The following is a 107500-nucleotide window of genomic DNA, read 5'->3' on the forward strand; positions in this document are numbered from 1 at the left end:
ATGACATAAAACCAACAAAAATACAAAATGTACATTTAAACAAACCTGATGCTGCTTTTAAAACTATTTTTTAAGATATTTTTGAATTGCTCATTTTGCCAACCCTTTATTAAACAGATAATGCACATAATAGACATTAAGAGAAATATAGGATATCACCAGATTTATCCTTTAAAAAGGCTCCCTCAATAATAAAATTATCTTCAGCACATGCATCATTTTGAATCATAACGTCGTCCTACACGTCTCTCATCTCGCTGTCACGTCCCCTTCCTGTTTGTCTCTGTGGAGGTCAGCTTGCCCCCTTACAGCTGAGAAGTAGCAGTTTAAGGCAGCAGCTAACATTTAGCTCATTATGTAAATGCTAATCATCAGTTGTAGCACAGACCCCCCGGGGGGTTTTACAGGCGCTCACACACGAGTAAGGCTGGCAAAAAAAAAAAAAAAAACCCCTGGCAAACCCTGCATTAACAATTCAAGTATATAAACAATCAATTTAAGGACTGCAAAGCTCCACTGTGCTAATCTGTCAGTTTTGTCCCCCCCCCAACCCCCCACACCCCCCTTCTTTCCCCCCGCCACATGCAGTAAAGCAAAGACGATGTAAACCAGTTATGTCATCTAATGTGATGGAGCAGGCTCGTCCTCCTGTGTATTTTACATTCAGATGAGGCACGCTTCCACTTGTGTTTCCTGCCCGGTGTCAATAACGTAATCAGATGTGGGGCTCGCAGCTGCTCTACCTGTGAGTGTGTCAGGGTGGGTTTGTGTGTTTGTGGAGAGAATAAAAGACAGAGAGAAGAATAACAGAATACAGTACTTGAAAACACCACTTTTTCTCCTTCTTTTTTGTGCTGGCTCTCTCTCTTTTCCAGCATATTGGATTTGAAATGGAACAGTGACTAAGAGGTGAAATTACTGACTTTCAGTGTGTTTTTTTTAGGGGGTGGAGGGTGTTTTATTCAGCTTGGGGTAAACAGTGTGGGAACTGTAACACTGTGCAACATTTGTGGGGGACTTTTGATATGATATGAATGTAAAACCCTGCAGGACCACACAGCACAGGAATGGTCATGCATGTTTTACTCAGCCAGTATCCTTATAGGAATTATAATGCTCATATTGGATGAATCTGCAGCGCAAATCAGTCCTTACATTTAATGCCAGAGCGAGTTAAAAAGATGTAGTGTCTCATTTATGTAGCGTGATGGAAAGTAAGCATGTGAAGGTTGGTTTGGTGGATTTACATTAACTATAAATCACATATTTTTTTTACATTACAGCTGCTCTGCTTTTAAACCATGTCCACATATGTCCATCTCTCTCTCTCTCTCTCTCTCTCTCTCTCTCTCTCTCTCTCTCTCTCTCTCTCTCTCTCTCTCTCTCTCTCTCTCTCTCTCTCTCTCTCTCTCTCTCTCTCTCTCTCTCTCTCTCTCTCTCTCTCTCTCTCTCTCTCTCTCTCTCTCTCTCTCTCATACATAAACAGGTGTTTCAGCTTTCACTCTGTAGGTTAACCATACAGTGGAGTCTGCTCATTTTCATACTTTCACACTGAAATGCATGTAAATTATTGGCCATTTTGTTTTGCATTAAATCGAGTATGGTAATCTTATATTATGTAATCTTATGGTAGTTACTTTGGGTATAAGCTTAACCCTCCTGTTGTCCTCAGGTGAAGGAAGGAAGGAAGGAAGGAAGTGAGGAAGGAAGGAAGGAAGGAAGTGAGGAAAGAAGGAAGGAAGGAATGAGGAAGGAAGGAGAGAAGGAAGGGAGGAAGGAATGAAGGAAGTGAGGAAAGAAGGAAGGGTGGAAGGAGGGACAGGAGGAAGGAAGGAAGGAAGGAAGGAAGGATGGAATGAGGAAGGAAGGAAAGGAGTAAGGAGGGAGGGAGGGAGGAAAAGAGGAAGGAAGGAATGAGGAAGGAAGGAAAGGAGTAAGGAGGGAGGAAAAGAGGAAGGAAGGAAGGAAGGAAGTGAGGAAAAAAGGAAGGAAGGAATGAGGAAGGAAGGAAGTGAAGAAAGAAGTTTGGAAGGAGGAAGGAGCAAAGAAAGAGGGAAGGAGGGGAAGATTGAAGGAGAAATTAAAGAAAGAGGGAGGAAGGAAGGAAAGAAGGAACAGTCAAAAGAGATGGGGTCAATTTGACCTGGGAGGACGACAGGAGGGTTAAAGATGCTTTAGGTTGCTGAGAAGTTGTAAGCTACAACAAAGTTTATTAATTAAGTTGACTTTTGTTGGATTTTGGTGTCTAGACGTCATTTTGAATTAGATTTATTTTCTTTTTTTTGGATGTGGAAGCTTTCAGTAATCAGAGGAACTGGCAGGCATTTCATCTAGTTTGGCCATTTTTTATAGAAAATCTGCAGGGATTTTAAAATAATTGCAAGCTCTCCCTGAAATATACTGCCAAGGCTTGCTGAATTTGCTTTAATTCTTTCTATTGGAAGTTCACAAATCGCTGCACGGACTGATAAATAAATCTGACGCTCATCAGCTTCAAAACATGTGACCATTACGGGTTTAATCACCAAGGTGAGATGTTTCAGCACCTCTGTGTTGTAGAGTGTATCAGAGGCTCTGCGGTGCTGTTCAGATGTCTATTCAGCCCCCCACTCATTAGATCCCCTTCTGCACAGCTGAGAGCTCTGATCTGCAAACATTGATTGGGATCAATAATTCACAACGCCGCTTTAATATTTGATGTGTGGAGCTATAATCTGTTGGGGATAAGTGCCGGTGTTAAGTGTGAAACCCCTCCACACACACACACACACACACACACACACACACACACACACACACACACACACACACACACACACATATACACACACACACACACACACACACACACACACACACAGCTTCAGGTGATAATGAGTATTTATGATTATGCCCCTGGTTTTATCTTCTATTGTCTGCAGAGCGAGCGGTTGCAGAGTGTCACCGACCTGCTGCTGAATATTTGATGCATCGGGTTGATTGTGAAGTCGACCCCAGACCGCGGTGACCGAGGGTTTCTCCGTCTCTTCGGCCTCGTCCGCTGCATTGATCGGACCGACCACCTGCTACTCCCTCATCTGAAAATAATGAAACTATTGAACCACACTCGCAGAACAGGTTGTACAAGAGAACATACTTGTTGTAACTCGTGTTAACATCAAGAATGTGTGAGCGCTGAAACTTTTATGACCCTCTTCTCTGAGCCTCCTTTTGGTTTTTTGGTGGAACATCAGTCAGGGTGCAGAAAGTATTTTAAAGCTACCATCAAACTGACAAATATATTCTCTCAACACGTCTATACAGATTCTTTCCCATCCAGCTGTTTTAAGGTTATAAAGTTGTAGACCTGCTGAATCTGTAGGACCAACTAAAGCTGACTCTATTGATTTCATTTTGTCAGATTTCATGCAGATTCCTCGGAAACCTTTCTACAAATGTTTCTTTCAAACTGTCCTCTTAAGAAAAGTGACAGATTGTAATATAAATCGCACCAAAAAACGACAACATCTATAGTCACATTTCAGTGACAGATGCCATCTAGTAGCTGTAGTTTGACCCGGAGCAGATAGATATAGATATGTTGACGAGGATAAGGGATGGATGGGTGGATTAACCCATGGATGTATTATAAAAGCAGTTCAGCCTATCAGCCGATTTCCCCCCCAGTGGTCACTTGCGTATTGCAGCGAGAAATCCCAATTTTCCCCATGGACCTCCATTGTAAAAGAGACATCTGTAAAACTGTTAACAAGCTCAATTATGACTCTTTTTATTATACATTTTTGATCAATAGAGGTTTTATATTTGTAAAACCTTTTTCGAGGCAGAGGAAAGTGATTTAAACATCTATGACATCATCACAATGTAAAGTCTATGGGCCGAGTGGGAACTTGAGGGCGGGGCTAGTGGAAGAAAAATAGTAACTTTAACCCACACCATGTTTCTCTTACTTTAACAAGGTGATCATTTTTAACCCAAACCGTAATCTTTCCCTAAACCTGACTGAGTGTTTTTGTGTAGCGTTGTCACATCCGAAAACATCATCATTGTTTATTAAAGCACAGCCAAATAATGTTAGAGACGCCAAATTAGAAAACGCTCCTATGTGTCGTTCTGTAGTCACTTGGTCAAACAACTAAGAGGTATTTGGCCATTTAATTTGAAGAATTTGCTGTATTTTTTCACATTATGCTGTATTACTCCCCTAAAGCTTCAAACAGGCTTTGATTCATAAAATTGGTTGGATTCCCCCTTTTAAGGTTGAAAGCGTCTTTTATTTCATTTCAAATCCAATGTGCGGTGTCAGGCAGCGGTAGTAAATATTATAATCTGCAACCCAGGCCTCAAGAACTTATTCAACAGTCAACAGTAAACACATTCAGGGGGGGGCTAAATTTGTACAGACTCATTCGAGGAACCATTTTAATCCTCCTGTGACTCACCTTTGGGATCCATCCCAAATGTTTACCAGTCTTGACGCTGTTCTGTGCTAATTCATCAAGAGAGGCTTGAAAACATAACAAAATCTTATTCATGTCTAAATAGTCAAATAGAAAGAGGAGATAGACCTGGAGGGATTTCACTGCTGAGGTTGGCCACCTTGTATCCGCCCTGCTGTGCAACATGTGATTGAGACAGCTGTTTTTTTTTGTTTCTCCCCTCCCCTCCCCTCCCCCTCCCTCCCCTCCCTCCAAACAAGCTTCACAAACTGAGAATAAGAGTGTGAGTAAAAAATCCATTTACCTTTTTACTTGAGAGAAATCCTGCGCTGTATTCCACCAGGATGACCCTAATCCTATACTTTGCGGTCCACAGTGACTTTATACGCCTCTAAAAGCAACGGCATGGAAGAGAAGTCATTAGGTCGACGACAGCTGCTTCACAGGGAATTATTATTGTCATCATCTACCATATGGTGAAGTATTATTATGTGACTCTGTGGCTTGGAGGTGTCAGGAGAGCTGAAAGCTTCTTTTTTCCCTTCTTTTAAGCTACATACAAGTAGTTGTTGATTTCTTCTTATGAGTGCTGTTGATCTTTTATTACCTCCACATATTTCAGCAACAGATTGAAAGGGTTTTTGTGTGTGTGTGTGTGTGTGTGTGTGTGTGTGTGTGTGTGTGTGTGTGTGTGTGTGTGTCTGTATGTGTGTATGTGTGTATGTGTGTGTGTGTGTGTGTGTGTGTGTGTGTGTGTGTGGCTTTTGACAGACAGGCAGATGTTTTATCACTCATTCGGATTCATTTGAATTGTATCCATTCAGGATTGCATTCATATTTTAATCCCGTTCATGTAAAATTCCCTCACAAGCACTCCGAAGGAAATTCATAAAAAAAAAAAAATTAAATAAAAAAAACCCGCAACAATCTGGCATGCTTTTTAAAAGAAAAATTACTTTCAAAGACAACTGGTGCCATATGAAAGGAGTTCAGAAACTGTGTGTGTGTGTGTGTGTGTGTGTGTGTGTGTGTGTGTGTGTGTGTGTGTGTGTGTCTCTAAATGATAGTTGCATTGGAAATGTTTTCAGCTTCCCTCCGACGTCTCTTGCTGAGGGAGATGAGAGGAGCTGACACACAGAATTAAAAATATCTCTCAATAACACTCCCCCCCACACACACACACACACACACACACACACACACACTGCAACCCAAGAGGCCACACACACATACACACACACACACACTACTGCTGAACACTCTCTTTTTGTGTCTCTCTCATCTTTTTCATTTCTCCTCTAGTGAATATGGATACATACATACAATCTGCTGGTTGTTGTGTGATTCAAAAAGACATCAAAGTGTACAAGTGTCACAGAGCGGTGGTTTCACTTGATTTTTTTCATCATTCTTTTGACCCCACATTTTAGCATTCTTGCACAATTTAAGCATCGTGTAAAGATAAGCATGTATCCATTTAGCCCTGCAGAGCGATTATGCAGACAAACAGGTTCAAGAGGGTTTTTTTTTTTAGAGGCTGTATGAATATCAGTATTCATGCATGAGAGCTGGTTTCAGTACTCGGCTATTCTGGTCTTCCACAGGAGAAGCATGGAGCTAATTGTGTTTTGTATGAATGGCAGCGAGCAGGTTTATTCATGAATGCAAACAACACTGCAGCAGCAGCATCAGCGGCGGCGGCGGCTTCCTCAACCCCGGTGGAGGGCTCCTCCTATTCATGAATGTGCTGAAGAGCCCAGTCTGTTCAGTTCCCATTTATCTGTCTCTGTGTTTCTCTGCCAACTGGCTCCCATCACACACACACACACACACACACACAGCAGGTCCATGAGCAGGAAATCACCTGGCTGTGATACAGGAGTAGGGCGGCTGACAAATCAAAGCCACAATCTCGGGATCACCTGGTTTGAGGCGGTGCTAGACTTGCTCTGACATTTTCAAAGTTTATTATAAATGTATGATTTACTCCCTCTACACGCACACACACACACACACACACACACGCTCACACACATCCTTTCACCGCACAGCCGCTTTCCACTGCATGTCTACACCCTCTTCCATTCTTGCACCCTCCTCAACCCCACCTTCTGTTTGCAGTGGTTGGTGGGAAGGTTTGTGTGGTTCGGTCACCTCTGAAGCTTTCATCTGCACCGCCCCATCCTTCATGTCACAGCCTCAATTTGGAGAAATGTCAGTGAGCACAATGAGCCGGCAGGGCAGGGGCGCTGTGTCACAGCGGCGCAGACAGATACGAACACACCAGCTGCACTCATCATCTCAAACCACCTGAAAGAAAGTCATAGAGAGAGTGAGAGAGAGAGAGAGAGAGAGAGAGAGAGAGAGAGAGAGAGAGAGAGAGAGAGAGAGAGAGAGAGAGAGAGAGAGAGAGAGAGAGAGAGAGAGAGAGAGAGAGAGAGAGAGAGAGAGAAAGAAAGAGAAAGACAGAGAGCACAAGAGAGACAACAGATTGAGAGAGGGAGCCAGGGTGTCAGATTGGGAAACACCTCAGCAGCATATCAGTCACAACTGCTAGCCTTACTGCCTCTGTTGCCATGGCAACGGGGGACTGTCAGGCATCCTGGAGGGAGGGATGGTCCAAAAATCTGCAGCTGTCACTTACTTCAGGAGAGAGAGAAATGGAGCCGCTGTGTGTGTGTGTGTGTGTGTGTCTTTGTGTGTGTGTGTGTGCGTGTGCGTCTGTGTGTGTGTGTGTGTGTGTGTGTGTGTGTGTGTGTGTGTGTGTGTGTGTGTGTGTGTGTGTGTGTGTGTGTGTGTGTGTGTGTGTGTGTGTGTGGCCTGGCTGCTGCTGCTGCTGCTGTATCACTTCAATTCACTTCACTTCACGGGTAAGATGCTAAACAGGAAAGATGAGACACTTTGAATGAGCCTGTGGGGATGTGGAGATGGAAAATAATGCTCCGCTTTATGTTCCAAAACAACTTAACTGTTTAACCACTGCTCCATGGACACATCTATTTATACACTGCACCTTTACACACTGGACTGCAGTGACTTAAATTACGAGAAAATTAATTAGAGAGAGGAAGCAATGACTTTAAATGGCACTTACAGGATTTAACACCTGTTAAAAAATGTCAGAAAAAAGGGGGAAAGCTGGTGAATTAAAACCAAATTTCACAAAAGTAATTCATTCAAAACTCAAACTGTATGTTTTAGGAGCTGCTTAAACATCTCAATTTTATATGTTTATATGTCTTCAGATCTAGAAGGAGACTGTTTCACATTTTGGGTCATGACCTGCAAAACTGCTCATAAAAAATTGTACATTTGGAACTTTTGTTTTAGACCAAAAGTCCCTTTTTTAAGTTTACTTTGCTGTAAATACAAAGAAACAGGTAGAGGAACAATTTAATTTCTTTAAACATTAGTATACACTTGCTTTAGTTATAATTATAATTTTATAACGATATAAAGACAACTATTTTAACTTTAAAACTAGAATCAGCTGCCCGAGAATATTAAATTGATTTAAAACACATTAATCTTCAATAAGCTGCTAAAAAAGAAAAGAAATGGGGGTTGATATCAATTATTATCATTATGAGTCCTTAAAGTGTGTGATTGTAAATAAATTGCATGATGTAATTGTTCTGAAAAGGAAGGTCTGCTTGCTTATTTTAGGTAACACAAGCTCAACACATAGAAAAAGGTTTAAATGTTTAATATCAATTTTTAACTCGACTTTAAACCTTTCAAAGCAGAATATTTTCTCTTAGTGTGAGTTTTTGGTACAAGACAAAAGGACAGCAGAGAAAAGAGGACAGTAACAGGCACATTTCCTGAAAGCATATCAACCATATACAGTATTCAAGTGTGTGAAAAGGTTTAAAGACGAGAACTGGGGGTTTTAAAATCTGTAGACAGTGCAGAGACGAGAGTGTGAGAGCTCCTTTTCACTCTCCGTTCTGCAGCGTCACGGCATCAAAACCCACCAAACACACACACACACACACACAATCTTATTCTCCCTCCAGATGGGGGTCAGATTGTCTTTCTTCTTTGCTGTTGTGATCTCGACTCTTCAGCCTATTGATTTAAAAGGCGCTGGACGATAGTGGATATTGACTACATGATAATAGACTGAGCGCACGTAGAGACTTTTTTGTTAGCAGGACCCAAAGTGCTTCACATTGACTTCTTCATTGATGTGACAGTCCATTGACTTCCTCGGACATCTTAGCAATCTGAGGCACATGTGTAACAAAAAGCAAGGTTATTGGTCATCGGTCATCGGCCATCGGCCATGCTACTGACACACCTGCATGTGTCCTCAGACGACCCCCGAGCAGCTCCTTTTAGATTTTAAAAGATCTAAATGTCCCTTGAGTTATTGAGTATTTCAGATTTTTAATAAAAGCATATTCATGTGAACAAAGTTTAGATTATCATTGAGGCAAAGTGAGCAGCTGCTTGAGGCTGCAGACCCCTGAAAGCCCCAAGTTCACTGTAGTCAGGGTTGGGAAGGTTACAGGTTACTAGTTACTATATTTAAAATGTAATAAGTAATGTAACTATTTCAATTACTCCATCAAAGTAATGTAACTTATTACATTTGATGACTTTTCTAATGTTCTAACCAATGTTTTCAGCTGTTAGGGTAAATGTTCCCTCCATCTGTCCTTCTGTCCTTCCTTCCTTCCTTCCTTCCTTCCTTCCTTCCTTCCTTCCTTCCTTCCTTCCTTCCTTCCCTCATTCATTCCCTCCATCTGTCCAAACTTCCTTCCTTCATTCCTTCCTTCCTTCCTTCATTCATTCCTTCCTTCCTTCCCTCATTTATTCCTTCCTTCCTTCCTTCCTTCCTTTCTTCCTTCCCTCATTCATTCCCTCCATCTGTCCATCCTTCCTTCCTTCATTCCTTCCTTCCTTCCTTCATTCCTTCCTTCCTTCCTTCCCTCATTCATTCATTCCTTCCTTCCTTCCTTCTTTCCTTCCTTCCCTCATTCCTTCCTTCCCTCATTCCTACCTTCGTTCCTTCCTTCCCTCCTTCCTTCTTTCATTCATTCCTTCCTTCCTTCCCTACTTCCTTCCATCCTTCCTTCTTTCCTTCCTCCCTTCCTTCCTTCCTTCCATCCTTCCTTCTTTCCTTCCTCCCTTCCTTCCGTCCTTCCATCCTTCCTTCCTTCCTTCCTTCCTTCCTTCCTTCCTTCCTTCCTTCCTTCCTTCCTCCTTCCTTCCCTCCTAAGACCTAAGATCAGCTGTTAGGGTAAATGTTCCATTAATCACCAAAATCTAAGTCCAGCTGTTGTCATGGATACTGACATGATTTATAAGAGAGATCATTTCTTATAAAGCAACATTTATCTCTCATGTGAAAATGTATTCATTAGTTCACGTAGATGTTGGAATATAAAATAAAGATATTTGATTAATAAAGTGGGTTTAATTGGTACTGTGACTCCATTTAAGCCCATGTGTGCTCCTAATAAGCCACATCATGATTTATTTATAAAATATTAAAAAATATTGATTTCAAGGAATTAAAAACAACAATATATGTATTCAGTAACATGTTAAATATTTAAAAAATGAGGAAAAATAAGCAGAGGTAGGAAGTAACAAAAGATTTGCACTTCAATACTTTTTTACATTTGAACACACATATCTGTACTTTCTACTCCCTACATTGTCAAAACGCCTGACGTTACTTGTTTCAACCTCTCTGACTTTATAAAATGAAAACATGACATGCAAATAAATACAACGGTGTATTAGGGCCATATATGTAAGGTTGGGTACTTTAAGTGGTACCAACCAAATTATGTTAGTATAAAATGATACAATGTTGGAGTGAATTGTCTAAAAAGGTCTAACACAGAAATGGGTGATGATTCATGCTTTTTAATGAGAGTCAAAATTGACCCCGGAGGACAAAGTTTCATGATTGACGGGAAGACAACAAAAAGGTTAAACTGGTTAAAAGCGACTGGGAAAATTTAATTTGGGGTAAATCACAGTTCAAAAAATAACTATTGTACTAAAAATAGCTTCTTTATAATCTATCAAAGAAGAACAAAAGCGCATCTGTGCTCACGTTAGAGCTGTTAGACCGCCTCTTCACATTCAGACAGGTTGGTCCGCTGCTTTAAAGAGGAGAATATCAGGTGTAAATATATATAAATATATAAAAATATAAGTATAAAAATATAAGATAAGCAATGATTTTTATACTGGAAACTTTGTAATATTTCATTAAACCCTCCGGTTTTCCTTAGGTCAAGGAAGGACAGGAGGAAGGAAGGAAGGAAGGAAGGAAGGAAGGAAGGAAGGAAGGAAGGAAGGAAGGAAGGAAGGAAAGAAAGAAGGAATGAGGAAGGAAAGGAGTAAGGAGGGAGGGAGGGAGGACAAGAGGAAGGAAGTAAATGAGGAAGGAAGGTAGGAAGAAAGGAAAGAAGGAAGGAAGTGAGGAAAGAAGGAAGGGAGGAAGGAAAGGTGGAAGGAGGGGCAGGAGGAAGGAAGTAAGGAAAGAAGGAAAGAAGGGAGGAAAGGAAAGGAGGAAGGAGTGAGGGAGGGAGGAAAAGAGGAAGGAAGTAAGGAGAGAAGGGAGGGAGGAAGGAAATGAGGAAGGAAGGAAGGAAAGAAAGAAAGGAGGAAAGAAGGAAGGAAGGAAGGAAAGGAAAGGAGTAAGGAGTGAGGGAGGGAGGGAGGGAGGAAAAGAGGAAGGAAGTAAGGAGAGAAGGAAGGGAGGAAGGAAATGAGGAAGGAAGGAAGGAAGGAAGGAAGGAAGGAAGGAAGGAAGTGAGGAAAGAAGTATGGAAGGAGGAGGGACTAAAGAAAGAGGGAAGGAGGAGAAGAACAAAGGAAAAATTAAATAAAGAGGGAGGAAGGAAGGAAAGAAGGAAGGAAGGAAAGAAGGAACAGTCAAAAGAGATGGCGGAGGACGACAGGAGGGTTAAGGATGTAAGTGCTGGATAAACGTGACTTTCATTGACAGAAATGGTTTGACCTTCAAATTGGCGACATATTTTGGAGTTAAGGAGGAAGAGATTGGTATCATTTAGAGCTGGCTGAGAACTATTTTATTATTATTATTATTATTATTATTATTATAGGATCACCTGATTTGTGCTCAGCATGGTTGTAAGCTCTTCTCTGCTGTACTGTAAATCCTGATGTGTGTTGAAGGTCTTTTTTTTTTCTTTCTTTATTCTGATACTGTCCTTAAATGATGCATATTCATCATTTCATTTGTGTTTAACCAAATTATCACACAGCATAACTGGGGCTCTGTCACATCCTTGCACATGAATACTGCTCAGAGTGCACAGAGAGGGAGAGGGGGGGGAGGGGGGGGGGTACAGGAGGTTAAGCAACATTAATCCACCATGCATATGAATCAGCTCAGACATATTCCCGTACATATTGTATTCTTGTAATTCCCTGTCAAGCACTTTTTTAACTTTGGGTTTTTTTGGGCGGCTGTTATACAATCAAAAATGTGTTATTATTATTATAGTCCTTCCTTCATCTGCAGCGTAAATATGTTATAATTATGATGGTGAGACACTTTTAAATGCACATTTAAATGCACATTTGTGGATATCTTGAAGACCTCTGCTCTAAATCCTTTTATATAATTTACTTAATCTCTCTTTTACTGACATCCCCTATTCTAAATGACCTTTTCTTCTTGTCAGTTATATTCCTGCTGGATGCTTCTATACTGCTTATCTGTCCACATTGCATATTTATACGTCCTTCATTGGTAATATTGTTAATTATACTTTCATTTTGTGCAGGCCTTCTTATCATGTGAGTATTTGTTCTGCACAAATAAACACACACACACACACACACACACACACACACACACACACACACACACACACACACACACACACACACACACACACACACACACACACACACACACACACACAAATGCCTGAATTCACATTAAATTAACATTAAGCAAACCTGCAGTTAGTGCACACAAAATATGCAAATGTGCACCAAAAATGCACTCCACCATAACAATGCTGCACCGTAGCCTATATTTTAAGATGCACGTCACAATTTTTACATTTTCACTGTTAATTCGGGAGGAGAGCGCTATTTTTAGTCTTTCTGCACGACCATTACCTTTTCTCTCTCTCTCTCTCTCTCTTTCTCTCTCTATCGTATTTTTTTTTCTCTTCTGTTAAATCTCTGTATGAAACGACCACTTGACTCCGCAATAAAATATATATAAGAGGGAGAGGTGCAGGGAAAGACCAAATTGTTGCTAAATTGGAGCATCCACCGGTGCAGCTGGTCTATTTTTAGCTGGGAACTACATCAGCTCTGACTGCAGACACTGTGAGGGGAAATCACCAGCGCTGTTTTGCTGCTGTCTTCACCCCAACCAGTGAGGCAAATTACAGCCGGGGGAGGAAAGCAGAACATGATGTTTACTGTATGTGAGCTGCGCGTCTCACAGGCGAAAGAAAGAGAGAAAGTCACCCAAGGGGAAAAGAAAATATCAAATTATTATTATTATTGTTATTTTGTGATGGGGGGGCTGTTCTCTGAGCCTCGTGGTGAGATGTTTTGATTATCCTATGAGTCCTGTAGGAGCGCAGGATCACCGGTAACCCTGTCTGAGGCACAGCAGGTGGTCCGACTCATACTGAGAGAGCGAGAGCGGGAGAGAGGGAGGGAGAGAGAGCGAGGGAGAGAGAGAAAAAGAGAGAGAGGGAGAGGGACAGAGGCGTGCTGCACATTGGTCGGGCTACTTTTCTGACGACACACCAACAATCGTCAACCTGTAGGTCTCCACTGCCACCCTCTCCCCCTCTCTAACACCGAGCCCCGACCCCTCGGACATCCAGGACGCATGAGCTGGGAGAGGGTGCCGGCGGTTCGATCCCCGACCGGAGGAGAGGCACCGGAAAGTTAAAGGGAAGGGGGGGCGAGGGAGATCGTGCACCATCTCCCGCTTCATGAATGGCCGGAACATGGAGGAGATGCCATTCGAAAGAGTCAAGACCCGGCGGAGGAAGGGTCACTGCCCGGCCGGTGCACCCCTGGGCGCCATCGCCTGCGAGGACGAGTTCAACAGCCACGAACTGGAGGCTCTCTTCCAGAACTACAACCTGAAGCTGGAGCAGACCGCCACCCTCAAAGCGCTGGCGGTGCTCATCGTGGCCACGTCGTCCCTGTCCCTTGTGGAGCTGCTGTCCAGCCCGCGTCTCACCTTGTCCAAGGGCTCCTACCCGGTGCACTGCGTGGTGTTCCTGTCGCTGTTCATCGTCACCAACGTCAAATACCTGCAGGTGACGCAGCTGCAGCAAATTGCGAAGCTGGCCCTGCTGTTCAGCTTCACCTTTGCTCTGCTCTGCTGCCCGTTCCCGCTGGCTCTGGGCACGTCGGAGCTGGTGGACGCCGCTGCCCCTGAGCAAGGCGTGTGGCAGCTCATGTTGGTCACCCTCGTGGCTTACGTGCTGTTGCCGGTGCGGACCCTTCTGGCTGTGCTGTTTGGGGTGATGTTGGCTGCGTCCCACTTCATTGTCATAGCGACGTCGGTCACGGAGAGGAGACAGAAGCTGTGGAGACCGGTAAGTGCTGCACCGGCGTCCCAGTCAGCTCGCTAGTCACTCATCCAAACTCCACTGCCTCATGCTTAAATATAGTTTTATTTAAACCATCATGAAATTAAAATAAGCAGTCAGTAGAGTTCTCAAATCACTCAGCAGCTGCGGTCCAAGCACCCTTGAGCAACTCCAGTAGAGCAGCGTGGTTGTGCTTTGGAAAGCTCCCAGCAATGAAGCGACTGTGTGAGTGTGAAAAGTGGTGCTCAGAGGCAACATGCTCACTCATCCGACTTTCTGTGGAGAAGTAAAAAAGGTTTAAAAAAAAAAAAACCCACTACAGTGATCGATTTTAGCTCCAGGATACTGTAGCTGTGAAATTGGAAACGGGTAGAAAGTTTTAACTTTTTTTGCGCACCAGAGTAATGAAGTAGACGAGGAGCTGTCCAGCTGCCGGTGCTGAAACGGGCGCTGAGATTTCCTGCAGAGCCTCAGACAAAAATTGCTGTTGATACTTGAGTGGTGCTTGTACGCCAAATTGTAGGTGTAGAGGGGAACAATTTTAGGACAGAAAAATGTGATTTTTCCACCACCACAGCAACCTTTTTTGGCTTTTGACCCTTTAAAATGAAGCTAAATCAACTAGTAACCCCTTATCAGAAGCTGCTAATGTCACTATGTGTTGACTAGTTCAACCAAAAGACTAATTTTTTCCCTCTTAAATTGTTTTATTTATAAAGTCGGAGGGGTGTTAAGATCTAAAATTATCCAGTAATCCACAAGTAAAAAGCATGGATTAGAAAAACAAACATAATTTTGTGCAGGAATATATTTTGAATCCTGTTTACTCCTCAAACATGTCAGATTTGGATCCATGCTGCCATAAGACAAAACAAATCCTGTGACACTGAAAACATTTTAATACTTTTGACACACTTTATTTATTTTGGACTAAAGCACAGCTGCCCCTTTGTGATCCCTCATCAAAAAAAAAACTCATCCGCCGTCCAGTTCAACCAAAGGATGATCTCTGTCTATTTTTATTTTTTTGGGGAGTTCACCAGTAGTTCAACTAAAAAAGATTAGAGGGGAAAGTCTAAAACATTAACCTAACTTTGTGCGGCATAAATATGTTTTTTCCCCTCCCCTGTTAATCATTTCCCTTCATATTTCATTTGGGGATGGGGTCCAAAATGATCCCTTTGCTGTTGTTTATTAGTTACAGTATGAAGTGGAGTGAGGTGGTTGTGTTTAGGCGGTGTTCATCTGCTCACAACACAGAAAACATACCATCCATCTGGCTTTGTAGGATTAAAGTGCTTCTTTGACCTTTCACCTCTGACCTTTTTGGAACGACACAACGAGTGGTTATACAGTTCATCCTCCAAATTAAGTGGCAGGATCAATAGTCCCAGATCATTAATCAATAATGCACTTTGTCTGTGAGACCTTTTTTTCCCCACTTCACAGCTTTTATTCTTTAAGTAACACCTATGATTCATGTTGTAATCCGTGTGCTGGCCTTGATGTCTTCTAGTCAATCCATCCTATGGATTAATCAAGGATTGTGGAAGTATAATCTAACCAGGATGGTATGCCTGCAGAACAGAAATGCACATATGGACACGTGCGATCCTTCAGATTGACATGCACATGCACACATGCACACACACATGCACACACACACACACACACACACACACACACACACACACACACACACACACACACACACACACACACACACACACACACACACACACACACACACACACACAGAGCGCATAGAATAGACCACCCTGCCGGCTTTTGTTTGGCATGTCTGTTCTTGTTGTGTGTGCAGCTGGTGGCCAACGCTGTGCTGTTCACCAGCGTCAACTTGTCGGGGGTGTTTGTGAGGATTCTCACCGAGCGCACCCAGAGGAAAGTCTTCCTGCAAGCCCGCAACTGTATCGAGGAGAGGCTGAGGCTGGAGGATGAAAATGAGAAGCAGGTGAGGTGTTAATGTGCACACACACACACACACAGACACACACACAGATAGAAAACAGCAGAAGGGAGTGCAAGGCGGCGACAGTGATGACAACGACAAGCATCCATCCACACATTTCACTTCGTCTTGAGCGCGTATGTTCATGAAATATTCACAGTCTGTTGAGAAAGGGTTTTTTTTTTTTTTTTTAAAGGTTTCAGGTGCCAATGTATTCTAACAACCTGCCCACAGGCACACAGTAACTATGACAGCAGCTATTTAAGGAAAGAACAATTACTGTGGCACATGCACCAGCGCCACACATTCCACCCCCTCTGCGCACACCTACATGGAGCGATTTAACTAAGGAACAATCAGGCAACTTTAACACACAGAAAGACTTTGTTATGCGCCTCACCCTCCTCACTCGCAGTGTGCACCAAACCCACCTACACCAGTTGTTAAATAGAGAACTAATTATCCCATGTATATAATGCACTTCTATGCACGTCTCACCTTCGTTATACAACGCTTGTGAATGCATACACACACACACACACAACACACACACACACACACACACACACACACACACACACACACACACACACACACACACACACACACACACACATACACCTGCGCTTTGTAGATTAGATGATGATATGCTGTGTTTTCCCCCAGCAGTAACAGGCTCCCTTCTGACAGGTAATTACACAAGCAGATTGCTTTCATGGCCTCCCTACTCCAGTAAAGGTCACAATTTATCTGGGTGAGAGAAACACACACAGACCCCCTGATTGGGATCTATCAACATCCAGCCAACAGTGTGTGTGTGTGTGTGTGTGTGTGTGTGTGTGTGTGTGTGTGTGTGTGTGTGTGTGTGTGTGTGTGTGTGTGTGTGACCGGGCCTCTGCTGATGTGCCCACGAACAAACATCTTAGATTTGAATTTCACCCGTCAAAACGAGGCCTCGGTTATCACTCACGGTGTTTTGCTCCGGTTTCCGCTTTGAGCTCGATCTATAGGTCGTATTGATTTCCGAAACGTGCGTAGCCTTTTGCCGTACGTCTGTGTGGTAAATTGACTTCTCAGCTCAATAGCAATCTCGGGAAGCCACGAGCAAATGCGTAGCTGTCTCTCGACTCACTTGAGGCTTTCAGTAACACTATTCATGACCCCAAGAAACACCCCCCACTGTTCAACATGTCAACTCTAAAAGTGGTGTAAAAATGGTCGGTCTTACTTAAAGGTCCACGTGACTATAACAACTCAAGGTTGACTTACAAGCTTTTAATTAAGCTGTCAACCATGTCACATGGTCTCCATTGGGAGGATGGAGTCTGCTCAGTTGTGAGATGGAGATCTGTTGCTCAGACGCGCTTTCCTCCCAACCGGTCACGGCAGATGGCCGCACACTTAGAGCCCGGTTCTGTCTGAGGTTTCTTCCCGTTAAAGGGGAAGTTTTACCTTGCTGCTGTTGCCAAGTGCTGCTCATGTGGGAATGTTGAGTCTCTTTAATTTAAATGAAAGAGTACAGTCTAGATTTGTTCTATGTGTAAAGCGCCTTGAGGTGACTTTTGTTGTGATTTGGCGCTATATAGATAAAGATTGATTGATTGATTGATTGAATTTCAAGACTTCTCGTTCATGTTGGATTAAAAAAGCATCCCAGCTCACGGCCCACTTATTACCTTTCTTTAAGAGCTGTCAGCAGCAGCTACTGAGCCTCCACTTCAAGACAACTGAGCAAAATCCTGCTGGTGAAGACCCTCAAATATGGATGTTTAGGACCATTTTGTCAAATTATTACTAAAGTCAATGACCTCTTATGATTCCTCTGATAAAAATAACTCTGGTAAAGTCTAATGAATTCCCCTTTCTGCCAGTAATGCACGTATTTCAGCTTTAGAGATCATCTGCAACCATGTGTCATCACTTTTTCAGTAACTGTGTGATGATTACTGCACTTGTTCTTGTCATGTCATCTCCATTTTTTTTTCATTTGCATGGATATCTTGTGCTTTTAGACTTCGGTTTGGTTTCGTAAACACGTTTTACATGTTAAATTGGCTGAAGAAAACTCCTCTGTCTTCCTCCTGACTGAGTTTTCATTTTCCACATTTTTGCAGACAAATATCTGCTTTTAAAGACTTCTTGTTAATCTGATGGCAGGAAATCTACATGTTAATGTGAGAGAGAGCACGTGTGAGCGAATGGTTCATTAATAAGAGATCCACAGTCAAACAGAGCACACAGTGAATTAAGCCGCGGACATAATAGAGAAATGGGAATCATTAGTGTGTGATTATAACACGTTCAAGGATGAGAAGTGGATGAGATTAATAAAGCAGATAAATTAATTATTTTATTAAAAAAACAACCACACCCTCGCATTTATTGGTTATAGCCATTTCCACACCTGACACACACACACACACACACACAAACACACACATACCGACACACACTATCACACACAGCCTCTCTCTCAGGAAGTGAGATGGCTGTTTCTAAAAGCTGCTCTCTCTCTGGTATCGGCAGGTGAGAGGCAGTTGTCTGAATGGATGTATAATGTGAGACGGTGTCAGAGGGAGACACAGGAGAGCCCCGGCTGCTTTTATAACTCTGCCTCTAACACAGCTATTGAGCAGAGCCACCTGATGATTCATTGTGCATTCACAACCATTTGACATCCGGCTAGAGTTTTTTTCAAGTGTATTTTATGCTGCTGCTGCAACTGAGACTATTCACACACACACACAAATATGCTCATCTACTCTATCTACTTTAGGACAGAGCTGCGTTATTGATTAATCGATTAGTATTTGATTGAAATAAAGTTATTCTGCAACTAGTTTGATAATTGATTAATAGTTTGAATCTTTTTTCAAGCAAAACACCAACTATGTGAGGCTTCCAAGTTTCTCCAATGTGAAAATTCACCAATGTTCTTAATCGTACATTAAAGCAAATTGAATTTTTGAGTTTGACACAAGACAAGACATTTGATGACTGATGCTGTGTCTCAAATCTCACACTTCTGTTAGTACACTGTGTGACACTCTGTACTTGCATAGTGTGCAAATTTCGACAGGTTAGCGTTGTCTCAAATCAAACATGGCCGTTGTGCACTTATCAGAAATGACAGTTAGCTAAATCATCACAGACTAAATCGTTAGAGGCTGCTAAGTTAACCCAATAAACCTACTGATGGCTTATATGTGACAACAGTATAGTGGTGCTTAGTGCAAAAAACACAAGTATAATTTACATTTGTATAATGCAGCAATGTTCACCGTAGTTACAACGTCCTCGGCTGCAATTTCCTGTTTGAAAAGTGGTCCCTCCCCTTCTGCTACGGAGCCAAGATGGCGACCGTTGAGGGTGAGAAGTGTCCATAGTTCCACACTCAACTTTTTGACCATCCATGTACTCATAGTGCTGCAAGTTTCCATACTCCTCAGTGTGAGCGCACTTATGCACCCAAAATATTAAGAACAGTATGTATAGAAGTATGAGATATAGTCTTGTGCTGTAGGAAACTGTGATGAACATTTTTCATTGTTTTTCATATGATTCATCAGGGAAAGACGATAAAATAATCATTATCTGTATCCCCTACTTGAGGCTGAGGCTGTGCTGGAAGGATCTATTTGACTGAAAATGAATTGTTAATGTATTAATCTGTTAAATTATTCTTTAAGTACAAATGCAAAATGTTCTCCGGTTCTAGCTTCTCACATGTTATGGATTTACGTCCAGTGTTAATGTCAGGAAGTAGTAGTTTCTTTCATGGAGTGACGTTAGAAGAAAGGGTGTTAAAGTCAGGGTGCTGTGTGTGTGTGTGTGTGTGTGTGTGTGTGTGTGTGTGTGTGTGTGTGTGTGTGTGTGTGTGTGTGTGTGTGTGTGTGTGTGTGTGTGTGTGTGTTGGGATATAAATTTGGATTGGAGTGTAATATTTTCTCCCTCTGTAATTATGACGGACCACATGATTAAAGCTGTTACTGAGCACACTCGGGTCCATTCAGATCCACTGGAGTATTCCACATATTGATACACAGACCTGAGATACAAGGCAGTGAAATGAGACTCTACCTAACCCAATTACAGTCTCATCATCATTATCATTATCATTTGGACCGGATCTAATTCATGTCAGTTCCCATGTCGGGTCCAACAGAACCAACAGTCACTTTTTTTATTAAACATAATCATAATTGTTCCTTAACCTTAACCAAACTGTATGTGCTGATAATAATAAGTTGAATGTGTGTGTGTGTGTGTGTGTGTGCGTGTGCGTGTGTGTGTGTGTGTGTGTGTGTGTGTGTGTGTGTGTGTGTGTGTTATAAGTGCCACTTTTCTCTATTTTATATCATTGTAAATGGAAGATCTTTTAGTTTTTGACTGCCGGTTACATAAAACAAATAGTTTCAAGACTTCACTTAATATTCTGGGAACATGTGAAAGACATTTTTTACTATTTTGTGATAGTTTTTAGATTAAACCATCAACTAAACAATGTTATCAGTAAAATAATCGCTATTAGTCTCAGCCAAATCTGCATGTGGTCCAAAAGTCCATTAACTTCTGCTTCTATGGCTTGAAATAAAGCTGTATCTTATAATTATTCTTATTGGTTAACAAAACAATCTTACCTTAAGATTCACACTGTTTTGATTGTATCACAATGATCTTTCTCTGCAGGTGAAACCCTGCAGTGTGATTGTTTTATCACATTTCCAAAACCAAGAATTAACTTTAAATCTTAATTATTTTCATTGTGAATTAAACTGTTGATTATTTTTTTGATTAAAGGATTAATTGTTCCATTTAGCTCAATTAATCCATTGTTGCTACATCAAGGCAAAAAGCACAACTTTTAAATATATATATATATATATATATATATTTCTGTATAAGCCTGCATGAACAATCATACATGATGTGCTCTTGTGTCAATACAAAGTTCCAACACTGCCTCCTCTGTTTTTAACCCCTTCCTCCTCAGGAGCGTCTGCTAATGAGCCTGCTGCCCAGGAATGTTGCCATGGAGATGAAGGAGGACTTCCTGAAGCCGCCTGAGAGGATCTTTCACAAGATCTACATCCAACGTCATGACAATGTCAGGTACGGGGGTGTCATGACAACTGTGGACTGCAGAGGTGTACGCGGAGGGGGCTGGAAATGTTTTGATCCAGGTGTCACCTGCTGTGACGTCAGGGTCAAGAATAGAAGGAGAGCAATTAAGATTAGCCATTAAACGCAGGGATGCAATCAAACTACTTAAAGGTTAGAAAGGAGAAAAGGGACAGATCAGTGTTGCCTCTGCAGATATAAAAAAAAAAGACATCTCCAGATTCTTCATATTCTTATTATATTATATCTGCACGAGACTCATAAATGTGTTCATGTAAAATATTAATTCACTGTCAACTATTACATGCATGAGATGATTGTTTTGTTGAAAGCTTTGTAGCAACCAGATGGGGGTATTTTCGTCTTTCTGAATGTCTCCAAAGCTCATTGGTGATATTTTTCCACTTTCATCAGAATTAATTGGGTTTCCAGCTGTAATGAAACATGCTATTTGTAGCATTATTCAAAAAACTACTAAAGAGATTAGCTGGCAATTACCCCCCCCCCCCTGTTGTATTTTATCCCAATCTTGAGTGGCAGTTGATCAAACAGTGCAGTCGGTAAAAGAAGCCGCTGCATGCAAGTTTCTGCATCTAATAATTGGCGTTTAATTCTAATATTAAGTGACAGTGCAGGAAGTTGTGCAGCCTTTCCGTAGGAAGTCACAATGTAGGAATGGAGATGGTAGAAGACAGTGTTTGAGTTTATATCCAATCACAGACTTGCTGTTTATTGGACATAAGCATGATCTTTCCCTCAACCTAAACATGCTATAGTTGGACAGAACTATGAAAACATTGTCAATCAGCATAAAAATGAGTTTAATTGAACATAATTTGGGGGTTTTGCATTGCAGATTTGTCTTAAATCAGTATTCTTGACTGGTAATATAGTGTTGGCAGCATTTAAATAACACCTCTAACAACAGAAACCCACTGCAAGTTATAGGATTTGGCTGGTGAATCTCTATATTTGTCATATTGTCAAACATCACAGTGCAGAGCCAAAACAACAAAGAAATGATCTACTTACAGGTATCCAAAGCCTGATATAGCTTATTCCTCTGTGCTATGGACCTCTGCTGTTGTCCAAAAAGTATTAGAAACATGTGAATGAGCCACACCGCTGTACTGGGTGACAAGTTCCTTCATTATTAAGAGTTTAGGGATGTTAGTTTGTTTAGAAACAGCTCCAGAGATTAATAACACATAGGTCACAGTATGGGAACGTGGTGCTGTTTTAGAGAGCTTTGTTGTGCTAAATATGTGCAATAAGTTATTTGATAAATTAACTATGTAGTGTTGGGACATCTGGGATCTGGATGAGGGACATTTCTTTAGCTGTTTTCTGACATTTTATAGACTACACAATGAATGAATTAATCATAAAGTAGTTCTCAGATTCATCGATAATGACAATAATCTTTTAGTTGCAGGCCTTGATTATTCCATTAACAGAAAGCAACTATTTTTGCTAATCATGCGCTAGTTTAAGTCATTTATTGAGCAAAAACTCCAAAGTTTTTAAAAGAAAGAAAGAAATCTGCTGCTTGCCGATGTCTTTTTTATTGCTCATTTTCTTCCCTTTGGTCCTGAGAAATTGCGATGGGTGCTTATCTGACATTTCATAGAACAAACTTCTTTTCAATTAGATCATTAGATTAAAAAAATTAATTAGAGATAAAACGGTGTGAATTAAAACATTATTTAGAGCCCCATCCTTGCGATTATTTTCATCCCCTTCAGCAGCCACCTCTCTTGAACTTGTAATGAAGACAATATTACAGAGAGCATGAGAACCTGGCCCGACGTCGAGCTGATTACATTCCAGCGAGGCGGTAAAGAGAATAGAAGAGCTGTGTCGGTTTGCTACTGAGTGTGGGAGTGGAGGGCTAGGTAGCATGTCAACAGCACTCCTGTCAAGAGACAAGCCTCTCCACTCTGTGTCTGTCTGTCTGCTCGGCTCCCACACTCACCCACAGCTCGGGGAACATCACCATCACCATCACCGTCAATTTCACCGATCGCCAGCCCTCGCTGCTGCTGCATTGGCACCCAGCCAAACATCATGCTGCTGCACCCAGCGAACAAGCCCCCCCTCCAACCAACCACCCACCTCCCTGTCTCCAGGGAGCTGCTACAAACACACACATCAACACATGAGGAGAAAAAAACAAAACACACACACACATCAGCTTCATGTTGCCGAGCAGGGGCGTGACATCTCCCTGATCTGGCCCCCGTTTGATGTGGCCCCAAGAACGTTTGATCGCACACCTATTTAGCTCAGCCACCGCTCTGCTCTCCCTCTCTGCTCTCCTTTCTTTCTCTCCTCCTCCTCCTCTTCTGCCCTCCTCTCGCCCCTTCTCCTCCTCACCCCGCCGCACACCGGCACGACCTGCAGCACCACGGCAGCAGCCATTCAAAAGACCAATCGCACAACAGAAGCTCTTCTATCGAGCAGCAGTCGTGATCCAGGCTTTGCATACATCAGGGCTCCTGAGGAACTATACAATTCTGCTAAAAAAAGAGCACAGCAGCTCAGTCACGATGCAGAGCGAGGCCTTCTTCCTGCAGCGAGGACTCAGTGTTGAACCTCCATACTTTGTGGCTCCCTACCCAAATATGTCCCAATTAAAAAGCAGAAAAAAGTGTCATAAAAATGTTTACTCTATCATATAACACCTTTTTTTGTTGCCAATTTCAGACTATTTTATGAAGTTAAATTTGGCTGAAGACTGTTTTCATTAGAAAAACTCCATTTAAATGCATTAAAGTGAACAAACAACTTAGCATTGAACTCCTACATTATCGAACTCACGTTGGACGGTTTTTAATTCATGCATTCTTCTTCATTGTCAAATCCTGGCGACTACATTACCCACAATGCACGCATGCTTGACTGCCAACAGTTCATTAGTAGCATCTGAAGTAGCCTTGAGCCTCCAGCAGAGTTCATCAAACTCACTTAAAATCAACTATAGTAGCTCTAAGACCAATGCTGCTCCTTCATTCTGATTCTTCTGCATAGTTTTATGTGTTTCATCTTAAGACTCAATCTTTTAGCATGATATCAGGTTTAGATTTAAGTTTAAAAGTGTCTTTTTCTATATTAACTAAGACCATCATTCTCCAACCTTAACCGAGTGCTGAATATCATTTCTGGGAGACAGGTTTGTATCCACAGACCGTGTTTACAACCACACCATGGAAGTAACTCTTCAGCTTTATAAGATAGTTAATCTGCCAGTAACGGAGCTATTTTGTCTTCGTCTGTTTTAAAAATGAAAAAAGCTCCCACACACTGTTGTTTATTAAGTTACTGCAAGGTTTCCGTCTCTCGGAGCTTCATCAGGCATATAACAGGCAGCATTTACACACTTTAATATAGACATACGAAGCTTGCATCAATCATCCAATGAGAGGACTTGAAAGATCACTGATTAATCAATGAGCACCTGAGTTAATACAAATAGTGTAAGTCACCTGTCAGACTATAGAATATGAGAATAAGAGAGGATGGAAAATTATCAAAATGGTAAAATACAATAAACAGTACAATTAAGGACATGATGTCACTTGACCAATAAATACGATCAGTAAATACGATATCCAATCAGTACAAACTAGAAAAATGACTTAATTGATTTGAAGAAGAATTTGGAGAGGTAAACTACTACAGGTGTCTCTGTAAACTGCTTACATGAAGTGTGAGAATGTAAAACCTGAGGGGTGTTTGTCACAAGCAAAAAGTGGAAGGAGCATGATGTTGTTTTTAGCACCAGAAGGTGTGAAAATGCTGAACTATTCCTTTATAGTTAGTAGCTCTCTGAGTGTTGTCACACCACCAGCTGGCATTAATATTAACACATATCAGTTCATTTTACCATGATACCATTTGTCTAAATTATACCAGAAGATATCAGAGTAATTTAATAAGCATTACATACTGTTCAGGATCAAATTTGAACCATTTTTCACATTTATGAGGTGTAAAAACACCTTAAACACATTTAATTTAGTTGTAATATTCCTAATGTGAGCCACAGTATACAAAAATGGATATAAAATGCATTGTTATTTAATTTTTGTGCAGCTTATACACATTTTTATATTTGCAAATATACAAGTTTATTTTGCAATTATTTAAAAATCAGCATTTAAACATGTTGTATTGATCATATTATATAAAATGTTCTCCTGCACCATAAAATAATGATAGTAAAACCATCACCTTTTTTTTCTCCGTAAGATTATTAAAACATTTATTAATGACGATGGGGAATATGAACAGTATGTGAGGGTTAAAACAGTATATTCATGTTTATAAATGCTTCCGAATGCACTTTTAATTTATTTTTGAGCAACTTTCAACATAAAGAAACATGTTTATTGAACCATTTCTCATGAAAAGATGATGGAAAACACACTGATTTGAATCTCAGCTATCATATCAGCATTATGATAAATGTTAAATTATGTAAAATATTACCCAGCTCCACACATAGCCTCATCTCTCAGCCTTTTACTCCAGTGGGAGCAGTATATTTTTTCTCCCCTCAGCTGGGAGTCAATAAGATCCATAGCACCTTGTTTTGTTGCCATCTGGCCTGCCTCGGAGCAAATGAATGAGGGGCTAAGTAGCTTTCAACACCTTCCTCAACCCCACTACACCAGCTATGCAGCAGCAGGCAATTTAGCTCTGTAATTGATTTAGTGGTTTGGCCTAAAACACCTTTTTCACTTATTAGGGATTGGATTATGATACTTGCTGCTTGCTTCACATTTGAGCGCCATTAGCCAATTTTCGTCTGCACCGGAGCGATCTGTGGGTATTTTGGTGTCAGCGAAAGGAGGGATATAGGGATATACTGTTATTGTGCTGTTAACACCCCCCCCCCCTGTTTTTCTACAATTTAATTTAATTGTGTTTAGAGAACTGAAATCAGCTGTTATGACATGTTGAGCTCTTTGCATTAGATCATAATCTCTCTCTCTCTCTCTCTCTCTCTCTCTCTCTCTCTCTCTCTCTCTCTCTCTCTCTCTCTCTCTCTCTCTCTCTCTCTCTCTCTCTCTCTCTCTCTCTCTCTCTCTCTCTCTCTCTCTCTCTCTCTCTCTCTTTCTCTTTCTCTCTCTTTCTCTTTTCCCTCTCTCTTTGTCTTTCCCCCTCTCTCCTTTGCAGCATCCTGTTTGCAGACATCGTGGGTTTCACCAGCTTGGCATCTCAGTGCACCGCTCAGGAACTCGTCAAGCTGCTCAACGAACTCTTTGGGAAGTTTGATGAGCTGGCGACAGTAAGTGCACACCACCTTTTATCTCCTCTCCGCTATAGGGTTGGACGATATGGGCAGAATCAAATATCACGATATTATTGTCCAAATACCTCGATAACGATAATTTGACAATATTATAGGGATGATTATCGGTGCTTTCACAAATATTTACACATTGAGATTTCTGATAAATATTCATCAGTAATGTGGATAAAAGCAGATAATAGAACAGCCTGTTAAGCTAAATGAAGCCTGTAATGAATCCTTTAAAAGCAGGAAAAGACACTTATTCCATGTCACCATATTATGATATTTAAAATCTAAGACGATATCTATAAAATATCACAATATTGATATAATATTGATGTATTGCCCAGCCCTACTTGCCGCTAACCTTTACATCTGCTGCTGTTTAATGAAAATGATCAAATGACTATATGGTCCATATGCTTTTATCTACATGTAATAACAATAGAGGGATCTCACCTCAATAGGCACAATATATTGGACTGTTCATACTATATTTTTTAGCTTTTTTCATACTTTCATTCTAATTTAAGTTGTATTATCCTTTATCAAGATTAATTGAATATTCCCAGACTTTAATTTATATATTCGGCCACTGTGGAAAAGCTGTGAAAACAACACTGATCATCTCCTCATCTTTTAAACTTAGTTGCCTATTTACATGTACAGCAGACATGGAGCTGTGTGTTCCTAAGCTGCTAAATGCTCCATTAACTGTGTCTGTTTGCAGTTTGGTGCTGATGAGATGAGGTAGTATAAAGTGTTTGTTTCTGAGCTGTTTCCACAAGATGAGAGTAGTAAGAGTGAACCAAAGCAGTAACGTTGAGGAGTGGATAACCAAAATAATGAGCTGAAAGATATGAGGTATTAGTGGGTATTGGTACTCGATATCTCTAAAAGGTATCGACCAAAATAAATCAATACCAAGTAGTATGGAAACATCTCCCGTCAAATGATATCTGCAATCAATCCTTTTTGCACCCAGAGCTTGAAAATATGACAAATTGTACGGACTCGCTCGCAGCCAACCTACGCAAGTGTTCTTTCATTTAATGCAACATGTGATTGACCCACTGCTGCAGCAGCTAAAACCCGTCTGTGGTGGTGAAGTCGCAATTTAATGCTTCTATTCACATGATGGGTATCGAATGAAGTACTCAGTTGGTATCAGTATCACTTTAAGCGTACTTGGATTGGCACTGGTATCATCATACCCAGCCCTACGCTCTGTAGAGCAGATAAGAGTTGCAGAGTTGTGTGATAATTTTCGGTAGAATCATCAACTTTCACATTACACATAGTGATTTAATCTATTGCTGCTATTAAAATATGAATTATAGCAGCTTTAAACCTGCAGTAACTGATTTTTTAGCCACTTCCACAGTAAGTTATCATCACCTTGTTAACAAAAACGTATTATTTCCACATCCAGCAGTTACGGAGCAACGTTATAATTCATTTGGAGTCGTGTTTCAGTCCAACTGGTGAATGCAAGTCCAATATTCTTCAATACTCTCTTTTAGCTCTGTTTTTGCTCTCTACAAACTCCTGAGGGAAATATCTGGCTCTTTAGCTGCTAAATGCTCCACTATGATCACCAGCTGGTCTACAGCTAACTGTGTTTAGTGCAGCTCAGGTCATGTAGAGTGGGTTAAGGTGAGGTAAGATAATGTCTCCAAATGATCTAAAACAAGCATTACTGTAATTTCTTGTTGCTTATCATCATATGACTGCACTGATACTGATATATCTTTGCTAGATGAGAATGTATTGGTTGCATTTGTTCGTTTTCGGTTCCAGCTTCAGTGAGATAATGGCACACGAGGGTGTAACTTGCAGAGAAACATCAATAAATGTTATGATATGATATGATTATAGCTCTTGTTAGCGATGAAATAATGTCACTGAGCTATCACAGTGAGCCTACAGTGAGGGGGAGGCACGGCTGGCACGGCTGGCTGTGAGTGTCTCCGAAACAGTTGTGAGCTCCTGTTTTAGCCTGTTGTGTTCCTCTGCAGCACAAAAAAAAAAAAAAAAAAAGCTTCCAAGAAAAACGAACTGTATTATTTAGTCCTGGGGCTCATTTATTATGCAAAGCAATATATTGATCAGACAGTGAAAGTGAAGCTGGTGAGGCTGACTGACATAGAGGAGGAGGAGGAAGAGGAGGAGGAGGAAATGAAGGTCAAGAAGAAGGAGAAAGGAACTGGAAGGGTGAGAGAGGGAGAGATGAGTGACAGAGGGGAGATAAGGGCTGAGGAGGTGGAGTGTGTATGTGTGTGTGTGTGTGTGTGTGTGTGTGTGTGTGTGTGTGTGTGTGTGTGTGTGTGTGTGTGTGTGTGTGAGCATTATTGGGACTATTGCACTTGATAAAGAGAGTGTATGGTAGCGTACAGTGTACATCAGTAAGCCTGTGTAGCGTTGTTCTCTGGCAAAGAAGATTAGGTGAGTGATAGGTTATCTGCCGCCAGGCCACTGTAATCATATTAATACTGCATGAGCCACACACACACACACACACACACACACAACCACACACACACACACACATACACACAGGGCATACAGAGGATAGAGGAGTTACTCGCTTGGTAAAGCTTTGAGAAATAGTAGCTGACAAAATAGTCTTAAAGCTGCATTGCGGGGCTTTTTGTCTCCCCCTTCTGGCAGTGAGAGGAATTACAAAAACACTGTCAACGCCACACTGACATCACAGGCTCAGCCGTAGCCTTCTGTGTTGCTTCTGTTGAGGCTGTAAAACGATGGATACATAGTTTTGAGTGAAACAGCACCTGTGAAATGACTCATCTCACTATCAGAATTTGATCCATTTAGTTTGATAACATTTGGAAAGTCTAGAAGAGCTGCACGATTAAATTATTCTGTCCCCATTTAAGTTAGCAGAAAGCTAACAGGAAGTTAGCTGCTCGGCTGGTGGAAGTCTGTATCGTGCATGCTCTGCCCGTAGAGCATGCTCAGTATATTTAGCAGTGAGAGGCATTGTGTGAAATAGTTTGGCAACGGCTGAAAAATAACAGAAGTTCATTTATATGTAAAAGCTTTGAACTGCAGGTTTAACTCAAGGTCTACTTACTAGCTCTGGGGGTTTCAACTGCATCTCTCAGTCCTCTTAAGTGGATGGATTTGGCTCACGTGACAAATGATGAATTCTGAAATGAGACAATTATGTCCACCTGTTATAACGTGACCGACACTGTAGCCAAATGTCCGTATAACTGTGAGGGAAATGTCCACGAGCATATTTGCACGTGCAGACTGATGATTTTTAAATATGAAGCCCATACGTCAGTGGAGAGTAGACAGGAGTCCTGGATGTCTTGCATTGGAAAGGTTTATTTACTTGATCAAGGAGAAGTGAATGAATAATCAGTACACGTTATGTTCTGATGCTTCCTTCAATTCTGAAGTTTCTGTCCTCCAGGGATAGACTTTAAACCACACAGATAATGCCACAGGATGTCCAAATATGGTCAGATCCAACACATTTACAGCATATATAGTTTTTAGTCTACTTGTCTACAGATAAGAATATTGCCTAGACACAACTCCGGGCCTTTGTCCTCCATCCCTCTGGGTTCACCATATCCAACCTCTGGCTACAGTTACCTCTACTCCATTCAGATAGCGACAGAAAAACACATATCTGACCTCGACTGCTATAGCAACACTATCAGGGTGCCTCCTGTTTTCCCCAAAAGGATCAGCCTCACTGCCTACTACTATCTCAAGGGGAGACAGTGTCCTCCAGTCACAAACAGACCTCTGTCTCTGTGGACCTTGAGCTAATATTGGTTTGTTAAACTCTAGAGCATCCCAAAAAAACTTGACCATCACCAATCCAGAGAATTATGAGCAATTCTGCAGCTTTTGCCTCTTTTAGCGCTCAGTGTTTCCAGCAGCAGCAGGCGGCTGTTTCCAGCTCTGATAAACCTACTGTACGCTACCTGTCCAACATCAAACAGCAGATAGATAAATTAACAACTATCTGGTGAAGAAAGAACATGCTTCTCAAGAATTGGTGGAGACCAAACTAGAGCTAATAAAGAGTGAATATTAGATTTAGATTGATCAGATGGACAAACAGATAATTGGGAAGTTTATTGGTTAACATGTACTAACTTTATAGGGAATTGTATGTTAGACAATGTATGTGTTTTTTTAACCTCTTATATCCAGAAAAAAACAAATAAACAGCTTTGAAATGAACAGTAAAAGTAGTTATGCACGAGTGTTTCTATGCTTGTTTATGAGCCATGATGAACTATAACAGATTTTAAATGGAAATAAGTTTGTTATTCAAATGCATTCTTAATGTAGAGCACTTTTTAAAATGCAAACACTAGTTAAAACAGTGCAGTATGTTACAATAAGCCCACAAATTTAAATGTCATTCATGTCAAATTTAGTTGCACTTGAGCATTTTTTTTCTCTACAGGTAACCTCAGATTTCCACCAGAGACTTTAGTTTTATCTTCCCCGTTAAATTTGAATAATTACGCAATATATTCAATGATTTTTCATATTTACACATGCCTTTTATGCCTATTATGAAAAACAGCTCACCACCAAGAGTCCTCCAGTTACACTGTTAACTCAATTACACCCAGAATGTCAGTCACACCACATCAACACTCAACCCTTCATGTACATATACGATATGCTTGACCTCTTCTTATACGAGGCCAAGTGATCTCTTCAGACAGTTTACTCTTGCTTTCTACACACACACACACACACACACGAGCGCGCACACACACACACAAACGCACATACATACATACACACATACAAAAGTCACATGATCAGCAGGATTATCCCTCTCGAGTTCATTCTGCATCTCAGCAATCAGTCATGGCTTAACGCTGGGCGAGAGACAGAGGGAGAGAAAGTGCAAGATACAAGGTGATATGTGGCTTGCTATCAGTGCTCCAGCGCTCAGTAAGCCATTATATGGAAATCAAGTGATGAGGATATATTGTGTGCGTGTGTGTGTGTGTGTGTCCGTGCGTGTGAGTGTGTGTGTCTAGCTGCAGCTGCATCCTAATTGAGATTTATACCCTGTCGTGTAAGCGAGGGAGAAATTCACTTTCAAATCGGCTCTGTCACAGCTGCTGAGCCTGTCTGACTGCTGTATGCTACCCAACACATTTATTCCCTGGAGGTTCGACCCAAACCTACCCATAACAGACGCCGCATGCCTAACCCTAACCTTCACCCGACCCAAAATCAATCATGCCCTAATTGGAGACACTGTAATAAAACAATCAGATGGTTTAAAAGATCCCAAGTTTGTCTCCAAAAGCAAACACATACCTTTCTTTTGAGACATGGCTTGCTGATAATTTTTCTCCCTCTGTCTCATTTATGTTCACACACACACGCACGCTCGCGCACACACACACACAGTTTCTGTTCCTTGTGCTGGGATAATCATCCACGTTCTGAATTCTCATATCCTCCCACGCCAGAATCTTTCTGCTCCCGTGAGCAGAAAACCAGAGCACCCCGTCTCCTCTCTTCTCATCTCCGCCTCTTACTCTGCAGTTGTCATGAATCCTCTGTATTATATGTGTATGTGTGTGTGTGTGTGTGTGTGTGTGTGTGTGTTTGTGAGTGTGCATGTACATGTTTGTCACTCAGAGGAAGCCTGCAGGCTAAGCTTTGTAGGGTCAACCATTACAGTTTTCTGATGACTGTGTGTGTGTGATGCACTGCCAAATGGGAACCCTCTGTGTGTGTGTGTGTGTGTGTGTGTGTGTGTGTGTGTGTGTGTGTGTGTGTGTGTGTGTGTGTGTGTGTGTGTGTGTGTGTGTGTGTGCAAGTAAACCGAACTACCTGTACAGCATGTTTGCATGCGACCGATCGGCTGCTTGTGCTGCAGCGTGTGCAGGTATATGTATGTGTGTGTGTGTTTTGTGTCCACGTGTTGTCAAGGTGTGTGTGTATTTGTGTTTTGTGTCATCGTTGCAGATTTTGTGCATAATGTGCACTGTGACAAATAGCTGATCTGTCTGGGAATGTGTGGGTGGGATTCTACTTCAAGAGCATGTCGGAGCAATTAGAGTTGGCCTCAACTACAAACACACACACACACACATACACACACACACACAGTTGCACAAGTACGCACACACACACACACACAATCTGATTTACATGAGCAGAGATGCAGCTGCAGCTTCCATGCAGTTTCCATATACAGTCAAATCTCATGTGACAGGAGTGAAAGTACAATTGTTCTTCATGTAGCGAGTGTGAGTAACTTTCAGAAATGTGCCGCAGACGTGACATTAATTAGTTCCTACTGTCTGAGCTTGTCATAGGACTCATCTGAACTTTTACTTCTTTTCAAAGAGTCGTCAAGTTGAGTTGTTTTTTTTTTAATCAGCAGAAGAATAGATTTAGGAACAGTTATGGTGCTTGAGAGGTATTAAAGTTTATTAATATTTTAAAGCATGCCAGTTTCAGAGCCTTTTGGGGACATTTTGAGGGGAAAAAAAGTTGGAAAATCAAAAGATTAAAGTCATAATTTAAAGATTAAAGTCATAATATCTTGAGAAATAGTCCTAATATTTTGCGATAAATTTGCAGTTTTTTTTTCAGCAGTGGACCTAAATGAAGTGATGAAGCATTCATGTCCAAATTATGTCTTTTAATATGTGTACTTTGTTGTTTTGTTGTTTTTAGCTGGGTAAAAACTGTAAGAACAAAGCAGGGCCATATTTTCAATAATTTGAGCAACATAAAGCTTTGATTTTTCAGTTTGAAGTCAAAATCTTAAAATATTTACATATCAAGTGACCAATCATACATTATGAGGTGTCTTACTAAATGAAGTGTTGATTTGCACTGTGCCGGTACCTCTGCTTTCTATAACAGGACTCCTGTAGGTGCATTAACTCTCTTATACCTTCACCACTTATCACAAAAGTAAAAAAAAAAAATAAAAGCAGTGATCAAACTGCCATCCACTTGTTTTTAGTAACCTGTTGTTATGCTTGTTTCAGAAGTGAGAGTTAACTGGAGCAGAAGTATTGTTGCTATGGTTACCTGCATACACAATTTTATAATTAGATAAATTCAGAAAAAGTTATTTTTGTTATATGAAGTAATTACTGCCTAAAAAGCTCTGCCCTGGACTTGGTTAAAAACTGAAATGACGACCCTTTAATTCTACCGTATGGCTTTAAAACGTTTATTTCTGGTTATAAACGTCTGCCACTCCACCACCGCTTATTGTCTTGGTAACCAATGGAAACACATTTATCTGTTTTGTCAGAGGTTAATAATCTGGTGGGCCCCGTTGGTTCAGATATTCATCTGTGTGTTTCTCTCCCCGTCTGCAGGAGAATCACTGCAGGCGGATAAAGATCCTGGGGGACTGTTACTACTGTGTGTCGGGATTGACCCAACCCAAGGCGGATCACGCCCACTGCTGTGTGGAGATGGGCCTGGACATGATTGATACGATCGCGTGAGTTATACACAAACACACACACACATACACACACACATACACATACACACACAGACCTTCTCTATAATGTGCATCTGGGACTTAAAAAGGATAAGGCTGCAGATTTTCTATATTTCATCTTACACGCAGAGCCAAACCAGCCAAACCAACAATGAACTTAAAAGTGAAGAAGGACCAACGATTAGTTTGATCATTTTAATCCAAGATTGCAGATGTAAGATCGCTGATTTTTCCCTATCACTGTATATCTTGTGGAATGTGTGTTTTCTTATAATTAGGAGGCCCATTGCTCTTCTTCTGCCTTGGCTTACATCCAAATAAAGTAGAAGCGCTGGGTCTTGGATGTGGGGATCCTAGTAAGGTGTCAAGAAATCATTTATGACCTGAGGCTCTGTTTTTGGGGATGCATGACAAGTGTAAGACATGCATATGCATATATATATAGGTTCTGCTCCGTGGTCATTTTCTATTGGGTAAAATGATATAGGCTGACCAATCAAAGAATTTCTTTATTCTCTTAGAAACTATAATAGTTTAGAAATGTTCTTTGCTCGTTGAGATGAGTTGATGCCACCCTGTATGTATGCTGTTGTTTAATCTTCAACCAAGCAGTGTTTTGTGTATTATTTCATATTTGCGTTTGGTGATTTCAGACAACTTCAACGACAAACTGATCTACTTAAAAGTTTTGTGTGTGCATCCTGATTCCTCCGTGCTGTACACTTCTTTTGTTGTCCTAAAACAATTAACGCAACAGTGAGGCACACCGTTGCATTGGGTGACATGTTCTTTAGCCACAAAGACAATGGTTACAGAAGTTTGTTTAGTAACGGCTGCAGAGAGTAATAACAGTAATTAACGTTTTCAGTCTTCAGAGTAGTTCTCTGAGCATGTCCAGGAACGCAGTTGTGCTTATATTACTTTGTTATCTTGCTGGTGCTGCTCACTTTGTGCTGAAGTTCTTTGAGTAATTAGAGAAAGTTGTGCATCAAATATGTTTCTATCTTCAGTGTTTAAGAGGGAATATCTTAAACCAGACATGTCCAAACTAGTCCATAAAGAGCCTGTGTGCCTGCAGGTTTTATGTTCCAATCAATCAAGAGCACACATGATTTGACCAATCAACCGTCTGAAGACTGAGATCAGATGATTACATGAGTCAAGCCTGTGGAGTGGTTGCAGCACATGCCATATACCTGCAATGTCCCTGGTTTGAGTCTGGCAGGGCACCTTTGTTGCATGTCATACCCCTTTCTCTCTCTCTCTCTCTCTCTCTCTCTCTCTCTTTCCTCTTGTCTTGTTGGCCTCTCTGCCACCAACTGTCCACTAAAGGCAAAAAAAGACCCAAAAATCAAGTCAAGCCTGCTTTGCTCCTGCTTGGTTGGAATATAAACCTGCAGCCACATTATGGCCCGTTATGGAAAACTTTGGACAAGCCTGGCTTAAACAGAATTAAGCATTCTTCAGTCATGTTGCCAGCTCTTCTCTCTCTGTCACATTTCAGACAGCCAAACATTTAAGGTTTGCTCAACATTATAAAACAGCAAGTATCGTGTTGTTTTGTTTGCTAACAATCAAGCAAAGTGAGAAATATGTTCAATTTAGTGGCTCACATGTGTGCTCTCCCACTCCTCACTCTACTAGCATGTTGACACACACACATACACAGAGCGCCTTCACCTCATTTCCTTGTGTGAACACTAGCCTGTCATGTTCTTTCCTTGCCGCTCTGTCAGAGTGGATGGATGCAGCTGTAGGAGCCCTTTATCTCAGAGGACAGGTGCTGCTGTATACACTCATCCCTCTCTCTCTGTGTGTGTGTGTGTGTGTGTGTGTGTGTGTGTGTGTGTGTGTGTGTGTGTGTGTGTGTGTGTGTGTGTGTGTGTGTGTGTGTGTGTGTGTGTGTGTGTGTGTGTGTGTGTGTGTGTGTGTGTGTGTGTGTGTGACATGCCTCCTTCAGCCTGATGGGCAGACCACATTTTATTTTCCTCCACCTTGTAAACACACACACACAAACACACTCTCTGTCAAAACTACACCTCTCTACAGTCGTATGCAATAGTTTGGGCACCGCTTGATGAATTCTTTTTGCCGTTTTTTTATATAATTAAACAGATGTAAACAGTCTCTCAAGGATCTAGAACATGATACACAATATTTTCAGCGAGCATTAATGCATAATTTATATCATAAATTGATTAAAAATGTGGAAAACATTTGGGCCCCCTTAAGGCTTCCAGATTTTTTTTTAAAGGTCTCAGATTTAATCAGTTCGTTAGGCCTGACGCATGTCAACAATTATCATTAGGAAATGTCAGCTGATGCCAATTTCACAGCTTTACAAACACTCTTTGTGAGAGCACTCAGTAACCATGTGTTCCTCTAAGTAGCTGTGCAAAACTGCAATAACAGGGGAAAGCTACAAGAAGATGGCAACGTGTTGTCAGCTTGTATATTCTACCATGTGAAGTGTAATTAAGAGATGGCAATTTAGGGGAACTGTAGAGGTCAGGATGAGATCTGGAAGACCAGAGGTGGGAAGTAATGAAGTATTTGTACTTTGTTACTGTACTTAAGTAGAACGGAAGTGAGTGTGTTGACGTATGATTGTCAAGCACAGACCAGGTGGACTCAAATGCAGAGACAGGGACACAGGGATGAAGAGTTCTCAGTAGTTTAAATCAGTCCAGAAGTCAAAAACCGGGAAATCCAAAACACAGGGCAGAAGTTCAAAATCACTAGGCAAACTCGGGATCCAAAAGGCAAAACTGGTCGATACACTAGAATATAAATCAAGATATGAACGCCGGAACTCTTACACGAAACTGACAAGACGATCTCGCACAGAAGGGAAAGAGCACACCACATATATACCCTGGATAATAACGAGGCACAGGTGTAACACATTAGGGGAAGGGAGGCAAACAGGAGGGGAGGAAGCTACACAAGACAAGGTGAAACACACCAAAATAAAACAGGAAGTAGACATGACAAAAACTAAACCTACAAAATACATAACACTACCGGGCCCTGACAATGATCAGAAAAGTGATGAGTAATAAATGTGTGGCCTCATGTTCAAGCAGCAGAGCCTCCATGTTTTTACTTTATAACTTATGTAAATATGGGTGTTGATAACGCTCAGTTACACAAGTATCTCCTCAATGCAAAACCCAACTGAAAAGCACAATTAGATCAGTTCTTCCACGGCAGCATAATGCACGACAAGCAACGTCTCTCCAGTGTTGCAAAGTGAGGCGATGTGACTTCTTTTTCTCGAGTTTTTCTCTCATAAATTTATGAGTGTATTTATCTTGCAAATTTGCGACTTTATAATGTCGGACACTGACATCCTGAGAGCCATGCAAACTCTTGGATGAACTACGTCAGCAAATGTAATATAATCTGCAAACAGAGAAAGGCACGGAGGTGAAATGTTCTTGGATATGTTTCAAAAGTTCTAGATGAATGTTTCACACTCTTCCTTCCTTCCTTCCTTCCTCCCCCCCTGCAGGTCGGTGGTGGAGGCGACAGAGGTGGATCTGAACATGCGTGTGGGCCTGCACACAGGACGGGTGCTGTGTGGCGTGCTGGGCCTGAGGAAATGGCAGTATGACGTCTGGTCAAACGATGTCACGCTGGCAAATGTGATGGAGGCCGGAGGGTTGCCTGGGTAAGTACTGACTGTTACACCCGCTGAAACAGGACTGTGAACGCAACACACACTCACACAGACACACAGTATCCCAGCAACAGAGACAGAATAAGGCCTCATGATATATGCATCCAAGCAAAGCATTAACAGATGGCAAAATGTGTTCTTAATGTATTTATACTGTAGTTACTCTACATGTGTTTTTTTATAGATAAAGTCCACTTTAAATGCCGAAAATGACATATTTTATATTCTTATTATTAATGTAACAAAAACATAACTAATGATAAAGCCAATACCAACAATCAACTTAGAAAAATGACAAAATAGGTTGTTTTTTTGCCACATCCTGATGTTTCAAAGGTGATTTTTCTTTAATTTTCGATTTTTTTTGGTGAATTTATTCATAACTACTAGGCACATTGGGGATAATCCCTCATTTAAAGTAGAAATAAAAACAAATATTTTATAGTTATGACTTGGCATATCCATTTTTAAAAATGTAAATATCTTGTAATTACATCTCTATCTAATAATTCAATAGATCTGTATCTTTCCTGATTGTGAGCTTGTTTTTCTGTTATAATGAGATAAAGATCTTATAACTATAAAATCATAATTATATAGATACAGGAGTCAGACGGAGAGGAATACCATAAAAGAGGAATACCTTTCCATTTGTGTGACTTATCTCCTTATTATGATGAACATGGGAAGCGTAGTTTATCAAGCCTGATGGACACTTTGACATTTGATATTTAAAAAGGACATTTCACATTTTATTACATTAGCAACAAAATACACACACATTGTTTTGATAAGGATAATTTAAATATATAGATATATGCTAAGCAGGATATTTTACAGTGGAAAACAAGCGATTTTACACTGATATTGTTTCTGAATTACATTAAAACTACATTTGAGGCATTTCCTGACTGTAATTTCTCGTTGCTTATCGGCCAACGTGCATTTATAAGCCGATACCAACATATCTGCTATAAGCACATCCGCAGATTTATCGGCTGAGCTGATTTATCCGTCTAGATCTAGTAGTTGATTCCTCGGGGTTTGTCTTTGTTGTGTTTTCTCTGCTGAATACCCGCGGTCATCTAGGTCAGTTCAATAAGACCCTTTCTACTTATTGAGTGTTTCTAAGCTGCATTTTCTCAAACTCATCAGTATTGGTTCTGCAACAGATACTGTTATAAATACTCAAGGATTATCAAAGGACAGTAAACAGCATCCCTGTGCATGCAAAAGATGTCTTACGAACGTAGGTTTTAGTTTAGTTTATGCCTTTTTTTAAATATATGCAACTCAAATACACATGTAAATATGTAAAGTAGATAATCATATGTGCTTGTTTTCTCCCTTGGAAATATATACAACCAAAAAAAATGCAGTTTTTGACTATAAAGGTGCAGGCTGAAGCATTAGCATATAACACCTACCCTGTACTGTACTTTCAGGGATCCAATAGTTTATAGAGTCATCTCAGAATAAATAGCACATGCTCATCATAAAGGTTTAACACCAGTGACGTTTAAAAGCACACAGATATATAAGCTCTATCAGGCAATACCTGCAATTTATTGTTGGTTTTGGTCTTTTCATGATAAGATAAAATAGTGTTATCTTTAATAAATCACCTTATCTCATATTGAAAAAAAAAAGAAAGAAAAGATAGCAGTTAAAAATAAGTCCGAACACTTTGTTAAAGTAATGTCACATCGTTCACGTATACAGTAACAAGCTCATTTGCATTTAAAACACAGTGAAATGAGGTCACTTCGTTGGCTCAATTTTATCTTGTTTCAAGTGAAGTAATAAGATTTTAAGACTCGTTACCAGATTAAATGAGTCGTTAGGATGAACATTTCTCCACTGTGATGAATTTTGAGCAAGCCGACGGGCTATTAGACAGATAAAAATAATGAGAGGAATAATGATTTGAGACCTCGCCGCCTGACTTTTATCACTAACTGCTTTTCGTCCTCTCCCCCCGCTTGTGCTCTCAGCAAGGTGCACATCACAAGGACCACCCTCGAGTGTTTGAATGGAGACTACGAGGTGGAGCCGGGCTTCGGACACGAGAGGCACGCCTTCCTCCAGAAACATAACATAGAGACGTTTTTCATCGTTCCATCACACAGACGCAAAGTACGTCCCCCCCCCCCGTCCCCCCCCCCTCTCTCTTTCTCTTGCCAGCCTACAACTGGAGAGGTGACACATCTGTCAGTGTTGTAATAGTTAATCCTCTGATGCCGTAGAGGGAGGGGAGGCCATGTGTTAAGCTGGCACATACATGGCTAGTATCACTATCTCACACCAACTGTACATGTGCAGAGTATGTGTGTTTCTACTCGTACACACACACACACACACACACACACACACACACACACACACACACACAGGTTTTCGAACACCACACGCTCACAGTTTACTGTTAAAATCCCACCCAGGCCTACTTTATTTCTATGAATGAGATGATTCCCCAACAGCACTCATGGTCTCCTCTGTCATTCCTTTTCATCCCAACCATTACTACCGTATAATCCAAACGTCTCCTCAGGTGTTTCATTATTAAAGAAGCCGCGTGTCGGTTTTCCAAGAATAGTAATCTGGAAACTTGTAGGTGAAAAGAGGACTTTTAAGTTTTAAGTTTAGAACTTCAGAAACATTTTCTTAAGAGATAAATTAAATATAAGCCCGCTTGAATTATATATGTGAGGCTTCAGAGAGTGTAAAGTGTTCAAACAGCCGGCTTGTAGATTTTAAAATTCATATAACAGGCTTTCACTTTGTCACCTTCTGAAGTTAGCAGCATAAAAAGATCCATTTCCAATGTAAGATAAATGACCAGACTCCCATTAACTTCAGCTACAGTCTGAGTTAATGATAACACAGCATGTTGCTATGCTAAATATGGGCTTATATATGCTAACTGTAGACTGTATATAAAATGGACGTAACATCCGTGACGTCACCCATTGGTTTGTGGACTGCTGCTCGGAAGCCAATAGTATCTAATGCATACCCTGCTTTATCGTCACATATAAAATCAGGGAGGCCAAAATGTCCCAAATGAACATCATACTGCATTGAAGAAGGCTTTAAACTAGCGATTGAGACCATAAACACATTTTGAAAACGTTTACTGAGGTTAGAAATCAAGTGAGAAGTTGGTGAATTCTCCATTGACTTGTATAGAGACGGAAGTCCTTTTGACACCAAAACGGTCGCCCCCTGGTGGCCTTTTGATAGAATGCAGTTTTAAGTTACTTCCGCGTTGGCATCATTTCAGAGGACGGGAACTAGCCGCTTGATGCTAACATACCAAACATTACATTATATGATATATATATTAAAAACTGTAAAATACTCCACACTATACATTATCATTGTGGTATGCTAAAGGCTACATGCGAAACTTTGGCTGTGTCTCAAATCTCGTACTTCTGTACTTACACTTATGTGTATATTTTGAGTACACATGAGTGCGTTCACACTGAGAAGTATGGAAACATGCAGCACTATGATAGTTGAGACGCTTCTCACCCTCAACGGTCGCCATCTTGGCTCTGTAGCAGAAGGGGAGGGACCACTTTTCAAACAGGAAATGACGACCGAGGACATTGTAACTATGGTGAACATTGCCGCGTTATACTAATATAAATTATACATGTTTTTTACACTAAGCACCACTATACTGTTGTCACATATAAGCCATCAGTAGGTTTATTGGGTCTGATTTGAGACACTAACCGGTCGATATTTGCACATTACACAAGAAAGTACATAATGAACACAGTGTGCTACACAGATGTAATTGTGATTTGAGATGCAGCAATTGGCTATTTAACTTTTAGTAGTTGACATATGTGCTAACTGTTGGTACTCTGACATGCAAACACCTTCATTTCCATGGCGATGCTGCAACAACAAATGATTTCAGGCTTTATTTTTGAACTTTAGCTGTTTTTTTTACAGTCAGGTGAACATATTTTAATCATCTGGGAGGTTTTTCTCTGTTTTTTAGTCTTAAATGAGAAAAAGTTTATGTGTGAGATTCAAAGACACATTTTCAGCATGTTGGAGATATTTAATCATTACCAGAAGCAAAATCGAACTCATGAAAATGTTGATGTAAGGAGGTTACATCTGAAGAAAGACCTTCAAGATTTTACTCAGGAGGGTTTTTTCCTCATTTTTAAATATTTAACATGTTACTGAATACATATATTGCTGTTTTAAATTCTTTGAAATCAATATTTTTTTTTACATTTTATAAATAAATCATGACGTGGGCTTATTAGGAGCACACATGGGCTTAAATGGAGTCACAGTACCAATTAAACCCACTTTATTCATCAAATATCTTTATTTTATATTCCAAAATCTACATGAACTAATGAATACATTTTCAAATGAGAGATAAATGTTGCTTTATAAGAAATGATCTCCCTTATAAATCATGTCAGTATCCATGAAACACAGCTGGACTTAGATTTTGGTGCTTAATGGGTAAAATTTGTAATTGAAATAGTTACATTACTTATTACATTTTAAATAGGGTAACATATTAAATTTCCAAACTAACCTTCTCAACCCTGTGTATAATACCTCTCAGCATCCTTTGATTTATTTCTCTGTCATCTCTTCCTCTCCAGATCTTTCCCGGTCTGATTCTGTCGGACATCAAACCGGCCAAGAGGATGAAGTTCAAGACGGTGTGCTACCTGCTGGTGCAGCTCATGCACTGTAGGAAGATGTTCAAGGCCGAGATCCCTTTCTCCAACGTCATGACCTGCGAGGACGACGACAAGGTGTGTGAGTGTGTGTGACGTGCAAAGTGAAGGCATCCAAATATAGAGGCAGTGTCAGAGTTTTGACCAAAATAAGATTACTTTGTATTGTTTGCATGCATGAGAGTAGCAATACAGTGAAGAGTGGATATAAATATATCTAGGTGATATAAAATCATTTTAATGGGTTTGTATGACCATTTGTGATGGAGCAAAATCCTGCTTGGATTCTTAATCTGCTACATACACACAGGCTGACACACACACACACACGCACACACACTCAGGCTGACACACACACACAAACCACTGTAATCCAGATTTCTAGATTTCGCAGCATCATAAGTACTACAGTATGCTTGTATTACAAAGTAAGGCAGTGGAATAGATATCATGAGCAACTCTTTGACGTGAACTCGCTCTCAAGCTTCTCTGCATGTGTGTTTGTACATGTGTGTTTATGTGGGCATGTGTGTTTGCATACGTGCATCATATGAGCATGAGTTCAAACTTGCTCGTGTGTTTCTCAGTATCTTTGGGTGACTTTTACACCACAATGACCCAGCAGTTACTCAGTCCGAGCGCTTGCTGGTTGGTTCCTGGGTCGGTTCGGTGATCGTGACATCACAGGGTCTGGCTGTCAGAAAATAGCCCTCAAGCTGTAATCCGCCCCGACTGTGTGAGCTCAGCCAGGCATTAGTGCTTCATGATTCTGATGATGCTGCATTATGACTGCTGGTAATCACCCACAGCCTGGTATCATCTCCTCTAATAGCATTAGCCACATTGTTGCATGATTACGGTGTCCAAGTCGCCAAAATCCAAGCATTGTGACCGAGAGGAATTTTATAATGGAATGATGACGCTGCAAATTGTTTTTGGGGGCCAAAGATTATAAAACCTGTTTACTGGAGAAGACAAATGATGAATGCTGATTTTTTTTGATGACCTACTGCAGACTGCTGTTATGTTAATTTTGGTGTCCAACTCAGTACTGCCAATTTCTTGCAAAAGTGTATCATGCTAATTCAGCCTTTTTCTGAGAGGAGGCAGCTGTGTGATGAAAAACATGAATTCTATCGATGCCACTATTTCAAAAAAATGTCACATTATATGAATTTGGTAGATGCTTTTTTCCAAAGTGATGTTGAAAGCAGCCTATGACCTTATGATCTGTCTACCAGATCAGCTACAGTCGCCTCGGTATGCTTAAAATAATAATTCTTGTGCACAATTTGTTAGAATATAATAGAAAAGAATAGGTTATTGTGATTGTACGGGTATACAATGAAATTTCTCAACTAGAAATAGAAAAATGTAAGTTAAAAATCTCTCTCACACACACGTCAAACATACATACACAATATTTAGTACCTATGTATACAGCCAGATGTTGCATTGTATTGCACTTTAAAAGTTTAAAAAGGTAGGTATATTGCGATTAGTAGAAATAAATCAATCTAAATATTGCACTTCATAACACAGGATTGTCTATGATGCCTTAATTTCAGCATGCTTTAGTGCAGCATCCTGTAGTGCAGCATCCTGTAGTGCAGCATCCTTTAGTGCAGCATCCTGTAGTGCAGCATCCTGTAGTGCAGCATCCTTTAGTGCAGCATCCTTTAGTGCAGCATCCTTTAGTGCAGCGTCCTTTAGTGCAGCATCCTTTAGTGCAGCATCCTGTAGTGCAGCATCCTTTAGTGCAGCGTCCTTTAGTGCAGCATCCTGTAATGCAGCATCCTTTAGTGCAGCATCCTTTAGTGCAGCATCCTTTAGTGCAGCATCCTGTAGTGCAGCATCCTGTAGTGCAGCATCCTTTAGTGCAGCATGCTTTAGTGCAGCATCCTTTAGTGCAGCATCCTTTAATGCAGCATCCTGTAGTGCAGCATCCTGTAGTGCAGCATCCTGTAGTGCAGCATCCTTTAGTGCAGCATCCTTTAGTGCAGCATCCTTTAGTGCAGCGTCCTTTAGTGCAGCATCCTTTAGTGCAGCATCCTGTAGTGCAGCATCCTTTAGTGCAGCGTCCTTTAGTGCAGCATCCTGTAATGCAGCATCCTTTAGTGCAGCGTCCTTTAGTGCAGCATCCTGTAATGCAGCATCCTTTAATGCAGCATCCTGTAGTGCAGCATCCTGTAATGCAGCATCCTTTAGTGCAGCATCCTTTAGTGCAGCGTCCTTTAGTGCAGCATCCTTTAGTGCAGCATCCTTTAGTGCAGCATCCTTTAGTGCAGCATCCTTTAGTGCAGCATCCTTTAGTGCAGTGTTCAGTATGGTGTAAACTGTTCATGAGTCTGGTGATGCATGATGTGTTCCCTAAACTGTTGAATGATACAGCTGTTATTGGTTTAGAGTATTTGCATCTTTTTTCTAATTTCCAGTCCAAGCATCATGTAGCACTACACTGCAACAAATCTCTTCTAACAAGTCCTGTAATCTTTTTTTTAATAATTATTCCTAATTAAGTCAAACCAAACAGAGCATTTAATTGCATTTAATTTGCCTCTGTTACATATCAGCCTTTTTTAAAAAGACATGTCAAGTGTGCTGTTTTCTTAACATTCGTGCAACAGTTTGCCTAATTTGTGTCAAGTCAAATTGCGTCATCCAAAAAAACCCAACTTGAACTACTTAAACTTACTTATTAAGATGGATGTAGAAACTGTAGAAGAAACTAAATTATATTATGATCTTTATTTCACCTCCACTGAGACAGATTGAGAGTGACAGTCGCTGTGTTTTTAATTAATGTTTATAGATGCAGGTGTTAATTTGAAGAATATTGCATGTTTTATTTTTAGTACTGTAGCTGTCAATTATATATATACATAAAATATATCTTATAATACTTGAAGTTGAGACTAGTTGAGTAAACTTATTGTATGATAGATAAAGTAGATGATGACATACTCTGTGCTACACAATGCCTTATGTTTTCTTTATATAATTAGTGGTAGTTTCAATGTAGACGGTCTTCAAATATGCAGCTCTTTACAGTTTATTGTGAGGATAGCATAGCATAATTTTGGCATAATGTTGATTAAGCCACATGAATGGTGATTCACCAGGACACACCTATATAATCCATGCAACCTTAACAAGCAATTAAAAACACACACTAACTTCTACACAACAGTGAAACATGCTTATACATGCTAAAATAATGAACGTTACATGCTAAATATCAGCATCAAATAGCTGTTGACATGCATGCTAACGTGTTAATTGGATGCATGTTGACTCGCTACCTCTACACTAGCATTAAACTCCATATGCAGCTGAGCCAAAACACACCTGAAGCTGATAAATTACAGCTCATTTGCAGTCAGAAAAAGCTCAGTGAACATACTGTATAGACACGTTATATATATATATATAGATACACTCATATGCTGTAGTGAAAAAGCAGGCAGAACTTTAAATGATGGGAGGAGGGGTGCAGGCATACAAGCATAATGCTGCTTGAGGTGTCAAAGCAGGAAACACACACAGGTGCAGTTAATAACATCAGTGATTGCTGAAGCCAATTAAATTGCTCCAAATCCATCACCGTGGTACCGTGCATGATAGATTAGCCTACCAGTTAAGATTTACATGGATAAAGGTCTATTCCAACCCTTTCTCATCATACAGTTAAACACATCATTAATATTTCTTGGATAGAACATGCCACCCTGTATCTCAGATTAGCAGGACATGTAGCGAGTCTTGTTTATTTCACAGGTCAGAGATGAATTTTCAGCTTTGTTAGTTGCATTGACTTCAATTAGAGCCGCGGTGTCAAACATACGGAACCGGCCCACCAAGGGAACATGTGGGGCCACCGAGGGGGGGTTCAATCTGGCTGGTATTAACCCTCCTGTTGTCCTCCCGGGTCAAATTGACCCCATCATTTTTGATTGTTTTTTCTTTCCTTCCTTCCTTCCTTCCTTCCTCCTTCCTTACTCCTTTCTTTCCTTCCTTTCTTTCTTCCTTCCTTCCTTCCTCCCTCCTTCCTCCTTTCTTTCCTTCCTCCCTCCTTACTCCTTTCTTTCCTTCCTTCCTTCCTCCCTCCTTACTCCTTTCTTTCCTTCCTTTCTTCCTTCCTTCCTCCCTCCTTACTCCTTTCTTTCTTTCCTTCCTTCCTTCTTTGCTTACCTCCTTCCTTCTTACTCCTTTCCTCCCTTCCTTCCTCACTCCCTCCTTACTCCTTTCTTTCCGTCCTTCCTTCCTCCCTCCATCCTTCCTCCTTTCTTTCCTTCCTTCCTTCCTTCTTCCCTCCATCCTTACTCCTTTCTATCTGTCCTTCCTTCCTTCCTCCTGTCCTTCCTTGACCGGAGGACAACAGGAGGGTTAACTTTGCAATGTATGAAAATTACAGAAAGATAATTCCAGTTTTTTAATAAAATATGCCGCTTTCCTCATTTATTTTTACTCACCATTCACAGTCAAAGCTTCTGATCTGCATGTAGACGTCCAAACTTGAGATAACTGACTTGCAATATGGTTCAGATTTGAAACACAAATTTCCCTCAGTGGGCTTGGACACATTTTATCAGTATCTCCTACTAGGGTTATAAGTTATAATATGTATTATACATATATTATATAGTATTTATAGGTTATGATGTATTGGTTTTACTGCTCCAGCCCACTTTAGATCAAATTAGGCTGTAAGTTGCCCCTGAACTGAAATTAGTTTGACAGTCACAACCACATACTGAATATTTAGACATAGGTTTTATAATCAAGTAACATTAAACTCACCGAAATATTGCAACAACAGTCTGAGTCGGTGTGAGTCCTGCAGCCGCGGAAGAGCAGCAGGTGAGACAACTGTCAATCACAGCTGTCCATCAACACCCACACATCAAACATCAAGGCCCCTCTATAAGTCCTTACATCTTATTACGGAGCAGTGCTTTCTATAATGACCTCCAGCGCACTTATTAGCGGGGCCTGAATTTAGAGATTAAGACCATGAAGTCTCATTGAAGTTAATGATTGACTCATAGAGAGAAGTTAATGCGTCTAGCGGCCGTCGGTGGGACTTTCCGCATTGGATTCAGCCTCAAGCCGTGATAGCTGCCACTTGGTCACTGCAGGAAAAAAGCACATGTGCAATTTAATAACATCAATCATGTCTGTATTGCATTTAGGTTTACCAGTCCCAGGTGATGTTGCATGCTCACTGGCTTACTGGGATGCTTAAATGGTCCAGAGCCACTGTTAATGTTATTAAATACACCTGTTCTATTGTTTAAAAGTCCATATTGTTGGCTGTGCAAGTACAATGTAGAGCTGAGCCTAAAAAGATGAGCATGAGATGTCCTAAATTGCCACAATACATAAAAATAGACCTTTAATTATTTAAAATTAGGCCATCTTTATGCCTGTCTAACCTAGAGAAAGTTGTCCATTCACTAATATCTTTACTTGATAACAGTGATTCACGACTTTCGAATCCCCCCCGACTTGCATTTCTCTCTTCTACAACAGACTGATGTCCAGATGTTTAAAAAGAAAGCACATTACTTGGTCATTGCATCCATTGAGTCCTTAGATAGTCCAAATAAGATCTGTTAATTGCCCCGCAGGTTCATCTGAAGTGCCTCTTCAGCTGCTGTTGATATTTTTAAGAGTCATTAAAAACATACTTTCATTTTCTTGCTTTACAATTGGGATAGATTTAGTCTCTGATTAGTGTATGCTCCCCCATGTCTATAATAATGTGTGTAGTTACATGAGTGTATACATGCTCATCTTGTATTAAGAGCTTTATTGTGTCAGTAAAGCAGCTCTGATGGATATTTTCTTTGTAATAATAATGTATTAAGGTGATGAACTGAGTTTTATCAGTAACTCTGCAGCTCCGCTCAGCTTTATGCAGCTTCGAAGCGACTTTCGGTCATTATTAAGTTGCTTTCTGGCTGTTTTGGTTCACTCTCAGCACTCTCATAGTGTCATGTTTTGGCCACAGGAGGCAGCTGGTTTTAGAGAAGAAGCTCAGCACCAAATTGCAAATAGACGCAGTTATCTGCAGACTAGCTGGTGAACGTAGTGGAGCAATTAAGCAGATAAAGAACCAGATATTTCCCTCAGGAGTTGGTAAAGAGTAAAAACAGAGCTAAAAGAGAGGGAATATTGGTAAGTTTTAATTGAATAAGTTTTAATCAAGTGGGCAGAAACACAACTCCAGATGATTGATAAAGTAGCTCCGTAACTACTGGAAGTGGAAATGAGTAACAGATTGTTAGGAATAATGTGCCATATAAATATGCTTAATTTAGGTTTAGCTCATTCTATATGTTAGTGGTACGGAGCCCCTGAGGGGACATGAGGCAAACAAAAAAAAACAAGGTGGAAAAAAAAAAAAAGAGGCCAGTTATCTCAGGATCCCGACATACCTATCTCGGGATCCTGAGATAACTTTTCTAGGTCAATGTACTTCCGGATCAGTTCAGCAGCCATCGGAATAACTTAGCTTCAAGAGGCAACGTGGAACCATGGAGGAGGATTTGGCCTTCTGTCAAGAACTGATTTAATATCTTTATATTTGAGGCCAAGTTCGAAATAAAACTCTATGAACTGCTCCATTGTTGTTGTTCTTGTCTTCAATGATACCAAACTGACCCGGAAGAACATTGACGTCACTACGGAGCACCTGAGGGGACACGGAGAGCAGGGGGAAAAAAATCTGTACTTATCTCGGGATCCTGAGTTAACTAAGTTAGGATCCCGAGATAAGTACAGATTTTTTTTCTTGACCTCCATGTCCCCTCGGGGGCTACGTATTAGTGGTAAGGCTCTAAGAAAAGTAAAGTTTCCATTTTTCATCCATTAAACAATGTATGTTTGCTGCTGTGTGCAGTAATGAGCCTCACAGCCTCTCATGGCCAGGCCAGCGTGGTTGTAAGACTTTCATCTTGTTTCCATTAAAGCTCGAAAAAAAACTTACAGTATAACAAACAGTTTTGAGCGCTGACCTCACACAACTCAAGACACATTAGTATGCCTCACCACCAGCGCACGAGCTCAAAACTTTCATCGTATCAGTCAGGCTCGGCCCTCTGCAGAGATTTGATTGTGTTGTCTTTTTTTTTTCTCTCTCTCTGCGTCTGACAGCGGAGAGCCCTGCGGACTGCGCCAGAGAAGCTGAGGAGCAGGACGTCCTTCTCCACCGCCGCCGTGCAGCACTCACCGGGAACACGCGTCAACCGCTACATCGGGCGGCTCATCGAAGCACGGCAGACCGAGTCCAAGACATCAGACCTCAACTACGTCACCCTGTTCTACAGGAACAGAGACAGGGAGCGCAGGGTGAGGACGACAGCAGCCTGAACATCTGCAAGAGAAGCCCTATAACTTGGATTTATATTTACAAAAAGGATACAGAATGTAACAAATATACACTTTCCTAATTACACGCAAGGTAACATGCTTCGTGACTGCACCCCCCCCCCCCGTCTTTCCCCACACAGTCTCTAATTCTCTTCTCCCCTTTCTCCCTTGCTCCACGCCTGTTGTCTATGATGTCTTGTGTGTGTGAGTGCATGTGTGCATGTGTGTGTGTCTTGTATGATGAATCCACCCACAATCTCAGGAGGGGGTGCAGATAATGATTTGGGAACGTCTGAGCGGCACACGTGATATCTTTCTCCTGTGTGTGCGTGGGTAGAGTCCATAGAGTCATAAAGGAGACACACAACAGGGAAGGGTTTGTGTGTGTGTGTGTGTGTGTGTGTGTGTGTGTGTGTGTGTGTGTGTGTGTGTGTGTGTGTGTGTCAGTGTCTGTTTGTGAAATCTAGACATTTAAATTGATAGGTGAGAAATTAAAGCGCCATATAAAGTAACAGGACTGCTTTGAGCTAAATGCTAATGCTCACAGTGATATGAATGACATTGGTGGAGTTCAGGACACATCAACGTTCTACAACTTCAGATCCAATTGCACATCAGATCTCTAGAAGTTTGATTTTTTACTGTATTTCTGCATGACATGAGAGTATTTTTGGAGCATGTAATATCTCGGCTTTTCAAGATGAGTAAGCCTTAAAACTCGAGTTGAAACTGTGTTGTTTGGACCAAAAAAGTTGTCCCAGAAATAGCTCGGTCCAGCTGACCCACATTTAATCTGCTATTAGCTCAGAAGATGCTCATCGCTTCATGTTACCAGGCTACCGTTAATGATAAATCATTAATGTTACCATGATAACAGATTAATATATGATGCTCTACAGCAGGGATGTCAAACATGCGGCATGTGGGCCACAACCGGCCTGCCGAGGGGTCCAATCTGGCCCACTTTCCCTCCTGTGTTCTTTTCCGCCCTTCCTTCTTCCCTTCCTTCGTTCCTTCCATTTTTTCTTCCCTCCTTCCTTCCATCTTTCCGTCCTCCCTTTCTTCCACCCCTCCTTCCCTTTTTTCTTCCCTCCTTCCTTCCTTCCATCTTTTCTTCCTCCCTTTCTTCCATCTGTCCTTCCTCCCTTTCTTTCTTCCATCTTTCCTTCCTCCCTTTATTTCCTTCTTGTCTTCTTTTTGTTCCTTCCTTCCATCTTTCCTTACTCCCTTTCATCCTACCTTCATTCTGTGCATCCATCCTTCCTTCTTCCCTCCCTCCTTTCTTCCATCTTTCCTTCCTGTTTCTTTTCGTTCCTTCCTTCCTTTTTTTCCCCTTCCTTCCATCCATCTTTTTAATAATCCGGCCCACATGAGATCAAATTGGGCTGTATGTGGCCCTTGAATGAAAATGAGTTTGACCCCCTGCTCTACAGCATTTTGGTAGAATAAAAGTGGATCCCTAAAAGTTCTAAGAGTAACACTACTGCAGCAAGCTGAGACACCATGAGAAGTCAGCAAAAACAAGATTTTACCCTTTAAAGGACCAGTGTGTAGAATTTAGTGGCACATAGCTGAACAGACTCAGCAGAGAAGGAATATAATATTCAGAAATATGTTTTAATTAGTGTATAATCACCATAGAATGAGCATTTTATATCTACATAGGGAGCAGGTCCTCTTCCACAGAGCCCACCATGTTTCTACAGTAGCCCAGAATGGACAAACCAAACACAGGCTCTATTTGGTTTGGTTATCCTGCATGCTTGGAAGGGGAGTGGGAGGAGTAATTATGTGGTTGCTTCACCTCTATTTGCAATTAAATCTCCCACACTGGTCCTTTAAACTCTGAAGTATAATTTAATGCACAGCTTTTCTTGTCTTTATGAGCTGTGAATATAATCTGGGGAAGATGACAGGTGATTTTGGATCCTAGAGAGCTCCCATCCTTCTGTCCTTTTTAGTTAACTGTGTCTCATAAGTGAGTTGCTGCCTCAAGTCAAGGACTTAAGCATCCTTTAGTTTCTACTCACAAGGGTAACACAGAGCGTGAGAACAGCAGGTAGAATTAGTTGCAATCAGCAGGGTTATGCTCGAGTCTAACGGTGTAGCTCCAACCACACTCCACACATCACCTTTGCTTCAGAAGCTTTGGTTAGCGTCCCAAAAAGGAATATGATGAGCGGGTGAAATGAACTCCTGTGGAAGGACTAAGCTCACCCTTAGGGAGAGTGTGTGAGATGCTCAGATATCCTGTAGAAGCTGGAGAGTAGAGCTGCCTCTTTTTTCTACATTGTAAGGTGCCATTTGAGGTTGTCTGGTGCATCTGAAGCTTGTTAATTGAGGTATTCTGAGCATGTCCAGAAGGGGAGAAGACACCAGAGCCAGAACAGTCTGTATCCTACCAAGCCTTGCTGGGGAAAACTGCACACATGTTTTACACCAAATGTTTAAAGCTTTAATAGTTTGCACGCGGTAGATGAAGAATAGAGTGAAGACCTTTACGCAGGAAATTAGCATTCTGCAGACTACAATGCAATGCAAACAGTCGATATTTATTTTCTAACCCAGTATTCCCATCTTCCCTGATATTTTCAGCCATTCTTGAGACCTTTAGTTAAAGTCCAGGAGGATTAGATTCAGTGTTACATAACTTCAGGAAATCAGAGATACACAGAATTAACTCCCCTCCCCTCCATTTTTCTGCTGCTGCTCAAGACTGAATTAACAGATGCACAACCCCAGGTGGCCCCAAAACCCCCCCAGATTTAATCCATATGATTCGTTCAGGAATTTGCACCACTGAAGTACAATAGCACAATGAATAGAAGTACAATGTCAGAGTGTGTGTCATAATCTATTTTTATAGCTTTAATTGTTTTGGTTTACTAGATTGAGCTCATTTGTTGTAAATGTGTTTAATTGCACAGAACATCTAGTAGTGTGGTGTTAGTGTTATTCTATCATAGCAGTACTGTAAGGCAGGAAACAACAAAAATATTTTCATTATTAATTGATTATTCAGTGTATGAAATGTCACTTTTCTTTAACCGACAGTCAAAAAAACGGATGAGATGCTGAGTTTACGATCATAAAAAACTGGAAAAAATTAGCAAACATTCACATTTGAGAAGCTTGTGTCAGAGAATTGTTGGCAACAGTAGATTAACCCTTACATACCGTTCTGTTCGGGTCAAATGTGACCAGTTTTGACATTTGACAGTTGTAAAACACCCCAAATGTCAGTTACCCATATCTATTGACATGTGTTTTAGTGAAATGAATAGTTAATAGTTTTAATAGGATAGAAGTTATGCGGATTTCTTTTAATGATGTAGCAGTGAAGACTGATGGCTCTAATGGTTATACAATAAACCCCACAGCTCCATAAAGTTCTGCTCATTTTACACTTTACATATAAAATAACATTTAAATCATTATTGCTATTGTTACGGGTCCCAAGACTAGCACCACAGTAACAAGAAGAATACGTTTCGATGCCTTTCAGCTCCTGAAAAACATATGAAATGTCCGAAGAAATGAAGACGTGAACCAAACGTTTCTCTTCCCAAGTTGTCTCTGAGGGGAGGGGGGGTGCGTCCCTCACCTTAGTGACCTGGGTGCAACACCACCTGAGCATAATTGGTTCCGCTCTTCTATTTTCCCATAGACATACATTTTGTCATAGCTTTGTCTCCTAACAAATGTAAAATTAAATATTTTGGTTCTCAAACTCAATACTGAAATGTTTGTGTTGTTGCAATTAGCAAAACATTAATTAATGTAATAACATGTAAACAATATTTTCAAAAATACATTCATTAAGTCATCACATATTTTTGAGTGTACACTATGTTATATTTTCATGTCTTAGGTAAAATAGGACATGATATTGTGTCATAGTAGCTGTTTTTTCTCCAAAAATTAGTGGTATAAAACCTAAAAAATACACTCTCAAGGTTTAATCACACAGTTATTGATCAGTCAGATCGACTATTGATGCTTTCTAAACAGATCTGTGGTTCAAAATTTGGTTTAGACAGTTTTTATGAGGAGATTCTTACTGCGAGGGTGTAAAATATGAAGAGTATGTAAGGGTTGAAAATGAAAGTTTCAGGTCTAAGAGTCCTACCATCTATAGTGGGAGTCAGCCCAACAACAATATTGTGCCCCGGGGGTCCCAGAGGAGATTAATGTCACCATGCTGCTGTTACTGGAAAGTCATCGGATATGTGTCATGAAGGTCATAATATATGGGGTTAAACTGGGGCCAACTGAACTGGCAAAACCTTGCAGAAAAACAGGATTTTATGGCTATAGATGAAATAACGGTTCTCAGAAATAAACCTCCCAAATCAAAAAAAAAATGCAATGTCCAGATTTGAGCATTTGTGTCACGTAACTTCAGATGGTAGTTGGGCTTCAAATGGAAAAACACAGACATATATTATATTCAAAATCCATATAAATAACAGGAAATCAGCCATGAGCAATGATGCAACCTTCTACCAAACACCTGCATATAACTACGGCCCAGAGAAGCATTTCACAGTCACTCTATACATAAAACATAATAACCTTATACTGTGTCACACTTGTGCATTCAGTGTGTAAAAGGAGGGTCAGGATTTCTCCCCCCATGGAAATGAATATATATCAGACTGACCTACTGCTCCCTGGACCCAGATAAACATCACAACAGATGGTTTGGATGGATGCTTCCCATTTTGACATTCTCTCTCTTTTTCTTTCTCTCTCTCTCTTTTTGTCCTTTCTCAGTATTACCAGGTGTATGACGACCATTTCATCGGCGCAGTGGTTCTCTCTCTGATTCTCACCGCTCTGTTTGGCCTTATCTATCTGCTAATGATCCCACAGTACGTACACACACACACACACACACACATATACACACGCACCCGCCCACACTTGCACTTTATCCATTCGTGTAACCTAATTGGATCGATTTTTGCGAAGGTGTAGTGAGACATTTAGAAATGAGGCTGCGGTCAAATGCACTCAGTGGGAAACTGGGGAAAGCCCTTCCTCACTTTAGTCTCCCTCCTCCTCCTCCTCCTCCTCTTCCCCCTCCTCCTCCTCCCCCTCCTCTTCTTCCTCTTCTCTCAGGGGGATGCTGGTGCTGCTGCTGCTGGTGCTGTGCGTGTGTTTCCATGTGGCCTGTGTCATGTACCTGCACCTCACCAGCGTTCAGGTAGGATAACCCCCCCCCCCCCCCCCCCAAACACACACACACACACACACACACACACACACACACACACACACACACACACACACACACACACACACACTCCTCCACCACTCCTTACCCCACAGGCATTTTTTTAGAGGGTAGTATACTTTTTTTTATGTGATACCACCTTCCTCGACACATCTGAGTGCAAAACAAAGCAACTGGTGAATTATATAAATGTGCAGAGCTGCGATACTATGAAAAGAATTGACAAATATCTTAAAAATCTAAAAAAAAAATCGGAATTGAAGATCCAGTAGTGTAGTGGAAAATGCTCATCACACACTTTCCAAAGCCTAAAGTGATCTTCTGGTCTTCAAATGGCTTTCCCCCCCCCCCAATAACTCAAATATAATAAATCTACAATTCAACATAACAGTGAAAACACAGCAAATTGTCACAAATAAGAAGCTGGAGCCACCAAATATTTGGCTTTTTTTGTATTATAAAGACCATAAATTGATTATCAAAATTGTTATCATATTAATTTTCTGTTATTGTACTGTTACTAAACAAAGCCTGAGTGCATGTTTAGTGTTATTTGACATTTTGGGAAATTCGTTCATTCTCTTTCTTGCCTTGAATTAACGCTTACTTACCGTTCAGAGTCAAATTTGACCCATTTTTACATTTGAGAGCTTTGAAAATACTGTGACTGTGGTGACTTTCCCTTACAGTGACATCACATCCATGCCCTCTATATGACTCGGTGGTATCACGCTACATTGGTCTGTCATGATATCCTTTAAACCGTCTCCTCTAATAGGCCGGTGCATAATGAGCCACGCCGAAAAAATGCACTCATTTCATTTCCACTCCTGGCTAATGATGTGTCCAAAATGCTATTGAAGTCGATAAACAGGTGCTTAATTTACTGACTCCTCCTCCTCCTCCCTCTTCCTCCTCCCCGCTCTCTCCTCCGGTGTTAGTGCCAACCCAGGCTGCCTCACCATCCAGATCCGAACTGTGCTGTTTGTCTTCCTCGTCCTGCTCACCTACTCTGTTACCCAGGCTGTGTGGTAAGTGTGACCGCCCACTAAGGGCCCTCCAACAGGTTAATGTCCTCAACTGTTAAGATAGCAGGAATGACAGATTTGCTCGATGTAGAAAAAGTCAAAGACAAACATCACTGGAGATGAAACCTGGATATTATTAGAATCATGCACACGAGGAAATGAGTATCCAGGGTCTTGTTTCCTAAAAGCATCAGCAGTTAAGATGATTGTAAAAAAAAAAAAAAAAAATGTATTGAAATTTATGAGCTCTCTTAACCCTCCTGTTGTCCTCGAGTCAAGGAAGGAAGGAAGGAAAGGAGGGAGGACGGAAGGCAGGAAGAAGGACGGAAAGGAAGAAAGGGAGGAAGGAAGGAAGGATGCAAGGGAGGAAGAAGGACGGAAAGGAAGAAAGGGAGGGAGGAAGGAAGGATGCAAGGGAGGAAGAAGGAAGGAAAGGAGGGAGGACGGAAGGCAGGAAGAAGGACGGAAAGGAAGAAAGGGAGGGAGGAAGGAAGGATGCAAGGGAGGAAGAAGGAAGGAAAGGAGGGAGGAAGATGGAAGGAAGAAGGACGGAAAGGAAGAAAGGGAGGGAGGAAGAAGGAAGGAAAGGAGGGATGAAGAAGGAAGGAAAGGAGGGATGAAGGAAGGGAGGAAAGAAGGAAGGAGAGAGGGAGGGAGAAAGGAAAAGAGGAAGGGAGGAAGGAAGGAAAGCAGGACAGAGGAAAGAAGGAAGGAAGGAACGAAGGAAAGAAGGAAGGAGGGACGTAAAGAAGGAGGGAGAGAGGGAGGAAGGAAGGAAGAAAGGGGGATGGAGGAAGGAAAGAAGGAGAGAAGGAGGGAGGGAGGAAGGACAGACGGAAGGAAGGAAGGGAGGAAAGAAGGAACAGTCAAAGCAGACGAGGTCAATTTGACCCGGGAGGACGACACAAAGGTTAAGCTTAAGAGGTTTTTCCCCAAAAGCATCATAATTTAAAACACTCTTACAAATGTTCATATATTAATAAATGACTCCTAAACACTTGTGGGTGGCTGAGAGCATCTTAAAAAGCTCCAAAACATCCAAGAGGAACCAAAAACATAAGTTTTATTTCAGTTTTCATTGTTTATCTTCATTTTTAAGTCACTAATTAAACATGAAAACTGATATTCTTTGTTAAGTGATGTAATGATCTCACACAAAAATGAATTTACTAGTTCTCGGATCTATTTTCAGGTTCCACATCTCCTCTTTTCTTTCTGTTTATGTTGTTGATGTTTTCCTCTGAATTACATACAGCACGTCTCATACAGAAATCATGACTGAATCGCACATATTCATAATAAATTTCATCTTTATTATGATTGGAAGAGCAACATCAGCCTGGAGCATGAACCGAATCAATCAAAGTTTACTTTCACAAACCGTCTTCCACCCAGAGACATGAATTATAAAGACTGTAGGCTGTTTACTGCACACGAAGCTCGGTTTGCTTATTGAATACTGAATTTAAAGCATAAAAACATGTGTGATGTGTGTATTTTTTATTTATAACACGGCTTATACACATTTAAATATGCAAAGTTGCTTTAAAATGTATTCAGCATCATCTTCATCATCACAGGCAGCTGACAGTAAGAAGCTCTTAACAACACTTGCTTTTCAGTCCTGCTTTGCAAAGATGCGCGTATAAATTTCTATGAACCCTCTCAGGAAACACTTCAAAACTTCTAAGATCGATTATTATGAGGAAACGAGGCCCAGGTTACTCATCATGTCCTGTATATGATCAAAACATGGAAAACACTAAAAACAGAGTATGAGTGGGCATGTAAAGTGCTACCAAGCTTCTTTCAATTGCTTATATATTGCTTTTAAATGCTAAATAGGAGGGATACAATAAAATAAAATATAGTGGCATTAGCATTTAATTGCTATAATAAAACAATAGTGCAGGAAAAAAGCACTTGAGTTTGATGAGTAACAGAGAAACGGTGTCATCGCTTCATTGTTCATCACAGCAGATTCCCCTGTTTACACGAGCTGGCAGAGTAACGCTGAGCAGCTGAGCAGATGGTGCTGCAGACTCTCACAAGGATAAAACATTTATTCTTCCAGTGTAAAATACCCATTAAAATATCTTTAAACGCAAATCAGCCTGTGACAGCGTTAACCCCCCGAACGAGGCGGCCTCTAACTCCTGTGTGTGTGTGTGTGTGTGTGTGTGTGTGTGTGTGTAATTGTGTGGGTTGTGATTGTGTGTATAAAGCACAGGTGTAGCAGAAGAAGAGATGTAACAAAGGAGCTGCAGCCTTTGATGGTTTTCATTATGGGTTAATGTAGTCATTGTGATGTTAACCCTCCTGTTGTCGGATGAAGGATGAAGGAAGGAAGGGAGGAAGAAGGAAGGAGGGGAGGAAGAAGGAAGGAAAGGAGGGAGGAAGGGAGGGAGGAAGAAGGAAGGAAAGGAGGGAGGGGGGGAGGGAGGAAGGAAAGAAGGAAGGAAGGTAGGAGGGAGGGAGGGAGGGAGGGAGGGAGGGAGGGAGGGAGGGAGGGAGGGAGGAAGGAAAGAAGGAAGGAGGGAGGAAGGAAGGAAGGAAGGTAGGGGGGAGGGAGGAAAGAAGGAAGGAGGGAGGGAGGGAGGGAGGAAGTAAAGGAGGGAGGAAGGAAGGAGGGAAGGAAGGAAGGAAGGGAGGGAGGAAGAAGGAAGGTAAGCAGGGAGGGAGGAAGAAAGAAGGAAGGAAGGAAGGAAAGGTGGAAGGAAGAAGGAAGGAAAGGAGGGAGGAAGGAAGGAAGGAAGGGAGGAAGGAAGGTAGGAGGGAGGGAGGAAAGAAGGAAGGAGGGAGGAAGGGAGGAAGAAGGAAGGAAAGGAGGGAGAGAGGGAGGAAGGAAGGAAGGTAGGAGGGAGGGAGGAAAGAAGGAAGGAGGGAGGAAGGGAGGAAGGAAGGAAGGACATAGGAAAGAAGGAGGGTAATGGGGAGGAAAGAAGGAAGGAAGGAGGGAAGGAAAGGCGGAGGGAAGGAGGAAGGACAGACGGAAGGAAGGACTGAAGGGAGGAAAGAAGGAACAGTAAAAACAGACGGGCTCAATTTGACCCGGGAGGACGACACAAAGGTTAAAGATGCACCAGAGGAGCAACGGCCTACGCTGATGTCTTAAAGCTTATTATTAGTATTTTGTAAAAGCAACATTAGTTTAAAAGAATATGAAGCAAAAGCCTGACATTCTTTAAACTATTAGTGGTAACTATTCTGAGTTTTTACTGTAACGATAGCAGCAGTGTGACTCTAGTGAGAGTAACGTAGGTCCGTCTGTTATTCATCCACCTGAAACATCTCAACCAATGCTGCACTGATTCTCATTAAACCTTCTACAGACATTCATCAGCCTCCGCTAATGAATCTTAATGACTTTGCTGAGCCTCTGACTTTTCCTTTAGCCACACTGTGAGGTCATCTGAATCATCTGACTTCTCATCTGCAGCTACCACGACGTTGTGTGAAATCAACAATGTATAAAGCGATAATCTCTATAACTATTGGATGTATTAATTGAAATATCTTAACTTTTACAAGATGGATTGGCACTAATATCTGTGCAGACATACGAGGTTTCCAGAGGGTAAATCTGAATGACTTTTGATGATCATCTGAATATTTTGTGGGTTTTGAGCAAAAACAATGATTAAAAACCACTGGATAGATTGCCATGAAATGTTGTACACATATTTACGTCCCCTTCAGGATGAATTACAAATTATGATGAACTATATTTCCCTGATTTCCTATTTAATTTCCATCTGGCTCCATCATCAAGTTTCAATTTTACGACCAAATATCTGCAAAATGACATTAAAACCAGCCTCTGCTGTATTTTGCATTAGTCATATTTAGAAAATGAAAGCATGTTAACACACTGAACTAACCTGGTTAACAAGTTTAACTTTATACCTGCAGCTTGTTATTATGAGTATGTTATATTAATGCCAAAAGCTTGCAAAAGTACAGCCTAATAGATTTACTAATGATATAAATCTTTATTCCCTTATCAATACCGTCATCAGTTTCTCGTTTTGTTGCTCCTTTATTTTATTGCTTGATTAGTTATTAGAGCACTAAACCTTCCTCATTTCCTTGGACAGGATACTGAATCCCAAATTGCTCCCGTCGGCTGTGCTGAGTGTGTGCGTGTGCATGTGCGTGTGTGTGTGTAAATGATTAGCTCCTCCTGATGAGCAGGTTAGCACCTTGCATGGCAGCCTGCCATCAGCTGATAAATGCGTGTGTGAATGGCTGAATGTGGCTTGTAGTGTAAAAGCTTTTTGAGTGGTGGAAAGAGAAGAGTAGAGTAGAGTAGCAGCGTTACAAATGCAATCCATTTACCAAATACTTTTTTTTTAACCCTTACATACTGTTCATATTCCTCACCCATATTCAGATCAATTTTGAGCCGGTCTACGAATCCCCTCATATAAAGCGTCAAATTTTGAACCACAGATGTGTTTAGAAAGCATCAATAACTGTTTGATTAAACCTTGAGTGATGTTTCAGATAGTGTATTTTTTAGCTTTTACACCACTCATTTTTGGAGAAAGAACACCTACTATCACACAATATCATGTCCCATTTTACCAAAGACATGAAAATATAACATAGCAACGTGTATCCACTGATGTTACTCTATAACTATTGATGTGCAATTTAAAGTTATTAGAGGAGAGTGGGCACTACAAAGGACAAACGAAATCTGATCCACGATCCATGACTGTACTTTCTATGGACTCATATGCCTGGTTGGCTGGTGATGGTGTTCTTCTGGACTCAAAACAAACAAAACTGGAAGGACATTTGTTTTTATTTCTACTAATGTTGCTATGCTGGTTTATTTACCTGTCCGCTCCAAATAAAGATACAATTTTTAAAAAAAATTTTTAAAAAAAAAGACAACAACTTTATGGAGCTGTGGGGTTTATTGTATAACCATTAGAGCCATCAGTCTTCACTGCTACATCATAAAAAGAAATCCTAATAATTCATATTTTTTAAATCTTATCAAAACATTTTAAAATGTTTTAATTTATGTGCATTTTGGGACACTTTAGGAAAAGTTGTCAAATATCAGGATAAAAGAACATTTAGGATGTTTTTACAGCTGTCAAATGTCAAAATGGGTAAATTTGACCCAAACAGTATGTAAGGGTTAATGAGAAAAATGAAACCCACAGTAAAAGCAGAACATACTCTATATCTTAAAGCCATATGCATCTTCTTAAATTATATTAAACCGATAAAAAAGCCTGCATATATCAGTGTTTGGTTGTTTCTTCTTCATGTAATCCACTTTCTTCCACCCTCTCCTCCAGGTGGGATGTGTTCCTTGGGGTAGAGTTGGGACAAACACCAGCTTCTCTGTGGAGGACGTCGCTGCAGACTCGCTCGGGGTCGGACCCGACAACATCACGGCCGTGGACAGAGCCGGTCCCAACATGGGTTACGCCCTGCTGTCCTGCGTGGCCGGCACCCTCACCATCGTCCCTTACCTCCGAGTGTCCTCGCTGCCCAAGATCATCCTGCTCCTCCTCCTCTCCGTTACCTACACCGTCGTCATGGAGACCAGCGGCTATCGGCAAGCCGTGGGGTAAGACTGAGCTGCATGGTGTTTATTATAGATATAGGTGCAGTTTTGTTGTTAGTACTGTATGCAAGTGTATCTTTAAATCTATTCTTTGCAATTTGCCTTTAAGGAAATTATTGTATTTTTCTTTATAACAAAATAAAAATATATAAATAACCAAACTACTCATTTTGCTTCTGTGTGTGTGTTTCAGAGGTGGTTTTCTACACACTCGGGGTTACGATCCTGTGTTGGCTGTCATGTTGTTTTGTGGAGCTCTGACTCTTCACTCAAGACAACTAGACTTAAAGCTGAGGCTCGACTACCTTTGGGCCACTCAGGTATATTTATAACTCACCTGTTATCTTTTAAATCTACATATTAGTTTATATTTGTACATACAGGACTCTTACATACTGGAAAAAATCTTCTTATCAAGTCATGTTGGTCTGTATTGAGTCTTATTTTGAGGCAGCAGGAGCTCATGTGGTGGAGCAGGTTGGCTATTATTATTATTAGCCAGAGCACAGAGCATGATTATTTTTACACCTTCAATCCAGACCATATTAGTATGTGTGTGCACAGTTGGATTCTAGATCATTATTAATGTTATATATGTAATATACTGTAATATTATAAATCCTTTGTGAGCACAGGGTCCCATTTTCACTACATTACTCAGAATCTTTGACATTCTTTATGATTTTTTTTTTGTTTTTCCTCTTAATTTCTCACCTATTTATGTATTTAACTTTTTTTAAATTGTATTCACCTTACTCTACTATAGTTGTTTTAGAAAGCTAAATAAAATAGTACTCATAAAAAACTATAGAGACACTAATTTTCAATTAATTCTTAAAATAACTTGATTGAAGATGGAAACAGGCTGAAATATTCTCGCTGCGTTGGCAGTTTTTTTTTTCATTTTTTAGTATTCAGCTCTAAGTAGAAACGGCTTGATATAATGGATATTTTGTGTGTGTGTGTGTTTGCATTCACAACTGTGTGTAGAAATGAAAGTGTGCCTGTTTCTATTTTGAGAATGACAGTGAATGTTTGTTTGCAAATCATTATCTCCCTCTAGTGATAAGAACAAGTAATTACATCCCCTGTTTGAGCTCTCGGCTACAATAAAGACTCACTGTGCTTTAAACACAGAGCATCAGTTTCACTTTGGATCCACATGTGTGTCACTCAATAAGCACCTTCGCCTCTTTTCTCTGCTTGTGCCATGTGTGACTGCTGATGCTGTGCAGGCGGAGGAGGAGAGAGGCGACATGGAGAAGGTGAAACTGGACAACAAGAGGATCCTGTTCAACCTGCTGCCAGCTCATGTGGCTCAACACTTCCTCATGTCAAATCCCAGGAACATGGTGAGCGTCCGCGGTCATGTTCAGACTTGTCCAACAGGACATGCCCAGATGCACCTGACATGCCCATATGCAGCTGGTTAGGTCATAAAGAGGTCACGTCCAGAGATTAGGGCTAAATTTGTGTGAAAAGATGCATTTTTTTCTCTCAGATTGTTGAATTTGAATGATTTAACCCTCACATACTGTTACTAATCTGACTCATAATTAGTCTCTACACCAATTCACATTAATAAATTCCCCCATCAGTCATTAATAATTGTTTTATTAATCCTTCTACTTGATTAATATTATGGAAAAAAGACATTCACAATCAATATTTTATGGTCCAAGAGAACATGTTATAGAATATGATGAATACAGCAACACGTTTGAATGCTGATTTAAGACCTTTTTTTTATATGCACAGGTTAAATTTGTACATCTGCATATATAAAAATGTGTATCAGCTGCACAAAAATTTTAAAACATGATTTCCATTTTTTTATACTGTGAGTCACATTAGGAAAAGTCTGGCTAAAAGAAATGTGTATAGTGTGTTTTTACAGTTCTTGTAAAAATGGGTCACATTTGACTGTAAGGGATAAAGGCTTGACGATATGAAGATACTGTATAAAAGTGGAAACTTAAAATGTAGGGAAAACACTGAAAACAAAACCCAAAACAACACAATTGTAAGTATCAAAATTGACCATTTCCCTGTTTCTTGCTGTGGTAATCATCTCATGACTCCTAGGATTCATCTAGAGCTGCAACTAAAACATTTTAAATTATAGATTAACCTGGTGATTCTTTTTTAAATTAATCTCAATATATCGTTATGTCTATAAAGTCTTAGAAAATAGTGAAAATTAATTTCTACAGCCCATAATGACATTTTCAAATGTGTTGTTTTGTCCCATCAGCAATCTAATATCCAAAGAAATCCAGTTTATTATCATGTATGACACAGAAAAGCTTCAACTGATCTCATTTGAGAAGCTGCAACCAGCAAATATTTGCGACAAATGAGTAAAATGATTATTCAGATATCAAAATAGTCTGAATAGTCAAATCAACTATTCATCAAAATCATCTTCATTGGCCAAATATATTTACACATACAAGAACACTCCAGTTTAATGACCTTAGTCTGAAAGCTGCAGACTCATCTATTTATTCACCTCGGGGTTCCTGACCCGGTCCAGGTTACTTTACAGGCAATATTTCCATTACAGTCAAAGAAGCAGGTCCTAAATACACACTGAAATATCTAGAGTACACTGTCTCAATAGATAAACAGTGTTTCTATACATTTTAGTCTCATGACCGTTCAATAAGAACAATGTCCACATGTGACAACTTGTTGCTGAGTGTCAACCTATGAGTGATTTCTTTTTCTTCATTTTGATTTTGAAGATCTGAAGAGGTCAAATTATCAAAATATTTAACAGAAAATGGCAAATATTTAAAGTAAGACTGAAGAAATAGATCAAAAATTGTAGACGAAATATGTTTATTTTCTTGTTATTGTCTCAATCATCTCACAAACCTCTCAGAGTTGTCTTGCAGCCCATTGCAAGGGTCTCAACCACTGTTCCACATATCTAAAAACAAAAATATTTAACCCATTTTCAACTTTGACATCAGGATGTCCCTTTAACTACAAATCACTAAATCAGTGGCAGTGGATAGTAATCTAATCTCATCATTTAAGAGTTGCATTTAAAGCCAGCTGTTTGCTGTTTGTCCAACACTGCAGTTGAGTCATTGCTAGTTTATACTGTAGGAAGTTACAAGCATCATGTTTAGTCTGCATAAACCGACAAAAAAAGATGAAAAACTTAAATTTTTGCCAAGAAATATTCTCTATACCCAGAAGTGCTGGTTCCCAATGTGGGGAAAGTCTCCCAGCTGTTCAGGACAATGGCACTGCTGACCATGTGTTGTGGTGTTAAAGTGGAAGTGTGATGTGACAGGCCTGTGTGTCTGTCTCCACTAATTGATGAACATCCCCTCCACTGAACTCTGTTCCTTCCTCGGCCCCTTCCCCCTCACTTCCCAGGAAGTGATGAAATCTTGCATCCTTTGGCCTGCCAATCAGGAAGTGTATATAGACCCTCATGAGGACAAGATTGGTTTGTAAACACTAAAGCTTTGTAGCTTTTAGACCAATAATATGGACATTTTATAATGTGCAATGTTACACGGAGCTGATGGTCCATATAACATTGAAAACTGACCCATGATTCAGTGAGTCAGGAGACATTTATAATAACAATATCAGGGGCAACAAAGTGTACGTAAATATGTTATTTTTGTTTATTTTCATTCATTTTCTCCCTTACTTTTATCTCCTGTCACATATATAATATATTTTATTCTAAAAATCTGACTTTAGCATAGCAAAATAGATACATAAAGTAGGAATTGTCATTATCTGTATGGTGTTTAAACAATATTAATACTCACTTACTTTGCATAAATAAAACTGATCTACAATTAGGGCACAGACGTAATGCCAGAAGCCAGAATTCAGCCTATTGGCATTGAATCTGGGCTAAATTCCTGCACTATGAGCTCACATTTAAAGAGGCAATCTAGTGATTTACTATTGATAAAGTTTAGGGAGTTGAAGGGGACGGATTCAGAAGAAGAAAATGAAGAAATTGATGCAGCTTAGGACAATATATCTGGACTTCTGATGGTACTGATATGGGTTCAACTCCAAAAATGTGTCTCAAACTCCATGAACACTCCAGTTTGCAGCATAGACCTCCAAATATTAAATATTTGAAGCATTGACAAAGCTTCTCAGAGCCACTGATGATACTTTATACAGCTGTTCGAACTCCTCTAAAGACTTCATTGGACGTTCCTGGGGACCATTTGATGAGCTGATACTGTTTATTTATAATCTATCTAATCACACAGACAGTGAATTGTCTGTCAATTGGTTAAACTCACTGCTACCTTTTCATGGGATTTGTTAATGGTAATAAAAACAATAATAAAGCGATGCTGGTCGTATCCTTTAACAATGATCAGGCGATGCATCAGACGGTATAGGGATCGTCTGAGGCTGAGACTAGTAAACACTGAAGGCAGGAAGTCAGGAAGTATGTTCCCGGCACATTGATGACCCCCTTGGAGCTACAGTTTATAGAAAGGCTTCCTCTCTTTCCTGTGGGCTAAAGTTCACCTATACAGTGTATTCATAACACAGCGCAGTGGGACTCTGCTGCCTGTAATTCAAAGTATCGCTTATTCAAAGCTGTGACATAACGATTGAAAATTGTGTTTTCATTGCATTTGGGAACAATAGTAAACACCTGCAAGCAAACTGTAATAATAATGTGGGTTATATTGACCTCATTCTGATGTAGGTTAAGGTGCAATATTATTTGCTATACGTATTAAAGGGTTGTTTCACTCAAATCACAAAAAACACAAGAAAAGGAATAAACCCCCTAAATATCCCCTTTTGTTATTACACATTTTCTTGCCTCTTGTGGTGTCTTCATCCATCCATCCATCCATTCATTGTCTATACCTCTTTGATTATGCAGGTAGGTGTTGACCTGCCATGGCATTACTGTCTGTTGCACCTTTAAGTCGGCTAGCTGCAGGGTCGTCAGTCGAGTACCACCGATCATGGCAGAAACATCTCTATGCAACCTCCTGCAGCCTCATGCTAGGTGTAACTCCAGCACCTGTCCTTCCTCTTCAACCACAGCCCAAAATCTGCTCCTCCCATTCAGGTCTTTTTTGGCGCCTTCTGCTGAGTTTCTCCAGCTACTCCCATGCGACTCATGAGGTGAACAACTGATATACCGACAAAGGCTGTAACTAAATCTACAGAGTAAATTATGATTTTCCAGCCAACCTCCTTGCACTCAGCAGCGAGAGTTGAAGACTTCAGCATCTTCAATCTAAAAAGGAGCACAACCTTGGGGTCACTGGACCACATCACTATATATCTCACTGGGGAACTTGAGCTTCCTGCTGAGATTGACTCTCATTCTCCAGTCCCGGGTGGTAGGAACTATCCTTGTGTTGCCCCCACCTTCTCTAACGTATCAAATGTGGTAGTCAGCTGGTGGAGGATGACCTATGCTCCTGCCTCTCCCACACCTCTGCCAATTTGCTCAAGGCCTGGTCCACAGCGATCCTGCAGCCTGATAAGTTTATGGTGGCTGCTTGCACATGACTGCTACAGAGAGGACAGCGTTCTTCCTTGCCAAACCACAGATGCATGTTTGGTGGGTAGGGGAGTATGCTGTATATTGCCTTGATGAGGAAACTGGGCCTTGCCTGTGGGGTCTACCACAGGTCCGCCATGCTTATGTTTCTGTCAACAAAGCCCTTCCCACGTTGTCCAGCCCCCCCTTTCGTCCCTGTGCTACAACCTTGATCTCAAAGCACTCTTTCTCCATCCTCGTCACCTCAGACACCACAAGTTCCTTCCTCTCTTTCCTGTTGGCCTTGGACCAGAACCTTTGGGTCTCTCCCCACCTGAGACCTGTCCTTCCTGTCTGGCCTCTGCCTATGATCTCCTGCGGCCTGCTAATTACCAGGTCGACTTCAGCATGGGCGTCCCACTTATAGCCATTACAGATCTGGATGTTGCATTCCTCCCCGCCTGGTCAGTGGACTCCCTCATGTCCAAGCCTGGTTTCCCTCCTGCTTGTAGCCCGTGTTTATAGATTATAGAAGGGAACAGTGTCAGGGAGGCACTGCGGCAAGCCCAGCCACTTTTGGATGAAAGAGTGAGCTTCCCCATCCATCTTACTTACTGTGGATAATCCTCCAGTTCATCCTCTGAGGGTCGCGTGGGAGCTGGAGCCGATCTCAGATAAACATTGTACACCCTGGACAGGTTGCCAATCAGTCAAAGGGGTGTTATGTACATAGAGACAGACAACCATGCACACTCACATTCACACCTATGGGCAATTTAGAGTCACCAATGAACCTAACCGGCATGATTTTGGTTTGTGAGAGGATGCCAGAACACCTGAATGAACCCTTGCAGGCACAGGGAGAACATAAAACTGCTTTCTATCCATGCAAATAGTTTTGGTTTTATTTCATCAATCAGTGCTTATGTTGGAACCAATGAAATATTAAAACACATTATGTTTCCTCCACAGTGAAAACAACATACTGTATGGTTAACACGCCATCAGTGTCATTAGAAAAAAACATGACTTAGACTAGCTTGACTTTCAGCTGCATTTCATGGTCCTCTTCAGTAAATGAACCTGCTTCAGGTGTCATCATGAGACCTGAGTGTGGGACTTCGGTGAAATGCAGTGGTCGTATATAGAGAGCGCCACACTAACTGTAGGTCTTGTTATGATACCTGAGCCTACTCCTTTAGCTGAAGAAGACCATTACATGTGGTTCAAAGCTCAGAACCTCTTGTTACACACTATTTCCAAAGGTCATGATTGAACTTTCATGCTCTAATGATTTGGGGATTTTTTTGTAATTTAGGTGAACTTTCACTAAGTAGCATTCATTGCACTTTTTTTTTTTTTTTAAAGTCTTGACCATAAAGTCTGTTGACTACTTTGATCTCTTCCCCTGTAGGACCTGTACTACCAGTCCTACGCTCAGGTTGGAGTGTTGTTCGCCTCCATCGCCAACTTCAACGACTTCTACATCGAGCTGGATGGCAACAACATGGGCGTCGAGTGTCTGAGGCTGCTCAATGAGATCATCGCTGACTTTGATGAGGTGTGTGAATGCTCTGCTCTATCATAAATCTGCTATTTTTACATATTTGGAGAATCTGGAGGGAAGCTCCAGCTCCAGTTATGACATGCATGATATCACTTACAAAAAATGACATTGTGGCCGTGACTGTGGGTGTTTATTGATGCAATATAATATATAATGGTTGCGGTTGGGAAAGTTTTACCAAATAAGGAATTACTTACAGATGACTTTTGGCGTGCTTTAATCTATAATCAGCAACATAAAGCATTAATTTAAGTTTGTGAACACTAATTGTATGTTTTAATGTTTAATCATCCCATGATAATTCATTTTTATGTAAAGCACATTGAGTTGCCCCTGTGTATGAAATGTGCTATATAAATAAAGCTGCCTTGCCTTGCTATTAGAGGGATGAACACCATTCCTCCAAAAGATTTTCCCTTATTTGGTGTTTTGATGATGATGATGATGATGATGATGATGATGATGATGATGATGATGATGATGATGTAGAGCACTGCCTAACACTTTAGTCCAAAATCTCCCATAGGTGTTTAATGATGTCTTTCCCATACATCTAAATGCAGATGTCACTCTAGATGCTGTTCCTATTGAAATACCAACCAGTTGATCAGTCTTTGTAACTCAAGCTCCTGCCATCTATGCCCCAACAATGAATCCTCCTTCAAAGTCACTTAGATCTTTTCCTCTTGACATCTTGATACAAAATCAGGATCAGCATGGGCCTGCTCAGCAATTTTATCCATCCCACAGAGCATGATTGGATGTTAATTGCTTAATTGTAACATGAAGTGCACCTGTGTGGAAGCATCTACAGTTGGCATGTGTTTCCAATCATTTCAATTAATTCCTTTGCCTTTAATTTGAAATTTGTAATGGTACTAATGCTTTCCTCATGTTTGTATCCCTTTCTTTTTCTTCTTTCTTTCCAGCTGATGGATAAAGAGTGCTACAGGGATATCGAGAAAATCAAGACCATCGGCAGCACATACATGGCTGCAGTGGGGCTGGTTCCTACAACTGGCTCTAAGGTGCACATGCAGGATGCTATATTTAGACCACATATTCATTTTTTGTTTGTGTTTGCAGCGTATTAGCACATTGCGAAAGCGCACACTGCATTCTTGAGAGTATTTCCAAGTGGTTATTTTCTTGGTGTTGATATTTAGAACACTGTCACGTTTCACTCCGCAAATCCTGTGTGAGGGATTACTGGCCTTTGTAGCGTCAGCATATTCTGCATTCGTAAAGTTTTTTTTTTAAATCCTGCAAAGCTGACGAACAAAAGAGCCCTTTCTGCAACTTCTGCAAACTTAACAGTGAGTGACAGTGGCGGTTTGACTTCTGGGGAACCTACGGCGCGCGTTATATCGCCGTCGTAGATTATAACATGTATAATCACGTCAGGGGGAACAAAAATAGACGCTGATATCACCTCACATACCTTGAAAGTGAGCAATCGTGTTTGTGCATAAATGAGTGTGTTCTTAATATTGTTGCATTTTTCTCATTTTTAGGCAAAAAAGTCCATCACCTCACATTTATGCACAGTGTCAGATTTTGCCATTGAGATGTTTGACGTCCTGGATGCCATCAACTACCAGTCCTACAATGACTTTGTCCTGAGAGTAGGTGAGTAAAAACAAACACACATGCAAACACACATACGCTGGTCTAGATAAACATTGGGGTCTGAGCTTCTGACCTATTGCACTGGACGCCATCGACCTCAATGCCAGTAAGTTTGCAAGGAAATGCATCACAGAAAGAGCGTTGCCTCCAGGAAGCTCGTCACAGCGAGACCTGAAGTTCTGGGTTCCATTGTGTTGGGTATCCTGTGGGGAGCCTGCGACAGGAGCCCTTGTTTAATCACAGCATAACCTGGTGTACACAGTGCCATCCTGTCTGCAGGCTGTGGGGCTGTGTTTGTATGCTTGGCTCAACCCACTTTGCAAAAACGTAAATTTTCGTCATTTGCGTAAGACTGGATTTCCAGAAAATGTAGAAAAACAAACTATGACGAGGTTTTTACCAGATCTGTACATGTGTCATAGCGCTGTCCATCTTTAGAACAGAGGCGTCAAACTCATTTTAGGTTAAGGGCCACATGCAGCCCAATTTGATCTCAGGTGGGCCAAACCAGTAAAACCATTGCATCCAACCGATAATAATAAATATTATAACTATACTATAATTAATCATCTATTTACAAATGAAAAATGAGTGAAATTTCAACAATCTCAGCCTTCACAAGTGCATCAATAGGCTTCCAGGTGTCGAATACTGAGCAGTAGCCAGTTTCAGTGTCATGCATGTGCTTGTGTGTGAACCTGGAACACAGTTTTGTTTTATGAATGCTCATCAGAAAAAAAACCTTGTTCACATTAGATAAGTTTTCCCAAACATGCACAAAATGTTTGCAGCCAGGACTGCCAATTTGGGGTTACCCTGGTAATCAGAATCACATTGCAAGTCAGTTATCTCAAGTTGGACGTTCCTGACTGTGAATGGGTAGTGAAAATAAGAGCAGTGTATTTTATTGAAAAACTAGAATTACTTTTCTGTAATTTTCATAATTTGCAACAGGCCCTATGTTTGACACCTCTGTTGTAGAACCTCAAGAAGAGTGACTGTAAAGATGAGGCAATACCTTTCATTGCTGTGCCATGACATCATAGTAACCAAAGGCATTTTTATAGCCAGTTGTGATCCTTAAGACAGGCATTGAAGAAGGTTGCACACAGTAAAAGTTGTCACTCAAAACTGCATCAGCCAAACTCCTGACTTGAAGCCTTCAATGAACATCAATTCTTCAGCCTGGAATAAATTGTGCATAAACCTCTTTTTCTTTGCTGTATAGTTCAGTAGATTTGACTTTGCCCCTGTGTGAAAAACAACTGCAGCCCCCTTATTCATTTGAATGAAGCCTGTCTGGCAATGCAGGGGGGCTCCAGCAAAAAGTTCAAGCAGCACAACGTCAACCAACAAGGTGCTGCTTTGGACAGTCAAATACCTGCGAGCAAATATTTTTGGTGGACTACTTTGTAACATAAATACTGTCTTTATACATTTTACCTCACAATCGTCACATTGAGGGGAGTTTTTCCTTGCCGCTGTCACAAAGTGCTGCTCACGGGGAAATGTTGGGTCTCTTTAAATTAAATTAAAGTACATTTTAGACCTGCTCTATGTGTAAAGTGCCTTTAGATAATGATTTGGTGCTATATAAATAAAGATTTGATTGATAAAAAATGTATGGATTATTGTTAACTTCTCTGTGGTGTTTTGATGTTTGACAACCCATCAATTTGTTACTCAGACTGTATTTCCTGCATCATATTTGTTTTAGCACCTGAAGCAACACACTTTGTGTAATGAGGCATCCTCGCTGCAGCAGAACAACATGTTTACTTTGGCTGAGCTGTACATTTAAGTGTTGACTCGATCAGATATGAGTCACAGAAATGACGAGCTGAGATTTAACGTAGATGAGACGTCATTGCTTAAAGGCTTGACTTCCCTTGAGACTTGCAAACAAAAACATTCAAGTTCCACCTTGCATATGTAACTATGCATTGAAAGCATGTTGAAAAAAACACTACTAAAACAGGTTTAAAAGGAAAATGTTCATATATGCTTTGCCAATTTAATAGTCAGCAATTAAACATGAGAAAAACCAGCATAATAACTTCCAATTTTCTCATTTAGATGTGTAATTTAACTTTCCCCCGAGGATTTGAGACTTTAGTTTAGACTTGGCCCAAAACACCCATAAACAGCTGGTGCTGATCAGAAGGAAATACAGCAGCTCTCTGAGGTCTTTAAATGTAAAATCAAAGTGAAAGCCATCATAAACAGTTCCTTTACAGATCCATATAGAGAATATTAACTCAGACATCGTACACTCTCTGGTTTTATTCAGGTATCAACGTGGGACCAGTTGTGGCAGGAGTGATTGGAGCCAGAAGGCCTCAGTATGACATCTGGGGGAACACAGTGAACGTAGCCAGCAGGATGGATAGCACTGGAGTACAAGGAAAAATACAGGTACAGTACCGCCAAACTCACAGGAACACACCTGCTCTATAATACACAGTAGCGTGCGGTGGTGTTTCAGTCAGGGCCAGCACCAAAATCCAACCCCCTCCCCCCCAAAATAAAGTATTGTATGCCGATACAGCCAACAGAGCAGCCACACACATATAGGCCTATGTCCTACAATACATACACATTGCAAATCCAATGTAAGGCCCCTATTATGCAACAGTACTTAATCCACACCAACATGACAGCTGATCAACATCTGCAACGCATCAAGACACCACTGTGCAGCATCGACATCAGATCATCTTCCCTTAGGTCACTGCCCAACTTTACAATGCACATACCATGTGACACAACATCAAAAACAGCACATACTGCCTGACTGCTCTTAGAGGAAACTTCTAAATCACTTCAAAAATAAAATCAATTTCTATAACAGACACAAACATGCTCCAAAAACGGTTCTACATTTACTTCACAAAGAGAAAAAGAGAGAGAGAGAGAGAGAGAGAGAGAGAAAGATAGAGAGATATTAGCCCAACAGCAGCGCCAATCTTTTCCAGAGAAAGTTAAAAAAAAAACTAGCACTCACCGATTACTTGTAGATGAAATCCACCCTGCGATCCTTCATGATGAAAAAGGCACCCGAAGCAGGTCCACAATCATATCTTTATCTACCGATCTTGCTGTTAAATCAACCGCCATCACCTTTCCAGAATAACAGACAGAACGTCATCACGCACCTGCCCATGGGCCAATCAGCGAAGCTCATTTGAATGACGACGCCCAGGCCAGCACTAGAAACTCTGCTTGATTTAGGGCGTTCTGTCAATGACACATCAACATTTGATTGGCTGATGACACGGTCACTCAACGTTACGCACCCAATAGCAGCGTCCAGCTCGATCAGAGGGCTAGCAATGCAACTACTGCTAGCCCCAGCAGAGGAAAGGAGCTGTGATGCGTTTAGAGGACATAGGAGATTTGAGCTCCACAAAATATAACCATTCGTTTTCTGGATAAAGTTGCATACTGAACAAGTAATTGACTCCAGATACATTTCAGAATGACCTTTTAATTATGGAAAAAACAGAAAAAATAGACTTTTGACAGGGCTAGTAGTGCTAGCCTTGCTGCACCTGACTGCACACCACTGATAATACATGATACTGTTTCCTTTCTTCTTCTTTATTCCTCTTAATTCCCTTATTCCTTATGCCTTTTCACACATTTCCAAACACAGTAATTACTCTTGAGCCTCTAAACATGAATGTAAACTATAATTCAAGCATTACCATTTACCTCTAGTAAGGGCTGTTTTTTTAATGCAAAATCTTTGTAATGTAACAAAACAACCAAACTGACTTATGTGGAATTAATTTGCTTAAACTTAAAGGTCAGTCAAGACACGTGTTTAACATTTTTCTTTTTCTTTATAGAAATCTGTCAGTTTTAATGCTGTTTTCACAACAGTAACTGATGTCAATGACCTTTTAACAGCTTAAGAAAACATCATGTTAATCCAGTTGTTGTGAAGTTTATTTAAGTAAGTCCTTTTTGAAGCAGGCTTTGAGTTTTGTTGTTAGGTTTTCCTTTAGTTTACATTTGAATAACAGATTATGTTTTTAAAGTATTTACCTCACCAGATACTCATCTAGATACAGGTGGAAGTCAGACTTTTTTCTGCCTCCTGCTTTAAATGTCTTCATGTATTCACCTGTGTTTTATTTCCTTTTTTAAAAACTTTTTATTTCCTTCTTAAATCAGTTCTTCACTTTCTCCTTGTTTTTCTCTCAACACCATTAAATCCTGCAGCTTCTGTCTCCTCTCTATTGATTCCTTCACTCACTCTGAAAATGTAAAAAAAAAAAAAAAGGCTGTCAATTTAAAAATGTGAGAGAGCTGAAGCAGAACTTTAACTTGCATGATGCGACTGTATAAGCAGTCAAGCTATCCAAACTATCAAACTACATTAACATTACTGTAATATAAAGCAGCAGCACTAAAATTATCAGGCTTTTTCCATTGTCGGAAAATACCTTATCACTGATACTTTTAAAAACCTGTTCCTCTTTTCTTCAACCTTTTAATGGTCAGTATAAAGACATAAATGGTCACACTCCTGTTATCTATTGATCTTTCTTTTCTTCTTTCTATTATTTATTTCTTCTCTGTGAATTGTTGTTGTGTTTTTATGATTTAATCCTCTTTTTTATTCATTTTGTCTACACTTTTACTACATTTTCCCTTCGATCCTCATAACTATGTCTGTGTTTTTATTTGATTGTATTTCTCATCTCTCTGTAAAACACTTTGCTGAACTCTTGCTGACTTGTTAACTTGCTACAGTATCCTGGTTTTCACTGGAGTAACATATCCAAGTCTCTTATAACTGGGATAAAAGTCATCCATGTTTCTAAAAACCAGGTCAAGGTGTTTACCAGGATACTCTTGCAAATGTTAACACCCTCACTAAATGACATCATCCTTCTGTATTTCCCCTCCAGGTGACGGAGGAAGTCCATCGCCTCATCACGAACTACTACGACTTTGTGTGCCGCGGCCAGGTCAGCGTGAAGGGCAAAGGTCAGATGCTGACTTACTTCCTGGAGGGACGCCGGCAAGGCATCAGGCCGTCTCAGACCCAGCAGCAGCAGCCCGGCAACGCCGAGCACCGCCGCAGCGCGTTCACCCATGGCAGCGTGTGCACCAGGTTAAGCCCCGCCCCCAAGGTGACCACCTACGCTACGATCAGGACCCCGAGCCCGAGCATGGCTAAACCAACCACCTCCACCAGCACCACCAGGTACCTTCCCTCTGCCCCCACCGCCATGGTGTGAACAACCCTATCTCCATGGTTACCGTGGAAAAAACATCGAGAAACATCGAGGCAAGAAAATGTGTTTCTTGATGAGTGGAGCCAGAGATCATTTAAAGAGGGAAACGTGTTGTTCTCCACTCTTCTTCTACTGTCTCAGAGAGGCTGACAGACACTGATCGTCCAATGGGAGGCCTGGACTCCGGCCTGGACTGCGTTTAGGACCCGATCACGGGAGTCTTAGGTGGCCTCAATCGGACTCTCCCTCCACACTCGAGGAGCCCTGTTTGTTGTTTCACACCGCAGGGTGTCGTGGACAGGATACAGGATGCTTTAGCCACGTTGCTCTGTAATCAATCAAAGGCCAAGGATGTCTCCAGGATTTCAGAGTAGACTCCTTCAACTGTTTCCATAACTATAAGAAACGAAATCAGCATAAAAAAAAAAAAAACATTGCAATGCACAATTGATAGCGTAGCACACAAACCTCTCACAACAACCACATCTGGAAAATACAACTTTTAGCCGACCCTTTTCTCTCAGTGTAAAACCAAATCAGTGCTGTTGCCTTAGCGACCACTCCTCAGAATGAGTTTCCTGCCATTTTACGTTGCCTTTCTAGATCCTTTATTGATTTATTGGAGACCAGTTCAGATAATGTAATTACACAGGCATCATTGCTGTCCAGGAGACGTCTGCTTTTAAAGCGAATGATGCCAAATGTGTAATCGTAAGTGGCAGTTATAGTACAAACTTGCCAAAATACAACAGGGCATTGCCTTCAATCATTTTGGGGTCAGTGATACCGTACGTTTAAGGCACGGGCCCCTTTCACTCTAAACCTCTTATAGCACATGAGGTAAACTCTTGATTCCCTGGGCCGAGCTGCTCAGTGTCTTTAAGTGCATGATGCCACTGCTGCATTCCAGTCATGTGTGCTGTCTGTTTCCCTGTGATGCTTGACTTCCAGATTCTTCCTCGTCCAAGTGTAGCAATAAAGCGGTTTGTCTCCTCTCTCAGCCTCTTCACCCTTGCATGCTGTAGCCAGCTGGATCCTATTTTGACCTGATAGTGTATGTAGCCAATAGAGTGTGCATAGCTAGCCACACAAGTCTGTATCTCTGTGGAATTGAAGCATGACTTAGAAAACTTATTTTCTGTATTGTGCGAGTGTGACTCATTCCTCATTGAATTATATAAAAGAAGACGTTTTTTCCGCGTGCTTGTTTACTAAGAAAATATTTTCTATTGTTAAAATATTCAGTTCTACTATTTTTATGAACTTAAAGCTGCTTTGGTAGAGAAAATAAAACCGCTGTTTAAGAGGAGACACACAAACCTCCGTGTCTGGCTTCCTCATACAAATCCAGATGATTTATTTTATGGTATAGCATGCTACTCACAGCATGGCTTACCACAGCCATGAACTCTCTAATCTGTTCTAGCATGCACTGCCTGCAAGCCTGTGGCTCTTACATGCATGCTTTGATGAAACATTAATACAGCCCGAGCAGTGGACACACAGTGACTCTGTTTTAATGTAGTCCTCATGCATGCGCTAAAGGTAGCGGTCCTCTCTTGAATGTAAGGTGCTTTTTTGACCCGTGTCTTCTTCATGAGCTTTGGTGTGGGAACCTTTTTATTGAGGACATTTCAGGACAGCTTGACATCAGGCCGGGGTTCCTCCTCCTTCCTGCTCCTGCTGTAGTCAACAGGTAGCTGTTTTTTCAAACGTGCCAACCTATTTTCATAAACATATCAAACTTTTTTGGTGTTGAGCTGTAGCACAACTGAATGTGTGGCTACGGTTATTGTGGATTTCCTTTTGTTGAATGCCTGTATTTTTACTGTTTGAGCTGTTTTCTTTAACAGTTTTGTAACTCAAATGGTGGTTAAGTGTTGATTTTAAAGAGATTTATTTGGACATCATAACCTGACTGAAATGATGTTGTTGTACTTCTTATCATATTTAAAACAGATTTAAAGTCTATATAGTAGCTTGAATGCTTACTTTATGTTTCTAAGAGGTTAAAAATGAGGATTTTTATACACTTGCTTTAAACAGTTGACGGAAAGTTGATGGAAAGGAGTTATGTACAATATTTTTTCCTGTAAATTTGATATTTTCATACTGTATGATACGGGTTTCAATTGTTATATGTAGGTATTACTAGCTATTATTGTACATTGTAGAGTCTTTTTCAGAGCTATATTATAAATTATCCGATATTTGTCAAGTTCTTTTGTTGAAGATGTATTTATTGAGATGTTTTATGTGAATGTAAATTTTGTTAAAGATGATATTTTATACTATAAGTGTTTGCACTGCGATGATATTGACGTATTATGATTATAAAAATAAAGCCAGCGGAGACGTTTCTCCTGGAGCAATGGACTCTTCCTGTGTACATTTTTACCTAGACCTACATACACGCACACACCACATATGGAAAGGCCATCAAACTCAGTAATAAAAAGTTACATAACAGTGGAAAAACAAAGCTGATGAAAGTAGTTCAGAGCAACATCGGGGTCAATGTCAGCCTGAGTGCAGCGGCGTTGTTCAGAAGGAACCTCACGCTGTTGTTTATGCACACATCTGTTACCTTAAAAACACGATAGTAGAGCTTGTGTAAGTGTAGAGAGCAGATACTGTGAAATGAGTGCAAAAAAACAAGCGTAAGAATAAGGGTGACCCATTTCTGGAAATCGGTGCTTATAAAGTTTGTTATGAATGTTGAAAAGACACATTTGGGCTAAGAGCTTGATGTTAGGAAGAGAAGTCAGGTAGCAAAAATGATTTTATTATTGTTTAATATCTGTTATTAATAATTTAGTCAATAATATGTCCGAAAATGGCAAAAAAAAAGACCTTTTATTATTTCCTAGAAGCTGTAAATACTTGTTTTATTCAACCAATAATTCTAAATTGAATGTTATTATATAAAACATGAAAGCAATCATCTGGTATTTGCTTTCTTTCTAAATGACATAATCGTTTACACTCTCGATTTTACTATTTAAATTTCACTTATTTAATTTTTAAAACTAAAAAAGTCAAATCAGCCATCAAAAGGAATTCCAGATACCTGTCATTTTACACACAGATCTCCAAAATGTTTATCTATGTGTGTGTTTAGTATCTTTGGAAATTTTGAGGACTTTACTAAACTTTTAATTTAAGTTTAGAGGATTTAAACTAAGCTTAACCAAACAACACCACAGTTTATAATGAACAGCCAACAGTCCATCAGTCTAGGAGAGTTTAGGAGGTTAAACCATACAACACTTCAATATCACAGAGTCATAATTAATAATAATGAAGCTTTGGTTAAAGGTCAGTGAGGAAGATATTTTCTATCATGTTCTTCCTTTATTGCAGATTCGGTGAATCTCTGCCATTTCCTCCTGTTCTTATCTTCTCCATCACTAATTTTCACACGCTGTCAAAGTCACAATTCAGACATTATCACACCTTCCTGCCTGCGTACCTCGAGCTAATCGGTCATCAGATACCGCTCTTTTTAAATCATTGCAATTCTGACACACCTCCACAGGGGCGACACCAGGGATTTTGGGCCCCACACCAACTATGCACAATTTCTGTATCCACACCTCTAACTGTGAAGGCTTGCAACTGTCTTGTAGTCCAATACTAACTGTACAACACTGTGTAGACATGCATGCAACATTCTGCCACTAAATAATGCATTAGATTAATTGTAAATGAAGTATTCTATTAATGTCTATTAATGATGATATCTTAATTTTTAAAAATCAACTAATGCTCTAATTTTTTTCTAATTTTTAGAGCTCCTGTCAGTAATGGGCATTTACAATTGCACTAACTTTTCACCCCCTTACGGCGCCCCTGCACCTCCACACCACCAAACACAGGTCACAACCACCATGCACAATTTCTGTATCCACACCTCTAACTGTGAAGGCTTGCAACTCTCATGCATGCAACATTCTGCCACTAAATAATGCGTTAGTTTAATTGTAAATGAAATATTCTATTAATGTCTATAAATGATGATATCTTAATAAAAAAAATCAACTAATGCTCTAATGTGTTTTAGGGCTCCTGTCAGTCATGGGCCTTTACAATTACACTAACTTTTCACCCCCTTACAGCGCCCCCGCACCATCACACCACCACCATCTGTGCCCATGACAAACACCTGTAGAGCTCATGTAAAGTCCAAAATGTCACATGTCTGCCTTGTTTACCAAGTAGCCCAACAGCATTGTGCTCAGTGCTTCCACTGTTGGCTGGATGTAACATTACAACAACACTGATAAAAGAGCACAGACTAACTTTATTTTCTCTCCTGATAGGAGGCTTAGAAGTTCAGCATCCCTGCAGTGAGTTTATATTTTCAACATTCTTCCCTTTATAAAGTTTATTGAGGCCTGAATACCAGAAATGGGTGAGGCTGCACCCAAACACAGATCATTTAATTTGAACCTTATGTTGTCACTTAAACATCAGACCTTATTTCATTGTGCTGTGTTTTCTTCATGCAAAGTGAAGGGTAAAAGCTTGCCGGGATACAAATGTAGTATATCTCACAATTGCAGGGATGGAAAAAGGACAGAACAATGTGACACAGAGCAGTAAAGTTTAAAAAGTATAGTTTTTGGCTCGGCAAATGAGACTTGTTGCCAATCCTATCCCATAAGGGCTGATTAGGCTGATGCAACTAAAACTACTTGATTAAGGTTAGTATAACATGGGACGTAGTGAGTTTGAACATTTAACGTCAGTGTCCCAGATTTGCGTATGACAGGAGACCTTTGACCTCTCCTCTCATTTCCTGCCTCCGTTATCAAAACAGAGGCACAAATGCCCCCAAAATACTTGTAAAAAAGGGTTTTGGGAAAGATCGCATTCATGGTTAAAAGGAAACCATGACTGGCTGTGGGAAGAAATCATCTCAGATATTTTGTACAGGCAACTATCCAACCCCGGCCTAAAATGTGTATGTGTCTCCTCACATGGTTGCACAGGATTTACCACTGCTGTTTCAATTGGGGACAGTTTGGTACTGAGTTGAGGTGTCAGGAGGTCTGCGGGTTATACATGTTTCTGGTCCCCTCTCCACACACACACACACACACACACACACACACACACACACAACAGAATCCCACAAACAAACTGGTGGGGTGGGCGGGGGGTGTTCAGAGGAAAAAGAAAGAAAAACAAACATAAGGCCTTATCATTGTGTCTGTTTGTGTGTCGAGTTGAGTGCGAAGGGATGTTTCAAGTCCTGTTGCAGGAAGACCCGGCTTCCAAACATTCATCAGCGACGTGAAAATGTATATGCGTGTGCGTGTGTTTGTGCGTGCGTGTATGTGTGTGTGTGTGTGTTTGCTTTCTGCCAGTTTGTATGTGTATAGTAAATGAGCTGGAAGTGCTATGGCATGTGGAGCATCCTGAGTGACAGGTTGTCATGGCAACACAACAAGATCATGCCCTGACATGTAACCATCAAGGTTGTGTTTTTCAGTGAGTAAATGATAAACCAGAAGCCACCCACCTCCCCCTCACCCCATTCCTCTTCGTCTATTAGCTCTGTGATTCATGCTGATTGTGTGCAATCACCACAGAGGATGTCAATACTACACTTTTTGTTGATAGATAAAAATGTACCGCTCTGTGTGTGTGTGTGTGTGTGCATGTGTGTTTACCACCTGCTGGATGCTCTGATATGATCAAACACGCCCGGCTCAGGAGTGCCAACGTAAACACTCACACTCTGCGATAAGCCAACGGAAACGGGCCTTTTTGGGCCTCATTTACAGCCGTGGTGTAGCGGAACGGCCATCTATCAGCAGCCTGAGTCAGACACTGGCTAGAGGAGGGGTGGGGGGGTGCTGGGTTGGTGGGTGGTGGGAGGCAGTGATGCAGCCGACCAGGACACTCTCCAGGGTTAACTACAGCTTTACTACTCCCGGCCCTCCCTCGCACTGTTTACCCATTGACCCCGTGTGTCATAACATCCCTTACAGTAAATGCCGCTGCAATCTGGACACTGGAGCATGGAAGGAAAAATACAGATCTATTGCTCAAGAGCGTATGTGCGTAATTGCGACTCCATGACTTACAGTAATTCTTATGTATACATATGTGCACATTTGTATATATGTATTTGTATGCATGTTTAAAGAGGTGCATTTTTGTGTGTGAGTGACGCCAAACAAGTGGTGAACTTGCAGCTCAACATCAAACATGTATTACGTCTGCAGCATGTACCTGAGAACAAACTGAGGACTTTCTCGCCATGAAAATAACAGAAGCTGCAGTCTACTGGACCCGTGGTTCCCAGCCAGGAGTAACAACATGATTTACAGCATGGAGCATTTATAAGCCATGATTGACAAGTCCAGTCAAGTTTTTTATTGCATATATAGGCCAAGACAATAAATCACAAATGTGCCTCTGGGGGTTACACAGTTTATACAGCCTATGACACCCTCTATCGTCAGACCTCGGTTTTGAATAAGGAAAAACTCCCCCCCAAAAATGAAGGATCCCTCTTCCAGGACAGACTAAACAGAATAGACCAAGATAGCAAAATGACAGTATAAGAAACGAGGATGACAAAATTATAGATAAGCTGATAATAACATACATGAGAAATATTATCAGGATGGCACCAAGCAACTTCCAACCAGGACCTAAGTCACATTACATCCTCTATTAAGTGGTTCATCATCTTCTATCATTATGTTTACTTAGTATGTTTAGCTTTAAAATTCAATCATTCATGGGAAACTCTTGTCTTAGTGGTGTTCGATTCGCTCTCTTTCTTTACAAATAGCTTGAGGACCTATCATACCTCTTCAGAGATTACTCATCCAGTATGCTCTTCCTCTCTCTCTCTCTCTCTATAGCACCTTTCACACATGCAGTCTATCCCTAAAATGTTCAGGAACATTCACATGTGTGAATTTGGCACAGGGATCGATATTCATGCCAATTTCCCACCCCAAGACCTATTGACCTTTCATAGAAAATGCTGGTCCGACTGTGTTGTGAATGAAAGCAGTAACATTGCAGGTAAGGGCATGAAAAAGGTCGGGGCCGACTGACGAAAGAGAGAAAGGTGTCGTATAAATACAGCTTGGTGAAATAAAATTGTGAATTTTAAGGGAGAAGATTCACCACTGTGGAAGAAATAAGATGAAGATGAAGAAACACAAGAGTCTCTGGACACAGTGACAAAAGATGACTTTAAGGAATGTTTCTATGAATGGGAAAAGAACGGGGACAAGTGTATCGTGTCCAGTACTTTGCAAGGGATAGGAAAAGTACTACTGAAAGATTTAAAATGACAGAGCTTTTAAAACCAAAACAGGAATTTCGTGCATGGACAAAAAAGTTTAAAAAAAAGTGGCAAATGAATAAGTGTAAGTACAGAGCTACAGCTGGAAACAATCAGCTTAGCTTAGCATAAAGACATGTTTAAAAATACACCAACCAACAGAGACAGGGAGTTATCTGTTTCTTGCAATGACTTTGCAGAGCAGAGACAATATACTGGACAGACACATTGTTCACTGTTCATAAAACATAATTACACATACTTTATAACTGCCTCAAAATAAACAGACTGTAGGTTTTACACTTCACTTTGTGCACTGATTAAACAGATTAGACGTGTTAATTGGTGAGCTTTGTGGTTGTTGATTGAATGATTGTGCATTTTTAAACTGCTGCTTGTTTTGCTGCTTTTTGTTTTTATGCCAAGCTTGGCTAACTATGACCTGAATTCAGCTGTTTACTTAATGCCTTTGGATGAGAGAAGTATTGATCTTCTCATCTAACTCTTGGAAAGAAAGTCAAAAAAGCTGAACAGTCCCTTTAGTGGCTTCTTATAACTGCAAACCAAAATATATAATCACTAATAACTGACTATAGCTGATCTTTAAGTATTACTAAACAATATATTAACCATTAATAAATACATAAATACAAGTTTGGGTACTGGTGTCCTGCACCATCAACTTCAGCAGAAACCAATGTGCACAAGAAAAAGTGCAGATGTTCAGACTATTTGCTCCACTTTTAGTCTTTCAAGACTATCATACCATCAGGCTGGGAGTTAAAGCACATGATTCATACTGAAGGTTTAAGTTCAAGATTTAATCATATCCATTTGCAAGGATTAAATTCTTAAATGCTCCCAAGTGTACAGAGCTGAAAATGAACTGAAAATGAACTTAAATTCACTTCAAGAAGAACCAAAAACATGAACTACCCTTTTCTGATTAGTAGATCAAAAACATCCTCCCACTAGATTGTTTCTCATCAAGGATTTCCCCACTGCAGGAGTGTTATTCTCTGTCTTGTATGTTATGTTTTGCCTACAAGTACATCAGCACAGAAACACACTGGGTCAATGAACTCTATGTTGTGTAAGAGCAGCAGTGACCCTTACTAACCCGCTCCTACTGCTCCTGCATGTTTGGTCTCTTCTGTACGTCCACGCAGATGGAATGTGACGAGCTGTGAGGAAACACCTTAAAACATGCAGAAAATGTCATAATAACCTGAAAAACAGAGCGGATCACGGTGACCTGAGGTTAACTGATAAACCCTGTGAAAAACAGACTCACTTTGATCCAGCGACGCACATCACCAGACAGATCACATCACCAAAATAACATATTTTTCTACTTAGCCCCTAACTGGTGTCTAGCCATGTGTGTAATTTGGCTTTTTATTTGCTCAGGTTTTGAGATATTTGTCTTTGATGTTTCAGTCTCCACCCCGACCTAATCGAGGTGAGACCGCAATGGAGACTGGAATTTTATTTGTTTTGATGAACGTAATAAAAAATGACAACAGCAACACATCTTTCCAGTAACAACATCTTGGTTTTCTCATGATGATCCACAGACCTTCAACCAAAGGACATTCTGTTACTCTTAACAGAATGTTCTGTTCATTATCCCGTAAAAGCCGGACAAGGGAATGGGGTTAATGGGTGTCCTGCTGTATGAAGTAGGCTTTCATTGTATCAGAGCTTTGGATTTCTCCCACCCTTGCAATGCTAGACACGAGGGTCATGGGCGTGCTGTGAGGTGTTGACACTGTGAGACTGAGAACATCGCCAGACAACTAGAGATCCGTCATGGCGGCACCCTGCTGCTAGAAGAGAACAAACCACAAAAACAAATAAACCAGTCCCGGATATCTTCACTGGATTAACACTCAAAACTCTGGATAACCAAGAAGACTTCATGGAACAGTACTACGACACGCTGTGCATCATGAGTCAACCATGTCGACCAATAAAACTGACGTCAGGACCACAAGTATTGAGGTCAGTTTGCTAGAATCCATTAACGATAAAGTCTCAATCCTGGAAATATGGCACGCAGATAAAAAAAGCCATAAAAAAACAGTCTTGAATACACCCAGACACAATCGCAACTTTACACGTGGATAATGACGAACTCAAATTCACCGTCAATACATGCACTCACTAAGTGGAAACCATCTTCTAGGAAAACAAAACTATGAAAGAAACCATACTGGACCTCCAGAGATGCAGCATGCACGACAATCTCATATTCACAGTAATAACTGAACAATCTCAAGACAACCCAGAACAACCAATAGAAGAATTTAAGCAATGGACCCTGAAACTGTAAAACACAACATCGCCAATAACATAACCTTTCAGGGTGTTCAATGCATCGGAGCCTAAAAAGAGCAACAGTTGTCGCCAAATTTGAACATTTCAAACAAAAAATGACTTTTTAAAAGCTGAAAAAGGGACTTAAAGGAACAAAACCAACACCCAGGGGAAATCCAAGACAGGAGAAAGAAGCTCTCACTGTACATAGATGGCCAATTTTATCAAGATTGCAACACCACCCGGCTATAACTTCACGCTCCTGGATCCCACATAAACATTTACATGAGCAAAAATAACTAAAATCTACATATACCAATGCATGAATGCGTGTACATGCCTCTGTGCATAAATATTGGGGCTGCTGTGGCTCAGCAGATAGAGCGGTCAACACGTTCGATTCCCGGCTCCTCCAGTCCACATGTTGATGTGTACTTGGGCAAGATACTTAACCCCAAATTGCTCCCTTTGCTGCGCCAATGGTGTATGAATGTGTATGAATGGTTAGTTTCCTCCTGATGAGCAGGTTGGCACCCTGCGTGGTAGCTCCTGTCAACAGTGTATGAATGTGTGTGAATGGGTGAATGAGACATGTAGTGTAAAAGCACTGTGAGTGGTCATAACTAGAAAGCGCTATATAAGTACAATCCATTTGCCATTATCATATATGTATGTACTGTGAATAGCCATAGACCTCCATGATGCACTGGGTGACATGTTCCTTCATTATGATGAGTTTTGGTCACGTTAGCGGTTTCAAAAAACTCTAAAAAGACTAATAACAACAATCACATTTTCAGTCTCTGGAGAGTAGTTCTGTGTAAGGCAGTTTGTTTAGTACAGTTTGCTACCTCATGTTGTCAGTCAAAGCATCAGTGTGTTTTTTCAGTGTGTTTTTTCAATATGAGTTTGGTCTAACTAATTACGGCGATCACGTTTCCAGTCTCAGGGGAGCAGTTGTGTGTAAGACGCTACTGAGCATGTGCAGAATGTGGCTCCATTCATAAAACCTCTCTGACTCATTGTGTTACATATCTAAACCTCCTGACTTTGTTTTACATTGTAATTAACTTTAGGACAAATTCAAGAAGTTGTGATACGTAGCACAACAAGGTAGTACGTCTTTGTTAGCACAGTCACATATCGTGAGTTACCAGCATGGGTTATGTATGAGTCAATACTATAACGCATAATTATGGCATAATTATTATAATACTCACTATACCTGGACGTCTCAGGCTCAGGTGTTAACTGACATCATTAACTTTTAACTTTTGTTACTAACTTTGTTTTTAAGAATGCATTTATTTTAATCAACTGTAATTATGTGCTGAATATATTTATTCACCCTCTTGGGGACAATTAAGTGGACAAATCGAGTCAATACAGCCAACAGTACAAAGGGTGTAGACCAGTGTTTATACTTGTGTAACTCTACCTCACAGAATATGATCCTTCAGTCTTTATTTACTCCAGTGACCTGTCTGATCTGGATGTTTTGGACAGAGTGTTCTATTGTGATTGAAGAAAGGATCCTCAGACACACACTGGAAAGGGGAGGGTGACTAAAACTCCATTTTCTTGCATGGGTACATAATAATAGCAAATCCTACCAACACAGCTCCCTGACCCATTCATGAGATTGTTTCCAGTTAACTTTGCCAAGTGCAATCCTCTGGCTCGGACTTCCTCCTACTTCTCATTAGAGCCACAACGAGAGAGGGAAGCACTGCTGCTAAACACACACACAGTCACTCAGAAAGAGAGAGAGAGACAGACAGAGAGAGAGAGAGACAGAGAGAGAGACAGAAAGAGAGAGAGAGACAGAGAGAGAGGAGGAAACTAAACACAATGGATGCTGGCGCATGGGAGCCTGGATTTCCTGGGTTTCCCACACACAAGTGTACAATCACAAGCTGACAAACATATACACTTGTTCGGAAACACACCGAAACACACTGTCACACACAAGCATACACATGTGAACCATCCCGAAACATGCCAAGACGCCGGGGTCTAACGGATAAATCCATTTACCCATTCAACACATTAAAGCAGTGAGAGTGTCCCAAGACTCCTCCGTCATGAATGACCCTGGCTCCGTTTCAGTGTTTTTCTCCCAGACCTCAATCTATGATCTGCGCTGCCTGTTTAATAAGACATGGATTATCCGATTAAGGAAATCTTGTGAGAAGGAGAGGAGAAGAAAAAGAACAACTTTGCTGGGGATTAGCGTCATTGTGCCCACTCACATCACATTCCTCGCTGCTGATTCTCAGCCCTGGGAGAGGACACTGGTTAACCGGTCCGCGTCCTGGGACCAGAGACAACGCTGGGTCGTTCTCAGAGTCAACTCTGTGCATTTAAACACAAGCAAACAGAAGAAACACATCATCACACTTGTTTCAAAGTGTTACATTTTAAAGTAAATCTACAGCACAAGTCCAAACACCTTTCAAATCTATAATGATACCTTTTTGGGTTTGCAAAAAAAATGTGAAAAATCCTTCGGTTGGTGTTGATTCACCTCCATCATGACCACTTGACTTTATTTGCCCATCAGGAAGACGCCTCCAATTCACAGTTGGCCACCTACCACCTGGAAAGGAGCAGCAGAGCATAAAAGCGACTTATTAGCAACTTTTGCAATGACGTATTGACAACAACAACAATAGTACATCAAATAATTTAAAGATCAGCTAACATTGATGTGGAAGTTAGTATGAGTTTTGCAAAGATAAATAAATAAATAGTGCAATAGTATAATGGATAAACAGGAATGTGATTGCATAGTTAGTGTGAGACAGAGTATGCCACTCTGAATAGGTGCATTTTCAGGTGGGATTTAAAGGTGGAAACAGAGTCAGAGGTGCAAATGTCTGGTGGGAGAGAGTTCCAAAGACGGGGGGCAGATCGGCTGAAGGCTCTTGACCCCATGGTAGTTAAGTTGGCAGATGGGGCAAAGAGCTGGATGGCAGAAGAGGATCGTAGAGTGCGGGAAGGTGTGTAGATGTGAAGAGGTTCATGGAGGGATATGATGGTGCCAGGTTGTGAAGGATCTTAAGAAGTGAGGAGCAGAATCTTAAAATCAATGCAGGATTTGATAGGGAGCCAATCCGAAGTCTTTCTGACCAAATTCAAATCAAGTCTTAAGTATTTAAAAGCAAATCTAAACCACAAAACCAATCCACCAGTTTAGGATTGCATTATAACGCTGTCTGTCAAACTCACAATGGACAGTGTTTCTTTTTAAAAGAGGATCCATCGTCGGGCGACTGAGGTCTGATAACCTCACTTTTTTCTAACGCTACGCCTCCGGATTTGTTTAATTATCAAACTTGTAGCCTTCAGCCCCAACTGATACTGAGTGATTCATCAGATTTCACACAGCTCCCTCTGAAGACAACAAAGACTTTACACTACTTTTTTACACAAATCCAATAGTGCTCTCTGACACCTGGCAGCACAGCACATTGGAGTTCCCCTTTAGGACTCTTATCATCTTATCATCAACATGTTCAATAGGACCCAGTGACTATTTGCATGTGAAATGCAAGTGGTGACAAACCCACAAAGAATTATCACCTCACTCTGCGGTTTCTTCACCAAAGTGTGACTCAAGCCTCGAGCATGTTCTGATAACTGCAGACTCGATGGCGTGTAAGTTGATAATTAATAGCCTCGAGTTCCTCCGTTTTATGATAAACCATCAGATATGAAGTTGTAAATGTTCATTCTTTTCATTTTTCACTTTAAAGATGTATCAGGTCTGTGGTAATAAATGTTAAATTATTAATAGGTGAACTTCAGTTTTGGATAAACTGAAGCTCTTTACTAGATTTATTCATTTAAGGGGTTGAAATTAATAAATATTGTGTTTATTATCACCACAGTCAGCATGCAACTTTCAATCTCAACTTTTAACATGGTTGAGAAGCCATGAAGTGCTCTGAAAAGTGAACATTTAAACATCGACTATTTCATTACAAGTGGACATCTGCTGTGGGAGATCCTGTGATATGAACAGCTTCAGAATTGACCTCGTTTTGACACTGTTTTGCCAACTTCATGAACCAATCATAAGGCGTTTAATTCCACTTTATAAACCCTTTGAACACTATGTGACGCACAGAGTGGCATCCCAGTTTGTTGAAAAGCAAACAACATAATCATCTCATTTAATAACCCTTTCTAGAGTTACACCTGACTCCAGTCAACCTCTCCTTAAGGAATGCGAGAGAGTTCAAAAGTTTGGACACACTTTCTCATCTCGAGTGAATGGGAAGGTGTGTCCAAACTTTTGACTGGCACTGTACGTTAACATCAGAGAACCTCTCGGCCTGTGTCGTATTCACGCAGGTGTGCATTCTTTCTGTGGGTGTGAGTTCAAACAAACCTGTTTTTCCGAGCTCATCTGTCGTAGATACCCCCCTCTAAAGGGCAAGGTTTAAATCATCATAAATGGAACCTGGAGGGTTTGTATATCTGTGTGTGTGTGTGTGTGTGTGTGTGTGTGTGTGTGTGTGTACGTGTGTGTGTGTGTGTGTGTGTGTGTGTGTGTGTGTGTGTGTGTGTGTGTGTGTGTGTAGGTGTGTGCGTAGGTGTGTGTGTGTAGGTGTGTTTGTCTGTGTAGGTGTGTGTGTGTGCGTGTGTGTGTGTGTGTGTGTGTGTGTGTGTGTGTGTGTGTGTGTGTGTGTGTGTGTGTGTGTAGGTGTGTGCGTAGGTGTGTGTGCGTAGGTGTGTTTGTCTGTGTAGGTGTGTGCGTAGGTGTGTGTGTGTGTGTGTACGTGTGTGTGTGTGTGTGTGTGTGTGTGTGTGTGTGTGTGTGTGTGTGTGTGTGTGTGTGTGTGTGTGTGTGTGTGTGTAGGTGTGTGCGTAGGTGTGTGTGCGTAGGTGTGTTTGTCTGTGTAGGTGTGTGCGTAGGTGTGTGTGTGTGTGTGTGTGTGTGTGTGTAGGTGTGTGTGTGTGTGTGTGGAATTCCTGAGACAACAACAACACTGTTTTTCCTGGTGCTCTTGTCAAAGGTAAACATTCCAGTCTTGGGACGTTCAATGCCAAGCACCGTTTGATCTCCATCATGTGACATCTGAAAGAGATGGACCCCCACCCTCACCTCCACCTCCACCACCACCACCACCACCACCACCACCTTATCATCGCTCTCCCAAACACAAACCCTGCAGCAACGATACAGGGGCTTTGTGGTTTTGGTCGAGGTCTTGGGAGCTGTGTTGAATCCTACTGTGCACATGTGTTTTTGAAAAAAGTAGGTCTGTCCCTGACCTGAGATAACTCTGCTTTGTTTGACCACTGCGCCTCTCTGATCTGACAGCAGCACAGCCTGTCAGCTAACACATGAGAATAATTCACATGTTTTAATCCCTCATGTCTCTCCCCCTTTACATCAACCTGCTAATTACATAAATGATCCCACGCTGCGTTTTGCTGCAGCAGCTTCTGAACCGTAATAGACACAGGAAACTTTTACACAGACATGGAGCTCTTTCCAAACTACTTTTTTAAAGGACTTTTGGGGGTTATAAAAAAAAAAAAGTTAAAATAAACGTCAATGCCGTATCCAATTCATGTTCCAGCTCCCAGCGACCCTTGAGTCCACGTTCCCTCATGAGGACGCAGACTGCAGGCGTCATCCTCAAGTCACAGTTCAGCTGAGGACACACTGAGCCCAACATACTGCGTACATCTGTGCAGAGACATGTGACTGTAAGACTGAAACTTGTAACACTGAGATTATATTATGTAGTCTATAAGCTTGCAGTTATGGAACCTGTTTAAAGATCCTTTACTTAAGAAGAAGTAGCACTTATGCAATGTTAAAAAAAAAACTACTTTATTAGAAATAAAGAATCATGAAGAATGAGTAGAGTAGTAAAATCTTAAAGTAGATATCAGTAGTAATCATAGACTGTATATAAGAAATTAAGGTAGTATATAAGGTAGTAATGTGTTTGTAAGTATTTAACCCTCCTGTTGTCCTCAAGTCAAGGAAGGAAGGGAGGAAGGTGGAAGGAAGGGAGGAAGTGAGGAAGGAAAGGAGGGAGGAAGGAAGAAGGAAGGAAGAAAGGGAGTGGAGGAAGGAAGGAAGGAAAGAGAGAGGAAGGAAGGAAGGAAGGAAGGAAGGAAGGAAGGAAGGAAGGAAGGAAGGAAGGAAGGAAGGAAGGAAGGAAGGAAGGAAGAGTCAAAACAGACGGGGTCAATTTGACCCAGGAGGACGACACAAGGGTTAAAGTACTGTTTTAAAGTGCAGGGGTGGAAAGTAACTTTACTTGAGTACTCTACTTAAGTATACTAATTTTCCACAACATTTGTTTTTAACAGCTATAGATACTTTTCTGATTAAGATTTTGCAAACAAAATTCATGATAAGCCTTTAACCTTTGTGTCGTCCTCACGAGTAAAATTGACCCTGTCTGTTTTGAAGGTTCCTTTTTTCCTTCCTTCCTCCCTTCCTTCCTTCCTCCCTCCTTTCCTTCTGTCTTCCTTCCTTCCTTCCTTCCTCCCTCCTTTCCTTCCTTTTTCCTTCCTTCTTCCCTCCTTTCCTCCCTTCCTCCCTCCCCCCTTTCTTTCCTTCTTCCTCCCTTCCTTCCTTCCTCCCTCCTTTCCTTCTGTCTTCCTCCTTCCTTCCTCCCTCCTTTCCTTCCTTTTTCCTTCCTTCCTCCCTCCTTTCCTACAGATCTCTGTAGTTAACTTTAGTTTGTTTGTTGTTGTTTTTTTCTATTTTTACTTCTTCAAAAAAAGTCTATTAAAGGTCAGCAGTCTAAAAAAAGACACAATCCTGACATATTAAGCCTGAAGGATTCACTCGGTTGCCCTGTTCTTGTTTTCGTTGCTCTACAATACGATAACAAGCTCGTTTGGGGATCGGTTATGTAACGTGTATGTTGGGGTCAGACAACTTGTTTTGTAACAGTTTGTGGATGTAAAAGTATGTGTGTGTGTGTGTGTGTGGTCGTTACATGAGTGTCTCTATATGTGCAAAGTACAAGATATAAAACATAATTCTAAATATAAACAAATAGCCTATAAAATGTTAAATAACTCTAAAATTTTGAGTGCATACTTTAACGTATTATAGAGTATTTACACATATTTGTATAGTTACTTTTACTCCAGTAAGACCCCTGAATGCTTCCTCCTCCACAGTGTTATATTGCATATTGTAAATAATGTTGGATGCAGGTTTTTCACATTGTCGCTGGTTATGGTGCAACTAATTTTAATTTATTTTATTGGATATTCTTATTTATTCCTCATTAAATAATATATAATAACTATGTTTCCTGTTGGGTGGACTATACAATATGTATCCCGACATCGTGCAGGATAGCAGTCGAGTAAAATGGGCTTCGGCTGCTGTTAACAAGTGTTTTCACGATGACTCAGTTATGCATTAAAGGACTTCCTGTTCAGTGAGAGTGAGAAAAAACAAACATTTGGACATCCTGTCGGACACACTGTGTAGGCTGCAGATGAGCACACATTATGTTTATTGGCAGGATGGACCAGATGTACTTTTTTGTTAAAGGCACAATGCAAAAAAAAAAAAAAAAATCAATGTATTGTTTTGACACGTTTTTCTGTGTCAAATTGATTTTATTGAGTGTTTTTTAACCTTTGTGTCGTCCTCTGTTTTGACTGTTCCTTCTTTCCTTCCTTCCATCCTTCCATCTGTCCTTCCTCCCTCCCTCTTTCTCTCTTTATTTCCTTCCTCTCCCTTCCCTCCCCCCTTCTTCTTTCCTTCCCTCCTTCTTTGCTTCCTTCCCTCCTTCCTTCCTTCCTTCCTCCCTCCCTTCTTTGCTCTGTCCTTCTTTCCTTCCTTCCTCCCTTCCTCTTTTCCTTTCTCCCTCCCTCCCTCCTACTTTCCTCCCTCCTTCCCTCCTTCCTCCGTCCTTCCTTCCTTCCCTCCTTCCTTCCTTCCTTCCTTCCTTCCTTCCTTCCTTCCTTCCTTCCTTCCTTCCTTCCTTCCTCCTTTCCTTCCTTCCTTCCTTCCCTCCTTTCCTTCCTTCTTCCTCCTTTCCTTCCTTCTTTCTTTCCCTCCTTTCCTTCCTTCTTCCTTCCTCCCTTCCTTCCTTCCTCCCTCCTTTCCTTTTTCCTTTCCTTCCTTCCTTCCTTGAGGACAACAGGAGGGTTAATACACATATTACTGTTACACTGGAGAACAACATAATCCTAAATACACTTTTGACAAAAGTTATAAATGTTTTGATTATTAGCAAAGTCTGTATTAGCATTGTTAGCATTATATTCACTGATCATTTTCCCCAGAACTACAACTCTTACATAATATCTGTAATTAATGAAAAAAAAAGATTATCAATTAGCCCTTTAAGCATGTTTTGATCTCTATAACCGGTGGTGGAGTTTAAATACACAGTTTTCTTTGCTTGACTATTAATACCACAGTTTAATTACGGGACAAAGTCCTGTTTCAAAACATTACATAAGCAGAAGTAGTTCAGTATTATCAGCTAAATTATTGTCAGTAATGAGAGTTAAACGAAGCGGAAAATTAAAGCATTTTGTATTGTGTCCAAAAATTCTAGGAAAACTAGAACAGACACATTTCTTATGAAAACACTTTGGGAAACTGGAATTCTTGCTCATTGTAAGTAATTGGTGTGATCATAAAGAAGAAAAGCTGCTCTCCATATTACACACAGTATGTGGTTTCAACCCAGTGTCTTGGTGGGTGTATTACACGATGGCTTGCAGCAATTATCTGTTTTTCTTAGAAACATGAATAAATGTGGCTGTGGCTCCGGCCGTCCACTGATTGGAAGATCGGTGGTTTGATTTCCGGCTCCTCCAGTCCACAACAAAATACTTAACCCCAATAATGTCTGTGCCAACGGCGTATGAATGTGTGTGTGAATGTTTTAGTCTCCATCTGTTGAGGGCTCCTGACTGGGGCCCCTTCCATCCCCCACCTCTCCATCCCCCACTCCGGCACTGGGGCACTTTAACATGGGGTTTTATTATTTATTATACTGCACTACACACACTTTTTATTATCATGAATGCTCACATTTTATCTCTTTTTACCATTTTAATATTTTAACTCAGTGGTTTGTTATTATCTGTGTGTCTTTTGTTGTGTATTACTGTGTATGTGTCAATGTGTATTTATGAATGTGTGTATGTATTGACTGTGAGCTGCGAGATACCTGAATTTCCCCAATGGGATTAATAAAGTATCTATCTATCTATCTATCTATCTATCTATCTATCTATCTATCTATCTATCTATCTATCTATCTATCTATCTATCTATCTATCTATCTATCTATCTATCTATCTATCTATCTATCTATCTATCTATCTATGTAGTGTAAAAGTGTTTTGAGTGGTGAAAAGACGTTAAAAGCATTATATATGTACAGTCCATAATACATTAACCATTTAAATCTCCAGGCATTATTTAAGTGGTGTTATTGTGTCACAAAATTAAAGATTAATTCATTAATTCAGTATCATAATAAGTAATTATAACAATATTGATAAGAATACTCAGTCATTTACTAAATGTAATATTAAATAACTGGAGTATTTTTTTTATAAATGCAATGCATGTATAGCAAATATCATATTTTATTCACTTTTAAATTAAAAATTAGTCTCTTAATTGACTGTAAATACAGTAATTAGTACAATATATTTCTGTTTAATCTAGTAGAATAGAAGCAGGAAGTAGTATTGCAGAGAAACATGCATGAACACTCAAGTATGAAGTTCAGTGCTTGAGTAAATGCACTTAGTTACTATAGTTAGTCACGTGCGCTACAGGTGAGTATCAGGCTGGATTCACCTGATAAAGATGTCAGCATGTCATGAGGGGCAGTGGGTCTGAAAAACAGTCTCACGCCACATCAGATTACTCCAAAAGCTTTATTTAGCTCAAGGGCTTTGAGGAATACAAATCTGGGCGTCACATGAGAGTGACTGTTAAGACCAGTTGACAGATGATGCAATCCTATAAGGCAATTGCATGGAGCCAATCACACAATGCAGCACATTGCACCAGATGTGGGAACTGACTGAAATAAGATAAAATAGATGAGAAGGAGATGGTGGGGGATAAAGACGCATGAGTTCATGAGATCAGGGTTTTGGGTAACACTTTATTATGAGGATGCAAATCATGTATCAAAGCATTGCTTGGCAGACGACCTGGGATCTCATGTGTCTTTTTTAACTACGGATCAATGTCACGCTGCACAAGGTCCCAAGACTATTTAGTCCTTGAATATCATCATGTTAGTATTGAGATTGGGAAACTGGCTCTCAAATGCTCCGACACAAGTGGAACAATCTGCAGAAGCTTGTAAAATTAGAGGAGCTAATCCCTTTTAATCAATTTAAATCCCCTTTGACTGACATAGAGCGGTGTGAATGCGTGTGTTTTTGAATTAATGTTGTCCCTTATGTTGTTGTCTTTGGTTTATTTCTTGGTTGGATAATCTGTTGATACTGATTCTGTGTTTTTATTGCTTTTTATGGTTCCTATTATTCTTATATGTGATTTGTGGTTAATCTAACGTAATGTTACGCATGCTTTTATAACGTAGTCAGAGCTTCCTGAAAGCTTGCTCTCAATGGTCCTCCTTGTTGGAATAAAGGTTAAATACCTGAGTTATAAATGCCATGACTCACGATGGTTTAATGCATGAATTAACCAGGATGTATCATGAAGTCCTGTTGCTCACCACTAAAAATTGATCACGTAAAAAAAAAAAAGTCGCTTTATGTGGTTAGTTCACACTTAATAGATCATCGCTTTATCGTGCATGTTAATTTAAAGTATAAAGTTATTTTATCCGTTAATGTATATGCAACCAAATTATGCAAGAGGCGTTCTTATATAAAAGTTCATGTCAGGACGCTTGGTCAGCCTCTCCGATGCTTCATATTTCTATGAGACTACACCCAGTGGTATTTCTGACACATTAACAACATAGTGGATGAAACATGAGTTTTGTTTTCGTATTGGTGTCGTTGATGAAAGCAGTGGAGTGTAGCATGGTGGAGAAAGATGCACCAAAACCAAAAGCATCAAGCAGGGGGGGGGGGGGGGCGATTGATGAATCAGAGAATGATCAGACATGTTTAAACTCAACAGAAGTGTCAAAAAACCTGCACAATAAACTGACAACTGAGTGTAAAAGACACATGAAGTGTTCTTTATTACTTAATGATTATGTATTACAAGTATAAATCAAGTTTAATGAATGAAGACACTGTGAATTCCTTAACTCATGTTTTAAGTGTGAACTAATCACATTAAGTCATTGTGATTTTACCCTTTTTAATGATAAGAACATGCAGGAATCATTGATATATCGTGCATGCATTACATCATCAGGAGTCAGGCGTTAATTAAGCGCATATTTACCCGTATGATAAAGTTTTACCGAGTTTTTCTTTCTTCTTTTGTCATTCTACAAATGGAGGGAACATTATCTCAGACAGATCTGGAGTCAGCAGTGACGGAGCACCATATGTCTTGCAGCAAGCCGTGAAAACGTGCATGTTGTCCACCGTGGGACCGAGAGAGAGAGAGAGTGGCGAGGATATGGACGTGTCTATGGTCATGTCAGCGTATCCCCCCATTCAAGCTTTGGTCTATTATTATACCAGGAAACGGGTAAATACAACGGGACATCTCCTGGCCTGAGCCCAAAAGCCGGAGCTTCAGTGCGCGCTCGAAGGGGGGACAGAGAGCGAGCACATACCACAGAGTCCCGAGCCCCTGACTCAATGGCGTAAACGGTGACCCTCATTTACGCAGCTATTTCAGGATGTTGGGGTTTATTAACCCTCTGCAACACACACACACACACACACACACACACACACACACACACACACACACACACACACACACACACACACACACACACACACACACACACACACAGATGCTTTCTCATGTTAAATCAGAGCCGGTGCTTCGCTCTCATCGGACCCACGCTCTCTGCTGGCTGCGTGGGCGTGCGTACAGTCCCCATGTGCGCTCATTAATAAGTTTCAACCAAAAAGAAAAGTTGTGTAAGAAGTTCGGAGAAGGACAATTAATGGAAAGCCCTCATGAATAGGCAACGTTGTTCCGAAAGAGAGGGGCTCATTTGTGTCAGCAGGGGAAACAACGAACTGTTTCACCTTAAAAATCAGCTCTCCAGTGCAATCGTGACAACTTCTATATTCTTATTTCAACTCTTGAAAACAGTGAAAAAAATATCTGATTCAAAAGTCTTTGTGTTGTTACTGTATGCTGGCAGCGTGGGACAAAGTAAGCCCTAGTTTAGTGTAGCACCCGTGTGAGAAAAGGGGGGTTCTTGATTGCAACATCAAACAGTAGTGTCGTCACTGGTTGGAGATACGTGCAGGCACTGGCTGTTCCAAAATAAATACTGACGTGACTGTTGTATTCAAATGAGCTGCCAGACCGGACATAGGCGGGCCAATCACAGCCCATCGTATCATTACACCTTCTTTTCAGAAATCATTCATAACGCCGATGCGTCAAACACTCACAGAGGACCCGACTATAAATACGGCTGCGCGCAACTGTGCCGTTAGACATTTTCCCAAAAATCAAAGGAAAGACACAACTGAGCAAGAAAGCGTGGGAAATCCTGCTTACCTTTTTACCATTATTCTCTCTACCTTGCTCTACATTTTGTTTTATATTTAGTATCCAGCTCACTATTTTGGCCATGGGTGGATTATATTTGAAACACGTCGTGGTGGCAGCTGTGTGCTCCGTGCTGGCCACAGGGACGCTGGGGTCCCCGGTGGTGGGGCCAGGGCCGATCCGATGCGCCCCGTGTACTCCGGAGAAGCTGAGCCAGTGTCCAGCGGTGGCGCCCGGATGCACCGAGGTTCTGCGGGAGCCCGGCTGTGGATGCTGCCTCGCCTGCGCCCTAAAAGCTGGGGAGCTGTGCGGGATCTACACGGCGGCGTGCGGCTCCGGACTGAGGTGCACCCCGAGACCCGGCGACCCCCGGCCGCTGCACTCCCTCACCAGGGGACAAGCCTTGTGCTCGGAAAACACAGAGCCCAAGCCGACCCCCGAGCCCCAGATACAAGGTAAGGCCTATGCACCTCAACATTTATTTACACATCAGTTTTATATCACATCCAGCAAATCCTGATGAGCACAACCCCCCCCCAAAAAAACACTTGACTTGTCCATTCTGAAGCCATTTCCACTCACTCATACCTCACACTCATTCAATCTCTCTCTCTCTCCCCCCCTCTCTCTCTCTTTCTCCAGATCAGGCAGAGTCAGAAGCTGAGATGGAGAACCATGCCATCGTCTCGGACCCCGGCTCCAGCCTCTACCTCCCCGGTCACAGTAAGCCCTACGACCCGAGGGCTGCTGCTGACGCTCAGGAGAGCATGAAAGCCAAACTCATCGCCAACCGCAAGAAAGTTGTTGAGCAGGTAAGACTCGGACCCAGTGCGTGCGTGCCATGGTGTGAATCATGTGAAACCCTTAGTTGCTAAAAGTTTTTTTTTTTTTTTTTTTGGAGGGGGGTTGGGAGGTGCTGTGCCACAAGGGGGAGCTCGTGTGCTGTTTGAAATGATAAGAGAGAAGGGAGTCAGAGGGAGAATGGGGATGCTTGTTATTACAAGTTTAATATGCAGTTTGATGTCAGCCCACGTGGTTGCTGATAATAAAGCAGTGTTGATTATTATTTCTGTGTGTTGGCACTGTGCAGGTACCAGAGCTTCACTTTAACCCTTTTCTCACCTTCTTCTTCTTCTTCTTCTTTTTTCTGCAGGGTCCATGTCACATTGAGCTGCAGAGAGCCTTGGACAAGATTGCCAAATCCCAGCAGAAATTAGGAGACAAGTTAACCAGATTCTACCTCCCCAACTGTGACAAACACGGGCTTTACGAACCCAAACAGGTTGGTACCTCCAGCAAATGTGTGTTAGAGAGAGAGTGTATGTGTGTTTTGGCTTTTTTGGGGGATGGATTCATGACTCCACTCAGCATGAAAGAATCTCACCAAGTTGTGTGTGCGAGCGTGTAGCCAAGATTATGTCAACCACAGCTTTAAAATTATTGTGTGCCTGCGTGTGTGTATGTGTGTGTGAGTGTGAGTGTGTGTGTGTGTGTGTGTGTGTGTGTGTGTGTGTGTGTGTGTGTGAGTGTGTGTGTGTGTGTGTGTTGCAGGCAGGGATTTGTTCAGCTTGCTTGCACCAGTGTTTGCACCTTTGGGAGTGTGTTTTGTTTGAGTGTGATGTCATCCACGTTTGGTTTTTTTGTGTGTGTGCTTTGCATGACCGTACATGAGTGTGTCATCACATATTGAATTAAAACTATGAGACATTTAAACTAAAGACTCCGTTTCCTCCTCCTGCAGTGTGAATCCTCTCTGGATGGGCAGAGGGGTCGATGCTGGTGTGTGAATTCCTGGAACGGCAAGAAGCTTTTAGGCTTGACTGACCTGCCTGCAGATGCCGAGTGTCCTTAAAGAGATCAAACCACTGAAGAAGATCTCACAAAAGAAGAAGCAAGCCACTGATTTTTTCCTTCTTTTTTTTTGATAACTGTTTATTTATTGATCTTGTCCATGGTGGTGTTTAATTCAGGTACACTGTCATTGTGGAACTGTGGGTCCCAGCCACCCTGAATCCCCCCTTCCCCAAACCTACCCCCTCCTCTTTAAACACCCGTCCCAAAGAGAAAAAAATCTATTTTTGTTTTTCTGAAAGGAGATTTTAATATTGATGCAGTTACTTCTACTCTTCAGCCTTATTTATTTCAATTTTATTGCATTTTATTTGTTATTTGTAATTATTTCATGAGTATTTATATCATTTTTTGCCTTATTGTTATTATTATTATTATTATTATTATTATTGTTATTTTTATGGATGTATAAAGTGTATATATGTATCTTTGCCCTGAGTAACTCCATTGCTGAGTTGAGCTCGCTCTACCCTTAAGGAGTTGTCTGGATGTTTGGTTGATGACAAACCAAGCAAGAACAAAAGCACTGAGTGACCAAATCTCATTTAGAAGTATTTCTAAATGTTGTTTTTATGATTCATTTTTCACATTGTTGCCATTGTTTATGTCTTCTTTTTTTTTATTTTCCTGCTGTGACACATGATCAGCTCTTTACAGTGAATGCAAAACTCTCAGTCGGGAATCCTTAAACAGTCTCAGAAAACATTTCCCATGGTTCCATGGGGCTGCAGATAACATGACAGGCGGCGCCTCTGCACGCGCCGCTTCTCAGACGGGTATTTCTACATTTACCTACCTCCAATATTTATGTGTCTGCCGTCAGTTGTGTTGATGTATCTGAACCATCACATGATTCACCGGTGATGGCTCCGCTCTACTTACATGCTGCTGTTGGAGAGAGATTTATTGTTTGTGTGAATTCCAAAGTGACTAACTGCTCACTCGTGTGTATGTACACTTTTGTAATTGAGATGTAATGTAAGAAAAAAAGGTGATATATTTAATAAAAACATTAACCTCAGCTATGCGCTCCTGGCCTCTCTTTCACCTCAGGGCGGGTTATGTGCAGCTTTTCTTGTGCACAAACATCCATAGGTGGCAAAAGGTGAGAATCATAACTGCTTCATCAGGACATGATTGTGAAAGTCTCTGTGTAGATGCACTGCTGGACCACATTTTCTATATTCAGTGTGTTTGCGTGTGCGTGTAGTGTTATCACAGTGATCTAAAGTGAAGGTCCTTGTCTAACTTTAGACAGTTCGCCGGAACATGCAGCTCTGCGCTGCCTTTTGACCCGCTCTCTGTTTGCCTTGGTCGGGCACAGGAATTCGCCTCAACCTCTTGTGCCCACTGCCAGCCTGCCTGGCACCACCAGATTTATTTTTATTCTTTACAAATTGAACCTTTGCTTTATCCTTATTGACACATTCCAAGACTGAGGGGAGCCTGATTGCATTCAAGGACTTCAACAGGAGCAAATTTGTGTCCTGATTGCATGCAGAAATTAAGCTGAGCGGATGATCGAATTATTAGCTGCTGATGACAACACAAGCCTGTTGCTGCTCAGTGATATGAAATATTAATCATGGAAGAGACAAAGACAGACATCAGAAACGGCATCTTAAAATGTGTTCACTTTTTATTTTAAAAAAAAGACATTAAATACAAATTATATTTTGAATCAAAATCAGTTCCTTTCTCAGAGAAAATAATAGCTGTGTGATTTCTAGTTTAGTATCATGAAAAGCTTGAATCAAAAAAAAAAAAACTCTTTGAAGGATAAACTTGAAACTTGAAAAACAAAACACATTTACCCGTGAACAGAGAGATTCTTAACATGACCAGCAGGGAAAAAAAACATAAAACAAAATAAAAAGTGACGTTACAGAAGTGTGACCCTGGCTCTGTACTAACAGACTGAGACGGGATGGCTGGGTGTGCATGGAGAGAAGTGACTTACTGAGAGGTGAGAGGTTCACTGGCCTTAAGAAGCAGTGAACTAAGATGACCAAAGACCTGAGTGCCTGACTGACACAGATTTGCCCGCGGCTAAAAACCCGCCCGCTGGGCACGGAGCTTACAAATGACACTGCTGAGCAACAGAAGGAAACGGTTCATTAAAAAATAAAACATTCATTAGTGATTATATTCCCCAAAATACACTGAATCATATAGACTTTGCTGTGCAATCGGTGAGTCACTGAATTGTTCATAAGAAAACCTAGTTTGGATCAGCTTATAATTCTTTCTTAGATAAATAATTTTTATTTTTAAGTACTGTACATGATGTCTAGTCAGACACATAGCTGGCCAGGAAATAATAATAATAATATATATAAAAAGACAAACTTACAAATATTAGGGAGGGAATAGCTTAAACATATTTTTATGTATGTTCCTCCCCTTACATCAAGTCTTTGAATAGATGGGTTATAGCACCAACAGGCTGGTTGTAAGTTGCTGCTGTCTATTAAAGGAAGTGTACAGCCGATTCCATGCTACCAAGCTACTGGGCAAGCATTCTTTGTCGGCACTCTCTCCACTTTTCAAGTCTTTACACAGGATGTGGGAGAGCATCGGGCAGGAAGCTCCTCGGGGAGGACCACGCCTCCTCCCTCAGACCCCCTACCACTTGTGTGAATGCATATTTGGTGCTGTGTCCACCTTGTGGAGATTTGTTGGCATACGATCATACAAGCATTTTTCAAAGAAACAAAAACAACAACAACAAAAAAGAAAAATAGTTGCATTGAATGGAAAATTTCTGAGGGGTGTTCGCAAAGTTCGCTGTCAGAAGTCCTGGTGTAGCTTCGTTTTTTTTTTTCTTTTCTTTCTTTTTTTTCCTCCCTGGGTTATTATTGTTTTCTTACAGTATCACACTGTTTCATCTAACATTACCTCTAAGGAAAGGTATGCAGATGCAGATAGGTCCAATTGTCTTTAACTGCATGCATTGACGAGTAGCGGCGCAGCTAAAGTGCTTTAAGTGCTTGTGCTTGGGCTTGAAGCATAGGGGCAGCTGGCACCTGCGGCAGGACGAGCCAGTCACAGGCTCGCTCAGTTCAAACAAGCCTACACCAGGTTGCACCACTGACAGGAAGAGGACCGGAGGTGGTCAGGGTGCTGGAGCAGGGGGGGAACAAACAGCTTGGATTAGTGGGTCGGACACGGGGATAGGATTAGGCACGGAGACAAGGACAAAGTTTTGGACAGGAGGGATTGGAGGACCTCAGCACCAGAGCTGCATGACGGACAAGGGACAAGGATGGACACAGAAAAAGGGACATGGATGTCGGCAGAAATAGTAGGTGGTGGGAAGGAGGCAGAGGACAGGCTAATCTAACCAAACTGATCCCTAAGACTGCAGGGTGACATGTGAACACCTTAAAGAAACATGCTACTGAAAGTTTATCTTTTGAGTAGCAAACACTGATGTTTTGACAGGCGTCTTAGAAGAGTTTGTAGCTTGTTCCTTCAAGGATGACCGCAGCTGTGGCTACTGTAGCTTGGATTCACGAAAAGTATCAAAACATCCACAGAAACTCCTCCATGTGGGTTCATTTGATTGGTATGTTCCAGACGCTCATGTTGTCACCAAAATATGTCAAAATATGAAGCTTCCACTGGTTGCTACCACAGTTAAACGTTACACTTACATTAGTAACCAAAGACCAACGTAAACAGCCAACAAGCGTCAATAACACTTGTTTATTTAGCCAGATTTTGGTAGCTTGATAATCAGACTTCACTGCCATTTTATGTTGACTTCATTATTCAAATTAATGTGTTCATGTTAGCTGATTTCTCTTTAGGAGAGGATGTTATTTTGCATAAACCAATTAGTATCTATTCAATAAATGTCATTTCCATGTTATGGATGTAGAGGTTGTGGTAGCAGTTGCTAGGAGCAGTCAACTTGACGTTTTTCACATTCATGAAAAAACGTGTTATTCCAGCCTCTGAATGTTGGAAATAAGGCGCAGATTATGAATCCCAACATCTGTAGTCTAGTTCCTGTCAACTCTCTACCTTCAGCTTTTTAATAAAAGCTTAAAAATGCCCGAAAAATATGTATTTTTAAAAAGTGTCCTGAAAGTCAACTTACAACAAACTGTTGAGCTGCACTTTTTTTCTCTCTCTGTCGCCAGTTTTCATTTTGGAAGATGACCAGAGAAACAGCCATCAATGAGAACAACACCAAAACGAAATGTGGGCAGCGATTCAGAGGTCTGGAACCAGGCTAATATTTATATTACCAGGCTTAACCACTTCTCGGCTGTTGATTCGTTCCTTGAGTCTCTTCCAAACACTCCTAGTTCTCCAAAACAGTGCTAAATACATGCCTTCCATGTCAAACTATCACCACCTCACTGCTCAGAAACTCTGCCGGAAGAACTTAAAACTTATCAGCAAACGTTGCAGGATTCAGATATTTCTATGGATGTTTTTATGTTGTTTTTTCTGGGTCGCCCTCGACATCGCTTGTAGCTGTTGTGAATCCAAGCTGCTGTCCTACAAACATTTCAGAGTATTTGATACCCAAAAGACAGATTTTCAGCGATGTACTCCTTTAATAGAGGACTATGGCGGGTGAAGGGGAGGGAAAGTGTGGGAAGGTCCGTTTTTAAGGCACTGTAACTGCACGGTGTGCCTCCAGTCCTTTCCTCCTGCACACTGATGCAGAGTGAGGGACAAGCTAGAGGCAGCAAAGAAGGCCCTTGAAGGCCAACGTGCTGGATAAGAAGTCCAAGCCCTGCCGTCCCATAATCCTTCACTTCAAAATGGACCCTGAGCCAGAGAGTGTTTTTTTTTTTTTCTGCATTGTTTAATGGAGCAGGGCCTGGGGATGGGCGTTCTAAGCTTAGTGACATACAGTATTTACACAAATAAACACTTTTGGGAAAGCGCACTCACACACACACAAACACACACACCACATCTTGCACAGACATGCAGCTGTGCACACGTACATTATGCAGGACACACACACACACACACACACAGACACACAGTAACACACTCACAGACACACATAGAAACAAACGGTGGTGGTGCGGTTTTTGGGGTCACAGTCACAAACAAGTCCTCTTTAAAGTGAGTGGAAAAGTCCCTCCTTCCTCTCTCTAACAGAATAGTGCAGATGATAGGATTCTCTCTTTCTTCCCCTTCTCTCTCAGCTTTCAGCTTTATCATTTTTTTTTTTTTTTAGAAAGGATAGAGGCTCCCTAAGCACAGGACAGATAGCTGTGATGGACAGGAGGCTCGGCCGGTGCTCCACCCCTTCCCTCACCCCTCCCCCTCCCGTTCTCTCCCAAAGTCCCTCCCTCTCCCAAAGAAATGGGACCTGAAATCAAAGGTCCAGAGCTCCTTCAAATGTTTACATATAACTACATGCAAGAGCAAAGGCTCTCTTTCTCTCTCTCCCCCCTCTTTTATTCTCTGTCTTCCTCTCTCCGTCCACTCGTCGTCCCTCCGTCCTCTCATTTGCTCTCCAGGCTGTAGCACTGCGTCTCACCTCGCTCCCTGCCGTCGTAGCCAGGCAAAGGCTGCCCGTATTTGTCCACACACCAGCAGTATCCCCGCCTCCTGCCTTTGGATGGACGGCACTGCAAAGATGTGGAGCGAAAGAACATTTTTTAGTCGTGCAAAGCTGCTTGTTTGCTTACACTAAGCACATCTGAAGATTAACATGCGCAGACCTAAACATGAAGGATTGCACAGATAGGTGGCACCAGCAGAGCACGGACAAACTCAACAAGCTTTGACTTCCATCTTTAGTTTGGAGACAGGGGAGGCAAACAGGAGGGAGAGAAATGGAGATAAAGAAAAAGACAGTGAAGTAGTGTAGGAATTATCGCAGCGAAAAACAGATTAGCGTTTCTAAGGTGAGGCTTTACCCTGACACAGCTTTATCAACACCACCGTCAGTGTGCATGTGTGTATTGTAATAACAGTCTCTTTGTTGGCTTTCGGATTTTGGATGCTTGTCAGGAGGCCAAGTCATGCCTCAGCAGAACTCTTAATAAGACAAACAACTCATCGATCATGGAGAGGAATGCCCCGCTGCCTGGAACTGTCTGAGAGTTTTTTATGTGCAGAAACTATCAGAGATAAACACACAGATGATGCCTCGTGAAAGACGATAACACGTGTATCAAGATCCAGCATGTTCTCACTGCCAACTCATCACATACCCAAACTTTACATTCTGGGTACCCCTTTAGCATCATTTTTCAACATGCTGCACTCACTGTTAAAAAAATAATGATGTTTTATGGTGTGAGAATGCCGTGGTGAAGGTCTGGTTAGGTTTAGACATAAAAACCACTTGGTTATGGTTAGGGAAAGATCCTGGTTTGGGTTAAAAACTGTCCTGACCCACAGTTGGAAACAGGAAGCGAACGGCGGTCTCCTGAAGCAAAGTCCTGTTTTTACCATCTATTTATCCAGACATCCACCCAGCCAGCCCGCCACCTCCGAATATAGAAATTTGTCACCTTATATAGATTATTATTAGGTTATCGGTCTCATGATGTCTATTTCAGATGTTGTGGGAGTCTATAGAAGTCTATTGGAGTGCCCTGCATGTTGAGAAATGACGCTAAAGGGGTACCCAGTGCATCAGAAAGTGACCTGTCCAAGCTTCTTCTGTATGTGTCAAGTTAGGAGCGAGTACGCCCTGCAAGATCAGAGCGGGAGAACTCCACTCCACATCCACGTGCAACCAGCATGAACAACATGCAAAGTTCCTATCGAGTTTTTCCCATTTAGGTTTATTTATGTGCTCCTGACCAGTGGGTGTAAACGATGAAAATGCTGATTATTTTTGATAGAGAGGGGCAGGGAATGAGGAACGCACTGAGTGAGTGAGAGTGAAGGAGTGTGAAGGTAAACATGGAGTTGCTAAAATATTTGCCAAGGCCAGTTGGAGGGTTGCAGGGAAACCAGCGCTGCTATTCTGGGAAGCTGGCAGACACTCAAAATCATCTGGAGCTGATTATGGCCTGCAAGTGCACGAGCGCGAGTGCGTGTGCGCACATAAACACACATCGGCAAACATGTAGGCGCACACAAACAAGAGTTGTGTATGTACTGCAAGTATACATACCCCCCACCTGCTTACACACATGTGCACACACACACACGCATGCATGCAGTAATATCAGATGTCCCACAGGGGGCCGGGCTTTGTGGAGTGGCAACTTTATGAGCTCCATTTGGGGTACACGACACAATCAGGCGGGCCAGGCTAAACTCTGGCTCAGAATAATCCTCCTACACATCATCTCCCCACAGGAAGAGTGGTGACAGATGAGCGAGGTAGCCAGTAAGGGCCGAGACACACCTGTCTGTCTCTCTGCCTGTCTATCAGAATATACTGTAAATACAGTCTATTAGTATATTTATTTGGCTCTGTACTCCAGCACACTTTTACCAATTGCTTTAAGGTCAAACTTGCATCATTACAGGACCATACCAACATTTTTTGCATGTTTTAATGTATTTACTATGAACCACTATTACTGTACCTTCCAGTTAATTCTGGGTTTGGTTTAAGACTTTTCTATAGTTATCGCTTTAATTGATGTTTTCTTTATAATAACAATGTATTATATTACAATGTGTAATGTGAGTAGTGTCACTCATAGTGATGAACCTACAGAGATCATCAGCCACTCTGCAGCTCCCCTCGGCTTTAAAGGGTTTTATAGCAACTTTCAGCTCATTGTTTAGCTGTCTGGCTGCAACTTTACTGTTTTGGTTCACTCTCAGCGCTCTCATAGAGTTGTTTTCAGCCACAGCAGGCAGCTGTTTTTAGAGAAAAAGCTGTAAAAAAAAGAAAAAGGAAAAAAAAGGCCACTGTACACTAC

At 41.0% G+C, this 107500-nt stretch overlaps 3 protein-coding genes across 3 annotated transcripts in view; 2 read left to right on the top strand and 1 right to left on the bottom strand.

Moving 5' to 3' along the window:
* Positions 1-13402: 13402 nt before the first annotated feature.
* Positions 13403-75495, top strand: LOC133984391 (adenylate cyclase type 1-like). Its single transcript, XM_062423693.1, is given in 22 exon segments — positions 13403-14017; positions 15834-15983; positions 20974-21092; positions 26283-26394; positions 33768-33895; positions 37413-37571; positions 39575-39716; positions 42230-42385; positions 49466-49660; positions 54458-54555; positions 54806-54890; positions 55862-55867; positions 55869-55946; positions 61214-61219; positions 61267-61541; positions 61732-61858; positions 62774-62890; positions 68462-68608; positions 69544-69642; positions 70129-70243; positions 72534-72658; positions 75163-75495. Coding segments are annotated over 22 exon segments (3387 nt in total).
* A 22195-nt stretch (positions 75496-97690) lies between these two features.
* LOC133984460 (insulin-like growth factor-binding protein 1) lies at positions 97691-100639 on the top strand. Its single transcript, XM_062423793.1, has 4 exons — positions 97691-98233; positions 98421-98590; positions 98932-99060; positions 99520-100639. The coding sequence occupies exons 1-4, from the start codon at positions 97861-97863 to the stop codon at positions 99628-99630; spliced, it is 783 nt and encodes a 260-aa protein (XP_062279777.1). The 5' UTR covers positions 97691-97860; the 3' UTR covers positions 99631-100639.
* Positions 100640-105075: 4436 nt separating this feature from the next.
* The window catches only part of LOC133984553 (insulin-like growth factor-binding protein 3), a 22644-nt gene continuing 20219 nt past the window's right edge, over positions 105076-107500 (bottom strand). The window contains exon 4 of the mRNA XM_062423959.1: positions 105076-105235. Within this exon, the coding sequence (XP_062279943.1) occupies positions 105110-105235 (126 nt within the window). The 3' untranslated portion in view covers positions 105076-105109. The remainder of the gene's footprint in view (positions 105236-107500) is intronic.

The sequence above is a fragment of the Scomber scombrus genome, chromosome 8 (assembly GCF_963691925.1).
Source record: "Scomber scombrus chromosome 8, fScoSco1.1, whole genome shotgun sequence".
NCBI lineage: Eukaryota > Metazoa > Chordata > Actinopteri > Scombriformes > Scombridae > Scomber > Scomber scombrus.

What these genes read in the sequence shown, in the direction of transcription:
- LOC133984460 (XM_062423793.1), top strand. Translation starts at nt 97,861, where the DNA reads ATGGGTGGATTATATTTGAAACACGTCGTGGTGGCAGCTGTGTGCTCC. An exon ending in CCCCGAGCCCCAGATACAAG is followed by an intron (nt 98,234 to 98,420) that starts GTAAGGCCTATG and finishes CTCTTTCTCCAG; the next exon opens with ATCAGGCAGAGTCAGAAGCT. An exon ending in GGCTTTACGAACCCAAACAG is followed by an intron (nt 99,061 to 99,519) that starts GTTGGTACCTCC and finishes CTCCTCCTGCAG; the next exon opens with TGTGAATCCTCTCTGGATGG.